General features: G+C 37.5%; 1 protein-coding gene across 1 annotated transcript; it reads left to right on the top strand.

The window, feature by feature from the left end:
- Positions 1–77,764: 77,764 nt before the first annotated feature.
- CASD1 (CAS1 domain containing 1) lies at positions 77,765–125,803 on the top strand. Its single transcript, XM_066353972.1, has 18 exons — positions 77,765–78,878; positions 86,450–86,546; positions 87,220–87,340; positions 93,620–93,664; positions 95,506–95,568; positions 100,563–100,607; positions 101,039–101,162; positions 102,709–102,923; positions 104,517–104,939; positions 107,422–107,511; positions 113,835–113,954; positions 114,915–115,071; positions 116,460–116,539; positions 118,787–118,888; positions 120,074–120,214; positions 120,709–120,786; positions 122,084–122,176; positions 124,335–125,803. The coding sequence occupies exons 1-18, from the start codon at positions 78,308–78,310 to the stop codon at positions 124,599–124,601; spliced, it is 2,832 nt and encodes a 943-aa protein (XP_066210069.1). The 5' UTR covers positions 77,765–78,307; the 3' UTR covers positions 124,602–125,803.
- Positions 125,804–130,577: the final 4,774 nt, after the last annotated feature.

Here is a 130,577-nt window from a genome sequence, read left to right as displayed (position 1 = left end):
CTCTCTCACTCTCCTCTCTAAAATAAATTTTTAAAAATTTATTTAATCATAAGTGTGAGACTATAAGAAAACAGTTATATAAAAAAATGGTATATCTGATAGATAACAAAGAGAAAACAAGTGATGGTACAGTATATCCAATAAACGTACTAATAAGAAATAAATAATAAATTTAATAAATAATAATGAGAAAATAATGAAATATATTTTGGTATCCTAGTAACATTTAAGAGGATGATTAAACAAAAGAAAAATGCCTATAATAGGATGTTACAATCTTTAAGATATATTATTCAAGTACACTTTCTGAAAAATATTAAAATACATATAAAGACACTAAAGAGTAGGTACATTCATCTAATAATGATAAAAATAATTTTATGCCTAAAATTTCTAAATATGCTATAATGTAGTTATATTACTTTTATCATTTACAACATGTTTACTCTTAAAAAAAAACAAGTGAAAACAGTCCCAGTTGAGGAGTGGCAGCTCTAGGGAACGGCTCATCAACCTCCCGCCCACCTATTTTCTAAAAGAAAAGAAAAACCCTAGCCTAAGAGTCATCATTCACCATTTCCCACCCTCTCCGGGGACCCTGGGGAGGGAAGCACAAAGCCATACCTCCTCAGGGGCAGCAGCATCCCCAGGGATCTCTCAGTTCCTTTGCAGAGACAGAATAAAATAACGTGTGAACACAATTTTAGGCAAAGTGTTCTCTGAGGATAGCAGAGGACACTGTTAATTAAAGAGAAGGAATCTCAGGAAACAAACCTGAGCCTCACGTGGAAACAGTGATCTTTGGATTGAGCTGGCCAGGTCTTGCCAGAGATCTCATTTCAACTTCCAACCCCCTGTCTGGCTAAATGCTTTTTCTCTGGAAGTCACATATTAGAAGTCTGGCTTACCAAGCCTGGGAGTGTTCCCAGGGCCTGGACAATGTACTAATAGCTTGACCCCAGCATGGCCAGCCCACTCTTTAGCTACTAATCACCAGGCCCAAGAAACCCTCCACACAACTTCTCCTGACCCTTGGTCATGTGAAGGTCAGCCTTCCCCAACTTGTGTCAGTGGGAGATGGAAGAAGATCACACATGAGGGAAGGAAGGCGCAAGGTAGCCAAAATGAAAGGAAAAGATATTAATCAGGTCTGGTAAAAGAGTCATTTAAATTTTTTTTTTTTTTTTTTTTTGTATTTTTCTGAAGCTAGAAACTGGGAGAGAAAGTCAGACAGACTCCTGCATGCGCCCGACCGGGATCCACCCGACATGCCCACCAGGGGGCGACACTCTGCCCACCAGGTGGCGATGCTCTGCCCATCCGGGGCGTTGCTCTGTTGCGACCAGAGCCACTCCAGTGCCTGGGGCAGAGGCCAAGGAGCCATCCCCAGCGCCCGGGCCATCTTTGCTCCAATGGAGCCTCGGCTGCAGGAGGGGAAGAGAGAGACAGAGAGGAAGGAGAGGGGGAGGGATGGAGAAGCAGATGGGCGCTTCTCCTGTGTGCCCTGGCCGGGAATCGAACTCAGGACTTCTGCACGCCAGGCCGACGCTCTACCACTGATCATTTAAATTTCTAAATCAATATAGCTAGTGCACAGGCAAAGAGCAAAGACACCTGAGCAATGCTGAACACATTTATTATCTTTAATGCTAAAAGTCCTTTTTATGCTATTCCACTTAATATCACTGAAAAGGAAGTTCAGAAATTGGATTATATAAGAAAAGTTGAAAATGTCATTTTGGGTCAGAACAACAATTCATCCTAGATGAGTACTTCGCCTTTGACAGTGGCACCAGGGGAAATTTGGGAGAAAGAGTGGTTGGCACTTCCAATGAAGCCAGCCTCAAAACTCTCATTTAATAACCCATTATAAATCTTTTCTGCACATAAGATGTATCTAAAGCCTTCCAGAGTGCTCTGTCTGTTTTGAAATATGTTGGTATTAAAAAACCAACAGGAGGGAGCTAATGCTAAATTGTTGTTCTCATTGCTTCCTGGCCTTCTGATCAAGTAGCTAAAACATGTTTTCTATCCTTGTGCCTGGATCAGCCAGGGACTCAACAACTCACTGTCCTCAGGAAACACCCGTAACTGCAGCAAAGGGGCCATAGACAGCCCATAATGATCGACTTATCTCTGTGCATCAGTAAAACAAGCACATAATTGGTGGTCAGTAGCCAAGGTCATGAGCACCAGCTCCACCATTGGCTAGCCAAAGGCCCTTGGGAAAGTGCCTTAAGTTCTCTGAGAATTTGGTTAGCATACCTGCTCTCAGAGATTTCCATTAGCATACCTACTCTACCTGCCTCACAGTGGGAGGGGCAAGTGGAGCAGCTGTGACGGTGCTTAGTAAAGGGTGGATAAATGTTACCTGTCATCATTAGGTCAAAAATTCCCAGTCACTGGCAGTCACCTGTTGATTAACTTTCCTATCCCTGACCTTCCAATTTAGGAAAAGAAGATACTGTAATTTAAATTTAATTAGTATCACTATCTTAAAATGTTAGTCCATCAACTTTGAGTTGGATCACCATATCAGTAAAAATGTGAGCTCTTCCAACCAATCTTGTTGATCTATTTATATATAAATGTTATATGTGTACTATGGTACTAATATACTATGTACGATATAAAACCTACATGGAATAAAAATTTTATAAGGCAGAACGTAGTGTCAAATAGAAAATTCCATACTCCAGTGGATCATTTCTGCATACACCCCAGCGTTCATGCACCTTCCCACCCTTACCTTAGAGACTATTGTTTTAAACAAGGATTCATGAGGGACTGCTGGGGAAGGCAGAACATCAACGAAGCTCTGCAATAGAGTGCTAAATTTTGTGTATGCGTTCATTTTTCTTGGAAAAATACCCACAACTTTTTTCAGATACTCCAAGGAATCAATAACCAAAAAATATGGTATGAACTACTAACTTCATTAAACTCTGGACTTTTCTGAACTATGACTTTCATATTTCATCCAAACATGCTGTTTCTCCTATTCTAAGACTGGAGAGAACCAACCATCACTGACTCAAATTCAAACAGAGGTCTGTCTTTCATCCTTTCACTTTCCTGCTGTGGGTCCTCTGTCCTATCCTTTAACAGGGTCAGCAGATGCTTTATGAACCAGCCTTGTACTATGAAGATTCAAAATGCACCTGTCAACGAAACCTTTCCAAATAAGAAAAAACTTAGCAATGATGGTCAACTAATGAGTTGCTCCCTTTAGGTAAAATATGCATATTTTAGTTTTATATATATATATTTGTGACAGAAACAGAGAGAGAGAGACAGGAGGGAGAGAGATGAGAAGCATCAATTCTTCATTGCAGCACCTTTGCAGTTGTTCATTGATTGCTTTCTCATATATGCCTTGACTGGGGGGCTCTAGTGGAGCCAGTGATGTGACCCTTTGCTTAAGCCAGCAACCTTGGGTTCAAGCTGGTGAGCTGTGCTCAAACCAGATGAGCCCAGGCTCGAGCCAACGACCTTGGGGTTTCGAACCTGGGTCCTCTGTGTCCCAGTCCGACGCTCTATCCATTGTGCCACCGCCTGGTCAGATGATGATGATGATGATAGATAGATAGATAGATAGATAGATAGATAGATAGATAGATAGATAGATAGATAGAGATAGAGATAGAGATAGATAGAGATATAGATATAGATAGATATCTATATATTATATATATACACACACATTTTTTTTTATTTTTATTTTTAAAGAATCTTTAGACTAAAAGGGTCACAATTCCTGGCACCATACAAAGTTCTAAGGACAAAAATTAGAACATACTTTTCAGGGAACCTTAAGTCACCTCATTGAACCAAATGTCTCCTTCTCATCTGACTGCTTCCAAACAGAGCTATTATTCTGAGCTCAAGGAATAAGAGTCATTATGGCTGGAATTAACAGTCCTAATGGATTCTACAAAGGCATTCTTTAATACAGCCATTCACTACATATTTAAAGAAATTCATAAACACACAATACACTTCACTACTAAAGTGAGTATTTTTTCCTAGGGCGGCATTGTTCTTGGTGTCCAATGTCTTAATTAACCATAGAGAGTATGGAAGAAAGAAACTCATAAACCTTTTTTAATAGACTCTCTTAATGCCAGGCAGGATAAGCACAGCTACGACTCCACAGCCACTGTGCTGACTGCTGGCCTTTCCCTCCCTACTGGATGGCACTTCAAATTCACTGCTCCCCCTGCTGACTGGATAATAGAACACCCCAGTCTTTTAACACTGCCACATTCCCACCATCAGAGAACGAAAATTCAGTTTTAGAAAGATAAAATAGAAGAGCATCCTCCTGTGCTTATTTCCTGTCTGCCTTTCCTTCAGCTCCCATAGTGCTCTACCTTCAGGTTGTCAATGCTCCCTTTTTCTCCCTTACCCTTTCTAATCTATCCTTAATATCCCTCCAGTCAGTAGAAGTCACAAGGAGGCAAACACAAGTTCAAAAGGAGAATGGACTTTGGGTGAGCGGAACTGGCCAATGCTATAAATGCTGCCCCAGTGTGCAGTGAGGAACCCTTCAGGATTTAAGCAAGGGGTTTTAGGGATTATATGAAACAGAGACAAAAGGATGGTGAAGAAAAGAACAGAGGTTTATGGAAGCAGAGCCATCTGGATTTGAATCCTGTCTCCACCATTTCCTCATCTATAAAATGGGAACAATGATGACATGACCCACAGGAGTCTTAGGATTAGAAACAGAAATGCATAACAGCTTGTAAATTTGGTGGCTAGGAGGTACACGGTTCCATTGCTCTCTATATCCTTATTAGGTTGGCTCTTCCCTAAAAGCCATTAACTCCACAGCTAAGAAAAGTAATCACCTTTCCACAAATACTGTCTTCTCTGGCAGCAGTGGCGTGAGATGATAGCACATCTACAATTCAATTACACTTCAATTTCTCCTACCACAAATAGATTCTAGCCAAGTTTCAAACCCTCACAATTTTGGTGAGTCCTCCACAATCCAATAAAAAGGCACTGAGATTTTATTAAAATCTTGAAAACCTTTTCTTTTTTTTTTTTTTTTTTTTACAAAAACACCCCCAAACAATTTCACCTTAACAGTTCTAAACAAAAGAAAAAGTGAAGTTTCTACAGAAGGCACACATCTGCATTCAACCGGTTGCTGCCCTGTGCCATCAGGTACAGCTAATTTTAGAGAAGGCTTTCTGAGCTTAGAAACGGTCCTTGTGCTTATTCGGAAGCCAGTCCTACACACACCGACCACAACCCATAAATGTGAAATTAGCCAAACTTCTGAAACTTAATTTTCACAGTTTGATTTTTTAAAACTTTGTCTCTGGCAGTGGAAATCCTAATTCAAGAGTTATCAGCACAAGAAATGATCATAATTATTAAATTCATGTCCTCGGGGAAATTTCTTGGCCTATTACATTTACTCAAGGGCTTTAAATATCATTAAATCACCTATTATTACCAGTGCTCTGAATGTCTATATGAGTAATATTATAAGTGGATCCACTTCAAAGAAACATGGAAGAAGCTTTGATTATAGTTATTTCCAACACGGTTTTTGTCACTAATTACAGGCTTTCTTCTCCTTATAATACAGAAGTCTAAAGTAATTTCAAAAACTTTTATTGATATAACTAAATTAAAATTTCCATCTTCTAGTTTTCATGATATGTTTCTAATCAAAAGAATTTAAAAAAAAAACCTTCCTCTGATAACATCTATAAAATTGCCCATTTTTCTCGGTTATTCATGATGAATATTTACTTTTAGTTATTGTCGGGCATACTATTAAAATACAGTCAATTTAAAGTTCCAGATGGGTTGTTTTTTTTTTAGATTTTCTTCAACTAAAGTGTTACAATAAACAATCACCTTGCCACACTAAATTATAAAAATGAGTGTTGCTTTTCTTCTTTCAGGCTTGGGAGAGCTATCTATCAAACAGAGTACAAAGTCCACTAAATCCTTTGAACTTTTGAAGAAAGACAAATCAATGCCAAAAATGATGTGCCTTCTCACTCATACACAAATTAAACTGTGTATTTTATAAGATTTATAGGGTAACTGGGCTTCTTTTTTATTATCACTTTTGCTAGGTTTCTGTCAAGTCCGTGTAATTCAGTAAAATGGATTGATACATTGGGAAAATTCTCTAGTCTCCATCCTGGGTTGGGGAAAATAGTATGCAGACAGATTAATCACCTTCTACTACTCATATTATGATTTAATTGGTCTGAAATATTGTTTTAAAACTCCCTTGGTGATTGTAATCTGCAGTAAATTTTGAGAAAAATTCTAGTAAGCTAGAGCCATAGGATTCTGAAACCCTCCCTTAAAGTCACTGGTAAAGCTGAACGCATTTACTTAGGTGCCTTTATCTAGGAAGACAGTGCCATACTTCTCAAAGTATCCCAGGATGCTGCACAATATCTGCCTCGGCAAAATCGCTGGGGGTGGAGCCAATGAATAATACACTTGGGTGATTCTCAGGTACCTACAAAGTTTGGGAACCACTCATATATTGATTGCTGCAATCATCTTATTCACATATTCTTGAATGATTGATTCTGTGCCCTTCTCTCCAAAATCTTTAGGACCACAGCTCTAAAATCATGACCTTTCTAAGCTGCTTAAATGAAAACATGTAATGGCTCATTGAACACATAAGCAATTAATTTGGGAACAGTTGCAGTATTATAAATGTGATTACTTATTGCAAACCTAATTAATCCAGACAGGAGAAATGTTAATTACAAAGGAATATGAAAATTAACATGAGTACATGACTAAGTGCCTAAATTCTGACCTATTATATTATCTTTCTGGTAATTTACTTTAAAATACTTCCACAGGAAGTCTCATGTATGTATGTCTGTGTGGGTAATAAGGTAACATTAGTTCACACTTTTGGACTGATTAAGTAACTTTAAAAATACCTTAATTAGGAACATCTTCACCTTAGAGGTGGCTATTCTAGTATTCCAAATAACCTTATTGAAACTATACCAGAGGATATATTAATTGGCATAAAAATGTTAAAAAAAAATAAGTTTTCTTATTGAAATCATAATCTTGAAGACATATGACTAGCTAATAAATATTTAATATTAACAAAATTTGGGCTGTCTTGCTCTACTCATAGCATCCCACTTAATAGCAAAATTGACAATAAAAAATATATAGTTCAATTTATTTTCAACTGCCAGAAGTTAGTTATATTCACCTAAAATGCTTGACTCACTAAATTGGCTTACATTAGTTCACCAAAAATGACTTTAAAAAAATAAAAGGGAAATGGCAGAAAATGGCCAAGAAAATGATACAAAAGCAAAACCAGATTTAATTGATTCTTTAAAAGAAATGGAATTGTGCTAAAAAAAAAAAATAACAATGTCTCAAACAAATCCAGATACAGGGTTGGGCAAAACTAGGTTTACAGTTGTGAGTACACAAAACCCAGAATTTATTTTTGTATTGTTAATTATTGTATTATTTTCCATATGAACTGTAAACCTACTTTTGCCTTTCTCTGTACAGTAGAAAGCAATTGGGAAGACATCCAAAGCTCCCAAGAATCTGCTAATTTAGGAACAGCCAAGATGTATGAGGTCTGTATATTTAAGACCCATCTTTGTTGGGCAAATCACAAAGACAGAGGCAGATTCTCAGCCAAGCTGGGCCACTGGACTCCTTTCTTTTGAGGATTAGGAGATTAGGAGCCACTGAGGTTGAAGTATGCTAACTGTGCCATTCCAGGGACAGCTCTCAACTTCCGACATGGTCTCAGAACAGTACTGTGTTCTTGATTTTCTTTGAATTATGAAATAACCCAGTATCCTTCCATTAACTTTCTTGCTTGTTTAAGTTAGAGTAAGTTGGTTTCTGTTACATAAAACAAAAAAGGGTTTTAACAATACATCCATAAACAAGAGATGACAAAAACGAAGGAATATAGGACAATCTTAGAGTAAGTAGATACTTGGGGTTAGTAGAAATAAGAACCAAAAGTTGAAATGGTTTTTAAAAGTATCCAGAGAAAGTACATTGTTGGGATACAATTGTCTGTGGGTCTTTGGCATTTCTGCAAAATATCCTGCAAGCAAAGGCACCAAAGACCTTTATTTTGGACTATCTTTTTGAGGATAGCAAACGACAGCCTTGGGAGGAAGAGAGCGTGTGTCTTCCTGCAGAGTGGAGGGCAGGTCACTGCCCAGTATAATCAAGATAGTGTTTCCTGCCTGACCTATGGTGGCACAGTGGATGGAGTGTTGACCTGGAATGCTAAAGATGCTGGTTCGGGGTCCCAGGCTTGCCTGGCCAAAGCAGATACGAGAAGCAATTTGAGTTCATGCTTCCCACTCTTACCTTGCCTTTCTCGCTCTTTTTCTCTTCTCTCTCTAAAATCAATAAATAAAATAATAATAATAATAAAAAGATATTTCTCTACAGGGCAAATGTCAAGCAGGTTTTCCTGCGGCCCATTGTAAAAGACCTGGGTTCCTTTTAGCTTGGTGTGCCTCAGCTGTGACACACCCACCTGGGTTGCTCTGCATTGCCCCTATGAGCAAGAGGACCAGAAGCAAACAGAAAACTTACGTTGTTTGCCTTGCTGTGAGTAATAAAGTCCTTTGTCTCTGATTCAGAAGTCACATGTCTTCTGCCAGCATCTGTAGGTTATGACAGGCTAACAGCTTTAAAGAGAGAAAATTAGAAAAACTAGAGACCCTTCCTAGTTCTTAACAAACATTTCAAAGAATTCATATCAGGATGAAGCTGCATCCGTTCTGTATTCCTGTCTTTCAAGTTGCCTAGCAACTAGTTGGTCACCGTTGATCTGACAATCTGCAATAATGAAAATCCACGCTATGTAGAAAAGTGTGATTGAACTATATGTTTCCAGATGACAGAGATTGTCTGATTTGTCGCCGTATTTCCTTTACCACATAATATAGATTGTACACTATAATAATTTTGTGTTGAAGAAATTACCAAAAGAAAGAATTAACTATAAAAATGACTGTTGGGATGTGTATAGAGTCATAATACCTACGATAGTTTTAAATGTGTATCATAGGTACTTTTTCTCAGAATCATATTGAATCTTTAAGTTCATTTAAATGTAAATAATAGAGATCTACTTAAGGAAACTCAAGAAACAGGACATACATTGAGATAGAGAACAGGAAAGGTAAACAGACTTGCTGGAATGGAGCTGTAATGTGGCTCTCTATTGGAGATGGTTTTAGAGTTTTGAGGAACAGGGATTTGTGACTCTTTTCTCTACAGCTCCATCACAAACCGGGTTCATTCATATTCTGCATGTTTGTCCTTTCAGATCTGCTATTAATTGGCAATCTTTCTCTTCTACTTGCTATTCTAATTCCTTAGGGAGAGATTCCGGTGTAGTTCATAAATCCCTTGGCAGCCTATTAACTGGTGACCTTTGAGTAGACATCCCATCAACTATGATCATTAAAGTCATGTGGTCCAACACGTGGCCGCCTAGGCACCACAGGCCATGGGTGGGGCAATTTTTAAAGGGGAAGAGGTTGTGAAAGGCCATGAGTAATATCTCTTCTTTATGTCCGCTGCCTATCTGTCCTCAAACTCTTCCGATTCCTATCTTCTCCTGAAAAATGTGTATCTTATTATACATGGTTTGATTATTTTGTCTTTAGAGAAGAACGTAAAATACAAAGAGTTTTTGGCATTAATTAAAGCAAAGAATGCTTACATCAAAACTTGGGGGAGGTGGGAACAAAAAACATGAATAAAAATATTTTTTAAAAAGTAATTAAACCTGCAAAAATTATTCAATTCCTCTAGTAATTAAAGAAATACAAAGTAAAACCTCACCTGGTCTATGGCTATGCGTCTTTTAAAAAGAATAGTGTTTTAGTCAGACGATTGGTCTCATGTACATTTGGATTGAGTATAAATTGGTACAAAATTTCTGGAGAGTAATTTATCAGTAGGTATCAAAAGCCTTAAAAAGGTTTAAAACACAAAAACAACAAAAATAGAAAACATCTGCTGTAAAGACACTATGACAGCAGTAAGTACACGCACAAGAATAATGGCTGACCATCACATCATATCATGGGCGCAACAGTTGTTCATAGCCGTATTTATAGCAAAATATTGGATTGGAAATTGACCAAGTGTCTAAAAATAGTAGAATGGTTAAAGTAGATATGACACATCCATGTGATAAATTACAATAAATTTATTTAAAATGTTCTCAAAGAGCCTAACCAGGCGGTGGCGTAGTGGATACAGCATCGAACTGGGACATGGAGGACCCAGGTGCAAGACCCCGAGGTCACCAGCTTGAGCGTGGGCTCATCCGGTTTGAGCAAAGCTCACCAGCTTGGGCCCAAGGTCGCTGGCTTGAGCAAGGGGTTACTTGATCTGCTGTAGCCCCACAGTTAAGGCACATATAAGAATCAATCAATGAACAACTAAGGTGTTACAATGAAAAACTGATGATTGATGCCTGTTCCTGTCTGTCTGTCCCTATCTATCCCTCTCTCTGACTCTCTCTCTGTCTCTGTAAAAAACAAAAACAAAAAACAAACAAACAAACAAACAAAAAACACCTGGTGAGAAAGCTAGAAATAGAGAAAAAAAAAAGATAAAAATGTTCTCAAAGAATATTTGAAATGGGAAAAATCAATAACTATATACCAAAACAAGTAAATGACAGTGAAGTTGCACCTCATGCAGGAGATAGGTTTTAAAATCAGTACATAATGAAAAAAATCTCATATAATTAACATTATTACCCTTGAAAATCTCCAGTTTGGACACCAAATACCATAACTTCAACACAGGTTTTCTTTTAGTATTAGACTAGAGAATTATTTCAGTGATTAAGTATGAAAGCCATTGGCTTGAGTTTTGATAATGTTATAGGAAAAATATGCATTTTTATCATTAGAATCATAGTCACTGCAACAAGATGTATATTCTATGAGACATGCAAAATTGAGACTAATAGAGGAAACAGAAAATTCTTATCCCCCATCTCGTGCTTATTACAGAGCATACCATCATGAACAAATCAAAGGGGAAATTTTTAAAATCTGTTTAAATTGTTGTCTCTCTCACATACAGAGAGTAAATTCATATAGGTTAAATGTGTGTAGTGACTATCTGTATAAATCATTATATGCCATGTAAATCAAAGTTCATTTAAAATTTTTCATTTTATACAAATAAAAATTCCAGAAAGAATATATGTGAAAATTTTCACATCTCTAATGAGAGAATGAGTATCATCAAGTTTTTATTTTATCTTTCTGTACTTTCTAAAACTTTAAAATGCATTTTTATTACCTTCATTGTCAGAAAAAAATAGTGATTATTTTAAAATGGCATTCACAAAACATAGATATCTTTGAAACAAAGCCGTATTTGATTAAAAATGCTTAACAATATACAGTTCTTGGTGTACAATTTCTGTATCAAAAGAAGAAGCATTTGGTTAAACTACTGGAAAACAAGACAGACATTTGAGAATACATCTATAATGCAGAAAGTTTCAATCAACAGAAATCTATTGTTCTATCTTGCTAAAGCAGTGCTATTAGGAACTACTGAACAGGACATAGAAACAGTCTCATTCTACTGAAATGAACATTTAAAATGTACTTGTCAAAAGAAAAAAATTCTATCTAGATGTGTATTACAGATACATGCAAAGTCTAGCAAATTACCTTAGAAGGTACCTTCTGAGCTTCCATGAATTCTTTCCCTTTAAGTACTTCCCTAAAATATCATTTTAATATCATTAAAATACCTATTACAGCAATACTTTCTTTGCTTCATTCATAAAAGATGCATAGATGAATTCATGTAATAAAGGCAATTTCTTACTGAAACACATATTATCACTCTAGTAAGTCTGTTTTAGGGATTGAAAAAAAATAAATGTCTCGTATGAGAAGAATTTAAAAGACAGGTCAGTTAAAATAGTTCTTTGATTATGTAAAATTACTAGTACTGTATATGATCTATCATGTCAAATGTGAAATGAGATCAAACTGTCAGCGTAGGTTTTAAATTCTCAGCATTAAACTGAATTAATAAATTGAGCAAAGACATGGTTCAAGTAGCATTGAAAGTTTTTGCTAAAACCAGACTGTTTAGATCCATTAACAACACAGCTACAAAGAAAGACTATCTTATCAGAAAGCAGTGTAGGCTGTGGAAAATTAATAAAGAGTGCTAGACCCAATCTTGGTGTAGAATTACTTGGAAGGGATTAGGAAGTGAAGGGAAGGTAATTAAGTAGAAAGAACAGCCGGAAAGAACCAAAAAGCAAAAGATCAGATGGTCTGAGGTTGAGCCCCTCACCATCTGTTGGCAATCATCAAAATTTATTTGATCTTATTGTGTATTTACTTTGTAAAAGAGGGAAAAAAAAACACCAAAAAACCTCATTCTAATGAATGAATAGGTGTGTTTCAAGGTGAATGCCCATTATAACAGAGCTCATTATTATAGGAAGTAAAATCATTCCCATTGCAACTTAACAAATACAATGAATGCAATCTAATTATCCCATCTTTTAATTGTAAAAAGGTTCTTATATTTTTCTGGCCTTCTGTGATTCAGTTGCAGGGCTTTGTAATTTTCATCATTGTTTCTTGTATGACTGTCCATACAATTTGCTCTTGTAAAATTTCTGAGTGACAAAATCGAAAGAGGCTCATAGATACAGAGAACAGAACTGACAGCTGTCAGAGAGGAGGGGGTTGGGGAACTGGGTGGAAAAGGTGAAGGAATTAAACAAACAAAACAACTCATAGACACAGACAACAGTATGGTGATTACCAGAGGGTGAGGGAATGGGGGGGTAGAAGAGGGTAAAGGGGGAATAAATGACTTGGGTGGTGAACACAACACAATAGACAGATAATGTATTATAGAACTGTACGCCTGAAACATATATATTCTTACTAACCAATGTCATCTCAATAAATTCAGTAAAAATTGTAAAGAATTTTCCGAGTGACTGTATGTATCCATTAGGAAAGCAGGTCAACCAGCCTCTTTATGTTTCCTTTCTAATGGCCATCAGCATCTGCAATTTCAACATCAGTTGAGTGCTACTATCTACCCAGTTACATAAAGAAGAAAATTCAATTCTTTCCTCTGCTTTACCTCTGTCACCCATATTCATTCAGCTACCAACTCCTTACGTGCTTTAACTTTTAAAGACTTTTGTGCCTCCTCTTCTCTTTCTCACCTGAACAGCAACTTCTCACTTCAGGCTTTCAGTCTTTCACCTTTTCTACCTGCCTCGTTCCCATCCCCCTCAACTCCATCTTCCATCACACAGAGAAAATACAAATCTGACATTTCAATCTCCTGTGAAAAGATTTCTGTTTCCCCTGCACTTACAGGATAAAGTCGAATGGCATCTGTGTGGTATATGAAACTGTTAACCACAATATTCCCTGACAATTTCACCTCTCTATCGCTGCACTCCCATCTCACAGTTTATATCCTTCAGCAAAACCAGCGTAATTTATAAAGCAACTATTAATAAATAATTAAGCAATTTCTATCATAATCAACTCAAGACATGCCTTGGGGATGAGTATTTCCATTCATTCTTTTGGCCTGTGCCATGCATTACTACTTTTAAATTAGCTGCTCTGGTTTTGGCGTGTGATTCTTGTCAGTGAGGCAGAATGGACTACATAGTCAGCTGTCACACAGGAACATCTGTACAAAAAAAATCTCCACACAGCTAGCTCAGCGACACTAGCAGAGACATCATCCTATCTCTGGATACATATTAGTATTGCCCACCAGTCAGGCAATGTGCAGCTACAGGGGAAAGCCATATATTTTTCTTGATTAAAAAATAATTAAGACAATGTCGTTCTTTATCTACTATCACCTTACACACAGCCAACAACACACTTTTAACATGCTGGATATTTGAGAGCTTTATCAGAAAAGGCTGGCTGCCTCAAATCAAGGGTTTTATTTCATTTAGTTTTGAAGTTGCTTGGAAAAGTAAATTGGTGTCAGGTTTTTCATTGAAAAGTTGCATTTGCATTGCAGATGGACTATTTAACAGTTCACATAATCAATAAAATTACAGCTGCAGCCAACGATGTGTTACTGAGGGACTCTACCATCTGAGTAAGTGGTTTCCTTCTGAGAAGCTGGACCATGTTTGCTTGCTTAAGTTTGTTATCATAAGAAATCACGTTCTTTTGATGAATAAATAGCTGAATGTTTCCACAAGGTAGTTGATTCCTTGCACATGATGTTAAGTTCCTTTTAGGGACTAATATATCTTGATAAGTGTAAATAGTCTACACCACTGCCTTCACCCTCCTGCTCCAGAAAAGAGCACATAGATCCAAACTCATGTAAACTGGTTTAAAGTGCTGACTCATTATTGTGCCAAATGCCAGTGAAGAAATATTTTTAGTTTTCAATTACAGTTGACTAGAATATTATATTACTTTCAGGTGTCAAACCCAGTGATTAGATATCATGTAACTTACTAAATAATATCCTGATAAGTCTCCTACCCATTGGACATCATAGATAGCTATTTGAATGTTACTGACTATATTTCCTAGGCTGTACTTTACACCCCCATGACAATTCTGTAACAACCAATTTGTACTTCTTAATCCCTTCACCATTTTCATTTTTAAATGTTTTGGGTATTCTACATACCTACAAATGAAATGAAATAACAATAAGCTAGTAAAAAGTTAACACTGCATTTTTAAATATTTATTTTTCTTTTTAGAAAGAAAAGATGAGAGTTGTTTTTATTTTACTAGATAATATACTTTTATACTATATATTTTAACATCTTTATTGAGGTAATATTCAACACACAGTAAGCTGCATGTATTTAGAGCATATTGATGTATATATCTGACAGGTATGTGTGAACTTCACTGTTTCTTTAAAAATTTTAAAGTTAGAAATGAATAAAAAAGAAAAATATCAACTATATCCATAGTGCTATAGTCACAATGAAAACTTTAGAATATGCCCTTCCAAGTTTTTAAAAATAATCTATGAATAAAATAGATCCATGCATTCACTCATCAGATTGTGAACACGCTGCATAGTACTACACATGCTTTTCCCTCTTTTTAATGCGGTTTCATAAATATTTTTTCACACCATTAAATATCTTTGTAAAGATTATTTTAATATATAACTTACAGTTTTGCTTATCAGTAGTAAAATTATTTTTAAATGAGTATTGAAGGACAAAAATACCTGTAACCATAGAAATAACCATACAAAATCACTATTTCAATTCTAAAATGATTTTAATCTACATATATGAATTACAGATATAGATAAGTAAATACACACATGTGCTTTTATTTTTATTAAAATAATCTTTAAATCTGTATGTTTTATTATATTTCCTAGTTCATTTTATATATTTGCAAGTTTTTGCTTTCAAAAACCAAAAAATACAGAAATAAATACGGAGGAAAATTTATCATCAGTAATTGTAATTACACAGATAATTACTATTAAAACTTTGGGAAAATAGCCTTCTGGAGAGAGACATACAGACAATAATATTTTTTATCCCCTATCTGTTATCTAATTTTGATATGAGCACTTTCCCATTATATTAACTATCTTTTAAAGGAATAACTTAAAATAACAGAATAGTTCTATAATAGGGAGTACTTTTGACAACACAGAGTATAATAAAATTTTTATAAACCTTGGCCAATTTTATAGCTGAATTTTTTATTTTTTAAAAATGTGTAATCCTTTGATAAGTACTGAGGTTAAATCTTTTTTTTTAACTGTTCATGGGCTTCTTAAGAAGTCTCCTATTTATTTGGTCAGTTCTACATGCTATAAATATTTTTCCCAGTTTTATCACTTGCTTTTATGGTAATATTTATACACAGAAGTTTTCAATATGCCCTTTTATAATTTTTTTCCTTTGCATTTTTGCCTTGCCTAAATATTTGTGTATATATTTTCAATTTATTTTATTTTGTATTTTTAATTTTTCACATCTGGAATTTATTTGGTAAATGATGTGAGGTAACCAAGCATCCTTGCACATGCATTTGAAATGGCATCTTTATCACATAATAAATTCTTATGTATGCATTTGAATTTAAAATTTGTGCCAGTGGAGTGATGAAAGCTGCAGTTCAATCTCCGGGCTTTTGTTCCTTTTGTATCTGTTTAGTTAAATATGGCATTGATTTGGGATGGTGCCTTTCTTTTTAACACTCCATAAAATGCCATTATTGAAGACTTACATTTCAATTTATATATACACATATAGTTAATTTTTTTCTTCAGACTTATATTTTCTTTTAAAGCAATACAATTCTTTTTCTCCCTGTAGAAAAAAAATGTAACTAAATAAAAAAGTGTAAAAAAGCAACAAAAATTATTTTAATCCCTCTTACTCTCAGTACTCAGTAGCAGTCACTTTGGCATATTTAATTCCAAGAGTCCTTTTTATCACATCTTCCCTTTGTAGAAGCAACAAGAGATGTAAATAAAGCTTTTTCAATGGTTTCAAAACAATGATTTAAAATTTTTTTAGTATAGCTTTTATTTTTCATGTTAATGAAATTCTTTACTCGTCTAAGAAAATTCAAAATATATATATTTGAAAACTAAATGTATTAATTCACATTCTGGAAACAGAAAACAAGCATGTTTTCTTCTAGTACTAATTAAAATGGAAATTCTCTATTTTACCAGCGGGTGGCAATCTCAACATATACACGGTCTGGTATTTTCACCAGACCCGGTTCATGCAAAGAGGAAAACTCCCTAAAATGTCCGATGACAGTAACTCCAGCAGCTGTTTGTGGCTCTTTAGTTGCTATGATTTTAAAAAGCAAACGTTAAACCTGCAGGAATAATCACAAGTGAGAGCATTTCATAACGCGGAACAAAATTACCTTGGCTTAACGTGACCTCGGTGAAAATAAGAGCTGGGCGGTAGAATAGCATTCCTCATGTGCTCCTGAAGAACAACACAGTGTTATGAATATTTCCAGATCGGACTAGGAGTTTACCTCAAACAAATGTCTGAAAATTACATGAATTACAATTATTGCTAAACAAGACAAAACAAAAAGTAATGGAGAATATCATTGTGCTGGGAGAATGGCGAATTTGAATGGTTAGCAAAACATCCAGAACACGTAGCTGAGCCACCATTACAGTCAAAGGCAGTCAAGATAGTAGAAACCTAGCAGGGCAGGGGAATCCACGTGGAGAACTTGCAAACAACAGACTGAAATCGCACTTACTTCCGATGTTGGAAACAAAAATGAATATACAATCAAAGCAATTGGCTTTGTAAGTGCCAAACGTCAATCGTGCCAAACTTCAAATTATGAAAGATGGCGATTCTTGGCGCTTTCATGGAGAGTTTGGACCCACAAATGTATAGACTCGGTTTCCAACCCAAAAATAGTGTAACTATGGCTATATTCTTTATTTTGTAGAAAAACCATGCTCATTTTTTGCCCTGATAATTTAAAATAAACTAAATAACAAAGTCCCTGAGAGAGAGAGAGAGAGAGAGAGAGAGAGAGAGAGAGAGAGAGAGAGAGAAAATGAAGCCTCAGAGCACTCACTGGGCATCAAAAACTGAGGACGGGGGTATAGAACAAAGTTGCTGAGTTTATTTGCAAACCCAGTACGTATTCTGAGACGGAGAGCTATGAATGCACTCTCTCCAGCCCGTTCTCTTTTACTGACCACGAGTCCCAGACCCTCGGTTCTCCACAGTTTGTCAGTTCCAATTTCTGACCTGTTCCAATTCCGCTAGTCTAGAACCCACAGAGCCTGCAGGAGCAGGGCATAATGGGAGTTTGACTCAGGATTCAGCAATACTGAGGGCCTCTGGGAAACTGGAGAGCACTCCCTCTAGATAGAAGCTCATAAAGATCGAAGAGGCTATAAAGAGAATTACTGGTGGTGGGGCAAAGATGATCAAGTTTACTTAGAAACAAAGCCATAGTAGCCCCATGAGTAAGGGCTCCCAAAAGTGTGGTAACTCTTGGCAGGAACTACCCCCAGTCCAGCCTTAGGGACTGCTGTTAAAGCTGGACTCTAAATAGAAACCTACAAACTGCAACCCCCGCAACAGCACCTAACACCAAAGGAAGAGACATTCCTACCCACTGCACCATTCAGACCTTTCTACCGTTTCTCATATAATACAAGGTCTCTGGACCCTCCTCCACCTGTTTCTTATCAGTATCATTGTCAGGGTGGAGATTCACATAATTAAGCCCAATATTCTAACAGTAAGGAATAAGCAGTTTCTATAAACTGGATACTTTTTCTCCATTAACAGAATACAATAGTCCTTTAGCTTTTTTAGTATTGAACTAGCACTTTGAATAAATATTTATCAGAGGTCAGTTTAACGTAAACAGCACTGAAATAAGCAATCTGCTATCTTAAACACTAGACGAGCTCTATTCAGGAATCTGAAGGGGATTAAAATCACCTCAAAACATGGTGATGGATGAATTGGTGCATGACCAAGTGCCAAAATGAGCACTACAGATTCCAAGAGCTTTAATAGTTCAGAGTCAAGGAGTAGTCATGGCAGACAGGACTTAACAGCTAACATTCACTGAGAGTTTCTTTGGTGCCAGGCTCTGTCTTATGTTCCCGTAGTAGCATGATCTCATTTAATCCTCACATCAACCCTGTGAGTTAGATACTATTATTATCTCCATTTTACAAGTGAGGAAACTGAGGCTTAGAAATATTAAATAATTTATCCAAAGAATACACATTCGTAACTGGAGAGCTCTGGTTCTTGAATCTAAGACAGGCTGACTCCATTCCTCTATGCGTTCTCCCTACGTAGATATGGCAGCATCGGTTTCTCAGTCATGCCCGAAAAATCAGAGGTGTCTCATTTGGCTTTGTTCATGGTGGCTGCTTTCTAATCTTCAGGGACTGACATTTCTAGGCTCCCCTTTTTATGTGAAACCAGGCAAACTGACCATAATGAAACAGTCTGAAGCTTTGTCACATCTAAGTCCACTGCATTCATCAGGATCCGCCCCACAAGTTAGGGCTCCATGAAAATGAGCAGCGTAAACGTAAAAATAACTCATAATAGAAGACGTAGGGAAAAAGTTGACATTACGATCCTTTTCTGATTCGGGGATAGTAACAGATAATTCAGAACTATTTACATTTTATTCACTTAAATAACAAGCAAGACAGAACATATACTGTGTGCAAGGTTCTGCAATAGATACTGTGGGTATTTGCTGCAGGGCTTTGGGAGCTGTTTTATGGATTTTTAGATATGCTTCTTAAGATTTTTCATTGTGCCATGTTTTTCATTCTAAGCACATGAAGCTACAGTGAGAGAGGTAAATGTGGAAAGTACCACAAAACACCAAAAGAAAATACACCACAAGAAAAAAGCCTCTCCCCCAAATTAGTTGATAATGTTTTTATTAATTGAAAGGCAATAACTTTAGATCTACATGATCATATTTATCAAGCCCCAAGAAAACAGTTCTATGAATAATGACTTAAAGTAGAAAGAATTCCTTCTGCAATAATTAAATATTTGGTCGTTTTGTGCTGTTCTTGGAGGGGGGGGGGGAACAAAACAAAATATAGTCAACAAAACATCTGAATAATCCCTATGAGGCTAATGAAAAATGGAAAAAAAAACTACCAAGAAAAAGTAATTTTATGTCCTTTCTTAAACATCTTAAACATTTATCTAAACAAGTATTATATTTAAGGAGCCAAATTCTGCCTCAAAGGGAACCAGCTGGCCATGAAATATAATCTCTTTCACTGGGTGGAGGATAAACAAAGTTTAGTCCTTCGTGCAGAACATGCAATGAAGATAGAAAGCACATTGCCCTGGGATTTGTCCGGAGCAGGTGTCAGCAGCCTCTGTGAGGTGGCTGCCAAGTCTTTTTTTACTCTCTCTCGAGAACTGGAAGAGAGAAGGATTCTAGTATCTTTAGGTCACTAGTACACACATGCCCAGAGTAGATGCACTTTTGAGGCAGCTAGCTTAAATCCATAGGAAGAAATACAGAAAAATATCTGGTTTATATACGCTGCTCCGCTGAAAAGTCGGAGGGTAGGGCGCCCACCCCCTCACAATGAACCTCTGGCCTCACAACTCCAGTTACTGCTCCCAGGCCCCAAGCCTTTCTTCTTATCATCCAGATATTCTTCAGGCAGACCACACCTTGCATTTAGTATTGCAAAAGCCTTCGTGAAGCCAAAGCGCAGATAACACTGGATACAGCAATGATCTTATGATCGGAGGGGAGAACAGTTAATTCGGTTCTATGTGTTTGTCGGGTCTCATGGGTGTGGGTGTGGGAGGCAGCAACAGTGAAAGGCAAAGAGTGCTATTGGTTAAAAAGCGGAATAGCTGCTTATTTTCTTGCTATTCTATTTTTATCTGTGTTAAGATCTCAGAAGAAGGTGGAATAGATCAGCTTTGAGGCAAGAATACTATATGACATTCATATTTTCCATCGATTTATGCTACTGGGTGGGTCAGTAAGCAAGAACAGTTGGTTCTGACCAGAAGCAGCATGCTATATCCTGGATTTGGAAGAACAATAAATAATAGAGTTTGGTTTACCCCTAGCTTGCTAGCAAACAGAATTTTTTACTACTATTCATCTACTCACCAGAACTAAGTGAAGCAATGTAATTAAATTCTTCCAGGTCATCATAATAAATTTTAAGTCTTAAGTGCACTTGGAACAATTAAGAGAACATTTACTTTTTCTATTTTACACCTATATGATCCTACATAAATTTTCTTTAGTCTATACATAAGAACACAGAGCTATGTAAGATTAATGACATAATACTAATTAGATACCTTTCACAATCCTTATAATTTGATAAATTCTGTAATCAAATAGAAACTCATAGCCACATTCTTTACACTTGATAGTTTTTTGTTGATTCTCTCTGTGTTTTCCACATCCAAACATATCTATAAGACTTTTTTGTTGTTCTTCTTGACTACCCAATAGCCATCTCCTGCTTCTTTAAGTTAAATCACACAGTTTTCCTTGGCAAACTGTTTATCTTCCCCTCTCCCAAACCACAATCTGTGTATTTTATACCATCCTGGCCCCTTACAAGAGAGAGCAACAGAACCAGGAGAACTGGTCAGGGACCACGTGACCTAAGTTGGTCCCATTACAATGGCTGCCAGGATTCCTCCCTTTCCCCCTGGACTTGAACCTTGGAGATGTCAGGCCTAGGGCTAGCCTGAGAACGAAGCCCACACCGGAGGTAGTAGAATAAGGAGAAAGATAAAACTAAGTCCTGATAATATTAGTTGAGTTCTGTATCAAACTCCTAGACTTTTTTGCTACATGAGCCGATACAATATTTTTTCTAAAGCTATTTGGAGTTAACGTTTCTTTCCCATGCAATTAGAGAGACCTATATGATATAGAGACCAACTTAATTGCTTCTCTTTAACTCTATGACTACTTTGTCCTGCTTCTATTTTCTAATTCATTATATTATATATTTAACAAAAATACCATATTTCCCTAACCAAAGCATACCTTTTTCATACTTTGTGTCCAAAGAAACTTTGAGGAGTAAGTTGTGGTGTAACTGGCATGACCTACATAGAAAAACTTATCAAAGTAAAAATAGAAGTCAAGAAATGAAACTAAAGTCTATAGAAATTGCCAAATCTTTTAAATAGATCATCAAATTTTCAAAGCTAAGAAAGATTGGTGCAAACATTATGAGTTTATAAAGAACCACATTCAGGCCCCCAAATAGCTATCTGTCAAAAATCTTTGGCTGACTTTCAAAGGAAGCCATTTAACTTCCCAAAGTGCTTAATTCAATTAAAGATAAAGTATGAGTTTAATCAAATCAGAATTTCAGACAAAATCCCATTGCTCTCCTGTGTTATAGTATTAATGTATTAAATGTATTAAAGAAGTTAGTCTCCTAAGAAATGTGTTTTCCTTATGGGGCTATATATGACTGCTCATGGATGAGAATGATTCAAAGAGCCTTTAGACTCAAAATATGAAGGAAAGTTATATTCCATTTTTATCAAGCTAACAGTATAAAGTGTCATTGTTTGCATAAATTTATTAACACATGGGTACTACATTTTACTTATAAATTCTAGTTCTAAGAAACAGACTAACACTTGCTGAACTCTCTTCCTCATACATTAAGCAAAAGAGTAAGAAAAGTTAGAAAGGGAAGGAAGGAAGAACAGAGGGTAGGAGAAGAAAGAAAGAAAGAAAGAAAGAAAGAAAGAAAGAAAGAAAGAAAGAAAGAAAGAAAGAAAGAAAGAAAGAAAGAAAGAAAGAGAAGGAAGGAAGGAAGGAAGGAAGGAAGGAAGGAAGGAAGGAAGGAAGGAAGGAAGGAAGGAAGGAAGGAAGGAAGGAAGGAAGGGGAAGGGAAGGAAGGGAAGGGAAGGAAAGGAAAGGAAAGGAAAGGAAAGGAAAGGAAAGGAAAGGAAAGGAAAGGAAAGGAAAGGAAAGGAAAGGAAGGGAAGGGAAGGGAAGGGAAGGGAAGGGAAGGGAAGGGAAGGGAAGGGAAGGGAGGGAGGGAGGGAGGGAGGGAGGAAGGAAGGAAGGAAGGAAGGAAGGAAGGAAGGAAGAAAGGAAGGAAGGAAGTCATCATAACTGGAAGTCATTATAGGCAGGAAATCTTTGGAGCCTTTACATCTGGAGCATTTCACAGCTGCTGTGCTAAGAAGTCAAAACAACCATTCTGAAAGAAAATACTGTCCTTTCTACTGCCAAGTCATGTTGATCAGGAGAACCACGCCATCTCCTTGGGAGTCAAGTTGGATACTATGTAGGAGACCTGCCACAGCTCAGCATATATGCAGGGGAATTCTGTCACAGAAGATTAATGTCTAAATGAGTCACTAATCTTATGGCAACACCAAGAAAGATTGCCAACAAACTCAGCCCTTCAACTCCCAAGAAAGAACTTACACCTGAGGAAATAAGTTAATAGAAAGGTCTTCAAAGAATATTTAATACTATAGAAAAAGTAAAGCAAGGAATTGAATCAAAAACATAAAAACAAAAACAAATGGTTATGAAACAAGAATAAATAGTAATACAAATCAGTTAAAGGTTTTAAAAATGAAATATATGCTCATCAAAATATACAACTTAATAAAAAGACTGAATAAACATAGTAGATCTACTGCAGAGTAAACTGGTGAGCTGGACAATATTGCTGAGGAATTCTTCCAGAACATAAAACAGAGGTAATGAGATATAAACTCCAGAGAAATTAAAAAATAAAAAAAGAAACAGAAAATAGATTCAGGCACTCTAATATGTGACATAAAGAATTTCTGTAAGAGAAGAAGAAAGACAAAAGGAGCTGTTGAAATGGTTGAAAGAATAGAAGCTAAGAATTTCTAAGTGACAACATTGCTTTGTCAAGCATTTACCAAGTACTACCAGAAAAATAATTTTATAGGAATAAAACTCAGGTCTAGAAACATCAAAGTAAGCCTGACCTGTGGTGGCGCAGTGGATAAAACGTTGACCTGGAAATGCTGAGGTCGCCGGTTCAAAACCCTGGGCTTGCCTGGTCAAGGCACATATGGGAGTTGATGCTTCCAGCTCCTCCCCATTTCTCTCTCTCCCTCTCCGCCTCTCTCTCTCCCTCTCTCTGTCCTCTCTAAAAATGAATAAATAAAATAAATTATTAAAAAAAAAAAAAAAAAAGAAACATCAAAGTAAAACTGTAGACCATAAAAGATAAAAAAAAAAAAAAAGCCCCCTTTCTCGTCTTCTTATTCTAATTGGCTTCCTTTCTTCCACCTCTCTTTCCTTGGAGGTGACAGCATGGCCAAAGGGGTGGGAGGCAGTAATGGTCCCGGGGCTGAACTGGTGGTTGGGCCACAGGGCCAGCAACGGATTCAAAAAGGGGGCAGTGGACCCAGAAGAAGAATATCCTATAAACAGAATGGCTTGTATTCTTTAAAATTCTCAAGATCATAAAAAACAAGGAAAGACAGAAGAACTGCTCCAGATTGAAGGAGACTAAATACATACAATCCTGGACAAGAAAGGGGGGGAAATGTACACATATACATATTTTTGGGACATTTGACTATATTTGAATGGAATTCGTGGATTGGATTATACTCTGACCTTAATGCCAATTTCTGCTTTGGATTATAATACTGTTATAAAGTAACAAAGTACCTTTGTTTTGGGTAAATACACATTTAAATGGGTGTAATGGAACATCATGTCTATAACTGGCTCTCAAATTATATTGAAAAAATAATGATAATGGATATATGACAAAAAGAGTCAAAGAAAGAGAAAACATGTTAACAATTGGGGATAAGGGTAGGGGGGCTATGAAACTTCCTTGTACAGTTGTTTTGTTGTTGCTGTTGTTGTTGTTGTTGTTGTTTTCTGAAGCTGGAAACGGGGAGGCAGTCAGACAGACTCTCGCATGTGACCGACCGGGATCCACCCGGCATGCCCACCAGGGGGCGATGCTCTGCCCATCTGGGGCGTCGCTCTGTTGCAACCAGGGCCATTCTAGTGCCTGAAGCAGAGGCCATAGAGCCATCCTCAGCGCCCGGGCCAACTTTGCTCCAATGGAGCCTTGGCTGCGGGAGGGGAAGAGAGAGACAGAGAAGAAAGAGAGGGGGAGGAGTGGAGAAGCAGATGGGTGCTTATCCTGTGTGCTCTGGGCGGAAATCGAACCTGGGACTCCTGCACGCCAGGCCGACGCTCTACCACTGAGCCAACTGGCCAGAGCTGATTTATTTTAATTAAACAAGAACATCAGACAAGCAAATGACAAGTCAAAGGAAGTTGCTCGATTATGAAAATCAGATGCAAACTCAACTTTTATTTCATTGGTGGAAATGCACTATACAAAAGGCGGAAAGTACTGGAGTATCTGCATGTTTCCTGATCCCCTAAATTTTTGTGAGCAGTGTACTTATATAAACACATATATATTTAAACTATGTGCTAACCACAAAGAACTTTCACAAAATATAATAAAAACAGTGTTATGTACAGCATGTTCATTGTCCACAATGCAATGAAATTAAATATGTGCAACTAAGAAAAAAATAAGTAAAAGTACATGAAATAATAGTAAATAGAACATTTCTTTTTGGCTTTCAAAACTGTCATTATATGGCCCCAGCCATGCAGATCAGTTGGTTAGAGCATCATCCCAATACACCAATGTTGTAGGTTTGATCCCCGGTCAGGGCACATATAAGAATCAATCAATAAATGTATAAGTAAATGAAACAATAAAATGCTGTTTCTCTTTCTCTCTTCCTTCCTCTTTCTAAAATAACTTTTAAAAAAATTTAACTGTCATTATATGGATAGTGCATTTTATAATTTATGGCATCTTAAAATTGAGGAAATGTAGCCCAAATCTCTTGTTTGAAGTCACAAAATCCAGAAAGCTCTAAAAATCTAAAATAATTCATTTGACAGGAAAATATCTGATCTAAAATTGTTTGGCAGCAAAAGCTGATCTAAATTGACAAGAGGCCGTGTCATTTGAAGACTCCTTATTCCAGAGAGTTAAATATTCATATTTTGGCAGCAAAAACCCCCAATATTTCTGTTTAAGCAGTGCTGCCCAAAAGAAGTTACACAATCTAAAAACTTTTGGTCTTGCCTGACCTATGGTGGCGCAGTGGATAAAGCGTCGACCTGGAAATGCTGAGGTCGCCGGTTCGAAACCCTGGGCTTGCCTGGTCAAGGCACATATGGGAGTTGATGGTTCCAGCTCCTCCCCCCTGTCTCTCTCTCCTCTCTCTCCCCCTCTCTCTCATCTCTAAAGTGAATAAATAAAATAAAATAAAAAAATAAAACTGTCTTAAAAAAATAAAAATAATAAAAACTTTTGGTCTCTCAAACACACATCGTATCTCAAGTGGGTTTCTTTAGGGATTAACTGGCAGAGTATTTCTTTTGCATTTTGAACCTAAGAAAAAGAAGCTATGGGGGGAGCTTGTCAGCTCCGATATCTAGTATTTACCTCCTAAATCTTCAGAACCAAGTATTTTGCTGTGGCAAGCCTCCAATTTTATGACTATGATAATATGTAAACATAAACTGTTTAATTTTTTTCTTTCTTTTCTTTCATGGAGAGAATAATGGAATGCAAATATTTTCTCTTGCCCAGAGACAGGGTTTGAATATTAAGGAGGGGGGGGGGAAACAACTAATATTTTGATTGTTAATGACTCAGGCTGTAAGGGTAATGAACCATCAAAGTCTATTGTGAAAAATATAACTAAACTCACGGGAGGAGAGAGTGCCTGTGAGCCGCGTCTGAACAGAGGGGAATGAATTTCCCACCACCTTCCCCTAGCCTTAACTAACAGGAATTTGGAAGGAGATGCGTAAATAAAAGGGGGTACCAGAAGGAGCCCCACGAGCCTTGGAGCCCCAAAAGAGAGCTTGCTGTCTAGGAAGAGACAAACGCACAGACCTAAGGAAGGACCACTGCCAAGATATTTCCAGTGCCTGCGGCACGCCCCAGTGCTCAGATATTGCAATGGAAGCTGAGGAAGCCGAGGCTCTCTCACTGGAGTGAGAATGTCACTACGCCACGTGATCCTTTCTTTATCAACAAGAAAGCTCTTCATTAGAACCCAATGCCTCACCTTTGGATTTTGAGTAGGGATGATGTCTTCTGGGTTGTAGTATTATACTAAGCCCTGTCTGAATAACCCACAGAGAAAAATCTTCCTCACACTTACAACACTCTAGGAGCTATCAAAATCCATGCTAGGGGAGGTGAAATTCAAGAAAACTAGTGTAGTTGTAATGATGGGAAAATCACCCCTCACATCGCTGCTGCGGGGGAAGGGGTGCAGAAAGAAGCAAGATTTTATTTTTTAAGTGGCCTGAGAGACTGTCCTACATCTGAGTGACTTGTAAACACATAATAGTTTATGTTCCTAGCTATTCCAACAACTCCTTATCAATAGTTGTTATCAGAGGTGTGGGCAGTTTTAGTCACTGAACCTATCTACAGACCTTGAAAAAAGAGTATGACAAGGAATCCTATTAAAAATAATTGTGGCCCTGGCCAGTTGGCTCAGTGGTAGTGCGTCGGCCTGGCTTTCAGGAGTCCCGGGTTCGATTCCCGGCCAGGGCACATAGGAGAAGCGCCCATCTGCTTCTCCACCCCTCCCCCTCTCCTTCTTCTCTGTCTCTCTCTTCCCCTCCCGCAGCGGAGGCTCCATTGGAGCAAAAGATGGCCCAGGCGCTGGGGATGGCTCCTTGGCCCGTGCCCCAGGCGCTAGAGTGGCTCTGGTCGTGACAGAGCGACGCCCCGGATGGGCAGAGCATCGCCCCCTGGTGGGCATGCCGGGTGGATCCCGGTCGGTCGCATGCGAGAGTCTGTCTGACTGCCTCCCCGTTTCCAGCTTCAGAAAAATACAAAATAAATAAATAAAATAATTGCAGTATATGTGACAAATTTAATGCAAAATGGATTTTGTGTAGGCACTACTACAACAAGCAACCTAAAATAACAACAAAGCCTTAAGCAACCTCTGGAACCTTATACACCTATTTCCTATGTTGTGTTGAATGGGTCTGTATCTTAAGCCTGGAGAAGGAAGCAAGCTCATGTCTTTCGCACTTTCCCGTACCAACACTCTACCCATTCCGACCTGCCTAAATTCCATCCACACCTAGATTCGTCTCCTCCTTAAGAGTTTCTAGTCCTGGCCAGGTGGCTAAATGGATAGGGTATCGACCCCATGTGGACATCATGTGTTGAATCCCAAGTCAGGACACATAGGAGAAACAACTCATGAGCACACAACTAAGTGGAATAGCGAGTTGATGCTTTTCTCTCTCTCTCTTTCTAATCGCTGGAAAAATTTTTAAGAGTTTCTGTAAATAAACAAGCCAAAGAAAACATTATTTTAAAGAGAAGATAAATTCATGACTCTCATACAAATATGAAATTAACACATATCAGATTTTTAACCTGTTAATTAAGTAAGGGGCCTGTTACAATGGGTTCAAAAGGAGACCTTAAAGAAGACGCATTTATGAGTCACAATATTGAGATGAATTTGCAAACCTGGCTTTCCACAGGAGAAAAAATGTTTTCTCTCCATTAGAATTTCTTTGCATGTTTATAGACAAGAATTATTTGTATTATTATCTATTTTCTACAATTTAAATTTACTATGATGTATAATAGCTTAGTTAGAGACAAAGTTGCATATCCCTCTAAATTCAGATAACCCCTAAAGTCTCTAGCATTGCACTGAACATATAGACAAGTAATCTCCTTTGCTTATTCCAAAGTACTAAATTTCCCCTTACAAATATTACTTGAATACAATTTTTAAGCTGTAACAACTATTTCTGAAATTCTATAAGTCAGGCTGAAGATTCTGTTTTAAACAAAATAACTCATCATTCATGTGGTGTCAAGCCTTTTGATAATTGTCAAAGTATCAATGACAGTGAGTAGGCAGAAATGATTAGTTCTTGTTCTGATACTTATATCATATATATTTACACTTTGAAAAAAACTTAGGCAAGGGAAAAAGAAAGAAAAATATTTTGTCAATCATTACTTTAAAACTAATGTTGAGTAGAAGAAACATCTTGATAATTATCAACAGCAATGTCAATAAATATTTTGATATGCTGCAATATTTCTGGGTAGAACTAAGATTAATGGAAGGATTATTTTAATTCTCAGGAAAGGTTACTGAGAGAAATATAGCAAGTAGTTCAAACTTTAATGAAGCCATTTTAAAGAGACCTGGGCCACCCAAATTGTCATTTCTAAAATAGTCTTTATATTCTTAGACAACAATGTTGTGAATTAAATGCTAATGATAGCTGACATATTAACTATGGATCCAAATATGCTACAATATAGTTTGTCTTTAATATGTTACATATCACATATGAACACATCAAATATGTACATTATATCTATAGAACAAAACCTTCTTTTACAATTTTAAATTGTCATATCTTTGTATATAAATGTTAGCATTGATATATAATTTTGGAGGGTTCTCCTTGTGGTTCATTTGATGCCAAGTCTTTTGGACACAAATAAAACCCTAAATTATAACACCAGGGGAGCTGCGAGAGCCAATGGGATTAAGACTCGAGGAAGAAGAGAAAACATAAGTGTGAGCTTGAAAGTCTGCATGTAATTTCTCTGCAAAAAGTTTGCAATCTCCAAAACTACAAATACACAAAGCAAGACTCTCAGAAACCTCACAAAAGTAGTGGTATGTTAAGTAGCTAAGCAAAGATTTTAGCAGGATGTGTAAATTATAATTCAGGGCTCACAAAAGTAAAGTGGACATAGTGAACACCCCTATGATTGCACATGAGATCACAAAAAGGCTGTGTCTTAGAAATAAGGGCTATGTCAAAGGAATGAGGCAGATCAGAACTGGAGCAGTCCCATCAGAGCAGAATCTACTCCCTACTAGATTAAGGTGATCCACCATAATTCTACCTTTCTATCAAAATGAAATTTAGTTGCTTTTGGGGAAAGACATCATCATCTAGGACCTCTGTAATTTGTCATTCAGATGTCCAATATTCCATCAAATATTACTAGCAAAACAAGAAATTGGAACATATAACAAAAAAATAGGACAACTGTAGGACTAGAAATACAACTAAAGATGATCCAGAGTTATCACTGAGGACCTTAAAATAACAATGTTTGATATAGTCATAAAAATAGAGAAAATAATGGAGAATTTATAAGAAGACAGGAATCTACTAAAATGAATTAAGTAGAAATTATATAACTGAAAAGACAATAATTAAAATTAAAAATCTAATATATGAGTTTAATAGCAGATAAGACAAAAGTAAAGATTAATAAACTAGGAGAGACTAACTAGAAAATATTCACATGGAAAGTCAGAAATAAAACTCAGTAGGGTCAATGCAGTAGGGAAAGAATAGTCTTTTTTTAAGTGGCACTGAGACAAATTCATATTCATATGTAAAACAATAAAGTTGAACCTCTAACTCAAAATGATTGTAGCCATAAATGTAAAGCTAAAGCCATAAAACTTTTAGGAGAAAGCACAGGTGTAAATCTCCAAGACCTTAGATTTGGCAGTAGTCTCTTAGATATGCCACCAAAAACACAAGCAACAAAAGGAAAAATGATAGATACATCAGATTTTATCAAATTGAAATATTTGCACTTCAAAGGACATTATCAAGAAAATAAAAAATACAACTCACAGAATGTAAGAAAATATTAGAAAATTATATATTTGATAAGGGACACATCTAGTATAAAGAACTCTTACAACTCAACAATAAAAAGACAATATAATTTTAAAATGAGCAAGGAATTTTAATAGATATTTCTTTAGTGGAAATATACAAATGACCAATAAGCAAGTGATGCTCAAAATCACTATTCATGTTAATTAATCAAAACTACAATGAAAAACTATCTCCTAACCATTAAAATCACTTAAATCAGTGGTAGTCAACCTGGTCCCTACCGCCCACTAGTGGGCGCTCCAGCTTTCATGGTGGGCGGTAGTGGAGCAACCAAAGTATAAATAAAAAGATAGATTTAACTATAATAAGTTGTTTAACTAAAGAATTCTTCTGCCAAACTTAGCGAAAATCAGAAATAAAGTACTTGGTAAGTAGTTATTATTATATGCTTTAACTTGCTGTAACTCGGCTTTATAAATTTTATAAAGTAAAGTTACTTCCTTACTTTATAAATCACCATTACTGTGGAACCGGTGGGCGGTTAGAAAATTTTACTACTATCAGAGATACAAAAGTGAGCGGTAAGTATAAAAAGGTTGACTATCCCTGACAAATAAAAAGACAATAAAAAAAAAGTTAGTAAGTATATGGAGAGATTAGAAACTCCTACATCTCTTACAGGATTATAAAATTTTGCAAGCATTTCAGAAAAATGTTTGGCAGTTTCTCAAAAAGTTAAATATAGTATGAATATATGACCCAGCAATTCTTTTCCCAGGTATATATCCAAAAGAATTAAAAATATATGTCCACACCAAAACGTGTATGCATGAATGTTCATAGCAGCATTATTTATAATAGCCAAAAAGTAGAAACAATCCACATATCACTGATAATCAATATAAAATGTGCTATATAACCATACAATAGAATAGCATTTGGTCATAAAAAGAAATAAAGTACCTATACATACATGCTGTGCATTGATAAATCTTTAAAAATTTATGCTAAGTGAAAGAACCAACACAAAGATTATATTTTGTAATGCCATTTATGTGAAATGTCCAAAACAGGCAAATTTATAATGTAAGAAAGTAGATTACGAGTTGCCGAAGGCTGGGGAGAAACTGGAATATGAACTGACTGATAATGGGTACAAAGTTACTGCACAAGGTTTCTGTTCAGGGGTAATGAAAATATTCTAAAATTAGACAGTATTTACAATTCTGTAAATATAATAAAATTAGATAGTATATTAATAACTCTGTAAATATAATAAAAACCACTCAGTTTTTATTATATTTACACTTGTCATACTTTAAAAGGGTGAAATTTATGGTATATGAATTGTAGTTCAAAAAAGCAGTTATAAATTTAATTACATTATAAAACAAAAACAAAACTGAGGGAATTCAATGTAGATCTATGTTTAAAAAAAAACACTGCCGAGAATTCTTCAGTTAGGAGAAAAACAATCCAGTGGAAGTTTTGTGATACAGAAATGAAGGAAAAGCAGCAAAAATTCAGAATGTAAGTAATTCCAAATCAATATTAGTTGATTTTTTAAAAATATCTTGTGGGGTTTAATATCTATAAAAACAAATCCATATCGCAGCAATAACACAAAGGGTGAGAATTAATAGAATCAGACTGTTTGTAAGAGCGTTGCATTGTCCAAAAAATACTGAAAGTACTCATTTAAGGTAGATTCTAACTCAATGTAGAAGATAATAATTCAAGGATGTATGTTAATCTCTACATTAAGCATAAAGGAATATTATTAAAACCATTACTACCAAGCTAATAGAAATAGAAGGGGTAATAAAACATACTTGTTGATTCAAATAAAGTTAAAAAAGAAAGAACAGGATGAGACAAAGTCAAGAAGAAGTAAATTTAAATCAAGCTTAATAAATTTAAACACAAATATAATGGTAATCACATTAAATATAAATTGACTACATACTACAATTAAAGGACAAAATTATTCAAAATATATTTTTAAAAATGTATATACTGTTTACAAGGCACCCACCTTAAATATTAAAAAAAATTAAAAGAAATGTATATAAAAAGAGGTGATATGCAAACACTAACCAAGAAAGAGGTGCTGTAGCTATACTAAGATCAAAAAAAGTAAACTTTGCCTGACCAGGCGGTGGTGCAGTGGATAGAACGTCAGACTGGGATGACGAAGGACCAAGGTTCGAGACCCCGAGGTCACCAGCTTGAGCGCAGGTTCATCTGGTTTGAGCAAAGCTCACCAGCTTGGACCCAAGGTCGCTGGCTTGAGCAAGGGGTTACTCGGTCTGCTGAAGACCCACGGTCAAGGCACATATGAGAAAGCAATCAATGAACAACTAAGATGTCGGCACATATGAGAAAGCAATCAATGAACAACTAAGATGTCGCAACAAAAAACTGATAATTGATGCTTCTCATCTCTCTCCGCTCCTGTCTGTCTGTCCTTATTTATTCCTCTCTCTGACTCTCTCTCTGTCTCTGTAAAAAAAAAAAAAAAAAGTAAACTTTAAAGCAAAAGAGTAATAACTAGAAGCAGAGATATGGAAATAGAAATGTTAAATAGTTCATTCAAAAGATATAGGCATGCATGTACTTAGCAACAGAGTGTCAGAGTATGTTAAGCAATAACTGACAGAGCTAAACAGAGAAGTAAAGAAGTCACAATCCTGATTGAAGATATTAACAAAATTTAGTGATGATCAAAGAAGACAAAAATATCAATCAGAATATAGAAAAACTCAGCTACCACAGTTGACTTGATTGACCTGTATAGAAAACTCCATTCCATGCAACAGAATTCACATTCTTTTCAGGTATATATAAATCACTTAACAAAATAAACCATATGTTCTTGCATAAATTTGAAAGGGTTAAATCAAACAGAATAAATTCTTTGACTAGTTTGTAATTAAGCTACAAATTAATATATGAAAAGAGATGTAGAAAACCCTTCAACAGTTTAGAAAATAAACAATACAATTCTAAGTAACTCATAGAAGAAGTAATTGAAAGTAATAAAAGACATTTTAATTGAATGATAATAAAAACATATCAAAACTTGAATGGGAAGATAAAGGGTTAAATGCATATATTAAAAAAGAAAAAAGTTAAAAACCAGTTATCTATGTTTCTATCCCAAAAGTAGAAAGTAAAAGAAATAAAACAATTAGTATAATAACAGAATTAATAAAATAGAAATACATATACAAAGAAAAATTTCAAATCCAACATTGAAAAGAAATGATAAAATGGATTAACTATTAGTCTAAATAGGAAGGAAAAAAGAAAACTTAAATTACTAGTATAAAACATTTAAGAAGGGAACATCATTAAAGATTTTACAGACATTCAAAATATGGGGATATTATGAACAATTTTATGCCATAAAATTTGAGAATTAAGATTAAATGAAAAAATTTGCTGAAAAACACACCTTCCCATAATTTACATTAAAAAGATATAGAAAATTAAAATAGTCCTGTATGTGTTCAATTAAATCTACAATGAAAACTCTTTCTACGAAGATACAAAGATAAATATACTGGTGAACTGTTGCAACGTAAAACAAAACAACCACACTAAGTCTCCTAAGAAAAAAAAAAGGAAAAAAAATCTACTTTGCTTTGCATGGCCAACATAATCTGACCCCCAAATCTGTTAAGAATATTACAAGAAAGAAAAATTGTAAGGCCATGTATCTTACAAACATAGATTCAAAAACCCTAAATAAAAACTAACAAAGTGAATCCAATAAAGTATAAAACTTTTTAAGAAAAAAATTGCAGGAAGTATTCCCAACCTTCACCTAACTGACCTATGCAGAACACTACTTCCAACACAGAAGAAGAAAAGAGCATGGTACATATTTTTTCAAGGACACATGAAACATTTAGCAAAATAGATATTAGAATGGTCAAAAAACCAAATGGGATATACAGCTCACAAAAATTAGGGAATATTTCAAAATGAATATGAAGTGACATATAAAAAAGAAGCATTTGATTTTTTTATTAAACAAGAACATCAGAAAAGCAAACGACAAGTCAAAGACAGTTGTTTGATTATGCAAATAAGATGCAAACAAACTTTTATTTCATTGGTGAAAATGCACTATAAAAAGGCTGAAAGTACTAAAGTATCTGCACATTCCCTGATCCCCTGATTTTTGTGAGCAGTATATTTAAGGTAGGCAAAGTCAGTTTAATATACAATATTCAATCAATGGGAGATGTACTTTCAATCTGGTGGAGTAAACTCCTACCAGATCAATCCACCCAAAAATAACAACTCTAATTGCTAAATAAAATACTATTAACTATAGGTACTGGAGAATGAACAAAAGACAGACTATTCTGAAGACAATTTAAACTTGAAAGAAAGATGGCATGGGGTGAATTTCTCTATTAATATAATTTGTAGAGTGAAAGGAGGCAGCATTGGTGCCATATTTAGGTTAGTTAAAATTCCAGTAGAAAACTGCAGGATTTTTAGGCTAGTAAACCAGAGGAGAGTTTAAAGTAGCCATAGCTGTTGGAAGTGCAGGGGAATCTCAGAAAAAAAGAAGGAGAAACAAGAAGCCCTAATTTTTCTATATAAATTCTGATCAAATCTCCAGCTGAATTTAGCAAAATCTAACATCTATTTATGATTTTTTAATTAAAAAAACACAAAGGAATTTTTTTATCCTAATAAGGGCATCTACCAAATAACCTACAGTTAATATCATACATAATGGTGACAGTCTGTAATTTTTCCTTCTAAGATTAACAACATTGCAAGGATGTCCACTCTTATTACTCCTATTCAACATTGAACTAGCTATGATCGCCAATACATTAAGGCATGAAAAAGAAACAATTGGCATACAGGTTGAAAAGTAAAGAGGAAATCTTTATTTGCAAATAATTTAATCTTTTATGTAAAAAACCATAAGGAATATATTTTAGAAAGTACTAGAACTAATGAGCAAGTTTAGAAAAGCCACAAAGTGCAAGATTAACATAAAAAATCAGTTATACTTCCTATACTAGCAAAATAACTCAGAAATAAAATTAAAACAATTCAAGTAATAGCAACATTAAAAATACTAGGATATGGCTTGACCATGGGGTGGAACAATGGATAGAGTATCAGACTGGGATGCAGAGGACCCAGATTTGAAACGCAAGGTTGCCGACTTGAGCATGGGCTCATCTGGTTTGAGCAAGGCTCACCAGCTTGAGCCCAAGGTCGCTGGCTTGAGAGAGGGGTCGCTCGGTCTGCTGTGACCCCTCAGTCAAGGCACATATGAGAAAGCAATCAATGAACATCTAAGATGCCGCAACACAGAATTGATGCTTCTCAACTCTCTCCCTTCCTGTCTGTCTGTCCCTATCTGTCCCTCTCTCTGTCTGTCTCCCTCTGTCTCTGTCACAAAAAAAGTAGGATATGAATATATTTAATGAAAGGAGTTCAAGAACTATACACTGAAAACTTTAAAACATTGCTGAAAGAAATTAAAGAATACTTAAAAGGAAAATATATAATGTCCATGTACTGGAAGAATCAACATTTTTAAAAAAGCATTGCTCCGGCCCTGGCCGGTTGGCTCAGTGGTAGAGCGTCGGCCTGGCGTGTGGGGGACCCAGGTTCGATTCCCGGCCAGGGCACATAGAGGAGGCGCCCATTTGCTTCTCTACCCCACCCCTCCTTCCTCTCTGTCTCTCTCTTCCCCTCATGCAGCCGAAGCTCCATTGGAGCAAAGATGGCCCGGGCGCTGGGGATGGCTCCTTGGCCTCTGCCCCAGGCGCTGGAGTGGCTCTGGTCGCGACAGAGCGACCCCCCGGAGGGGCAGAGTGTCGCCCCTGGTGGGCATGCCGGGTGGATCCCGTCGGGCACATGCGGGAGGCTGTCTGACTGTCTCTCCCCGTTTCCAGCTTCAGAAAAAATAAATAAATAAAAAAATAAAAATAAATAAAAAAGCATTGCTCCAAAAATTGAGCTATAAATCAAGTTTGAACTACACTCAAGTTTGAGATATAGATTCAACACAATAACTGTAAAAAAAAAAAAAAAGTTATATTTTGTAGAAATTAAAAAGTAGATTTAAAATTTATATAAAAATGCAAGTGATGTCAGAGAAATGGCACCATGAGGGGTGCTCCCAATATCTCCCCTTGAAATTTCAACAAATTCAACAACTAAAGACAGAAAATATCCCAGGAGCACCTGAAATATACACACACCAGACAAAGGTATGATTGGGCAAAAAGGTGGCTGAATATATAATCCACTCTGAAGGAAATAAGATGGAGAACGGAGTATTTTGCTTTTGTCACTGATCTGAGGAAGATCCACTTTCATCTGAAACTGAGCAAAGTAGAGGATCTGGGGCAGAGGGAAGGAGCTGGGTTAGGGTGGATGATCAAGCAGAGGAGAGAACGCGCTGGCTCTGCCTGAGATTGTGGACGTGGGGCGAGCACGGGCGGCAGACTCTGATAAAGATTACTGGTGCGAGGTGCCCACGGGAGCTGGCATCGGTGCCAGCAGCTCTGTGCACTCCCAGCTTCGTGATCGCAGGCAGTGTGCGAGTGGCTCCACTTGGCACCTCTGGCGTGGGCACGTGCTCGAGAGCTGGAGGGCTTAGCCTGAGATTATCAGTAGTGGACATCTCCGTGGGCCGTTGCAGCATATTTGTTTATCCCGGCTCCATGACCAACAGCACGGAAGTGCACAAGGGCCAGGATCCCTAGGCCTGGACCTGTCTGGGCAGGGTGCCTCCACAGGGCCGATACAGGTTTCAAAGCGCATTCCTGCATTCCGACTTTGACTAAAATCACAGGTGCTGTGAGCGTAAGTGGATGGGAGCGGACCTCTGTGTGCACTGCTGAAGTCATGGGGGCTATGCATGCACGTGGCTTGCTCCGGCTACCAAACAGTGCACAAAGGAGAGCCTGTGGAGATTAGTCCTGTGGAGCATTGAGGCATGCTAGACATGCCCCGGGGCCCTTAGAAACTTGATCTGCAATCAGCTCCCAGCCTGCGGCACACTGAGACATGCTAGACCTGTCCACCAGCCCTTAGAAAGGCATCAGATCTGCAGTTGGCTCCCAGCCCTGCCTGCTCTCTCTGGTGGCTCTGGTTGGCACAGCCTTACCCAGAACTGTGCTTTGAGCGGTACTGGAGGAAGGACCTGGATACTATTAGAACCTCTTGCTCTGCAAGCAGTAGCTGAGGGGCGAACCTCACAGCTATGTTCCCAAGCTGCTAGCTCAGGTGGGAGAGACATGGGGAAAGGGACCTGGAAAACTAACTGAGACTTCCATTGTCAGAGCCTCCAAGCCCTAACAAGCCCTGCCTACCAATGGGACTGAGGCCTAGCCTGCATCATTGCCATAGCAACACAACAGCAAACCTCTGCTAAAGAGCCCCTCAGGGGCAAAACCTGTAGTACAGTGCTACCTGCTTAAAAAACAAACAAACAAAAAAACAAAAAGAAGCTACCTCTCAAAACCAGGAAAAAGTACATTTTTTATAACTTTTTTTTTCCATTTGGGTCATTTTATCTTCTTTCCTTTTTATTCTTTCCTTCTCCTTTTGAAGTTCATTATCCATAGTTGTCACATTTTTCATTCTTGTTTTTTTTTATGAGCTTTTCATTTCAAAAACTTTTACTTTTTTTTTTCTTTTTCTGTCATCAATAGTCATTTATTAGCAAATTATTTTATTTTGGATTCATATTCTCCCTTGTGGCATTTTGCATGTTTTTTTACTTCATTTTTATCTCTTTTGTCATTTTTCCTCAGTTTCTGCTCCCTGTTCTCTGTAGTTTTTGTTTCACTTACCATTATAGAATTTTCATTTTTTTCCTGTATCTTTTCAATTTTTATTTTGTTCTTTAAAATTATCTCCTATTAGTGTTATTAACAATACCACTCTCAAATGCCATTAAGAAAAAGAAATCAAATATCATGGATACAAAAGACAGAGATGTAGCTCAGATAGATGATGAAAAATCTCTAGAAAAAAAATTCAATTGATTGGAAACTTTGGAGTTAAATGACAGAGAATTAAAAGATAAAATCCTAAAAATACTCAGGGAAATAAAAGAAAGCATGGAAAGGCAATTTAGAGAGTTCAAAAAACAATTCAATCAACAAAAAGAATACTTCACCAAGAAAATTGAAACTATATAAAGGAACCAAACAGAGAGGAAGAACTCAATACATAAACTGAAAAATGAGATATCAAGCTCAGATAATAGGACAGGCCAGATAGAGGAGAGAATTAGTGACATAGAAGACAGGCAACTAGAAATACTACAGAAAGAAGTGGAGAGAGACTCATGAATTCTAAAAAATGAGAAAGCCCTAGAGGAATTGTCTGACTCCATCAGAAAAAGCAACATAAAAATAATGGGTATATAGCGTGCGGAGGACCCGGGTTCGATTCCCGGCCAGGGCACACAGGAGAAGCGCCCATTTGCTTCTCCACCCCTCCGCCGCGCTTTCCTCTTTGTCTCTCTCTTCCCCTCCCGCAGCCGAGGCTCCATTGGAGCAAAGATGGCCCGGGCGCTGGGGATGGCTCTGTGGCCTCTGCCCCAGGCGCTAGAGTGGCTCTGGTCACAATATGGCGACGCCCAGGATGGGCAGAGCATCGCCCCCTGGTGGGCAGAGCGTCGCCCCCTGGTGGGCGTGCCGGGTGGATCCCGGTCGGGCGCATGCGGGAGTCTGTCTGACTGTCTCTCCCTGTTTCCAGCTTCAGAAAAATGAAAAAAAATAAAATAAAATAAAAAAATAAAAAAATAAAAAAAATAAAAAAAAATAATGGGTATATCAGAAGAAGAGAGAGAAAATGGAATGGAGAACATATTCAAATAATTGACGAGAATTTCCCAAACCTGTGGAAAGAATTAGAGCCTCTAATCCAAGAAGCAAACAGAACACAAAGTAACTTTAACCCAAACAGACCTACTCCAAGACATATTGTAATGAAATTATCACAAACCAATGACGAAGAAAAAATCCTCAAGGCAGCCAGGGAAAAGAAGAATATAACATATAAAGGAAGGCCCATTGGCCCTGACCGGTTGGCTCAATGGTGGAGCATTGGCCTGGTGTGCAGAAGTCCCGGGTTCGATTCCCGGCCAGGGCACACAGGAGAAGCGCCCATCTGCTTCTCCACCCCTCCCCCTCTCCTTCCTCTCTGTCTCTCTCTTCCCCTCCCGCAGCGAGGCTTCATTGGAGCAAAGATGGCCCGGGCGCTGGGGATGGCTCCTTGGCCTCTGCCCCAGGCGCTAGAGTGGCTCTGGTCGCAACAGAGCGACGTCCGGAGGAGCATAGCATCGCCCCCTGGTGGGCAGAGCGTTGCCCCCTGGTGGGCGTGCCAGGTGGATCCTGGTCGGGTGCATGCGGGAGTCTGTCTGACTGTCTCTCCCTGTTTCCAGCTTTGGAAAAATACAAAAAAAAAAAAAAAAAAAAAGGAAGGCCCATTAAACTATTATCAGATTTCTCAGCAGAAACTCTACAAACCAGAAGAGAGTGGAACCCAATAGTTAAAGTACTGAAAGAGAGGAACTTCCAGCCAAGAATATTATATCCATCAAAGCTATCCTTCAAATACAAAAGGGAAATAAAAACATTCACAGATATAGAAAAGATGAGGGGATTTACCACCAGAAAATCTCCACTTTAGGAAATACTAAAGGGGGTTATCTGACCAGATACAAAGAACAAAACAAAACAAAATTACAAGTAAAAGCTCCAACAAGGCCACAATAAAAAACAAGATTAATCTGTGACAACAAAAACAAAAAAGGGGAGAAGACAAAGATTAATAGTAGCAAAGGGGGATGGAGTGCAGAAGCACTCATGAGATAATGTACTACAATGAATATGATATATATCCTTTTTATTACCTAATGGTAAACACCCCTAAAAATACCACTACAGAAACACATGGCTAAAAAAAGAAGAAACAAAAGAAAGAAGTATGGAATACAACCAACAAAAACAAATGACAGAAAAACAAAAGAGAAGAACCAAAGAAGATACAGAGCTATCAGAAAGCAATATATAAAATGGCAATAGGAAACGCAAAAGTGTCAATAATTACATTAAATGTAAATAAATTGAACTCACCAATAAAAAGACACAGAGTAGCAAAATGGATCAAAAAAGAAAATCCAACTGTATTCTGCCTGCAAGAAACACATCTAAGCTACAAGGATAAAACAAATTCAAAGTGAAAGGTTGGAAAACGACTCTTCAAGCAAATAACATCCAAAAAAAAGCAGGTGTAGCCATACTCATATCTAACAGTGCTGACTATAAGACAGCAAAGATAATCAGAGACAAAATGGTCATTTCATAATGATAAAGGAGACATTGAATCAAGAAGACATAACACTTCTTAATATATATGCACCAAACCAAGGAGCACCAAAGTATATAAGACATCTACTAACTGATCTAAAAATAAAAACCGACAAAAATACAATCATGCTTGGAGACCTCAATACACTGCTGATAACTCTAGATTGTTCATCCAAACAGAAAAGCAATAAAGAAATACTGGCCTTAAATAAAACATTAGACCGATTGGATATAATACATATCTACAGAATATTTCATCTCAAAATGCCAGAGTATACATTTTTCTTTAGTGTACATGGAACAGTCTCAAGAATTGACCATATGTTAAGCCACAAAACTAATATCAACAAATTCAGAAAGATTGAAATTATACCAAGCGTATTCTCTGACCATAAAGCTTTGAAACTAGAATTCAACTGCAAAAAAAGAAGTAAACAAACAAACAAAAATGTGAAAATTAAACAACATACTTCAAAAAAATAAGTGGGTTAAAGAAGAAATAAAAGCAGAGATCAAAAGATATATACAGACAAACGAAAATGACAATATGACATATCAGAATCTCTGAGATGCAGCAAAAGCAGTAATAAGAGGGAAATTCATATCACTACAGGCTTATATGAACAAACAGGAGAGAGCCCAAGTAAACAACTTAACATCACATCTTAAGGAACTAGAAAAAGAAGAACAAAGGCAACCCAAAACCCTCAGAAGAAAGGAAATAATAAAAATCAGAGAAGAAATAAATGAAATAGAGAACAGAAAAACTATAGAAAAAAATTAATAAAACGAGATGGTTCTTTGGAAAGGTCAACAAAATTGACAAACTCTTGGCAAGACTCACTAAAGAAAAAAGAGAAAGAACTCATATAAACAAAATCCAAAATGAAAGAGGAGAAATCACCACAGATATCATAGATATACAAAGAATTATCAAAATATTATGAAAAACTATATGCCACCAAATTTAACAATCTAGAAGAAATGGCCTGACCAGGCAGTGGCACAGTGGATAGAGTGTCAAACTGGGATGCGGAAGACCCAGGTTAGAAACCCCAAGGTCATCAGCTTGAGGCTCATCTGGTTTGAGCAAGGCTTACAAGCCTGAGCCCAAGGTCGCTGACTCGAGCAAGGAGTCACTCGGTCTGCTATAGCCCCACCACCCCCCCGTCAAGGCACATATGAGAAAATAATCAATGAACAAATAAGGTGCCGCAACGAAGAATTGATGCTTCTTATCTCTCTCTCTCTCTTACTGGCTGTCTGTCCTCCCTATCTGACCCTCTGTCACAAAAAAAAAAAAAAAAATCTAAAAGAAATGGATAAATTTCTAGAACACTACAATCTACCTAGACTGAGTCACGAAGAAGTAGATAGCCTAAACAGACCCATAAGTAGGGAGGAAATTAAAACAACTATAGAAAACCTCCCAAAAAATAAAAGTTCAGGATCAGATGGCTATAATAGTGAATTCTATCAAACATTCAAAGAAGATTTGGTTCCTGTTCTAATCAGTCTTCCAAAAAATTGAAGAAGCAATACTTCCAAACACATTTTATGAGGCCATCATAACCCTCATACCAAAACCTAGCAAAGACAACACAAAAAAAGAAAACTACAGACCAATATTTGTAATGAATACAGATGCTAAAATCCTAAACAAAATACTAGCAAATCGAATACAACACATTAAAAAAATAATTCATCATAATCAAGTGGGATTCATCCCAGAATCAAAAGGATGGTTTAACATGCGAAAAACAGTTAACATAATACACCATATCAACAAAACAAAGAACAAAAACCATATGATCCTATCAATAGATGCAGAAAAGGCATTCAATAAAATACAACTTCATTTTATGTTTAAAACACTCAACAAAGTGGGAATAGAAGGAAAATATCTCAACATGATAAAGGCCATTTATGACAAACAATCAGCTAACATCATATTAAATGGCAAAGAAACTGAAGACTTTTTCTCTAAAGTCAGAAACAAGACAAGGTTACCCATTCTCTCCACTCTTATTCAATGTAGTACTGGAAGTTCTAGCCAGAGCAATCAGACAAGAAAAAGAAATAATAGGCATTTATTATATTGGGAAAGAAGAAGGAAACGTTTCCCTTTTTGCAGATGATATGATCCTGTACATCGAAAACCCCAAATACTCCACAAAAAGACTATTAGAAACAAAAAACCAATACAGTAAGGTGGCAGGATACAAAATTGATATACAGAAGTCTATTGCGTTTCTATATGCCAACAATGAAACATCAGAAAATGAACTCAAAAAAAGAATCTCCTTTACGGTTGCAACAAAAATAAATAAATACCTAGGAATAAACATAACAAAGAATGCAAAGAACCTATATAATGAAAACTACAAAGCATTGTTCAGGGAAATCAAAAAAGATAAAATGAAATGTAAAAATATTCCTTGTTCTTGGATAGGAAGAATATAGTCAAAATGACCATATTACCCAAAGCAATATACAAATTTAATGCAATTCCCATTAAAATTTCAATGTCCTTTTTTAAAGAAATGGAACAAAAAATCATCAGTTTTATATGGAACTATAAAAAAATCCAAATAGCTAAAGTAATCCTAAGGATAAAGAACAAAGCTGGAGCCACTATAATACCTGACTTCAAATTATATTATAGAGCCATGATAATCAAAATAGCATGGTATTAGCAGAAAAATAGACACTCAAACCAATGAAACAGAATAGAGAGCTCAGAAATAAAACCACATGTATATGGTCAAATAATCTTTGATAAAGGAGCCAAAAACACACAATGGAGAAAAGAAAGCCTCTTCAATAAATGGTGCTGGGAAAACTGGAGAGCCACATGCAAAAGAATGAAACTCGACTACAGTTTGACCCCTTGTACCAAAATTAATTCAAAATGGATTAAAGACCTAAATATAAGATCTAAAACAATAAATTACATAGAAGAAAACATAGGTACTAAACTCATGGACCTTGACCATAAAGAACATTTTATGAATTTAACCCCAAAGGCATCAGAAGTGAAGGCAAAGATAAATGAATGGGACTACATCAGACTAAGAAGCTTTTGCACAGCAAGAGAAACTGACAACAAAACAGACAGCCAACTAAATGGGAGATGATATTTTCAAATAACAGCTCAGATAAGGGCCTAATATCCAAAATATACAAAGAACTCACAAAACTTTCAACAACAAACAAGCAAACAATCCAATAAAAAAATGAGAAGAGGATATGAACAGACATTTCTCCCAGGAAGAAATACAAATGGCCAAAAATATATGAAAAGATGCTCATCCTCACTAGCTATTAGAGAAATGCAAATCAAAACTACAATGAGATACTACCTCACACCTGTTAGATTAGCTATTATCAAAAAGACAGGTAAGCCTGACCAGGCGGTGGTGCAGTGGATAGAGCATTGGACTGGGATGTAGAAGACCCAGGTTCGAGACCCTGAGGTCACCAGCTTGAGCGCGGGCTCATCTGGTTTGAGCAAGGCTCACCAGCTTAGACCCAAGGTCTCTGGCTTGAGCAAGGGGTCACTCAGTCTGCTGTAGCCCCCCGGTAAAGGCACATATGAGAAATCAATCAATGAACAACTAAGGAACTGCAACAAAAAACTGATGCTTCTCCTCTCTCTCCCTTCCTGTCTGTCTGTCCCTATCTGTCCCTCTCTCTGACTCTTTCTGTCTCTGCCACAAAAAAAAAAATTTTTAAGTAAAAAAAAAAAAAGACAGGTAATAACAGTGTTGGAGAGGCTGTGGAGAAAAAGGAACCCTCATTCACTGTTGGTGGGAATCTAAAGTAGTACAACCATTATGGAAGAAAGTGTGGTGATTCCTCAAAAAATTAAGAATAGAACTACCATATGACCCAGCAATCCCTCTACTGGGTATATACCCCCAAAACTCAAAATTATTGGTACGTAAAGACACATGCAGCCCCATGTTCATCGCAGCATTGTTCACAGTGGCCAAGACATGGAAACAACCAAAAAGCCTTTCACTAGAAGACAGGATAAAGAAAGTGATACATATATATTATGGAATACTACTCAGCCATAAGAAATGATGACATAGGATCATTTACAACAACGTGGATAGACCCTGATAACATTATACTGAGTGAAATAAGTAAGTCAGAAAAAAACAAGCATTGTATGATTCCATACATAGGTGAGACACAAAATTGACACTCATGGACATAGACAAGAGTGCAGTGGTTACCAGAGCAAGGGGAAAAGAGGTGAGGGAAGGGATGGGAGGAAAGAAGGGGCATAAAGGAAACCAAGTAAGAGGTAACGGAGGACAATTTGACTTTGGGTGACGGATATATAACATAATCAGATGTCAAAATGATCTAGAGATGTTTTCTCTGAATCTATGTGCTCTAATTGGTCATTGTTACCTGTTACAATTAATTGCCTAAATAAAATTTTTTTAAATTAAAATAAAGGGAGCTACATGTTTCCACATTAAAATAAATTATATAAGAATGCAAATAACCTAGAATACTTAAAACAATACTGGTAAAAAAGAAAAAAGAGGAGTTATACTACCTGATTTCAAAACAGTTTATATAATTACAATAATCTGGACAATGTGGTTTTGACACACAGATAGACATACAGATCAAGAGAACAGAATACACAGTCCAGAAACAAACTCACATTAACAAATGACTTTTGACAAAGATACAAAGATAATTTAATGGAAAAAGAGTAATCTTTTTAAAAATAGAAAATGTATCCATCTGCTAAAAATAAACTTAGCTAGTTCACATCATATGCAAAAATTAACTCAAAATGGATCATAATCCTATATATAAAATATAAAACTATAAAATTTTTAGCTGCTAGGATGACTGAAATCAGAAAGATTACCAATAAAAGTATCAATGGAGATGCAGAGACAGTAAAACCTTTTTATGCTCCTGGAGGCAATGTAAAAAGATACAAGGACTTTTTAAAACAGTTCAGCAGAGGCCCTGGCCAATTGGCTCAGTGGTAGAGCATTGGCCCAGCATGTGGAAGTCCCAGGTTCAATTCTCGGCCAGGGCACACAGGAAAAGCACCCATCTGCTTCTCCACCCTTCCCCCTCTCCTTTCTCTCTCTCTCTTCCCCTCCTGCAGCCAAGGCTCCATTGGAGCAAAGTTGGCACAGGCGCTAAGGATGACTCCATGGCCTCTGCCTCAGGCGCTAGAATGGCTCTGGTTGCAACGGAGCAACACCCCAAATGGGCAGAGCATCTCCCCCTGGTGGGTATGCCTGGTGGATCCTAGTTGGGTGCATGCAGGAGTCTATCTTTCTGCCTTTCTGCTTATCACTTCAGAAAAATACAAAAACAAAACAAAATAAAAAACAGTTCAGCCAGTTAAAATTATCACATGACTTACAAATTTATTCTCTAGGTATTTACTTGTAAGTAGTAAAAACATATTCCCATGCAAAGGCTTGTACACAAATGTTCATAGCAGCAATATTCAAAACTGCCGAAAACTGGAAGCAATCTGAATGTTCAGTAACCGGTGAATGGATGAACACAGTATGGTATTCCATATAATGAAATGCTATTCAGCAATAAAAAGAAACTATCTACTGCTACCTGCAACAACATAAATGAATCTCAAAAATATTATGCTAAGTGGAAATGATAGAGACAAATGTTTATATAATGCATAATTCCATTTATATGAAATTTCTAGAAAAGACAGAGCTATAGTGACAAAAAGCATATCAGTGGTTACCTGGGGTGAGGGGTACAAATGGAGATTGACTACACATGAGCAAAATAAACTTAGTGGATGATGGAAATATTCTGAAACAGGGTTGTGATGTTGTTGCACAAATTCATAAATTTATTAAACTATCAAACTGTACACTTATGTTGGGTTCGTTTTTTTTGTTTTTATTTTTTTTATTTTAGAAAGAAGAGAGAGAGAGAGAAGGGGGGAGGAGCAGGAAGCATCAACTCCCATATGTGCCTTGACCAGGCAAGCCCAGGGTTTTGAACCGGCGACCTCAGCATTTCCAGGTCAACGCTTTATCCACTGCGCCACCACAGGTCAGGCCATACACTTATGTTGGAATAATTTATGCTGTTTAAAATTATAAATTAAGCTCAATATATATGTTTAGTCTCTAGCTGACTCCCAAATCATGCAAGTGTCAGAAAATTCCAGAAAAAGATGAAAGAACTTAGCTGTGATTTTAGCAGCCACACAAGAGACAGAGTTTGAAGTTTTAGTCAAACTAAGTTTATTTCCTACTAAAAAGAATCAAAAAGTCTGAATTTTGGAAGGCTGTTACAGAATCTATAGCATAACACTGACAATGTCCAGGATACATTCTGAACATATTTTTAAAAATCATGAAAATGTTAGCACTTCTCAAGAGAAACTACAACTGATACATATCTACCAACCCTGTATGATGCAGAAGCTGGAATTAGCAGGTGTCAAGAATCCAGAAGTGGCAAAATTAAAACCATCAAACCAATAGATAGTATTTAGAAAGAGTTTATTGTTATATGTCAGGCAGAGCACAAGCCAGAAGCTTTCAAATTTAAAATTGCTGTGAGGTTCTAGGGGCATGATATTACAGGATGGTTTATAAAGTAAAAACAAGAAAATTGTTTAACTTTCACAGTGATTGGCTTTTACAACTGGGTTTTCCAGATAGCAAGAAATTGATTGGTTAAAAGTGATTATCATTAAAAAAAAGTGATGATCGTATACCACTTTCAGGAAGATGACATCAGTTTCTCTTATTTTTAGCAGAAAAGAGGAATTTATAAGACACAGCCGAAATTTTACTTGTTTTGCTAAATTCAGTTTTACTTGTGTGACTTAAATGATTTTGTCTGCTCAAGGCATTTCAAGTCTGGTCTATATTTTGTATTTAATTTTAAGACAAGCAAGGATTTTATTGTAGCTATTATATTGTAACTATCCTCAATGAGATAAAGAAAAAAATTCAGGTATTAAGTGAAATATTAGGAAATCTCAGTAAAGATATAGAAATTGTGCAAAAGAAACAAATGAATTCTGAAACTGAAAAATGAAATCTCTGAAATTAAAAAAAATCCTTGGATGGGCATAGCAACAAAATAGAGATAACAGAGGAAACAGTGAAACTGATGATACAAGAATAGGAATTACTGAACTAAAAAAAGACACCCCAAAATTAGAAGAAAATGAACAGATTTCAAAACTGTACTAATCAAAATTTCTAATTAACCAGAACACCAGCCTTGATGGACCACTGTGTCGTATAACTTCACCATGTTAGCAAAGCTTCCCTACTTCCAAACCATTTGTTTTCTGTACACACAAAAAAAACAAGATTGGTTGTACTATCCTATCAGGTGAAATAATTACAACACAGATCAATAATCCCTTTAGGGTTTTTTAATCTTGTTTTTGGGGGGAGGGTTGTTTGTTTCTTTGTTTTTTTAATTTTTTAATTAAATTTACTGGGTCACAACTCAAGACTAAATGCCTTTTGGAACTCAGAACTTCTTGGATTTAAGAGAGTTGCAGATATCTTATGTAACAACCTCCGTCCGGGTGGTCTGGCAATAGCTCTTAATCATGCACATAAATAATTTTTCAATCATACATATGAATAGTCACACAAAGTGGAATAAAGCATATAAATTGCCACAGACCAGTTCATGTCAGATCTTATCACTTAATGAGTTTGCTCATTTTCCCCCAGCTCACCCCCACCCACCCCCCGCAAGTGAGAAGCAGAGAGCGGCAGACAGACTCTCGCATGCACCCGACCAGGATCCACCTGGCATGCCCATCAGGGGGCGATGCTCTGCTCATCTGGGGCATTGCTCCATTGCAGCTAGAGGCATTCTAGCACCTGAGGCAGAGGCCATGGAGCCATCCTCAGCACCCAGGCCAACTTTGCTCCAATGGAGCCTTGGCTGTGGGAGGGGAAGAGAGAGATAGAGAGAGAGGGAAGGGTGGAGAAGCAAATGGGCACTTCTCCTGTGTGCCCTGACAGGGAATCGAACCCAGGACTTCCACATGCTGGCCCAACGCTCTACCACTGAGCCAACCAGCCAGGGCCTCTCCCCGCTTTTTAATTTTAGAATTACAAATAAAGGATTGTGAACCTATGGTAGCGAACACCTAAATTACATTTATTGTGAGCTAGGTGTGTTCTAAATGCTTTACGTATCAACATACTTGACTCACAGCAAGCCTAACAGGTAGAGACTATGCTTAGCCTCATTTTATAAATGAGAAAACTGAGGCACAAAGAGGTTAAGTCATTTACCCAAAATTGCATACCTAATAAGATGTAGAATCAGGATTCTGTTCCAGAGTTTTTTTCCTTAATCACATTGGTATGCTGGCTCTCTGAAATCTAAGTCCCAATTATCTGTAAAGCAACACCTTTAAAGGTCATCCCAAACAACAGTTTCTAAATTCAGCAGATCAGTCAGTTTTTAGCCAAAAGGACCACTGGGACTGTAGGAAAACACCCCCACTTTGCTCTACGCGCACTCTTGCACTGTGAGCAGAAATAGAAAACCTTACGCAAAGCCCCAATATGTACAATATCCACCAGAATGTACCAATAACCACACTTTTTCCCTCTGCTATGCTGGCAGTAAAAGAAATAGCAGGGGGTGAGAAACTGGTGGAGGAGGCAAGCAGAAGGAAAAACAACATGTGAAAATCAATAGACTCCCAGTGGGTAATCTTTTGTCATTCCATGTGTTCATCCTTTCTCTTGAGAGAACAGGGTGACAAGTTGTCGGGCTTGACTGGAAGTCACATTGCATTGAGCTCCCTAGCTCTCTTCCTGAGGAATTATATGAGTCACATTAGAATGCTGGTTGTTGATTTAGAATATTTCTCTACCTCTCATTTACTCAATATATTAAATACAACTTGAAAATCTTTAGAAGAATATTCTATAACTTATATTCAACTACAATGACTTCTTTGAGGTCACTATAGTAACTGTAGCAAATCATTACCTTTCCTTTGAAAATCAAGTGAGGAGCTTTTCCAAATTAAATTTCTTCAGAGATATATAGTAACCATACTCTGCCCCAGTATTTTCTTTTTAGGTGATTGGCTTTGCAGTCTAGAACATTAGTGTTGAAAACGTATTTTTTTAATGAGATGTTTTGATTGTTATTCAAAGAAACAAGGTATTTATTGTGTCCCTTGCCACCCCAGATTCAGTCAAATCTAGGCAGTGTCTGTAGGTTGAAAATCATCTTAATTATATGTCTATATTCCTGTTGGAAAACAATCTGTCTTATTTTATACTCTTGTTTTCTTAGTCTGATTTCTTGCCCAGGGGCCCTCAGGTAATCACAGTGTTGGCTCTTAGATTTAAAAAACAAGTTTAGTGAGATTAGATTTGATTCTCTGTGGTAAAAATGTTGGTCCACTGTAATGTTGTATTTATGGTATTCAGAGAACAGACAGAAGGTAAAGAAGTCGAAATATCAAAGGGTTTAACAATTTACTTAGTTCTAAAAAAAAAACCCAAAACTTAAAAAGCTACATGAGCCAGATTTATCTTCACAAATCCGAAAAACAATATAATGAGCAACAACCAGACCCTGCCATGGATGACATCAAGTAGCACTTAATTTTTCCTAATGGAAAATGATTTATTTTATGGAGAGATTTTAATTAATAACATTTAATTAATAACTAAGTCTCAAATAGAATCTCCCAAATTTTTTTTCCTTTCAATGAGAATTTTTCATTTGTACAATATAATCACCACCCTAAATAAATACAGATTATCCATCCCTTCAATCCAATACCATGCCCATGGTTAGTGTCAGTCCATCCCCTCTCCAGCAGTATTTAAAAACAAACAAAAATTTAAGATCAAATGGGCAAAAGTGGAAAAGGACCACACTATATAAATGAAACTTTCAAATAACTCAGTCACCCCTATTATCTCTCCCTCAAGGGCAGAAGGGCCATTACTGCTGCTGTGGGATAGTGAAATATTCCTCTCATTGTGGAATTGAACCAATCTCCTCTCTTATGGATGATCACAGCAAGGGTAAGAACTCTAAGTGAATCAGGGAAAGGGATTGCCTGTGGGGATGTCTGCAGACAAGGCTCGAATGACCTCCTCTCTGGGTGCTACCAGGGCAATCACATTAAGGGAGGAGAAACTTTCAATCAACTATAGGAAGAAAAGGTTATTAATCCAGAAGTCTTCTTTATCGCCTGGTTACAATTAAACATCATAGGTTAAAAAGAAGGAAACTAGCATTTGAACATCACTGTGGTCTAGGCACCTTGATGGGGACTTTGTTCATGTGATCATATAATAAATTCTGTGACTTAGATGTTGAGATGTCTGCTTCCCTCATTATACTGATGAGACTAAAGCGGAGAAGCTGGGTAACTTGTTCACCATCCGTCTGCTAGTAAATGAAATGGGATTCAGACATAGGTCTGTATGACTTCAAGGCATGAGCTCTTCCCACTGCTTTTGGAAAACTTGGCCTCCCAACAAACAGTTTCCCTCCTCCTGGCCTCACCTCTCAGAACTATCAGCTCTTTCTTTTCCCCCTGTATCTGAGGCAGGAATTCTCGTTCAGGACTGTCCTTGCTTTCCCTCAAACAGGGACTCCTTAAACATCTTCAGGGAATCCTATCTACAAAAACACTTGGGACTGGGAACCAGCAACGTCAGGACAAAAGGACAAAATTCTTTTAAAATGTGCTTTTTGAAATAGAGGAAACGGACATTGTTTTTGTTTATAATACAAATGAATCCTGGCAGTTGGGGTTTAGGGCTATTCCAAATCACCCCTCAAAATGGTACTCATGTACCCAAGTGTCAGTGATGGCCTTGAATGCCTAAACTACAGGCCTTCTTAGTGGATACTACTCCACACAGATCTCTGCACCTGGAAATGGGAAAGAAGGAAATAAACATTGAGCAACCTCGAGTCTTTGCTTTCTTCATTTGCCTTCATACCAGACTCTACTGAACAGGTGAGGGGAAATTAAAGTGAGTGTGAAAAGGATTTTTTAAAACATATAAAATACGACTTTTCAGATCATACACGACCTATGGCAGAGTTCAATTATACCTACACCATAGTTTCACCACAGTTTGCACAATTCAGGATACAGTACTTCCTTTGCTGCTACTAAGGTAACCATAAGGAGGCTGAAATCCATGGAGATGACATGAACAGTGTTTATAGATATCCCTTCCAGATTATATAGATAGAAGCATGAGAAATTATTCTCACCACTGAACTCTCCTTTATTGAGTTTTTTGCTCTTTGGATTTTGTATCTCTCTGCTGATGTGATGATTCTTCCTAGCTTTCTCAGTAGTGGATAACAGCCAACTCTTTTTTTTCCTGAAATTCAGTATTACTCAACATATTAAACTCAGCCTTCTGAAAACACTTGTGTATACACATTTTTAAAACTGCAATTATAATCTTAATTTATACTTTACCTTACAAATGATAAGTGAGAGTTAAAGTTAAAAGCAAAATTCTCCTAAAGTTAGTAATTGAAAGATTACAGTTTTTCCTAAGACTGAGAAATGAGGAAGAATGCACCTTAAATGGTTAAGCTTAGCACACAATAACTAATAACAAGAGACGTAAAAAAGAAAAAAATATGTCTCTGGCCAGTCCTGAATGCACTAACAGTTAAAGAATGTATTTATATATCTAACCGATTCTGTTTGTTCTGATCTCTCCTTTATCAAATAAGTTTCCATTCATATTTTGACATCTCATGTTCAATTATCTACAGAGAGAGAGTGAACTGGCCATAGATTATAGTTCTCTGGTTAGTGTGACAACTACCTTGCCACTGAAAACTAATCAATTGCCACTCAATTTGGATATCCACCTGGTGAGCTTGGTTTACATGAAACTGTCAGAGAAATGCAACCATTCTTAGGAATTGACTGAAATCTCGGGGCTTCAAGTCTAGACAAGCTGCGGGCCAGATCAGGTGCTGTGCAAAAGTCACCCAAATAAAGCCCCTCACAGGTTCTGTGAGGAGTCTAAAAAGCCAGCTGCCGGCGTGGCTCTGACAACACACCTCTCGGACTGGGGCTCTATGACTTCTGCCCACCAGGGTTAAACCCCAGTAGCCCATACATTGTTGGCATCCTAGTCAGCCTTATGTGCAGGAATTTACCATGCAGGGAACATATTCTTCACGTCTAAATGGAAGGAAAATGCACTTTTGTTGTCTTCGCATCCACTTCCATCAATTTTCAATTGTCACTTTTAGCAAGAACAACAAAAGTAGAGAAAGCCAATAATCACAGTCCTCTCCTCCCCACCAAAAATACCAAGCTCTGCTTTAAAAAAATATATTCTAGACTTACAGGCTTTTCCCCAATTTACTATACAAGTTTCAATAAAGAAATTCAAGATTATTTCCTGTGCAATCTTCCTTTGTCTTAAACATCTGAAAGCAGACAGATTTGCAAATCCATCCTCTAGGTAGGTTGCTATAAATACATTTTTATTTGTGTTTACCCTGCTATTTAGAGAGTTGTTTGCTTTTCCCACTGTTTCTGGGGGAAAGCGAGAACGCTGCTTTATAGGATCCCACCAACAATAATGTGATAATTTTTGTAATTTCATGACAGACAGCATGAAGAAGCACTTCTCTATCGGTTTCCAGGTATATTTAGAACTAAATCAATCACCATTTAGAGTCCCTAATATGCGTGTTTAGTATAGAGGAATTCCCAAGTTTACATTCATGAAAATGTTATATTGAAGTAGGTTTTCTATATTTATATAAAATTGTGTTGAGATAGAGATAGGTGGGGGTGGGCTTCATTTGTTCTCATGTTGCTAACATAAAAAGTCTTTTCTGTGAAAAATGAAATAAGATCTATAAGCTTCAGTTATAATTATATTATAGGCAGAGGAAAACTAAAATTTAACTTGAACCTCTCAGCCATGGCTGTATTAGGTGGAGTTCTATTGATCACTAATATAGCCTTCGAGACTGGTTGATCAAAGATGGCTGCTACCATGCACAGCCATAGAGTCCTGTGGAAAGAGAGTATCCTTCTGTGGCTAGAAATTATACCCAATATTACAATATAAACCAACTTACCTGGCCTGCGGAGGTGCAGTGGACGGAGCATGGATCTGGAACACTGAGGTCGCTGGTTCGGGACCCTGGGCTTGCCCAGTCAAGGCACATGTAACAAGGAAGCCATGAGCAACTGAAGTGAAGCAACTATAACTCTCACTCCCCTCCTTCTGTAAAATCAATAAAGTCTTTAAAATATAATAAAATAAGCAATATAAATTAACTTATTCCAATTCATCAAGAGAATCTTGAAAAGGAAAAGAAAAACTGTTACTCTAATTAGTAATGATATCCATAACAAAAGTATGATTTCTTACCTTGTGTATTAGCTCTTTTAAATATATTCTGCTTATTGGTTTTATAATTTAGGTGATAATTTATCTCTGAATGGATGAAGAGACTGAAGAGTCATAAATTCCTCAGTCTTCTGGGGAACGTGACCATGCATTTTTAGGATGCCTTTGGAAAAAGGGTGAGTGATCTTGGATAAGAAGATACAATTTGTTAGGTTTGGAGAATGAGCTATGCCAAGAGTGGTACTGTTCTCTTTCCCATGAGTGATCATAAAGCCCTCCTGAGACTGAAAAGATACCATGTAACTTGTTAGAAACAATATTGAAAGTCCCACAGAGTTTTGGTGGCTCAGTTGTATTTTTCTTTCTTTTTCTTTTTTCCTTTGGCATTTCCTTCTTTCTTTGATGTAGCATGTTTAATCTCCCTTCATTGACCTCATCTCAACCTCTATTTATTCAGCCTTTTTCATTAAGTGTCTCAAAAGTTCCAGTGAAAATGCAACTAACCTCTCTAGCCTCTGTGATTCACTGTACAGTATAGTGGACATTTGTCATTAGCCATTCTACTTCTTAATAGTGCTATAACGTGCTTTGAGGGAACAATAGCACTTCTTTGTGTATGATCGTAGTTGGAGAGTAATTATAGATGCCGGCCTCGTCAGGTTCCCAAACGGTGGGCACATGACCTAACGTCAGTGTATTGAATACTTTCATCCTATACCATGAATCTGAGCAAATAAGGCAAGAACAAAATAAATGATTGACAGTGTCAACAGAACGGCAGAATGCTGGCCAGACTGTTCTATCCATGCTATGGTGCCTGTACTTCCTGCTTCTCTATTCATCCAAGCTCCCTGGAATCCTCCCCGTTCCCAAGTTTGGCCTTCTACGTAGTATCCAACTGATTTTTGAGAGCCCCTGATATCTTTTGGAACAACTTTAGTTTCTGCTTAATTTAATCATTAGATCTCTGTTGCTTGTCATCAGTTTCTCTAACCAATATATTGCATAAGTCAGTACAGACTTATTATGGGGTTATGTTCTGATAAACTTATCATAAATTGAAAATATCAAGTCAAAAATGCATTTAGTATATGTGCTACCGAAGCGAGCACCAAAAATGCACTTAAAACACCTAACCTACTGAATGAACATCATGGTTTAGCTTAACTTACCTTGAACATGCTCAGAACACTTACATTAGCTTACAGTTGGGCAAAATCATCTATCACAAAGCCTATTTTATTTTATTTTTTGTTTGTTTGTTTTGTATTTTTCCAAAGTGAGAAGCGGGGAAGAGGCAGACAGACGGACTTCCACATGCGCCCAAACGGGATCCACCCGGCTTGCCCACCAGAGGGCGATGCTCGGCCCCTCTGCGGCGTTGCTCCACTGCAACCGGGGCCATTCTAGCACCTGAGGCGGAGGCCATAGAGCCATCCTCAGCGCCCGGGCCACCTTTACTCCAAGGGAGCCTTGGCTACGGGAAGGGAAGAAAGAGATAGACAGGAGAGGGAGAAGGGTGGAGAAGCCGATGGGCGCTTCTCCTGTGTGCCCTGGCTGGGAATCAAACCCAGGACTTCCATATGCTGGGCCAATGCTCTACCGCTGAGCCAACTGGCCAGGGCCACAGAGCCTATTTTATAATGAAGTGCTGACTATCTCATGTAAATTATTGAATAACATACTAAAATTGAAGAGCAGAATGGTTGTGTGGGTAATCACCATTAATGTCCACACTATAAGCACCCTGGGCCTGAAGAATGTTTGAGGCATTGAACTAAAATGAATTACTGGATGATGTGGATGCTGCAGCAACAGGATCATCCATTTCCCCCCCTTCTGATGAGGCTTGAGAACAGCTGGTAGAAAGCACAGGGGCATCAACACTTGTTGGTTAAGCAGGTATAGTGGTGGCTTTTCAGCGGATTGCCTTCACACCACCGTGAGGTTCAAAAATCCTTAATCAAACCATCTTTAATTTTTCTTTTTTTTTTTTTATTTTTCTGAAGCTGGAAACGGGGAGAGACAGTCAGACAGACTCCCGCATGCACCGGACCGGGATCCACCCGGCATGTCCACCAGGGGCGACGCTCTGCCCAACAGGGGGCGATGCTCTGCCCATCCGGGGCGTCGCCCTGTCGCGACCAGAGCCACTCTAGCGCCTGGGGGCAGAGGCCAAGGAGCCATCCCCAGCGCCCGGGCCATCCTTGCTCCAATGGAGCCTCCCTGCGGGAGGGGAAGAGAAAGACAGAGAGGAAGGAGAGGGGGAGGGATGGAGAAGGAGAGGGGGAGGGATGGAGAAGGAGAGGGGGAGGGATGGAGAAGCAGATGGGCGCTTCTCCTGTGTGCCCTGGCTGGGAATCGAACCCGGGACCCCTGCACGCCAGGCCGACGCTCTACCACTGAGCCAACCGGCCAGGGCCTCAAATCATCTTTAGTCAGGCACCATCTATAGTTAAATACCTTTCCATAATTTTTGTACTTCAAGTTTGTCTTCCCAACAGGATTTTAAATTACAGAGTTAATATTTACTAAATGCTGAAAATCTTAGGATAATAGAAAACATAAACTGAGGGGTTTAAAATAAAAAGTTATATGAAAAAGAAACAGACTTATAGATACAGAAACCAGGCTGACCATTGCCAGAAGGGAGAAGATTTGGGTGACTATGTGACAAAAGGTGAAGGGATTAAGAAGTACAAATTCATAGTTACAGAAATATAAATGACAGCATAGAGAATAGAGTCAATAACATGCATGGGGCCAGGTGGGTATTTGACATATTAGGAGACCACTTTGTAAAGTACATGATTGTCTAACCGTTGTGCTGTCCATCTGAAACTAATACAGACTAATATTGAATGTAAACTGTAATTCAAAAAGAAGATTCTACTTACAGTACTAATGAAGACATGTTCATATATGTATATGTAGACACAATAGAATTCTAAAATTCTAATAATGAAATAAAGGACCTAAATAAATAATACACATTAAAAGGAAAAAATAAGTTATAGATGAAAAAAACAGAGACTACAGCTAAAGTAATTTGCCCAAGGGCACATACTTAGCCACGGAATCAGGATTAGAACAAGACGACCTGCTCTGCTGTTCGTTACCCTTTCCACAGGTTTCCTTCTTGTTCTTTAAGTAATTTCTCTTTTGGGGGGAAAACATTAAGACTAAAGTATGAATCATCTTCTCGGATCATATTCAAAGAGAATACAATGTGCATTCAAACAAGGAGCCTCGAGAGCAGTTGGAGAGCACTCTCACAAAACAAGAGAACTGTATTTGTCACTTTAGGATGTCATCCCGCAGAGCTAATGGAACACGGAAACTAATTCCCAAGGACGTGCCAAAGAAAGCAATTTCTCATAAGAACCCAAGGAAATAAACTGCTCTGATGATGACTGCAATAACTGAAATACTAGTCATAGCCTCTGTTTATCATGAGCTTCACAGAGTTACTCCCATACCAAACAGAAATTTTTCTCTCAGTTTCTCCGGGAGATAGCTGCAGTACTTAATGTGCCAGGGTTAGCTAGAAGGTATCATGTTGGATTCAGAGCAAATATTTGCGTAAGTGTAGCAGAGAGAAGTTTAAGAGATGTGCTGAGAGGTCTGTCATTCATATTAGAGAAGAAGCCAGGAACACCACGGCAAGAGGACTGAGCACACGTCCCGGCAGTCTGTGAATTCTTTAACGTGGTTATGGGAGAACCGCTCTAATGAGAGACATCACATTCCCATCTCTGTCATTGAACTCTAAATCCAAGAGGAAATGTTTCCTGTTCTGGGGTTTAAGTCATAAATATCAAAAAGCAGAGATTTTTAGCTGCCATGCTTGCATTATTTTTCATGCATTTTTTATATTTTCCACACAATTCCTATAGCAAATTAAGTTTGTTCTTCTTCTTTTGCTATGATTAAGATGAACTATTTACAAGACTTGAACCCATCATTTCAGTCTTATAACAGATATATCATCTAGAATTTAGATGTCAATTATAACTATTTAAGTATATGTACCCCCATGACAGGCAAGAATTTAATTCTCAGGTATGAAGAGTTGAGAGAGATAAAAAATGATATAACATAAACAAATTTTTTATAACTATCTTGACAGTAGCACTGAGGTCATAAAAGAACAAATGGAAGATATCTTACTAGTTTCTTACCTCTGAGATCAGAATTATTTAGAAATATATGCTATGTATGATACATTAAATAAAATTAGCTTAATAAATCCGAGTCTTCTACAAGCAGTCTAAGGCCAAGAAAATGCTAAATTTTGGAAGGGAAAGCCAAGTTGCCATCAACACATTTTACCATGGCCCACAATGCCTTCTGCTTCTTGGATTCTGCCCACTTTGCCAGAATATTTTCTATCACCACCTGCCTCACAAACCAAACTCCATCCACACTGAACGTCTTTCTCCATCTTCCCCAGGGGGCATCTGAATCTCTGGCCCAGAGTTTGGAATGAGTAGCTGTTTCTCAACATGAAAGTTCTCAACCCAAAGAGGCTTCCTAGCCCACCATAGCTAAAATAGCTTTTTACCTACCTACTCCCATCTTCATAGGTACTTTCTACTTATTACTCTATTTGCTTGACAACATTAACACCAAACAAAATTCTCCCACTAATTTGTAACATTTTCTTACAGTTTGAACTCTATGGAGAAACAAATAGGAAACAGTTTTACTTTTTTCCAGTCACTGCCTTCAGCCCTGCAGTGTTCAATTTTCCTTTCCAGCCTCTTAACAATAACTCAGGCAGCTCTCAAAGCTGTTGAATCACTTTCAATTATTCAAAATCTAGTCTAGTTGAATTTTAAACCTCAGTCTCATTTTCTTTCTCAGGATGTGTCTTCTTAGTAGCCTCCTTTCTATCTCCTCTCCATCCTTCTAATATTAGGGTTTCTGGAATCAGAGGAAAAAAGGAAAAAAAAAAAAGGAAAAATAGCCAAGAGTTGTATGTAACTGGCTGTCCTTAGTGGTCCTCTCTTGTTTAGAGAGGTTTCTTTGGGTCACACCTGCTGGCCTTTGATGCTCTTTTTGCAGCAAACCTCCAACTGCTGGTTCTTCAGAAGACCCTGAGGGGTCCCTGACTGACAATCCAGCCCTGGCTCCCTCCTTCCAACCTTTCCACCACACTGCATAAGGGTGCACCATCATGTTCTTAGTGTCAAGACATATGAGATGCTGACTGATATTTATTGATTGATAGTATTCTTGAAAGGATATGGAGTTTAACGAAAATTATAGTTTGAGGGTTTTACTATGACCCAGTGTTCAGAATAAGAAAAGGAGATCCCAGTTCTCCAACAGTGACCAGAGTAACTCCTTTGTAACGAGTTGGTGACCAAACTGAGACTAGAATCAGGGCTCCCCCCACCCACCCACACACACTCTTTCCTTTTCTTTCTTTCTTTCTTTCTTTCGAGGTACAAGACCAGCTCTACACTTTATGGTGTCTATTTGAACAGGGGAACTCTCACATCTTTGCCATGCAAAGGCTCAAGGACAGGCCATTTCCTGTTATTCTGTCCTTTTTTCTGATTCTTTCCTCTCTGCCAAAATGTCATAGAGGCAGATCTGAAAGTATAGCTTGAGCCGATGTTCCAACAGAAAATAAGATACAGTCTCACTCCCTTGCAGAGATATCCCCCATCTCTATGGGTGGCTCTCTTGCAGCTACCTTCGCTTGACTTTTAGGGGACACCTCCCCAATTCCACCAAGTCCAGGAGCAGAAAATGCCAAGCACTCTCACTTTTGATAACTGAATAAGAATGAAGTAATGGGAAATGACCTGAAGTATGAAAGAATCCGTTAAGAGACCAGAAACCTTGAGGAAATGACTGTTTTCATTTCTTCAGACTGTTTTTAGAATCTGCAGCATTCAACATATTATTAACCCCAGATTTTGGCTTCTAGCCATGAATTTAGGAGTACAGTAACACAAAACAGTTCTCTTTTACTCATCATCCTTTATTAAATTTTATTTTATTTATGTGTGTCCCACCAGAGCAAAAGTTTAAAGAGGGCAAGGATGCCCTAATTCACTACCACATCCCCAGCCCTGTATAGGGCTTGGCACTTATGAGATGCTGACTGATATTTATTGATTGATGGTATTCTTGAAAGGATATGGAGTTTAAGAAAAATTATAGTTTGAGGGTTTTACTATGACCCAGTGTTCAGAATAAGAAAAGGAGATCCCAGTTCTCCAATAGTGACCAGAGTAACTCCTTTGTAACGAGTTGGTAACCAAACTGGGACTAGAATTAGGGCTCCCCCCCACACACACACACCCTTTCCTTTTCTTTCTTTTTCTCTCTTCCCTTCTTCCCTAATTCCCATTGTCCACCCTCCCCTTCTTTTCTCTTTTCCTCTCTCCTCTTCTCCTTTCTCCTCTACTTTCTTGCCTTCCTTTCCTCCCTTTTCTTTCTTAAACAAGGAACAACAAAAGTAGTACCTTATGTCCATTTACGGGATAAACAGAGAAGATTATTCTAATTTAAATGAACATTGTGAAATGTTGAGAAACCAGAACAGTGAGTTGAAGAGTTTAGAGAAGATCTTTGATATAAAACTGAGTTTCAAAGGACCGTAAGTGAAGCAAACAGTAATACAGCTATAAGCAAAGAACCTGGTGTTCTTTATAACTTCAATATATAAAGGATCTCTGGTCATCTAATTGCCTTTTCATACACACTTTTGGAAGAGAGAATATTTCTTCAGTTTATTCTCCTACTTTTTTTTTTTTTAACTCAGAATATTCTCTTATCAAATTCACCTGGGGAAAGAAAAGTACTGAGCAATCAATGGTCACTGCACAGTTTTCTTAAATTCCCTCTTGAATTTTTTCTGTAGGTCCACAAATAAACTAAGAAAAAAACAAATGCAGACTCATACATAGAGAGCAGGCTGACAGCTGTCTGTGGGAGCTGGGTCTGGGGAGTGGAGGGATTAAGCAAAAAGGACAAAAAAGAGAAACAAATGCAGGGACACGGTCAACAGTGTGGCGATTGTGGTGGACAGAGGCGGAGGAGGGTCGGAGGGAGAAACGATGACGGATGAGGACTTGACTCGGGGGATGAAAATACAATACGGTGTACAGAGATGTGTTGTGGATTTGGGCACCTGAGACTTGTATAATTATGTTCATCAGTATCATCCCCCCCTCCAATAAAATCAATTTTAAAAAAAGAAAAGAAAAAAAAACAGTTTATGCTCTCTGAAAGTAGAGCAATCCCTTTGAAATCTTCTCTAGTGAGTTTTTATGGTTCTGTGTTTACTATTAATCTATGGTTAAGGTTAAAACCTTTACCTGAATGTGTATTTCATTTTTTTTCTACCTCTAGACTATATAAATACAGGGGGTCCCCAGGTTACAGCACAGTTCTATTCCTGACAGTGACGTAACCCCAATTTTGCTGTAAATCGAAACACACCCTAGTCTGTGACTTAGCTACCCTAACACGGGTGTAAAATCATAATCTAGAGCATAAAAACACAACTAAGCCACAAAAAAGAGAGAGGGACATAAATATATTGTACTGTACACTGTACTGTAGTAACAGAGAAAGATAACAAAAACCGAGTGTTAAAAAATGTACGATGCTGGCCTGACCTGTGGTGGCGCAGTGGATAAAGCGTCGACCTGGAGATGCTGAGGTCGCTGGTTCGAAACCCTGGGCTTGCCTGGTCAAGGCACATATGGGAGTTGATGCTTCCAGCTCCTCCCCCTGTCTCTCTCTCTCTTCTCTCTCTCTCTCCTCTCTAAAATGAATAAATAAATAAAATTTTAAAAAAATGTACGATGCTAATGGCATAAGCTGGAGCACTCACATCGCATTTTTTATGTTTTTATGGGTGTGTCGTAAACTCTAAACATTGTATGTCGAAACTGTTGTAACCCAAGGACCCCCTATAAATTAAATAAGTATCTTAAATTCAACTAGCTCCATTCTAATTGGTTTTTAAAGAAAAATAGGTACTATTATAATAATATTCTCAAATTTCTCAGGAAATAAAGGAGTTGGACATGTAAAAACTAGGTTTAAAGAATTTTTACAGAAACCTTAAGGTCAGAAGCAGATCTGTAAAAATAAACAAACAGAAAAAACAAGTTCACATAATATAGTTGAAACATTATTATGCTGGTTTGATAATTTTTGGTTTGAAAACAACTGTATGAATCTTTCCTTTTTTTTTCTTCTTTTTTCCCTGGTTTTATCAGCATGATTGTATTGGTTTGCTAATACTGCATAATAATACTACCACAAACTTCCCATCTTAAAGCAACACACATTTATTTATTTATTTAGCAAGAGTGAGAGTGAGAGAAAGAGAGAGAGAGAGAGAGGGATAGGGAAAGACAGACAGGAAGGGAAAGAGAAGCATCAATTCTTCGTTCCAGCACCTTCATTGTTCATTGATTGCTTTCTCATATGTGCCTTGACCAGGTGGCTCCAACCAAGCTAGTGACCCCTTGCTCAAGCCAGCAACCTTGGGCTTCAAGCCAGTGACCTTTGGGCTCAAGACAGTGACCATGGGGTCATGTCTATGATCGCAAACTCAAACCAACAACCCCACACTTAAGCTGGAGACCTCAGGGTTCTGAACCTGGGTCCTCTGCATCCCAGTCTGATGCTCCATCCACTGCACCACCACCTGGTCAAGCTATATTTATTTCTTAATTCAACACTATTGTAAAAACTGACCAAAAGAGTGATCAAATTAACAGGTAAATTATATAGATAAAATATTACTTGTATATGTGTTTCTGAGATTGTACACATTTCAGAGTAAATTGGAAGAGTCCTAGAGATTTGTCCATGTTCTCACTGTCCACAATACAGTGGTTTCCCCTTAGCCAGGGGGCATGTATATACTAAGTAAGACCTTCCATTGGATGCCTGAAACCTCAGATGGTACCGAACCCTATACATACTATTATTTTCCTATACATACATGCCTATGATAAAGTTTAGTTTATAAGTTAGGCATAGATTAACAACACTAATAATAAAAAAGAACAATTATAATAACATACTATAATAAAAGTTATGTGGATGGCTCTGGGGTCATTATTAAGTAAAATAAGGTTTTTGAACACAAGAATTGTGATAGTACCACAGTCGACCTGCTAACGGAAACAGCTAAGGGACTGATGGGTGGATGGCAAAAATGGCATGAATATTCTGGACAAAGGGATGATTCATGTCCCAGGCAGGACAGCAAAGATTTTATCACACTGCTCAGAATGACAGTGCATAATTCAAATCTTATGAATTGTTTATTTCTGGAACTTTACATTTAATGTTATTGGACCACAGGTAACTGAAACCACAGGAAGCAAGACCCCAGATGAAGAGGCACTACCGAAAGTTCTTGCTCCTGGAAAAACAACGATCAAATTCTTACCAAAAACTCTGGATTGCACTCAACAGAGAATTTTTATACACTGTCTTAAATTTTGACAATGTTGGTTAGCACAATAAATGAACCATAATTGCCTAGTCTTACTGACAGCAGATTTCTGTTATCTTCTGAAGCTCACCAATAGGTCCCAAGTTAAAATTTTTATTTTCGATAAATAAGAGGAACCTCAGAATTTCATGGAAGGGAGTACACCATGTACTTTGCTAATATTTTAATAAATAGGCTCATGTGTAACAACTTCGGAGCACAAGATAACATTGCTTGCACAATTGTCTCACATAGCTGGAAACCAGTTGGGTTTTCCAGGACTCTTTAGTTCAGAAGCAGGTGACTTCATGAAAACAGTCCATTGACCTAAGTAAGATGCAGTAGAACAAGAAATCACACTCCAAACTAAATGAATAAAGGAAATTTTTTAATTGATTTTGAGAGAGAGTGAAACATGAAGGGAGAGAGAGAGAAAGAGAGAGAGAGCAGAAGGTGTGAGAATGAGACGCATCAACTTATAGTTGCTTCATTTTAGTTGGTTATTGATTGCTTCCATATGTGCCTTGACCAGGGGGCTCCAGCTGAGCCAGTGACTCCATGCTTGGTTTAGAACACTGATGGCATCTATTTGTTAATTGTCTATCTTCTGACAATTATATAAAGAAATCCCTTCTTTTACTTGGTAATTTGACTCTTAACATAAAATGTAACATTTTTAAAATCACTTCTCTCAGTGCCTTCTTCAGAATTTAGAACCAAATACCTTTACTGAGTCTCCATATTTCACTTGAAAAAATAGTTATAAAGAGGTCAATAAGATGTTATTTTCCTTTCACCAGTTATCAATTTCTTATTTTAAAAAATTAGGCATTGTACCCCAACAGAGAATTTTACTGTTTTCAATTCTGATGTTGTTATATTATACAAGGTCTTACCTGTATCGTATTTGAAAACATATGGCATTTATTAGATATAGAAATACCATTATTAAGGATCAAGTGATATGTTTCATATTTAAAAACAATGCCTACAAATCTACCCAAGGAAACTAGCCTGGTACTAGCTTTTTGATTAAAGCTGGGTCATAAGCATATTTGAGACTTCCAGTAAAAATGAATTCACCAGCATCTAGAAGCAATGACTGAAATTTTGGTGGGTAGATTTTCTTGGCCTTGGTTTCCTAATCTTGAGATAGGAAACTGAATCCTGTATTACTTAATGAAATTATGTAGCAGAATTTCATTATTTGGCCTCTCTAGTTACTTAATACTGAATGCTCAAGGAGGCATATAGGGTTACTTAATACCTCATGCTGAACTAGGTAAATAATCAGGCCAAAACATAATGAAGCCAGACTTTTATATGTGTATGATCAAAAATAACCTCTAGATGTTTTGATGATCAAAAGAGTAGACTGTTAAGCAAATTATTAAAAACTTGGAATAAGGCAAGAAAGGGTATGGCAGGACTTTTCAATATCACTCTGAAGTATTGATTAACAGACTGAACCAAGAATTATTTAATTATCTAAAGGAATGTATCCATGCTTGATTTGGCTATTTTCTGTTAGCTAAACTACTGGTCTCTATGTCATATGTTAACTTGTAGATATTGTCAGAGAGCAAATTGAAGAACAACTACTGGTGAGTTTACCAGAGATAAGAAACTTTGAAGGAAGAAAGAATATTTGATTGAGCACCACCCAAGTATCAAAAACTATACATTATTCACATAGTCATAAAAACAACCTTGCGTGGTAGGTGTTATTATCCTCATTTCACAAGTAAGACAGTTGAAGTTCAACAGGTAAAATGACTTGCCACCTAATTTAGCTAGCAAGTGCTGGAGCCAGGTGTCAAACCCTGAATGTTCTCTTTTCAAAACCTATGCTCTTTTTGCTACATTATTCTACCCCCATAGTATAAACTTGTTCCTGATGAGCACAAAGTTATACCTATCACTTCTGCAAACTGAAAATGATATCTGTCACCCCCCCCCTCCCCACAAAGAATACGCTAGTTAGAAAGACTCATGATGAGAAATACAAGTATATGTTCTGCGTGCATAGAGTAAAAGATCAGGGAGTCATCTCCTGAAAACCACCAAGAGTTCAGTTGAAACTGCCCTTTATCACCTAGCAAGATGGCCATTAGACGTGTGTAAAACAAACTACCCCTTAGGAAAACCTGGCTAACCAATAAATCATTTAAAGTGCTTCACGGACATTAACTAAATACATTTTCACACATCCCTGTGAACCAACCACGCAGCCCTTCACAAAAGGGTCCTAATTCGTTTACACACATTCAAAGGTGAGAGAGTGTAAAGTGGAAGGTCAAATGCCGCTAACAACATTAGACTTACCCGAGGCCTCGAGCAGTTTCAGGCCATTCCAGCTGAAACACCACTAAGTTAATCAACTTCTATTGTTTCCCTTAACCTGCTTAATGAAAATATCATTACCATTTGAGCCAGAAGGCTGTGAAACCAGGCAGGTCATTTAGAAACTTTTTTCCCCTTCTAATTGTCCCACTCTGACCTGATCAATGCTGATCAATGCTCAGCATCCTTCGCCTGAGAAACAATGGCAGATAGTATATAATATTCCCTTCCCTAACCGCCACGGTACCTTTTAGAAGGCAGCGAACTGTGAATTTCCCTCTGATTTAAAAACAACTATTCTACAAAAAGGAGAATTTGTCTTAACCTTTGAGGAAGACCCAGGGCAAAATAATTGTTACACTACCATCTCATTCTCACTTGATTTTTTTAACTGATAGGAAATGTGAGTTAACCCGAAAAGAAAAGTGTGCAACTTGGGAATGGAGCGGGAGGTGCAATTTTTTGTCCCATAAAAGGGCATGGAAGATGGTGCGGTCGGGCCAAGTTTCACACATGAAAATTTAATATGTATTGTGTTTTATGAGTTTTCATTTTTACACATACTTCAATGTAAAAAATAAAAAAAAGAAACGAAAGAAAAAATAACCTCTCCCAAGCTCATCCCCACTCGTCTTTCCCACGCCAGGAAGTGGTCCCTGAAGCCACCAGTTGCTCAAGCTGGAAACAGAAGTCACCCTCGACTCCCCCTTTGTCTTATCTCCTGCATGCACTCCATCAAGTTTTATCAATTTTACTTCTGAAATCTGCCCCCAAACTGTTTTTCTCATCTCCTCTTCTTGCACCTTTGTCCAAACCAGTAAAGTGCATGAGGCTCCTGGGGTAGGGATAAAGAGCTTTCTCAAAAGTATAGACATTTGGGGAACACCACGATTGGTAACAGAATGAAGTAGAAGAGATGCTGAAAAAGGGGGAGAAACAGAATACAACTGAGATAAGCAGAGAATTTAGACAGAAATGATCAGAGACCTAAGGTTGACTCTCCAGCATTTTCCAGTCTGAAGACAAGGACAGGTGTGAAGGAAATGTGAATTCACGATGTGATTCTTAAGTTTAAGATTTGCCGTATATGAACTTCCACTCTTATATAACTTCCAAAGAAGAAGATTTCTGTATAGTTTTTTTCAAGTTGAAATCCTCCAGCTAAAATACTAAAAATATAAACTAATTGAGTAATCTTTAGAATGTCTTGTTCTTTTGATTGTTTTTGAATATTTCGGTAAATACAAATTGTTTTATTTTGTATATATGTAACTTGATCAAAGAATCCAAAGGCCAATGGTCAAATTCATTGTGATAAAAACAAGTTTTCAATCTTCCACAGGAAATTGTTCACTTGTTCAGACAAGTCAAAATTCAGTTTGGAAAATATTTCTCTACTCCATAATCTTAAAAATTCTGAGAAGAGTCTGTTTCCTGCAGTGTTCTTCATTAAATGATATTTAATCTTAATTTTAAAAATTAATATTTATTATATTCAAGGCATATTCATGTATTAAAAGGTAACTTTAGAAGAGAATATACCAAGACTTTCATCCAGATATAAAATAAACACGTGTCAAAGCTTTTATTCAATTCATTAGTTACTGAGGGAACCAGTAAGATATAACAATTGGTGCAAAGGAGAATTCAAAAACCACACATACATGGACATTAAGAATGGTGGAATAAATTTGCTAAACAAATGTAAAAACTTCAAAACTGCTCAATATCCATAGGGCTATAATCAACTAAATCCCAACTAGATGCAATTTGCATATCTATGGACAAGAGTAATTTGCATTACTATAAGTATTATGTAATTTATAGCAATATAAAATAATACAAAGACAATAAAAGATTCAAGGACCCTATAGAATCAGATAATCTGGACAATGACCAGTTTACCACTGAAGACAAACATATCTTGGTCTATTTCTAAGTCTTTCACAAATTTTCCCTATAAATAATACAAAAAGTACTAACTCCCTGTGGTCTAATGCACAAAATCTGGAGGGAGGTGACTGAAAAAGAGGAAAATAAACATTATAACTGAATAGATTATAAGACACATTGGGATTTATCCCAAAAGACAAAAACTGAGAATTTCCCAGTACACACAGTATTCACAAGGATGATCGCCATTCTGACCTGCTGGTGCCTGTGCTGAATGCATACTTAAGCAAAGGTAGAAACAAAGAAGTCTGAGAAGTCAGTGGAAGTGGAGGGAAAGAGTTACAATCCAATCAAGAGCCATGGGGCTTGATGGAACAGGCAAAATGCAACAGGTCTTAAAGGAGAAAGTTTTTATGATTCTGGTAATCATCTCACAAAGTATGTGTAGATCAAATCACCACATTCTACACTATAAATATAAACAATTTTTTGTGTCCATTACACCTCAACAAACTTGGAGGGGAAAAAGAAAGGAGGGAGATTTTACGTAAGTAGAATATGAGGTGTAGAGAAAAAGTATTTCAAGTGAAACGAATAGTAAGAGAAAAGCGACATATAATGTTCCTGGCTTGTAGTTTCACATAGTTGGTTGGAATGAGAGCTAAACAGAAGAAATGGAGATTGAGGTCAAATCACATTAGGAGGCTAAGGATTCATTTTGTTCCACAAAAGTTTTAAGCATGGAAATGACAAGATCAATATAAATCTGAGACAAATAATTCTAGAAGCAATTGGGAACGAAGAGATTGAAAAGTGAAAAGTTAGAGGCAAGGAGGCCAGTAGAAACCTGTGGCAGTGGTCAGGCTGGACCTGAACCAGAGCCTCGTGGAGGAAAAGAGCTTCAAGGAAGGTGAAATGAACACAATATGATGATTCACTAAAGAAGTGATTTTAGTTTTTTGACCATGCATTCATATCAGTTGTTGGGCAGATAAAATATATTATGCTCACTTTGTTAAAGATGGCGCTGCCCACGAGGAGGCCATCGCCCAGGTGATATTAATGTGTGTCTCTGAGGGCTGTGGGCAGGCAGGATCCTTGTAGCCTGGAGCTTGGTTTTGGGATTAAGCCTTTCTCACCCTTTTTGATGTGGGGTGGTACAATCCCATCATGCCTCAGAGAAGTGACTTTGTATCAGAGACTTCCCTATTTTGTATATTGGATTAAAGGTTTTGATTTCTACACTACAAAATGGGGGAAGAACAGGAGCTTGCTCTCTTGGTTCCTGAGATTCATTAGAGGAGAGAGCAGAGAGGAGAGCAGAGAAAGGCCACGTGGAGGAGGCCAGGAGAAGCAGCCAAGATGGCGGAGTGCTGAGTGAGAAGCCAGTTTGTGCAGAGTTTGTGCAGGGAGAAGGAAGGAGATGGGGAACAGAGGTGAATGAGTCTGGTGAACTAGAAACCTTTGATTCTAGGAAACTCGGATAAGTCAGTAGCTTTGTGAGCACTGAATGAGTGGGTTTTGGAGCCCAGTGTGTGTTTTTACTTGCCCACCGGGTGCAAGCTAGGATTAAAGATGATGGCCCACCAGTTTTTGGCTCCGTTGTTTCTTTACCGACTGTTCGAATCCAATGCGAACCTGCATGGGCCAGGCAGCTGTGATGGTGGCTCTGGCTACTGGCTTTACATCAGTTAAAAACTTGAGCATGCACCCCTCCTACTTATGCACCAATTTATTTAGTTATAAAATATGTGCTGCTTTACTAATAAACTAATGCCTGCAATTTGAAACATTTGATGAGGGGAAGGGGGAAAAGTCCCCTTTCCTTTCTCTAGTTCTGTCTGGCTGGCCAAACAATCAAATCAACAGGAGGCAGATTTAATATTGTGTACACTTGAACTTCACATGCATGAGAGTCAAAGGTGGGAAGGGGGACTGAGGTACAGAAGACGTCCTGAGCTATGGATGAGGTAAATTGCCTTGGGGCTTCAAATGGTTATTGCAAGATGATAAGAGCAGACCTTTAGAAAACAGAAGTTCTCCCTGCCCTACAGATAAATAATTAAAAAAAAAAAAGTTCTCTCTGGTAATCTCTTCTGGGCAAGAGGTCTAACTCAAATTCTTCTAGGTGGTTGTGAGGGGTGGGGGAACCTCTCTGGAACTGGAAGCCAAAATTGCCTTTGGCTCAAAGTAATCTGCACATCGCTGAGGCACATCTGGGGGCGGCTGTTCTGGACCTTCACACGTACATGCGCACAAACTTTGTTTTGCTCTCAATGAGCGAGCTTTAGCGCATGTGTAGATCGTTAATTTGTTAATTTTGATGGCTTCATACCACAAGTAACTCTCATCTGAAGGTACCATAAATTTGGAGCAAGAGTCATGTTTTTTAACTGTAGTACTCCAGCCCGCTGGGAACTACCAGTGTCACATGGAAGAAACCTACTCAAGACACAAACTTACGTCAAGAGCAAGGGGGAGTAGGACTGCCAAGGGAGGCAAAGAGGGACCTCCTGAATTTTCTTCTCCCTCAGCGTTTATTGAACAGAAGCAGAACAGAGATAACAGGATTACAAGGGAGGGAGGCCAGGTGATAAGGGGAAAGAATGACTAATGGCCATTTTGCTGACGTGGAGAACAGGCTAATAAGTACATTCTTTTTCTTTTGCTAAATAACAAGCACAAGTAAGGGGCAATCTAGAACCTCTAGGCTAGTTTTCTAAAGCCTGTTCACATGCATTCCTTTGTGTCTGCACAAAGGTCACCCACTCACACAGTTTCTTGGTGTTTGCACCCAAGAAACATTCACGCAGGGCTTTTAACTAAAGTTCCCCAATCCAAGTTGTAAGGCCAGGAGCCACCATCGTGGCCATTCACATGCAGGTTCCCATTGGATTCGGGCAGACGATAAAGAAATGGCGGAGTCAGAGGACGGGGGGCCATCCTATTTATTGGTGTCTCACCAAGACAGGCAAACCACAAAAGAAGACCAGGGAAAAGCAGAAAACCAGCTCTTCCCATGAAGGGCAAGGGATCAGGGAAGTCCCTGCAATTGTGATAGCAGAAACTGTGTGTCCAAGCTCCTGGTCTGTCCCACTTTATAGTGTAGAAAACCAAAATCCCTTAATCCAATAAACAAAAAAGGAAGTCTCTGATACAAAGTCACTTATCCAAGGCATAATTGGATTCCTCATGAGAGTGCACCACCCAGATCATACAATCAGTCAAGGGTGTGGGGAAAAGCTTAGTCCCAAAACCAAACCTTAGGCTACAACGACCTGGCCTGCTTATAGCCTGTCCCCCACACCCAATATAAGTCACAAGTGAGCAAACATATATATCATATTTACAAACTTATTTGACCAACACAAGTCATAGAGGGCTCAAGGTTAGATGGGTGATTCCCTGCATTTAATGAGTGAACATAAACTTATTTCAAATACTTCAAAATTTTTTCTGGTTTCTTGCAAATTTTAGTTGTCCATATACATACGTCATGTATGCAATATAACCTGTGTTTATGCATATATAATATTGTAAAGCCAGTAGGCAGGGCCATTATCACAGCAGCCCGGCCCATGCAGGTTCGCATTGGATTCGGACAGTCAGTAAAGAAACAGCAGAGCCAAAAACTGGTGGGCCATCATTTTAATCCTAGCTTGCACCCGGCAGGCAAGTAAAAACACACACTGGGCTCCAAAACCCACTCACATTCAGTGCTCACAAAGCTACTGACTTATCTGAGTTTCCTAGAATCAAAGGTGTAAAGCCAATAGCCACGGCCACCATCACAACAGCCCGGCTCTTGCAGGTTTGCATTGGATTTGGACAGTCGGTAAAGAAACAATGGAGCCACAAACTGGTGGGCCATAGTCTTTAATCCTAGCTTGCACCCGGCGGACAAGAAAAAACATACACTGGGCTCCAAAACCCACTCACATTCAGTGCTCACAAAGCCACTGACTTATCCGAGTTTCCTAGAATCAAAGGTTTCTAGCTCACCAGCCTTATTCTCCTCAGTTCCCCATCTCCTTCCTTCTCTCTGCACAAACTCTGCACAACTGGCATCTCACTCAGCACTCTGCCATCTTGGCTGCTTCTCCTGGCCTACTCCACGTGGCCTCCTTCTGCTTTCTGCTCTGCTTTCTCCTCTAATGATAATCTCAGGAACCAAGAGCGCAAGCTCCCGCTCCGTCCCCATTATATAGTGTAGAAATCCAAACCCTTAATCCAATATACAAAATAGGGAAGTCTCTAATACAGTCACCCTCTGAGGCATGATAGGATTGTACCAACCCACATCAAAAATGGGTGGGAAAGGCTTAATCCCAAAACCAAGCCCCAGGCTACAAGGATTCTCAACACACATTAATATCACCTGGGCAACGGCCTCTTTAACAAAGTGAGCATAATACATTTTATCTGCCCAACAAAAGGTTTGTAGCTCGTCAGACTTATTCAACTCTGTTCCCCATCTCCTTCCTTCTCCCTGCACAAACTCTGCACAAACTGGCTTCTCACTCAACACTCCGCCATCTTGGCTGCTTCTCCTGGCCTCCTCCACGTGGCCTTTCTCTGCTCTCTCTCTCTGCTCTCTCCTCTAATGCTAATCTCAGGAACCAAGAGAGCAAGCTCCCATTCTGCGCCCATTTTATAGTGTAGAAATCAAAACCTTTAATCCAATATACAAAATAAGGAAGTCTCTAATACAAAGTCACTTATCTGAGGCATGATGGGATTGTACCACCCCACATCAAAAAGGGTGGGAAAGGCTTAATCCCAAAACCAAGCCCCAGGCTACAAGGATCCTGCCTGCCCACAGCCCTCAGAGACACATATTAATATCACCTGGGCGACGGCCTCCTCATGGGCAGCGCCATCTTTAACAAAGTGAGCATAATATATTTTATCTGCCCAACAAATATATATCTGATTGTGGGTCAAATAAGTTTGCAAATATGATGGATATAGTTTGCATTGGGTGTGGGGGATAGGCTGTAAGCAGGCAAGGTCCTTATAGCCTAAGGATTAGTTTTAAGACTAAGCCTTTCCCACCCTTTTAATATCATACTAAGATCTTCTCAGCACTAAGCTTTTCCCCACACCCTTGACTGTTGCATGATGTAGGGTGGTGCACTCCTATTAGGAATCCCATTTAAGCCTCAGATAAGTGGTTTTGTATCAGAGAGTTCCTTATTTGTATACTGGCTTAAAGGCTTTAATTTCTACACTATAAAATAAGGGAGACCAGGGGCCTTGTCTCTTGGTTCCCGAAATTAGCATTGCAGAGGAGAGGCAGCCAAGATGGCGGAGTGCTATAGGAGAAGCCCATTTGTGCAGAGTTTGTGCAGAGAGAAGGAGATGGGGAACAGAGGTGAATAAGGCTGGTGAGGTAGAAACCTGCTTCTAGGAATACTCAGATGAGTCAGTGACTTTGGGAGCCCTGAATGGAAAGGGAAGTGTTTTCCCATTGTGTGTATTTTCTCTCCTGCCAGGTGGGAGCTAGGATTAAAGGTAATGGACCACCAGTTCTTGGTTCCATTGTTTCATTACTGTCTGTCCGAATCAAATGCGAACCTGCACAGGCCAGGTGGATGTGATGGTGGCCATGGCTACTGGTTTTACACTGATACATCTATATACTTTTACTTAAACCATGTAATGTAGCTGATGAAGAGCTTGTATGAGAAGATTCCATTCTGTATATTCTTCTTGTGTGCTAGGTCTTGTATAATTAGAATCATCTTCAATCCACATTCCCCATAGGGATTTTTAAAGTCACTTTCCATTTTGAGAGTTTAAGTGAAAGTAGATAATATAATCTGGTAATATGGTTCATAGGCTTAAAGGCACAGTATGCTCTTCCCTCAGGACTCCTTTCCAAGTGCACTTGCATGACTCTACATAAAGACCGAATCAGCATACCACATATTAAACATTAATGAAGCCTTACTTTATTGTTCTTAGGAATGCTAAAATAACTTTCTAAGCCCAAGATAAAGCTTGTCCTGGCCCAGGGTACCACATCAGCAAACCAAAATTTAGAGAATTTCCCTGCCCCTGTAAATACTCTACTTAACCAGAATGTAGTATATCCAGTTGGCCAATGACAACCCAACCCTAGGCTCTATACTAAATTCCTTGTTTTTTCTCATCCCAAACAGGGTTGACTATGTGGACCTGGCCAATTAGATATTTTCTATTTTTCTCTCCTTGTTCTTCATTTTTTTATTCTATAAACACTTCTGCCTTCACCCTATTTTGTAATTCTCTGAAAAGTAATAAAAACAAACATTTTCTTTAATCATTTTTAATGGGAATTAACTATAAATAAAAGTTTTAGTACTTGGTTCTAACTACCCAATAACTCATCTTGTGAACACCTTACCCCCATTGGAAACCAGACTTTAAATAAAGCAGAGGAGCAAGAAGATGAGTTAAAGATGAGCAGGAATGACTTGAAGGATAGTGGTGTCAATGAACTAAATGGTAAACATGAAAGCATGAATGGGTTTGGAAAGAAAATAGACCTGGTTTCCAACACATTGAGTCTGAGGTACCACGAGATACTCAAAGAAGCTGTCCTGACGTACGTGAAAGGGTTCTGGAGCAAATGAGAGGTATCCAGGTTACATCCTTGGATTCAGTGTGATAATTGGGTCAACTTGTAATGTAGGTTTCCCAAGAAGAAAAACAGGAAAACAAGATAATTCTGAAAAGCACTTTCATATTGAGGGTTTGAAAAAGTAAGAGACCTCTTCTTAACGATGCATGGTATAGAGACCAGCTCTGCCAAGGACAGTCCTGAGTGGAAGGCACCACAAAACTTAAAGAAAGCACAGACACAAGATGCAGAAAAGATAGGACCAGGGGTCTCCCAGCCTCAAGGACTGAGAGCCTCCATATGTGAGTCCTTGTCATATTTATTCGTTTTCTTTATCTACTTATCATAAATCTTCAGTGCATGAGGTAATAATCCTCTAGTCCAGTGGTTCTCAACCTTTCTAATGCCATGACCCCGCCATACAGTTCCTCATGTTGCAGTGACCCCAAGCCAAAAAATAATTTTGGTGGCTACTTCATAACTGTAATTTTGCTAGTTATGATTCGGAATGTAAATACCTGATATGCATCATGTATTTTCCGATGGCTTTAGGCGACCCCGCTGGGGTCGCGACCCACAGGTTGAGAACCACTACTCTAGTACATCAGGGAAAGCTTGCTTATAAGCAGGTACTCGGGGAGATAGGAAATGGCAAACAGAGTACAGAAGCTTCTTGTGCTGATGATAATCACGTGCATGCCTGCCAGAACAGCATTCTGTTCCAACAGGGACCCAGCGTTCCTAAGTCCGCACAAATGGTATCTGTTCAAGGCCAACTTCCATTCTCAGGCCATTTTCCCACACTTGGGAAAGGGAAGGAGAGAGCCAGAAGGATGTAGTGGCATGGTAGTCATAAAGAGATTTTTAAAAAGCAGATATTTCAACTATGCTGCATAGTCAAGAAAAATAAAGCCAAGATAAAAACATTGGACTTGGTAATTTAGGTTGTGGCTGACATTTGAAAGAGTAGTTTAAGTAAAGTAACAGGGGCAGAAGTCAGTTTTCAAGTGTTTAAGGAATATGTAGGCAGGGGAAAAAAATGGGAACAGTAACCATATACTGTTCTTCGAGAAGTTTGATGGTTAAGAGAGAAGAGAATGTAGTGAATTAAGGAAGGTGCTTTAAAGAAGAAGCATTTGAGCTTATATGTAGGGCAAATAGTGAAAACGGGTAAATTAAAGGTAGAAATAAAGAAGAAAGTTTATGAGCTCAGGTTCTCAAATGAAATGGTATTGATACAGTCAAGGACAGATGAAACAGACAGCTTTGGGATGTGAGAGAAAAAAATTTTCAAGTCAGAAAAGAACTACAGTGGATAATCAATACCACATTGCATATTTCAAAGTTGTAATCACAAGAAAAAAATTTGTAACAGTATATGGTGATGAATGTATTAACTATATTAACTAGACTTAATGTGATCATTTTCCAATATATACAAATACCAAATCATTACAATGTACACTGACATTAATGTTATGTCAATTATACATTATTAAACAAAATCACATCAGTATAAACAGTAATAAATAAGCACAGTGGAGCAGGAACTGTTTGTAAAAAAAGTTTCTCACCTCAAAACTGTGCTTCTAAAAAAAAGAATAAATGAAAGGAAATAAAAGAAACTAATGTTCATGCCAAAAAACATACACACACAAAAATCTGTGCTCCTCCTCCAGCAATGGCGGCTCCATGTCAGTCTCTTTTTCCTGTTTGTCCCATGACTGACAGTGGTGCCATGGGGAATAAATATTTGTGGGGTTTTTTTAAAAGGAAGGTATAAAATGTGTTAGTTTTTTGTTTTATTTTTAAATAATGCACATTGAGAAGACAGGTTGAAAGAGTTCCTATCAAATGATTTCTCTCTTTATCAGACCATTGGGATATGAAGTAACCCACTGAGCATCAGTAAACCTTCTATAAGGTGTAGGGGTAGGCAAGTAAACTTAAAGCCATGAACCAGTTTTTAGCATCATTCAGATCTGAGTTGAAGAAAGTTTGGTCTGATCAGAAGTATGTCACAGAGGCAATAAGACTGAATTTTTGAGCCAGACCCAAGGAAGATGAGTTAAAAAGATAAGAAAGTTAGTCAAGAAAACATGACTTACTCAAGGAAACAGCAAGGGGATGAGAGAAGGCAACATGCTTGAAAGTTATTTATTATAATTTTTAATTTTTGTATTGAATTTATGGGGGTGACATCAGTTAATAAAATAATACAGATTTCGGGTGTATCATTCCATAATACATCATCTGTATGTTGCACTGTGTATTCACCAACCCAAGTCATGTCTCCTCCTATCACCATTTAAGGAGAGTTACTTAGAAGGGAGAATGGGAGGGAGGGGAGAAAGTGGACACCTCAAAGTCAACACTACTCTCTCTAGATACTTGTCAGAAAAGGGAAGAAGAGATGGAGAGGTAAACACATGGAAACAAAGTCCACAGATGTGTTTTACTAAAAAGAGAAAACTTATTGGTGGACAGGAACAGCCAAGAGAGAGGGATTGTTAAAAACAAACAAATAAACAAAAAAGAAAGATGATTGACATAGATAACTGATGAAATCATCAATACCTTCAAGAAAGAAGGACAGGAGGAGATTCAGAGTGGAGGCAGGGATTAACTTTAAACTAGAGGAAGGAGGAGGCCCAAAAGCTATCTGCAATATTTCAGAAAGCCTTCTGGAAATCGCAATTAAGTAAAATGTCAGGTTTCTTTACCTTTGGCAGGAATTAAGTCAACTCTGTGGGTTAACACTGGTTATTGCACACTGATCAGAAATTCTAATTCGCTGTTGATGACATCACAGGAGTTTCTAGGCTGTGACTGACAGACCACATATTGTTAGCAGAATTATGTTTTTTTTGCAGTATCTGATTTAATTCTTCCATGTGACCATCCTTGGATTAAAAGAGTGACAGCCAGAATTAAGTGAGCATTTCCAGGGAACAGTGCCTAGTATTTGTACACTTACTTAACTTTATTGCTTATTACCATTACATCCACGACAGTGATATATGTGATTTCATTTAAGTGACAAAATCTTTCAAGATATGGTGTCCCTGGATGAAAACATAATAAAGAGTCCTTGGATGAAAAGAACTGGGATGACAAGATCTCCACTGTCCCTTCCTATCTAACAGTTTATAATTTTAAGAGGGACCTAAAACACAAGTTCAGAGAAGGGCTAAATGGGTGAGTTGTAAAGGATACTTGAAAACACCCTGGCTAACCAATGACTCTGGTTGAACAAGGCAAGAAGGGAAGCAACATAAATAACCGTTCCCACCTGGAAGGCAGCGTAGGCCAGACCCCAAACTGACTAGTTTAAGAGGACAAAGGTTAGAAAACAAGCACTGAATAGGGCAAAGGAGTGCTCACTTTATTGCCACGACACATTAACCAACTTTCCAAGCGGGAATGGCTGTCAGGAGCATACTCTATGTTTGGCACCTCCGCCTAGCCACCCCTTGGGTAAATACAAATAAAAGAGGTTCTTTTCTCACCAACACCCCTGCTAAGCAAGGCTCACTCTGTCCCTCTACCCGGTACTTTGGTTTACCTTCGCCCATTGGAACCGGGCAAACAGGCCTTAAAAAAAACAAGTTAAAAGGTTAAATGGGCCAAGGCGGTGAATTGAGAGTTGTTCCTGGATGTTAGCGTTGGCCTGAGCAACAAACATCTGGGCACAGACGGGCTGAAGATAAGCACTGGTGACATGGGGTGGCCTTGGCTCCCCGCTGAGCAGGTGCGGCTTGGAGGAAGTGGAAGGATGTGCACTTTTATTCCGGAACTGTAGTTCTATTGCCCCAACCTGGGCTCAGGTAGTGGCCAGGCAGCCAGGAGAGAGCGCCAGGGCTCGCAGTCCGGCCAGGCTGCGCCCCGGGTCCCCTCGCCTCACCCCCATGTCTGTGCAGCCGCCGCCGCCGCCCGCAGGCGCCCGTGACCCGGTGACCCCGGAGGGCCGTCTGGGGCCCGTGACCCCGGTGCCCCGGGCATCCGGACCCCCCTCGCAGGCGCAGCCGCTATTAAGGCAGGAGACTAAAGGGGAGGAGGAGGAAGGGGAGGAGACAGGCGTCCAGGGCGCCTCGGGAACCGGCACGGAGCAGCGGCGGCGGGGCTGGGGGGAGGCCGCCGAGGCGGCCGGGGCCGAGGAGGGGCAGGCGGAGGCCGGAGGCGCCGCGGCAGCGGCGGGGCCGGGCTCGGCGGCGGGAGGCGCGGGCGGCGGCCGCGGGGACTGGCGGCGGCTCCTGGCCTGGCTGCGGCGGCGGCAGCCCCAGTGCTGCCCCTGTGCGGCGCCCCTTCCCCGCTCCGCCGCGCACTGTTGTCATGGAGGAACCAAGATGGCGGCTCTGGCCTACAACCTGGGCAAGCGGGAGATCAACCACTACTTCAGCGTGAGGAGCGCCAAGGTGCTGGCGCTGGCGGCCGTGCTGCTGCTCGCAGTGTGCCACCTCGCCTCCCGCCGCTACCGAGGTGAGCGGGCCCTCCCTCCTGCCCCGGCCGGGGGAGGAGGCGCCGCGGCGGCGGCGGGAGGCGGCGGGAGGCCGCCCCCTCGCCCAACACACGCCCACGCTCACGCGGCCGCCCGCCCGCTCGCGCGCCCGGCCCGCGGGGGAGGTGGCGCCCCCACGCGCCCCCGGGTGGCCCCGGCGGCGGGCCAGGCGGCCCCGGCCAAGCCAGCGGACCCCAGGGCGCGCCGCCCCAGGACGGGCCCCGCGGCTCGGAGCCCCCGCCGCCCGCAGTCAGGTCGGGGGCACCTGGCCGGAGGGGCTCCCGGGGGGCCCGGCCCCGGCGCCAGCGGGGCCCGGGGACACGCGCCAGGCCCGGGGCTCGCGCGCAGGCGGGCGGCCCGGCGGCCTCGGGGGCCGGCCTCGGGCGCGTGAAGCTGCAGGCCTGCGAGGGGGCACCTCCGCCTGGCGCGGGGCCGAGCTGGGGGCCAGCTCTGGAGCCTTGGTGGCGTCGGGCCTCTGCCCTGGAACCGCGGGCCGAGCTGTTGGACAGCGGCAAGGGCCGCCCCATTTTTCTTGGTCACCAGAGTAGACAGCTGGCAAAAGATGCCCTTGGCCAAATGGAGATGTCACCCAGCCCTTGTGTTTCTTCCTGAAAAACGTTGAAGGGTTCTGGTTGCACACTTTTTACAAAGTAAAGGCACTGGGGCACTGGGGATGAAGAGAAGTTAGGAGTTGACAGGAGCCCAGGTGGGCAGTGAACCAGGTTGGAAGCTGTTCAAAGGAGGCCTGAGCTCTGGGAGGGGGGAAGGAAACAACGACCTCCTTATTTCAAAACGAATTGTCTTTCAATAATCAAGGGATATTTACTTATCCTTAGTGGTGATTTTCTTTCTTTTTTTTAATTTTCTCTGTAGAAATGTCATTAGGAAAGAGACTGAAAGGCTGAGGGAAATGAAGAATGATAGAATCTTTTACTTTGGGCTCTTGGTGTTATGAAAGCTCTTGGTGACTGAGAGTAATTGGTCAAAGATGGAATGAGTAATGGACAGGTGGGCTTCGAACACAATTGTCATTTAACTTCACACCCACGTTGGCAAAACGGCCAGTAAACAGGGTTCTGGAATATGAGCTCTCATCTCAGGAAATCTTTTCAAAGTATAGAACGTTTTGATCAGTTTTGCTGCTGTGTTTTCTCCAATGCTTGAGGATTAAAAATCATATACTATAGTATCATACTGGGTGAACAGCTTTATACTATATAAACACACTAAATCGATTTAAAAAGATAGTTTTTTATGCCCTTTTGGCCTTTCTCCTCCAGCCTTCTATAGAGCACAGCCATATGACCTGGGAGGGCTTTGCTTCATCTGCAGTTGCTGTAACAGATCATAGGTGAAATAAAACTATTGACGTTGGTGCACTAATACATACTAATTTTGAATAAAATTCTTGTAACTACTATTAACCATATGCTAGGTTGGTATAAGATAACAATAATCAAACTCAATTTTTTATAACTTTGGTGCTATATTCCTAAAAGTAAACATCTAGTGTTTTCCCTCAGTCCTCCTTCCTGTTTTTAACTCTGCTTTTATCTTTGGATAAGCTTGGATACTAATGATTATATTTAGGTTATTTCATCCTTTCAAGATCTGTCATCAGCAGGAAAAATAGAATGTCAGATGGAATTTTATGAGTCAGTGTAGCAATCTGGGGCTGTTTATAAAGCCTCCTCCAGAAGCTAGTCATCAGTTTCCCTAGGTGCTTCAGTTCCGTGAGTGTGAAGCAGGACACCTGGTGTGTGTACTTGCCCAGACTGAATGTCAAGAATTTGAGCCAGAGACGGGGAAAAATAATCTTACCAGGAACTTTTTAACCATCCTTATGCTTTGGCAGTGTAAAATCGAGTCAAATGCAATGCCTTCCACACAAAGAGAACTATACACTTGGATCACAATATCATAAATTTTTAGAATTAAAAAAAGACCTTATATTATATAGAGAGGTTTAGGCTGTATATTCAGATCTCTAATATGGGAGTATGAGTATACCTCTGGCAAGTTGGAGTGAATGCAGTAGAACACACATATTCAGTCTGTGTGTAAAAGTAAAAGAAGGACTTGCACACTGCAGAAAGTAAAGCGTGGCAAACACCACACGCTCACATTCAACACTTATATGCCAAGAACTGTTTCAACTGTTCTATGATTTACCTAGTTCATTTTGTATTTATAACCATTTTATGAGGTAGACACAATGTACCATATTTCATCCCTCCCTCCCTGCCCTATTTTAAACATTTCTGTTATCAGGATGAGTTTTTAAATCTTTGACTGCATGTCATAAAGTTTTTAATTGAGAACATTTCCCTACTGTTACATAAAATAATGATGTGTCTTATAATCAGGGCGCTTAGATTCTTTGAGTTACACTATTTACATTTTAAAGATGAGTCATGAGGGGTTAAGTTGCTTCAGGATATACAGTTTGTCAGGGACTGAGGTAAGAGGTAGAACCCAGTCCGGCAGCCTCGTGTCATTATGTTATTGTCTGCCCTTCTCAGCACTTCTTACATGGCTGATGAACAGAAGATGGAATGGGATAGCATTTTACTGGGGGGGGAGGGGGGGGGCATGGATTGAACCATTTAGAAACATTAAGTCACCTTCACAGTACCAGCCAAGAGTTTTCCAGTTCTTTTTTTCTAGTAAAGTGTCTTTTTAAAAGTTGCATGTGTAGAACTTCAAAATCTGACCAGTTTACTTCTTATTAATTACCTGCTTCTTCTTGAACTCCAGGCTCACCATCTAAATACACTTTGCCTTTTAACATATCTCAAAAATACTTGATTTTCTATGCCTGCAATGGTCTTTCTCTCCTGCAAAGAAAATACAGATTTTGTTTTTTCCTGCAAGACCTGGTTCAAATGTCACCACCACAGAAGCAGGAATTAGGAAGTCAGTGTTTTCACAGCAGTTAGTACATAGTCACCATGTTGTATTATAATAATTTGTATCTGTCTTTCCCACACAAAACACCTTTGACTTTCCAAGGGTATTTTATTTACCTTTAAATCATCAAAGCTTAACACACAGAGGTTAACTTCATAAATAATGATTGGATAAATAGATTTTTAAAGTCCTTATTTCCTTCCGTTTTCCTCCTTGCATTTGGCTCTTTTGCTTTAAATTGAATATTATGTTCTAATAGTATGTTCTGATCTCAACTTTAGAAAGTATGGGGTTTTTTTCGGCATTATTAATATTATTTCCACATAATATAGTAGAATGATGTTTTTAAAATAATTTATCTTTTAACTATACTCAAAATAGTATCTGTTCCTAACATTACTAATCACAAAGTGTCCATTAAAATTGTGGTTACAAATTTAATACATTATTTCTGTGACAAGAGGCCAGTACTTGTTGCCCTAGGAGTTATTCCTATCTGGATATAGTTGAGTTTTTTAGTTGATAAAGTTAATATGCAACAAATGCTTTAATTTTGTTGAGATCTAAATCTATCACAAGGCATATTAAATGCAAATGTTAGTTGTTGCATGTTTTGGAGAAAAGTAAGTTAAAAGCTTCAGAAATTAAAGCAAGAAAGAAGTAGCTCTAGCTCTCTGAGACTTGTCTTTCTTTGCCTGCCAGGGAAATCCTGATCCATATGACACCACTTGTAAGGAGGCACCCCTAACTTGTCTGAAGAAAAGTGTCAAGGGTGATTTTTCAGCATGCCTTAGACTAAAGTATAACTTGCTGAATTTTAGGCAAACAAAATATACTACAGGTCATACTGTAAACTTGATGATTTGGTATTTTCATGGTTGATAGTAAGAAACAATCTTTCTAAATGTGCAGTGTGCCAGAGGTACTCTATTCAAAGGAAAATACAAGCTACGCTTTATTTAGCACAATGATGTTTTCTTCAGTGTTACATATTGATTTTCAGCTTTTTAAAAACTTGTCTTTAACTTAATTTGCTTGCTTTTAGTATCCTATTATTCTTTTTAAATTATGCATAAAAACCTGAAACTTTTAGATTGACAAACATAATGCTTATGCTTAAGATAACAGAAATGAAGAGGAAGACAAGCCTTTCATTTAGATAATCTTAGTATTGGAGATAGCTGAAGTAGGTAATTCTGTTGCAGTTGGTGTGTGTGTGTGTGTGTGTGTGTGTGTGTGTGTGTGTGTGTGTGTGTTTCATAGCTTGATTTATCTGAGGACTTGGCAACTTTTCACCTCACACTAGTTATATTGAAGTAGCCATCAAAATTATATGAGGCAGTTGAAAATGATGACTGGTATGTTGTGTTCTTTTGTTTGGGATTTTTCCAGGTAAATTCGGAAGGGAAACTACGTGCCAGCATTTATTGCATACGGTTAGAATACATAATAAAAATACGGCACATTCACTTCCTTTAACATCTAGATTTACATTTACTGATTTGATCCAAAATTTTTTCCCCAGAAAAAGAGAACTTTTAGAGTATGCAATTCTGTGTTTTCTTTTCTAAATCAGGTTAATTTATTTGGCTGACAAATATTAAAAGCCAGTCTCTTCTTGTCTTTTCAGTTGTTTGGTTAACAATTCTTTTACTTTTCTAATAATTCTTTATACTAGAGTCTCTATTAAAACAGCTGGTGGTTTCTGTCCTTCACAGGACCTTAACTGATGTACAGAGACTATTAAGTTCAGACACAGAATTATAAAAAAAAACTTTGCATCTTAAAATATTTTAAGAAGACTCATCATCAACTAGCATTCATTAGCAAATTAAGAATTTCTTACCTGGAAAGACCAGTAGTCTTAAAATCCTGTGTCTACAGTGCTTTTTGGTTAGTGACAACTTCAAATCTGTTTTGCCATGGGGTTTCTCTAATATGGGTTCATCAGGTTAGAGCTGTTGTTTCCTACTAACTGAACTACTGAAAAAAAAATGTGTGAGTAGTAGCATTGAGGAGGAAAACAAAACTGCATATTTAAATACATTTTATGGTGAAGAAGAAACTGGTTATTTGAAGATCGTATTGATAACCAATATAGATGGTTAACAAATAATGTAATTTCACATTGAATATTTATCAAGGTGTGTTTCTGTTTAGGCTTCTATTAAAACAATCAAATAACTTTAAAAAAAAAGGAAGGAAGAAAAACAATTAATACCTACTTATTTGCAACTTTTTACAACTTTTTAAGAAAATGTGTTACTTTTTACTTGGCTTTAATAGATGTATTTAAAAAGGTAAAAATGCTATAAATATGGAACTTTCATTCTAATTTTTTTAACATTTATGGATTTTGCTCTGCGGCCATTATAAAAGAATGCAGCAGGAGTGCTGTTTTTAGGAAAATAATGATGTGGTCCTATAGTCCTTTCTTTACTCTTCTTTGATTAGTTATGTAGCTTAATTTTGTTTTGTTTTGTTTTGGAACTAGAACTAGTTTTTAACATTTAGAAAGAATTAAGAACTTATTATTTTTATAATTGCCAAATTTTAATAATTGATATTATGCTTTTCCTTATTCAGTTTTCCACCAACACAATAATGCAGTATTTTTACTTTTCCTTCCTGTTCTATTTTAGGATTTCCAACATTGAAATAACAACACGTTCATTATTTGTACATACCTGTCTTGCATTTGTATTATGTTTTATCTGTATGTTGGCCAGATAAATGGATAACTAGATTGAGAAAAAAAAAATGTGTTCTACTATAAGTATCTTGGGTTTTCCCCCTATCTCCAGAATGGTTTGGTACAATTCCTGTTCTGTAATACTCCTCTTATCACTCCCTATCCTGACCTTAACTATTTGTAAAACAAATAGAGTATGCTGTTGACTATTAATAAAGAACTCAAGATTAAATTAAATAGCACACATTTTCTTAAAATTCCAGTTTATCCAGACATCTCATTTTTCCCTCATCCATTTGACATATTTGAACTTTTTAAATGCCTCCAACCCCCTTTTTAGCTCCTTCTGTCATTTAAGTTAATAGAAAGTAAAATGAACAAAGGAAGAAGAGTGGCCATCTCTCTTAGTTTACACAGGACTGGAGAGTTTCCCAGGTGTAGAACTTCATGTGTAAAACTGTGACAGCCCCAACCCAACTGGGAGGAGTTGGTTGGTCATCATCCTAAAGGGAAGCAAGAGATATCAAGAGAAGCAGAGAGGCTGAATATTACTAACTGTGAAATCTGCGATTTGTTATTGATACTGATCATCTGTGTCTTTGGCCACCATGTGACTAATCTAGTTTTTTTTGTTTGTTTTGTTTTTAAATAAATTTTTATTAATGGTAATGGGATGACATTAATAAATCAGGGTACATATATTCAAAGAAAACATGTCTAGGTTACCTTGTCATTAAATTATGTTGCATACCCCTCGCCCAAAGTCAGATTGTCCTTCGCCACCCTCTATCTAGTTCTCTGTGCCCCTCCCCCTCCCCCTAACTCTCCCCCTGTCCTCCCTCCCCCCACCCCTGGTAACCACCACACACTTGTCCATGTCTCTTAGTCTCATTTTTATGTTCCACCAATGTATGGAATCATGTAGTTCTTGTTTTTTTCTGATTTACTTATTTCACTCCTTATAATGTTATCAAGATCCCACCATTTTGCTGTAAATGATCTGATGTCATCATTTCTTATGGCTGAGTAGTATTCCATAGTGTATATGTGCCACATCTTCTTTATCCAGTCTTCTATTGAAGGGCTTTTTGGTTGTTTCCATGTCTTGGCCACTGTGAACAGTGCTGCAATGAACATGGGGCTACATGTGTCTTCACGTATCAATGTTTCTGAGGTTTTGGGGTATATACCCAGTAGGGGGATTGCTGGGTCATAAGGTAGTTCTATTTGCAGTTTTTTGAGGAACCACCATACTTTCCTCCATAATGGTTGTACTACTTTACAGTCCCACCAACAGTGAATGAGGGTTCCTTTTTCTCCACAGCCTCTCCAATAACATAGTTTTAAGTCTTATCTTTGCGAGAATGTAAAAGGATGGAATTTTATTAAGCTTTTTAAGAGGTTCTTGAATAAGTGTTTTTCTTTATTCACACATTTATAGAATAAGGGTAGCATACTCAAAGGAAAGTTATAAAAATTAATATTATAAAATATTTAAATATTAACGAGGCTTCCAGATATGCTAATACACTACATATTATAATAGTTGAGTAGAAGAAAGTCATTTGCAAAGTCTTTTATCTGTTAAACTTTTCTTTCCCAACTAGAAATAGGAGTGATAAACAGACCCCAAGGATAGTTTGTGATTGAGATAGTGTACCCAGAAAGAAAACCTGAAGCAGAAGGAACTGCCAAAGCAGTGACTTGTAGCATTTAGGAGTTAAAGTCTCTTCTAGGGTGAGGTATGTGTTGTCATTAGTGGCTCTTATCCTCCTGACTAATAAAGTATTGAAATTTATGGTGTTTCTCATGGATGAGTAATATGCACTTAGAAGATATAGTGAAGCATAAACACTGTACTTTCTCAGCTCAAAGAGCTTACATGGGGTCAGATAGCCAACATATAAAAATTTAACTTGTTTACAACACTGTTGTGTTTCACTGTTATAGGCAATGATTCATGTGAGTACCTTCTTTCAAGTGGCAGATTTCTTGGAGAAAAAGTTTGGCAACCTCACAGTTGTATGATGCATAAATACAAAATCAGGTAAGGTTTCTCCATTTTGTTGTTTGGTTTTCTTCCTTTGATAAGGCTGTAATATCCAGTGGAGAAGGGTTGGTGAAACAAAGAAAGTACTGTATGGTAATTCAATACAGGGGTGGGCAAAAGTGGGTTTACAGTTGTGAGTACACAAAACACGAGTTGATTCTTGCATTATTATTTATTTATTACTTACTATTTCCATATGAACAACTGCCCCAGCCTGTATATTGTGGTAGAGAATTGCTGAAGGAAGGTAGGGGTGGAGATAAGTCCATGTGAAGAGTCCTGCCCAAGACCATTAGGGAAAGAGCTTTGGCCAAGCTGCTCTATCTCAGGTGAGAGATAAGCAGTCCCAACGCAAGAGTCCTTCACCCACGGGCTATTGCCTTGGGCCTTGGATAGCTACCTCATAGTCTTATTCTGAAGTGATGACTATGAAGTACTTAATATGGTTATAGTACATTTTAAAAACTTACTAAATGGTTGCTGTTATCATTGAGAGTTAGCTGATTGTACAGGAGCTGGTACAGTAAACACACATGACCACCTGTTTTCAAAGCAGAGTAGTAACTATATGTATAAAAATCCTGTACTACTTTTTTCACAAACCATGTGCTTTGAAATCTCAATATGCTGAATTAATTTATTTTAATTAATCTTTCTTTGTCAATTACAGTGAAGCAAAGAACTGCCTTGTAGATAAACATATTGCATTTATTGGAGATTCCAGAATTCGTCAGTTGTTTTATTCATTTGTAAAAATAATTAATCCTCATTTCAGAGAAGAAGGAAATAAGGTAAAATTTGTTTATCCTCTTCATAGGATATTGCTTTAGAAGTTAGCCAGCTGAATGGTTTTAGGAGGAATATGCTTGTTCACATTAATGCAAGGAAATATAGAAGTTTTACTTTGAGAGCCCTGGCTGGATAACTCAATTGGTTAGAGCATCATCTTGACACACCTAGGTTGTGGGTTGAATTCTGACCAGGGCATATATACTGCTCACAAAAATTAGGGGATATTTCAAAATGAATATGAAGTGATAAAAAAAAAGAAGCTTATTTTTTTATTATTAAATAAGAACATCAGAAAAGCAAATGACAAGTCAAAGAAAGTTGTTTGATTATGCAAATGAGATGCAAAACCAACTTTTATTTCATTGGTGAAAATGCACTGTACAGAGGCATTTTCTGGAAGTACTGGGGTATGTGCACGTTTCCTGATTGTCTAATTTTTGTGAGCAGTGTATAGGAATCAACCAGTGAATGCGTAAATAAGTGAAACAACAAACGATGTTTTTCTCTTTCTCTCCCTTTCTCTCTTCCTCCTTTCTCTCTAAAATCAGTAAGTAAATAAGTCAATACAAAATTTTTAAAAAAAACTATTAAAAAGCGTTTTCCTTTGGATTTGGGAAATGTGAAGGGAAAGAAGGGATGGTTTGTTATAATGGGGAACATAAGAAAAAGAAGTGGTGAGTATTGGCAAGTGTTCTGTTAACTTAAATTTTTAGTTTACAGAAATAATAAATTCTTTTTATGGAATTAACTAAAAAATTGCTTAGAAAGAAAATATCCTTATCCTACTTTTAATATTTGCCATATTTCTTTTTAGTTTCTTTTTTAAAATTTCATTGTAATCTTTTAGCATGTACAACTTTATGTCTCACTTGTTTCCCCACCACTTATATAACCAGCATATTATTTTACAGTCAGTGTAAGTATCTTCATAATGCCAACATACTACTGAATATATATAATATGTAATTTTATATAATCTTTCATCAACTTTTTGTAGTTTTTCAATTTTTTTTAATTTGCAGTTTAAAAAAAGGACATTTTTGGTCCTGGCCATTTGGCTCAGTGGTGGAGCGTGGGCCTCCCAGGCGTGTGGGAGTCCCGGGTTTGATTCCCGGCCAGGGCACACAGGAGAGGTGCCCATCTGCTTCTCCACCCCTCCCCCTCTCCTTCCTCTCTGTCTCTCTCTTCCCCTCTCGTAGCCAGGGCTCCATTGGAGCAAGGATGGCCCGGGCGCTGAGGATGGCTCCGTGGCCTCTGCCTCAGGCGCTAGAATGGCTCTGGTTACAACATAGCAATGCCCCAGATGGGCAGAGCATCGCCCCTGGTGGGCATGCCGGGTGGATCCTGGTCAGGTGCATGCGGGAGTCTGTCTGACTGCCTCCCCATTTCCAACTTCAGAGAAATACAAAAAAGAAAAAAATATATACTATGTAATAGTAATAAAAATATAATATGTAGGAATAAACATAGCAAATGTAGAAGATCTGTATGCAGAAAAAAATGAAAAATTTTATTCACAAGTAATTTTAAATGGTGTAATTAATTTTGTAAAGATGTTATTCCCAAATTGATCTATAGCAGGGGTCCCCAAACTTATTACACAGGGGGCCAGTTCACTGTTCCTCAGACCATTGGAGGGCCGGACTATAAAAAAACTATGAACAAATCCCTATGCACACTGCACATATCTTATTTTAAAGTAATAAAACAAAACAGGAACAAATACAATATTTAAAATAAAGAACAAGTAAATTTAAATCAACAAACTAGTATTTCAATGGGAACTATGGGCCTTCTTTTGGCTAATGAGATGGTCAATGTCGGTTCCATATTTGTCACTGCTAGCCGTAACAAGTGATATGACACACTTCCGGAGCTGTGACGCGCACGTCCCGCGTCACCAGAAGTAGTACTGTACATGAGCGACGCCGCGCTTTGCGGTGCCGCCATATACAGTACTCCTCTCACTGACCAATGAAAGTGGAAAGTGGAAGTGTGGTGGAGGCCAGATAAATGGACTCGGGGCCGCATGTGGCCCGCGGGCTGTAGTTTGGGGACCCCTGACCTATAGGTTCAATATAATTAAAATAAAATCATCATCGGATTTGTTGTGGAACTTTACCGGTTGATTCTCAATTTTTTGTGGAAGGGTGGTAGATGAAGAACAACCATGCAAGTCTGAAGAACAGGGTAGAAAGGACTTGTTCTCAGATATCAAGACTTATTTTAATTCTGTATTAAGACAGTGTGGTATTGGTAGAGCTAAACAAAAGAAACCAATGGAACAGAATATAGAGCTCTAAAATAGATACCTGCATATGCAAAGACTTACTAAGTAACAGATATGACACTGAAGATTCCTGGGGAAGGGAAGGTCTAGTCCAGCGGTTCTCAACCTGTGGGTCGCGACCCCAGCGGGGTCGCCTAAAGCCATCGGAAAATACATAATGCATATCAGGTATTTACATTCCGAATCAACTGTAGCAAAATTACAATTATGAAGTAGCCACCAAAATTATTTTTTGGTTTGGGGTCACCGCAACATGAGGAACTGTATTGCGGGATCACGGCATTAGAAAGGTTGAGAACCACTGGTCTAGTCAATGATGGTGAGGCAAGTTGGTTATACATATGAAAAAGGTAATATTGGACCTTCTGTGTTATGCCCGTATACCTAAATCCATTTCTAGATGAATGTAGACATAAATGTGGAAGCCAAAACTTTGAAACCTTTAAAAAGCATATGTAGGAGAATATCTTCATTATCTCAAAAACAAACAAAAAATTTCTTACATAGGAAACAAAAAGTAAAAGATAGATTAATTTACACATTTAAAATTTAGACTATTTATCAGAAGATACTTTAAAGAAAAAAGACTAGCTATAAACTGGGAGAAGATATTTATAATATATATCCAAGAGATAGCACCACAAATTAATAAAAGGGATGACCGAAAAGAAAACAAAGAGAAGAAGCAGGCCCAGGCATTTCACAGAAGAAAATATAAATCCCAGTAAGTCTGAAAGGTATTCAACCAAGGATTGCACATCAAAACCATAATGAGACCATTTTATACCTACGTAGTGGCAGAAATTAAATTAGACAAGGGCAAAAAATATGAAGTCTGACAAGATGTAAGAGAGTCTGTGTCTCAAACTGTTGGTAAGACTACGAATTATTACAAATACTTCAGAAACAAATTTGTATTATCATGTGACAGTGAACAATTTGTATAGCTTTTGAACACTTAGAACAGCAATTTTTAAACCATGTGCTGCAAGAGACACACTGGTGTGCTACAAGAATTTTTAAACATGCAATACCTAACTAGTCAGGAGCAATGACCTTTTTTCCCTCAGATTGTAAAAAAAAAAAAAAAAAAGCTAATAGGCAACACAGCAACAGCTGTCCTGTGGAATGAATCTAAATTATACCTACTTATTTTGGGTCAGGTTGGCAAAAAATACAATATTTTTTGGGGGGTGCCACAGAATTTTAGTAATTAGTTTATATGTGCATGAGATGGAAAAGGTAGAAAATCACTGCTTTAGAACTACGGTTAGGGAAACTACACATGTATTAAGAGGCATATAGTTGAAGGTAACTGTCAGTGCTGTTTACCTTCTAGATCTGGTTCATTGTGTCAACTGACCTAGACTGGACAAAAATAATAAATATATTTCATGTGTATTGATATACATATATGTTTCTGAGGACCAGGAAATGTTCTAGCTTAAATGAGACTATAGAGATGTGACAAATGTAATACATGATTTTAATTGAGTTCTAGGTTCAAATACTATACAATAAAGACTATGGAGAGGACATTGGGAAATTAGGGAAATTTGAACATAGGCTATATATTAGATAAGATTATTTTCTCAATGTCAAATTTCCTAGGTAACATTATAATATTGCAGTCAAATAAGAGAATGTCCATGTTCTTAAAAGACATATTCTTAAATGTTTAAGGATGAAATGTTATGTTGACTTCCATATGGTTCAGCAAAAGAGAAAAATTATGTGTGCGCAGAGAAAGAAATGAAGCTAGTGTGGAAAATATTAGTTGGTAAAGGGCATTTGGATTTTTTTAAAATTTTGTTAACTTTGCCAACTTTGTTATAAGTTTGAAATTTTTCAAAATTAAAAGTTTGAGAGAAAGTTAACACTAACAATAAATCACCTAAGGATGCATATACTGGTGACAAAAAAAACCTAATAAAAATGTAGACAAAATTCAAGATAGCTGTTTTGTTTGGGTAAAGTAAGGAATTAAGTGGGCGAGGATCACATGTGTCGTACAGTGTTGGTAATCCTCTGATTTGTGTGTGGATTTACAAGTGTTTATGAATTTTTACTGTGCTTTGTGACTTACACTTGTATCATATTCTTTTGTACATATCAAATGTTACATTAAAATACTGAAGGAAAAGAGGAGATTGCGTTGAATTGCTGGAGCTATGCACATGGGGGAAAAGGAAAATTCCTGGCACGATTTTTCTAAGGAAGATTTTAACAAGTTTAGGAAGTAGGAGAACAGAGATATAAAAATAAATACTATCTGGTTAAATTAATGAAGACACTTCAATCTTGGCTTTAGTAAGAGAATCGGCTTCTATCCCCAAACCCACCCTGGGTTTTTAACTTGGGAAGGATTTCCATTTTTTACATGGAATACTTGGTTACAAGAAGTTGTCTCCAGATTTTAGTTTTTTCTGCAACTGAACTGTATATTGTCTTCAAATTAAAACAAAGTATGACAACCAAGAATCATATATATCTATTCTGGTTCAGAAAGGACCAATACTTATATATTGGTGAGAATGGCTTAGATGTTGCTGCAGCAACAAAGCACTCTAGAATTTTAAACAGAAGGTCATTTTCCATTTAGCGCTGCAGGTCCCAGCAGAGTTGGCAAGAGGCTTTGCTCTGTGCCATTATTCAGAGGTTCCTGCTGTGGAGTTGTTACTCTCTTCTAGTTACACCATTTGGAACATTTACTCTCCTCGCTCTCTCCACATCAGGTTAAGCCAGAGACTGTTATTCCAGAGAAACGTGCCTGTTGGGGACCAAAAAACAACAGGGTTTTTGGAGTTTAGATTTTGGGGGGACAGAGGTGTGGGGAATTGGCTATAAGCTGACAATCTGCACAACCACCCACCTCACTTGCCTGATTAGGTTGCAAAACGCTATTAAGCTGTGTGCTGGATTGTTTACACTACCCCCCATGTTCCCCAGAAAGACTGGAGGCAAGTTTCTTCTGTCCTTTGTTTGGTGTAAAGTTAAGATGATATGTATGGTGGGGGTTTTCTGCACTCAACACAATTAAGAGTAAAAAGAGAGGAATTCTTCAATGTATTGATGAGGAAATGAGAGTTTGCCTTTCAAATATAATATATGCCCAAACATTGAAGAAATCACTAGGACACATCAGGCTCATGTTTCCCATAAACTCAAGAATGAAAAACTTAACACATTCATGCCAGGACCTGCCAAATTTACTAAATCTTACTAAGAATGTATCTATATATATTTATATAAAAAGATAACTTTTTTGTCATTTTTTTATTTCTTAACCCCTCTGTTACGAATTCTAAAAAGCATAACAAAAAAAGTAACAATGTTTTTTAATGTCAGAATAAATTTAATTTTGTCGTATTTATTTCATTTAATTACCATAAAAGCACACTTGGACTTTATATATATTTTTTTCTTTAATATTTGACTTAATTATTGTAACATATTTCTCAGAAATTTGTATATAGTGCGCCTACAATTATTTGTAGGATTTTAAACGCACCCCGGCTTCAGAAAGTTTGAGAACCACTGGACTAAAGAGTTGTCCTTGGAAATTCAGCCTGGAAGTGACCGACATTACATCTAGCCACATTACGTTGGCCAGAACTAGTCACACTATCCTGTTTAATAGGAAGAGACTCAGGAAATGTAGGGGAGCAGTCGGTCCTGCCACAGATAATAATACTAAGACCAAGTTGAAATTGTGGTAAGTTTAGCAAAAGGATAATTTATATAGGTATGTACATATATCTGCTTGTTTGTATGAAGTTGAGGTTTTATCTTTGATTTGGAAAATCACATAAGAGCAATTTGATTTGTGTCACCTACTTTTTGGTATTCTATGCAGGTCTTTTCTCCATCAGGTTGAATACAGATAATTGAGATATGCTTAAGTAAATCAAGAAAAGCAGCTAAAGGGAAAATTATTTACATAAAATTTATACATTAATATTTCTCTATTGTCTCATGTTTATGACAGCATGAAAACATTCCTTTTGAAGATAAGATTGCATCAGTTAGAGTGGTAAGTTCATATAAGTGTAAGTTAAATGTTATAGAATGTCAAAACTGTATTCATTGGTTAGTTTATTTACAGGGCACCTAATGCTTTGTACAGACTAGTATATCTCAGTGTATTGAGAGTAAAATAATTGAATGAATGTTTGTGTACATCGTTTTGTATAATAAAATAGAAAATTTGGTCTCTCAGATTTTTATCCAGGAAAGAAATATTCTTATACATTAATTGAAAGCAGTATGTCTTCAAGATTAATGTCCATAAAAGAATATGTGTGAATTTTCTGAATTCCCAGTCATAGTGACTTCTCCTAGGTACTGAGAATACAGTGAGGACCAAGAAAACAAACTCCTAGACCTAACGGAGCTTGCAAATCATTACAGTTCTTCACTTACAAATAAATGTGGGCTAGAGATGGCGAAAGGAAAAACGTGGGGTGTTAGCAATGTACAGAGCAAGAAATTAGAAGTAGTTTTCCTCATTGAGGAAGTGATGTTTTAACTGAGGCCTCAAAGATTAGTAAGAGCTGGGCAGGCTCACGGAAAGAGTTTATGAGCCTTTTAGGCAGAAAGGCCAGTACGTGCCAAGTCCTGGAGAAAATGTATGTAGAGCCCGTAGACCAGGGGTCCCCAAACTTTTTACACAGGGGGCCAGTTCACTGTCCCTCAGACCGTTGGAGGGCCGGACTAGAAAAAAAAAACTGAACAAATCCCTATGCACATTGCACATATCTTATTTTAAAGTAAAAAACAAAACGGGAACAAATACAATATTTAAAATAAAGAACAAGTAAGTTTAAATCAACAAACTGACCAGTATTTCAATAGGAACTATGCTCCTCTCACTGACCACCAATGAAAGAGGTGCCCCTTCCGGAAGTGCTGCGAGGGCCGGATAAATGGCCTCAGGGGGCCGCATGTGGCCCGCGGGCCTGTAGTTTGGGGGACCCCTGCCCTAGAGCATGATAGGAGTTGAACAGAAAGAAGCAAAGGGTAGTGAGGCAAGGGGGGGGGGGGAGCAGGAAAGAAGGCGGAATGTTGAGAGGCCAGGTCCTGCACCTTAGCGACTTGAAGGATTTGAATTTATTCTGAGGGCAATTGAAATTCCTTGAATTTTTAAACAGGGATGTGGCAAGTTCAGATTTAAAATTTTTTAAAGATTACTCTCACTAACATGTGGAAAATAGTTTAGAAAAGCAAGAGTAGATATAAGGAAAACTATTGTGAAACTCTTGACAAATTGAGATGGAAGATGAAGATGTCAGAGAAGGTGGTGTTTCTGTTTTGGGATTTTTGCTGTTGTTTTTATAGCTTGAGATAGATTTAATAAGGAGATGAATTATTACATATGTTGTACAGCTCTTGTATTATTTTTTTGTACAGCTCTTTTAAATAACGTGCATTTGGCTTTAGTTTTTGAGCTTTATCTTATGGTAGATTTATTTTAATACAAGTTTTTAGTAATTTTTTTCCAATTACAGCCTTCTTTCAATATTTTGTATCAGTTTCAGCTATACAGAACAGTAGTTCAGACATTCATATACTTTACAAAGTGTTCTCCCCGTATTCCCAGTACCCACCTGGAACTATACATGGTTATTGCAGTATCATTGACTGCATTTCATGTTCTGTATTTACATCCCTATGACTGTTTTGTAACTATTTTATACTTCTCAACCCCTTCACCTCTTTCACCAGTTCCCCACCACCCCTCCCCTCTGGCAATTAACAAGGGAGTATTTTACATTTATAAACTGTACATACTCTATAAAAGGTATGTTAATATTTATTTTGAATGGTGGATATAACAGTTTCTATGATGTTATTTTTTTCTTATATTTCTCTTAGGATTTTTTGTGGCATCCAGAAGTTAATGGGTCAATGAAACAGTGTATCAAAGTGTGGACTGAGGTCTGTATTTGAAAATATAGGTCTTTCTGATTTTGTGCAACCAAAGATTAAAAGCTTATGAGCATCCATTGCTTTTCTCCCCTTACTCAACTGTCCCCCTCTCCTGTATTTTATACAACTTTCTTGATAGCAGCTAAGTTGTGCTGGATTGATTCTGTCACTTTACTGAGAAAAGAAAATACAGTATTGTACTTTTTTTTTTATAGAGACAGAGAGATAGTCAGAGAGAGGGATAGATAGGGACAGACAGACAGGAATGGAGAGAGATGAGAAGCATCAATCATCAGTTTTTCGTTGCAACACCTTAGTTGTTCATTGATTGCTGTCCCATATGTGCCTTGACTGCGGGCCTTCAGCAGACCGAGTAACCTCTTGCTCGAGCCAGCGACCTTGGGTCCAAGCTGGTGAGCCTTGCTCAAACCAGATGAGCCTGCGCTCAAGCTGGCAACCTTGTGGTCTTGAACCTGGGTCCTCCATGTCCCAGTCCAACATTCTATCCACTGTGCCACCGCTGGTCAGGCCAGTATTGTACTTTGATCCAATATCTCTCCCATCACCATTCTAACCCTCAGGCAACTGTGCTTATACCCCACTATGCGGCCTTACACTGTTCTCACTGCTGTAGCTCAGTTCATCTTTCTGTCACAGTCTACACTCCTGTGAACGTTTCTCCACTTTGCCCTTGAAACTCATGCCCAAATACTTCAGGAAACTTTTTTTCATACCTGTTTTCTTCCCTTTTATCCTTACATTTATTATCCAGAACTCAAGCCTTGTATGTTTTGGTTCATAATGTTCCCAGTTGAATTAGGTATAAGAGCAAGCATGCTATTAAGATCAGAAAACCCCTAAGTTCCTACATGTCTGCTTTAGAATCTCCATATATATCTCCTCCTCAGTCCTTTAAACTATGTTCTTTCCCAGAGGGATTTGCATTTGGGATTCATAATATATTATTCAGTGTTGTTTACCTTAGTTTACTTAATTACTTGTGCTGCAGTGATATTTTTATTTGCTGCTTTTCACAGTAAATGTTTAGCATGGCAACCATTTCATATACCAAATAAACTTCTATTCAGTTTGCTGGGAACGTAGTCAACATTTCTAATTTTGTTGCTGTGAGAAAACAGATTTAAGTTTTCAAAAGAATAAACATGCAAACAACTTCTAGAATTCAACTTTCTAGTAAATTTGGATCTCATGTAATTTTTTGTTTTTATTGATATGTTTTTAAATGTTCAGAAGTATAGAATAATGTCATGTGTATATTTTAAATGATTTAAAATTATGTTTCATATTTATGCTAGATCTGAAAATATATCCATTAAAATAGTAGAAATTTATAATTAAAGAAACATCAATGCAGTATAATTTATAAGTCTTGCAAGTTTACAGAAAACCTTTGTTATTTATTAACTTGAAGATAAATTGCATTTGCAGGTTTTTGGTTTTTTAATATGCTAAATCTAGCTTTTGGAGCTTTAGAGTCTGTAGTAAAACTCCTTGTATTATTGGGGGAAAGGAAAGTTTCAATTTATTTAGGTAGATGGACATGTAAATCGCCTAAGGTTGATTGGTTTTATTTCTTTAAAGAGTGTATATGTATTTATGTTTTTACTATTTTCATAGTAAGTTGCTAAATTCTAAGAATGCAAAAATCCATACTGTTATTATTCATGTACTGTTGCTAGCTTTGTGCTGGATATTGGGAATGTGGCTGGGAATTAGCCCCACTCAGCCCTGGAGGAATATGCGATCTAGTAGATTTCTGATCTAGTGACTGTCTGATGAATGATGAGGGATAACACTAGGTTAAGCACACAGAACTAGGAAAGCACCATGGAGGGAGGTGCATAGGATGGTGGTTGGTTAGACTTTAGGTGATGATCCAGAACATCACTATCACCAGGCCAGGTGCTGCAGATACCTTAGTTAACATAATAGAGTTCCTCTTAAAATGCTTCCAGATGAGTGGCAAATATTGGTAATTAAGGAAACTGTATTAAATCCCAAGTAGGGGAATATAGGGAACAACAGCATTACAGAGGACAGGCACTTAATGCAATTTTAAAGTTTTCAAAATTAGTATTCAGAAAAAGTGAATTTAAAGGTGAGGGTGTGGAGTGAAAAATGAGGATTGTCCCAAGTGTAGGAAATTGCATATGCAAGGATGCTGAAAGTAGAATGTAGCCTATTCTGGAGTTACCAGGAGTTTAGCGTGGCTAGAGTCGAGTTCAAAGTGCTCCTTTATTTATGTTTGGTTTTGGTTTTTAATATCATGTGCTTTGTGTTGGAAGACATAGATAAGAGATGAGTTAAGCAGATACTAGATTATGAATAATGTCAAAATATATTTGGTGGGGGATAGATTTACTTTATTCATTTTTTTATTAACTCTAAATACTTCAGCATGTATTTCCTAAAAATAAGGATATTGGGTTGAACTTATTTTGAGGGTAGTAGAGAACCACTGAAAGTTTTAAACAGGGCCCTGGCTGATCGGCACAATGGTAGAGCGTAGGCCTGGCATGTGGAAGTCCTGGATTCAATTCCTGGTCAGGGAACACCGGAGAAGCAAACGTCTGCTTCTTACCCCTTCTTCTTCTTCTTCTCTCTCTCTCTCCCTCTCTCTCTCTCTTTCTTTCCCTCTTTCCCTCCTGCAGCCATGGCTCAATTCGAGCAAGTTGACCCCGGGGCTCCGAGAATGGCTTCATGGCCTTGCCTCAGTCGCTGAAATAGCTCAGTTGCTGAGCAATGCAGCAGCAACCTCAGATGGGTAGAACATTGTCCCCAGTGGGCTTGCCAGGTGGATCCCGGTTGGGGTGCATGCGGAGTCTGTCTCTCTGCCTCCCTGCCTCTCACTTAATAAAAAAGGTTTTAAACAGGAGAATAATGTCAGACAGTGGGGTACTAGCAGGAAATTAGACTAAATGGCAAAGAAACCTGCAATTTAGATATAATTCTGTAGGTAATGGTAGTCATTAAGAAGTCTGAGCTATTTCGATGTTTTTGGCGAGTCTTGCTATTGGAGTGAAGTGGTATTTGAAATTACCTGAATGAAAGAAATTGAATAGGCAGAGAGTTTAGAAATTAAATAAGAGAGTTTAGGAATGAAACTATCCAAAAGATTCTGAGAAGGGGCAGTGAAAGGGGTAAGATGAAAAGCAGGAAAAGAATAACGTGTCCCAGGAAAGAGTTTTAAGAGGTGGATAAGTGTTATCATTGTAGGAGCTAGGTAAGGTAGACTATAGCTACAGGACTTGGCAATCCAGAGTTTATTAATGTACTCTGAGCACAGTTTTTATGGATAGTGAAGCCTTAAATCAAAATGTGATAAATTGAGGTATAAATGAGAGAGAAATTGGCATAGAGAAGGCATAATGGTCTTTCAAGTAATCTGCTGGTTAAGGGTGTGTAGGGGAAGAATTTGAGAGTGAGAAATGCTGAAGGAATATTTTTTGAGGAGAAAGGTGACTTAACACTTTGTAGATTGGGGAAAGGCAGAAGAGTCGAGAAGGGGGATGACAGTGACAATAGGAGAGTTAAAGGCAGTAATGTATGGTTACAGCTCCATAAGTACAAGGGGATCTCACACAAAGGAACAGGGATCTAGACACTAAGGAAAGTGTTATCCATTAGAAGGAATAGGGAGAAATTTTCTTTATTCTCTTGTGAGAGGAAGATAGGCCAGGGTGAGTATATGGGTAAAGTTGTAAGAATGGAGGAAGGCAAGAACATACAGCTAAATGAATTCAGTTTCTCTTTGAAATTTGAGAATTAGATTTATGTGGAAAGTGAGGAGGAGGACAAGAGGGACCTGTATGAGGAAAATAAGATTTAGGATGACCACTGTAAACCATGAGAAAAGGAGCCATTTAGAGATGAGGAAAAAGTTTTGGTGAAATAACAAGGTAAATGAAGCACTAAGTACTTTTCTCTTAAATTAGCACATTTTAATGTAGATTCTTGCTACTTGTGAGATAGACAGGAAGATATTATACATATCTTATAAAACAAACATAGACTCAGAAAGGTTGGCCATGGGAGCTAGACTGGAAACAGAAATAGCTCTGAAGGGAATAGATTAATTTTGTTATTTTTCTGTTTTTATAGTTTTCTATAAAAATACATATTTATAATGAGACACTAAATCATTTTCATATATGGGTCAGATATTTTTCTGATTTCTTATTTTTATTGTTTCTGTGCACTTGATTGTAGTATCAATGTTTCTATGTTGTGGAAAGTATATACATTGAACTCAGAAATCAGAAGATAAGTGATTTTTGTCGCTGCCCAAATTCACAATATCCTGTAAACTTTTCTGAGTCTGTAGTCTTGTTTTATAAGATATGTATAATCTCTTTCTTCATTACATCACAAGTGGCAAGAATCTGTATTAAAATGAACTATTTTAAGAGAAAGTACTACATAATTGGTAGTATAACTTAGAGTACAGTTTGCATTTGGCGAGGATTTCTCCTTATGTTTTTTCCACATTATGGTCTCTGATAATTATCAGTTCATTTTTTAAATACATACTGGATTTAACTTTCCCAAAAGATTACTTCCTTAGGACATAACCTTATATTTTATTTAAAAGTTAGACTGTGTATTCCAGGAATACTTTTTAATTGGCTGATACAATATACTAGAGCTTCAGGCTCAAGCAGTTTACTCAACAATTCAGAATAATCTTAGGCCATGTTACATATTGGTAGTGTTTTGTTGTTGTTGTTGTTTTGTAAAAAACACCAAAGAATTAACCATATAAACCTCATGCCATCCTGAATAACCATGTAACCATGTAAGTTTTTTAAGGCATTGGTTATCTATCTTGTTATAGCAAGAATTCTGTAAAAAAAACTCTAGATAATTAAAATGCATTTAGAAGGACAAATAACTTAAATTTAAGGAAAAGAATTAAGTGATATGACTTGTATTAATTTCCTGAACTAGATATAATGCTATTATAAAGATTTTTCTTTCTTTAGGATTCTGTTGCAAAGCCCCATGTGATTGTAGCAGGAGCTGCCACAGTAAGTTATTATCTGTATTCTTCTATAATGATTTTTGTTTCATACTTATAACCATGCTAAGAAGTTAACTTATGTTAAATAGAATTCTTTATTGTACTTAGTTCATTTCTATTTCTATTGTAATTAATGAGACTAATGAATTTTAATAAAAAAGATATAATGAACTTAGAAAATTTGGTGTTAAATGTCAGTATTATTTTATATCTAAAATTATATTCTTCTTGAATGTTATACACTGGAAATCCAATTTTATATCAGCTATTTCTAACCACCGTCATATATTACATGACATAATGAGACCGCAATTTATTCTAATATTGAAGAAAAATGGGAATTATCTTAAAAATAATAACCTTTGTTACAATAGAGTAAGTTATATATTTTGTCGCTAATAAATAATGAATTAATGCTTAATTTTTACTTCTTCTTAGTGGTCTATCAAGATTCACAATGGCAGTAATGAAGCGCTTTCTCAATATAAGATGAATATTACCTCCATAGCACCACTTCTCGAAAAATTGGCCAAGACTAGTGATGTTTATTGGGTCTTACAAGGTAAAGGATGAGTAATGAAAAAATGTCATTTCGTATATATTTTGAGTCATGGGTTTTTATTATCTTCTAGTTCAAGAAGCAAAATTACTGCTATATGAGAATAAAATTTGAAATAAGGTTTACAGAATTAGAACAAATTTGAGTTATTTGCTTTTCTCTTTTGAATTTAAGGAACAGACATACTAATAAATAAAATAAGTAAAAAATAAATAATAAATAAAAATATTCTGCAGGGAGCTTCAGCAGGCGGAATGGCTGCAGAATGTAACAGAGAATACATTCTAAAGGCAAATGAGGTGTTTACTCTGATTTTTACTTCCCACAAAGTACATTTATTGTGATTGGGTAGAGTAGGAAAAAAATTACTAAGTTCATTTTATAACAGAGTCATTGGAAGTAAGTATGTTTTGGAATTGACAGAATGTATTTAAATTCACACTATTTAGTTTATACTTGATAATGAAATTTTTTAAGAGAAAGTTGCCATTAAATCAACTCATTTCAGGAGTTATTGAATGTCCATTATTTAATGCCTAGTACAATATGAATACCTTGGGTTTTTTAGCAATTTAGGTTGTTTGTGTAAGTTGAATTTCTAAGTTGTATTTCTAAATTGAATGTCGAGCTGAGAGGAATAAAAGAGCTGGTGGGAATCTGAACTACAGTCTCTGTTTTCAGACTCATTGTTAACCTTTCTCTAACTAAAATGAGTAATATTAAATTTAGATTTAAATTATTTATGAGACCTTGGTCTCGAGAAAATAACCTCTCAATTGTGTGAACAAAGTTTGCAGACTTAGCAGAGACAGGAGGACAGGAAGGCTGTCTGCTGTTCATTAGGCGGACGTCCGCCGTCCAGTCTTAATTCCCCATACCCAGCAAAACCCAGCACCCAAAAACTTTAAACTCTTAAGACATGCTAGAACATAAAAATGAGGAAGATATTGATCAGTAAAAAACTTGAATAGGCCCTGGCCGGTTGGCTCAGCGGTAGAGCGTCGGCCTGGCGTGCGGGGGACCCGGGTTCAATTCCTGGCCAGGGCACACAGGAGAAGCGCCCATTTGCTTCTCCACCCCCCCCCCCCTCCTTCCTCTCTGTCTCTCTCTTCCCCTCCCGCAGCCAAGGCTCCATTGGAGCAAAGATGGCCCGGGCGCTGGGGATGGCTCCTTGGCCTCTGCCCCAGGCGCTAGAGTGGCTCTGGTTGCGGCAGAGCGACGCCCCGGAGGGGCAGAGTATCGCCCCCTGGTGGGCAGAGCATCGCCCCCTGGTGAGCGTGCCGGGTGGATCCCGGTCGGGCGCATGCGGGAGTCTGACTGTCTCTCCCCGTTTCCAGCTTCAGAAAAATACAAAAAAAACCAAACTTGAATATATGATAAATCTATTGAAAATCTTGGCCAGCTTTGTTGTGGAATAAATTACTGATAGTTCCCTGGAATCCTTAGAATTTTAACAAAAAGTATGAAATACAGTCAGCTAATATGCATGATCACAATTTCTACCAATAGGTTTTTTAAAATGTATTTTAATACTGTGTTTTATGTGCAGATCCTGTTTATGAAGATCTATTAAGTGAAAATAGGAAAATGATCACTAACGAGAAGATAGATGCCTACAATGAAGCTGCAGTCAGTATTTTGAATAGCAGCACCAGAAATTCTAAATCAAATGTTAAAATGTTCAGTGTTTCCAAATTAATTGCTCAAGAAACCATCATGGAATCTTTGGATGGCTTACATCTTCCAGAATCAAGCAGAGAAACTGTAAGAATTCTTGTACTTGTCAGTAGGTAGAGACAACAGTATCTAATTGGTTATAAAAGTCACTATAAATGGTAATAAATAATATATTTTGATGCATCTTCATAACTTGTAGTTTTCCTGTCTAAACATACATCTAGAAATAACTTTTCATCACTTGGCTGTGTATGTAAATGAGAGTTTTCATATACTCTGAGAAGGAAAGGAGTTATGGAAAGGGGGATATGTCACAATGTATTGAGTGTTAATCACTCTTACTATATACCATATCTAATTAAGAAGCTTACAAGTTCTCAGCATACTCATGATTGAAAACTACTGCTTAATGTTCTTGCCTTAAACTGAACAAGATTAAGCTTCTGTGAAGAGTATATATTTTAACATGTAGACTCATTTTGATGATTTCCTTACAGTATTTGTACCCTAATTATTATTGAAGGTATATAGTAACACTGAAAAAATTGAGATTGGCAGATGGAAAGGGATGTTAAGTATGAAAGAGAACTGCATAATTACAAATTTTCACACATAGTACAATAGCTATATATTACTTAGAGTTACTATTTTCTTATAAAGCAGTGATTCTTCACCTTTTTGAGGATCCCATAACCCCTTTGAGTGTTCATTAAAAAACAATGGTTCCATTCCTCTCCTGCAGAAAAATGCCTGTTTGTATTTATACACACATGGTTCTCTGTATACTTTACTGGGCTTTTGGGATCCTCTGGAACTGGTTAAGATCTTTGGTATGGGGTTTGTAGGCTAGTTATCTGCAAAAGTGCCAGGCACAGAACCCACGGCTAAAAGGGTGAGATTTCCTAAATAGTTGAGTACTTTCAATGCTTAGGCTTAAATAATATAATCATCTTAAGTTCCAAAGATGTCTAAAGTTTTAAAAAACTAGGTTTGACTGAACCTTCAACTAAACGATCTTGACAGCTTACCTAGAATATTTTATTATAATGAAACCATGTTCAAGATTCCACATTTATTTAACATTAGAAATCTGAAAACTTAGAATCCTAAGTGGTCCATATACTGTAAACCAAATGAAAGGCATATTACAAATACTTTTAGCAAAGAATTATGTTCGTGGCAGTTATTTTACATTCAGTTTTTACATCTAAAAATTAGGACTTTAAATATCCTGGTATCTTCTCTAGTGAAAGTTTGCTCATTAAAATTCTTTAGTCTTTGACATTTGTCACTATTTTTTTTAACCAGAGGCCACAGGCTATTAATAGCCATGAAATTAGTATTTTTTCTAAAAAAAAGAGAAAAGAATAGAGAAATGTCAGAGTGCATTTTAAGAAGTAAGGATAGGTATTGTTTCCCACATGTACATGTATTTCTGGGTCACATTATAAAATGAATTTTTCATTACAGATCATAGCCCAAGATTTGAAAAGCCTGAACTATTACACAGATTGAAGGAATAGAATTATTTGCATGAGTGTTTGGGAAATGGTAGCAAAAAATACAAAAGCATTTTCGTTTCAGTGCTGAAAAATCTGGAGTATTTACAGGAGAAAATTGGATGTGAAATATAATACATTCCTGACAAGATAATAACCAAATAACTTGATTTGTTCACAGAGTGCAATGATTCTTATGAACGTGTATTGTAATAAGATATTGAAGCCTGTAGACGGTTCCTGTTGTCAACCTCGGCCTCCTCTGACTCTCATTCAGAAGCTAGCTGCTTGTTTTTTCACTGTATCGATTATCGGATATTTAATTTTTTATATAATTCATCGTAATGCTCATCGGAAGAATAAGCCATGTACTGATTTGGAAAGTGGAGAGGAAAAGAAAAATATTGTCACTACCCCTGTGTCTTCATTAGAAATACTTTTACAATCTTTCTGTAAACTTGGCCTGATTATGGCTTATTTCTATATGTGTGACCGTGCAAATCTATTTATGAAGGAAAACAAATTTTATACACATTCAACTTTCTTTATTCCAATTATCTACATCTTGGTTTTGGGAGTATTTTACAATGAAAATACTAAAGAGGTAAGAGCCATTTTCTTTTTAGCTTATGTTACCTTTATCTCATTACAAACTCTAGATTAAAAACTATATATTTATCATTTATCATGCTAGAATATACAAGCATGTATACAGAAGGGGACAAATAAATGTTGTGGTTGTACTTCACTTAGTGGACTCTGGGGCTGGTTTTTTTTGGTTGTTTGTTTTTGAAACAGTTTGGAAGAAGTTCAACGAGTTTTGTGGAGGTTGTTGAAAAGTTGGAAAGTAATGACCTGTGGAAAAGATGTCATAACTTAGTGTTATTTTGCCTGCATGCGGATAGAGAAAGTGGAGGGGCTTCCAATTTTATAATGGTCTTCAAACATGATATACTATGTTTTATAAAGCAAAAATATATAATTACATTAGTGCTTATATGCACAAATATATAGATATATATTTATACCATCAGACATGTACACACAAATTAGAATTTATGTAATAATGTAGGCATTGTTCATAATATTCTGAATTTCCTATTTCAGCATTGCTGGAATTGCTCAGAATATTAGTGTAACTCCTTTTTAAGGCATGATTTATTTGAATTAATAAATTCCATTGTAAGAAATAACTCATACAAGAATGATTAATCAGTTCTTCATCTCTGGTGAGAATATTCTAGGGAAAATAAGCTATAATACTAGAGCTTTCTTTTTTCACAGTAAAGTATAAGAGAACTGTAAGATCTTTTTTAACTGAAATCCTAAGATTTTCTTAAAATTATAAAATGCCATTTTTTACATTTATAAACACATGTTATAGTTTAAATGTATCCCCCTTTTTTTTTTTTTTTTTTTTTTTTTTCATTTTTCCGAAGCTGGAAACGGGGAGGCAGTCAGATAGACTCCCGCATGCGCCTGACGGGGATCCACCCGGCACGCCCACCAGGGGGTGATGCTCTGCCCATCTGGGGCATTGCTCTGTTGCATCCAGAGCCATTCTAGCGCCTGAGGCAGAGGCCACAGAGCCATCTCCAGCACCCGGGCCATCTTTGCTCCAATGGAGCCTTGGCGGCGAGTGGGGAAGAGAGAGACAGAGAGGAAGGAGAGGGGGAGGGGTGGAGAAGCAAATGGGCGCCTCTCCTGTGTGCCCTGGCTGGGAATCGAACCCAGGACTCCTGCACGCCAGGCCAACGCTCTACTGCTGAGCCAACCGGCCAGGGCCTAAATGTAATCTTAATATAAAACCATGTCAATTTAGGCCCTGGCCGGTTGGCTCAGCGGTAGAGCGTCGGCCTGGCGTGCGGGGGACCCGGGTTCAATTCCCGGCCAGGGTGCATAGGAGAAGCACCCATTTGCTTCTCCACCCCCACCCCCTCCTTCCTCTCTGTCTCTCCCCCCTCCCTACCCCCACCCACCCCCAGCAGCCAAGGCTCCATTGGAGCAAAGATGGCCTGGGCACTGGGGATGGCTCCTTGGCCTCTGCCCCAGGCGCTAGAGTGGCTCTGTTTGCAACAGAGCGACGCCCCGGAGAGGCAGAGCATCGCCCCTGGTGGGCGTGTCGGGTGGATCCCGGTCGGGCGCATGCGGGAGTCTGTCTGACTGTCTCTCCCCGTTTCCAGCTTCAGAAAAATACAAAAAAAAAACAAAAAAAAAACCCATGTCAATTTAAATACTATTTAAGTTATTTAAAGTAAAATAGTTTTCAAATTTATATCTTAGTTTTATTATAGGCCCTGGCTGGTTGGCTCAGTGAATAAAGCATCAACCTGGCCTGTCAGGTCTTGGGTTCGACCTTTGTCAGGGCACATATGAGAAGCAGTCAATGAGTACACATGAAAGGGAACAACTATGTGAAGCAACCAGTTGGTGCTTCCCTCCTTCTCTTCCTCTCTCCCTTATTCTTATACCCCCCTCTCAAATCAATGGAAATTTAAAAATAAATGAAACATTTTATTATATCTTTTTTTAATTCAGTGAGAGAAGGGGAGGCAGAGAGATGGACTCCTGCATCCGGACCAGGATCCACCCAGCAAGCCCACTAAGGGTGATGCTATGCCCATAAGGGGGCGGGAGGTGTTGCTCTGTTTCTCAGCAACTGAGCTTTTTTTAGCACTTGAGGCAGAGGCCATAGAGCTATCCTCAGCACCCTGGGTCAACTCACTTTACTTGAGCCATGGCTACAGGAGGCGGAGAGAGAGAGAGAGAAGCAAGAGGGGGAGGGGTGAAGAGTCAGATGATTACTTCTCCTGTGTGCCCTGACCAGGAATTAAACCTGGGACATCCAGATGCCAGGCCGAGGTTCTACCACTGAGCCAACCGCCCAGGGCCCGTTTTATTATATATATCATTTATCAAGAGTAAAATGACCATCTTTAACTGTCTCCCCCCCACATACACAGGGTTCTTTTAACAAAAAGCATTAGCTTTATATCCTATAATAGCAATTTTAACATACTTAATATAGACTGTCCAAATAATAGCTTCTTGGCAAATTTTAAAACAGATGTTGGTTCTTTACACAGACTAAAGTATTAAATAGAGAACAAACAGATGAATGGAAAGGCTGGATGCAACTTGTGATTTTGATTTATCATATCTCTGGAGCAAGTACAGTAAGTATTTTGATGTTCAGAAAATACAGGAAATAATGTCACTGTAATGTTTAAGGGTACCAACTCTTGCTGTGTATTCTTTACCATTTAGGGACCCTTATTTCCAGCCCAATCTTTCTGCTTTCCTCCTCTTCTCCAACCACCTGACTTTTTGGGAATGTAATGTTTTAAAAGAAAAATCAATTTTTTTTAAAGAAAAGGCAGTAATTTATTTGTATTTACTTGGTCTTTAATTTAGTAGAAACAGCTAATAATTTAAGGGTATTATTTCATGTCATACTGTGAACAACTAATTTAAAGTTATCAAGAACCTTTGTAGATGACACTTAATTGCAAAAGATTTGGAATTAGCAAGTTACTGTCAAAAGAAATCATATTAGATTATATTTTATATTCTACCCTTCATCATATAAATATTTTAGGAAGCTTGACCAACTATTTTTATACTTTTAAATTTAAAAAAACTCAGGCTCATAAATTTTAAAAAGCTTAGAACTCTTTGCCTAGTGTTCAAAGAGCTCCTCTACTCATGGGCCGCCATTGTAGACCGGGCAAGACAAGCCACACTTCCTGTGTCTGACCATCGCCATGACATGGACCCTTACTGTGCTCTCCTAGTGCCTCTGTACCTGGACAAAATAATTTTTTTCCTTCTCTAGGATTTCCAGGGTCTGCGGACATCTTGGATTTGGCAAGGGTATCAGAGTTGTAACATTTTAGCAGCTTTACAGTTAAAACAAGCTTTTGAGGATAAACCTAGGTGTCTGATAACCACTGTTCACATAAGTTTTTATAGTGAAGATACAAACTGATTTCTATAAAATGTATTTTTAAAAATTTAAGAAACATTTATAATTTGGAAACTACTGAACTACTTTTTTATTGCAGTATTTGTATAAAGCACAAACCCTTAACCAGTATTGAAATCGATGATAAATTGAGATGACAGGAGACCGTTGCCCAGAAAGGAGTAGTATTTTAAAATCTCCATAGTAGTAGTTAAGAAGGTAAACAATAGTGGGGTTTTTCAGATGTCTCTAACAATTTGAAAATAATTTTATTCTTCATTCAGTCCATTATTTTTTTAATATTGGTGATATATGAATGGTTTGTGTGAAGGACTAAAGGCAAAACAAAAAAATACAATTTGTAGTGAAATATGTACTAAGACTGTGATACGTGTATTTGTTGGGGCAGTGAAATTCCAGTGACCCTGCAGCTGAGGGACCTGTGACTTCAGGGAGTCCTGGGAGAGCCAAGGCCGCGACAGGGCTGGGGCTGCAGCTGAGGGACCTGTGACTTCAGGGAGCCCCGGGAGGGCCAAGGCAGCGACAGGGCTGCGGGGCTGAGGGACCTGTGACTTCAGGGAGCCCCGGGAGAGCCAAGGCAGCGACAGGGCTGGGGCTGCAGCTGAGGGACCTGTGACTTCAGGGAGCCCCGGGAGGGCCAAGGCAGCGTAAGGCTGCGGGGCTGAGGGACCTGTGACTTCAGGGAGCCCCGGGAGAGCCAAGGCAGCGACAGGGCTGGGGCTGCAGCTGAGGGACCTGTGACTTCAGGGAGCCCCGGGAGAGCCGAGGCAGCGACAGGGCTGCGGGGCTGAGGGACCTGTGACTTCAGGGAGCCCCGGGAGGGCCAAGGCAGCGACAGGGCTGGGGCTGCAGCTGAGGGACCTGTGACTTCAGGGAGCCCCGGGAGAGCCAAGGCAGCGACAGGGCTGGGGCTGCAGCTGAGGGACCTGTGACTTCAGGGAGCCCCGGGAGAGCCGAGGCAGCGACAGGGCTGCGGGGCTGAGGGACCTGTGACTTCAGGGAGCCCCGGGAGAGCCAAGGCAGCGACAGGGCTGGGGCTGCAGCTGAGGGACCTGTGACTTCAGGGAGCCCCGGGAGAGCCAAGGCAGCGACAGGGCTGGGGCTGCAGCTGAGGGGATAAGAGTCAGTTCAGAAACCCAGTTCAGAATTTATAGGGTGAAGTTTGCAAATTCTCTAAAAAGTAAGGAGAGATGCATGTTGACTCCTAGAAATATCTCTGACATATGAATAAAGATTAAATTAATTTGAGAGGAGAAAAACGGGTTTTAAGAAAATGCCACTTAGAGACATAATTAATTGCTGACATATTAAAGGGTGATAATGGTTTAAAAAAAATAAGATAGAAAGAATTAATGGCAGATTAAATTCCTCAATTCAGTGATTCCAGAAAGGATTTGGATCATAAATGGATGCAGGCAATTTGGCATTCTATTAAAAACATTTGCCATGCTAGCATTCTAATACATCTTCGACTACATCCCAATACCCCCTAAATGACAATTTAAAAAAAAATCCCTCTTCTGGAAGGACATACTTTTCATTAACAGATCATTTGTTGTGATTAATTAAGATACCCGTGCTCTTTTATACTATAGGATTTTGTGGTTAGAAATTACCTGTATCTATATCAGCAAAGCATTAGGAGGGTTGTAACATGTTTTAGTACTTGATTCTTGGACATTTGAGGAATTCCCTTAATTAAAAACTCTTTAACTGCCACAATTATTTTAATCACCTAATCTTAATATTTTTTATTTTTAGTAAATAATACTAAACTTTAGTTGTGCCATGCTTTTTTTTTTTTTTTAAAGGGACAGAGAGAGAGTCAGAGAGAGGGATAGATAGGGACAGACAGGAGCGGAGAGAGATGAAAAGCATCAATCATTAGTTTTTCGTTGCGACCCCTTAGTTGTTCATTGATTGCTTTCTCACATGTGCCTTGACCGGGGACTACAGCAGACTGAGTAACCCCTTGCTCAAGCCAGCGACCTTGGGCTCAAGCTGGTGAGCTTTGCTCAAACCAGATGAGCCCGCGCTCTAGCTGGCGACCTCGGGGTCTCGAACCTGGGTGCTCCGCATCCCAGTCCGATGCTCTATCCACTGTGCCACTGCCTGGTCAGGCTGTGCCATGTTTTTATAATAAAATAGATACTATATCAAAAATTAACAAAGAATTCTTAAAATAATGCAGATGGTCTGTCAGGTTGCTATTCTTGGTATAAATATTCTTGTAAAACAATGTATATCAAATATGGGTAAAATTAGTGTGGGAAGTATGACAAGGCAGTTATAAACAGGAGATGATTTCATATTCCACTGCGGGTTGTTTCTTTTGAGAATTTGTAAATAACTTTTATGAAGGGACCTGAATCGAAGGTTTTGAGGGAATATTTATGAGACTAGGAAAAGAAGAAAACCAAAAATTAGTCTAGCTGTTAATTTTAATGAAATTTGAATTTCCAATATATTTTTATACCTAAAATTTTATTGTAAGTAATACTTGACTCGTGAAAGACAAAATGAAATCCAGTTTAAATGAAAGGAGACTACAAAGGAATGACAACTAAATGCTACGTGTGACACTGGTTCAAGCATGCTATGTGATAGATATCCACTGTGCTAGTCTTACAGATTTCTGTTGGTATAAAGGATCTTAAAATAAGAAACTGAAAAACATTATCTCATGAAATTTGTAATAATCCAGCATCGTCAGGAACTTGACAATTTGTTGTGATGATGTTTAATTCCATTTAAGTGAATTGTTTTTACTGCTTAAATTTAAGAACTAAGTACCAACTTTGTAGGTCTAGTCCCAGCGTTGAAGGGACTTGAAAGCACGTTTTACAGAGTGGCTGAAGTAATTAGTAATGGCCAGCCTGCGGTGACATCTGCGTTTTAAATATACATACTTGTAGAACTATTAGACTATTAGATTTAAGAGTGATTGATTAAGCCTGTGCATATAGCTCTAGAGCGAGACTCTTCATTATGGTAACCACTAGCCACAGGTGACTATTGGGCTCTTGAAATGTAGCCAGTCAGAATTAAGATGTGCCATACTACTAAAGTGAAACACAAACCAAATTAAGTAGGATTCATTAAGATAAATGCATGCTAACTTCAAAAATTTAGTATAGAAATAATGTAAAATATCTAATTACATGTTGAAATGATACTTTAGATATATTGAATTAAATAAAATATATTGATTAAAATTAATTTACTCATTTTTTAAACTTTTTTAATGTTCTGGTAGCCACATTAAAAATTACTATGAGGCTCCCATTTATTTCTCTTGTACAGCACTGCCCTAGAGGTCTGTAGTTGGTAGTTTTACAGAGTTAGAGGTCAACTTTTTATGAAAAGCAACTTTACAGAAGTTAAGGATCATCTGAAATGGAATGGATTGCCTTTGGAATGTGTATGTTTTCTGCTATGAAGAAGTGCTCAGATATCTTCAGGGAATATTTTAGAGGACATTCAAGAATGAGTAAGGGCACAGGTTCAGATTAGATGAATCCTAAGGCTATTTTAGTACCACATTTTCCACCTTCAGTTCTGTGATTCTAATATGTTACACATTTATTGAAAATTTCTTATTGAAGGAGATAAGACATTTAAAAAGAATTAATGGCCTGACCAGGTGGTGGTGCAATGGATAGGGCGTCAGACCACTACACAGAGGACCCAGGTTCAAAACCCCGAGGTCGCCAGCTTGAGTGCAGGTTCACCAGCTTGAGCGTGGGATCATAGAAATGACCACATTGTTGCTAGTTTGAGCCCAAAGGTCACTGACTTGAAGCCCAAGGTTGCTGGCTTGAGCAAGGGATCATTCACTCTGCTGCAGCCCCCGGTCAAGGCACATATGAGAAAGCAATCAATGAACAACTAGAGACGAAAGAGCCGCAATGAAGAATTGATGCTTCTCATCTCTATCCCTTCCTGTCTGTCTGTCCATCCGTCCCTGTCTGTCTCTGTCTCTCTCTCTCTCTCTGACACACACACACACACACACACACACACACACACACACACACAAAGAAAGAATTAATGATGGAGCACAATAAATAAAACTCTGGTATGTAGATAGTTGGTAATCTAGCAATTCAGAGGAAGGAGAAATAACTTGCATCTGAGAGTAAAGATTGGACTTTTTGAACAGGGCTCTAAAGAAGTATAAAATTTGAATAAGCAAAATGTGGTTGGGAGAAGAACATTCCAGGATAGAATAAACAGGTAAACAAAGGAGAGGTGACAAGGAAGCACAAGAGGGCCAGTTTAGGAGACAGAGAATCTAACAGTTTGACCAAAATGGTGGCTATGTTAAAGAATTTATGAGTTATGGATTCAGGGATTTTTCCTTCTAGAATCAAAATATTATTTCTCAGAAAATAAAAATATTTGTTCAAGGATGCATTCAAGGATATATACAAAAGATGCATCTATCTAAGGCTTATAAAGTCTATTTAAGATGTTTGCTTAATTATTTTATTTTATTCTACAAAGCGTCACTTGGGGAAGACACATTAACCAAAATGGCTAATAAGCAGCGTTAATGCTAGATAATTACAAAGGTGATCAGATGAATCTATAAAGTAAAAAATAAAAAACCTACATGGATTTAATAATTATCTATAAAAGAATGGCCTTGTAATTGCAAGGACTGGATGTCATTGAACAGGCCTTTAAAAGATAATTTTTAAAAGCAGTGTACTAGTTATATTGCAGAGATCATGAATATGCATCTCAAGGACCAGTGGTTGGTGAGTGGGTGGAATGACAGTGTTCTAGGTTATGAGAATTAGGACTTGTGAATGAGATAATATTTTCAGTAACTCCCATATAACATAGATGAGAAATATGGTATAATTTATTCAACCTCTGAAAAACCATGGCAAGTGCTTCTAAGGATCTTGGTCATAATGAAACATTTATGTAGGAGTGTATAATAAAATTCTATAAAATAAGAATGGGAGGAAAATATTTCTAAATTATGTTTGCATATGTTTTGCTAAATAAATATTATAAGTAGTAATGTGACCATTTTTTTTCAAGTCTAAAGTCTGTATATTTAACAGGGTCAAAATCATAGGAATATTTGTTTTTTTTACCTTCTCACTAGGAAAATATGAAATCCAGAGTGGTGATTAATAATTACAGATATCATATATTTAGTTTTAACTGGAAGAAATATACAAAATATATTAACTCATGCATTTCTCACAAGAACCTTTTGAGGGAAGGAGTGATAGTCTTATTTTGTGTTTAGAAAATTCAGAATTAAAGTCACAAAGCTAGTAAAGTAGCAGAACCAGAATTTGAGCCTGGGTCTTTCTGATTCCAAAGTCTACAATTTTAACTACTGTTGTAATGCCTAAATTTTGAGAATAAATCTTTTCATTGAACTAACACCAAATGATAATGATCCATTATCTTGGTTAAAAGTGCTGGTTATGATCATTCCAGGTACAGTTAGTGCCGGCATACGTTTTACCTGTCTACTTTTGTCCACAGTTCTTGCCTGTGTACATGCACATTCGGGTTCTGGTTGCTGCATATCTGTTTCAAACAGGGTATGGGCATTTCTCATACTTTTGGATCAAAGGAGACTTTGGAATCCATAGAGTGTGTCAGGTAGGAATGCATTCATTTATTTTCTTTTTTTTCAGTTCAGCATCCATTGTGCCTAACTGTTGATAAAATATAAATGTTATTAAAAGACCATGAATAATTTGAATTTATGAAATAGCACTTTAACGTATTGTTTTGGTGTTCTGTGGTTAATAATTCAAGATTAATAATTTATCACTGAGGGGAGGGGGAGTATAATTTAGATGAATATATAATAAACGCACTGGTACACAAGGGAAAACACTGCTGGTTCACTTTAGTGTTGTAGAAATGTACAGTTACCTGGAATTTCTTATCCTGTTTTCTCTCTAAGAAGAGGATTAATATTTAAGTTTCTACATAATTTTTGGCAATTTCTGAACATTATTTTACTTACCCCTCATTAAAACCCTGAGTTGTGATTATAACGTGAATGGAGGTTAAATAATTTGCCAGTGGTCACATACTAAGTGGTGCAGCTCTAATATATCTAATAGCTCTCAAATCTTTATTCTTTGAATGACATCACACTGTCTGAAATGACTATTACATATGTCCCAAAGATACTTTTTAATTTGAGTAATATCATTTTGTATCTATGACAACTCTCAACTTAATCCCAAATGGGGTAAGTCAACATCAAATAGAGGTGAAATGGACACCTTTTCTTGAGGTAATCTAATCTGCACTTAGAAACTGTCACCCTAAGGACATTTATGATTCCCTACATTTAACACAATGGCAGTTAGAGCTAGAGGACAGCTCAGGTTAGTGCTTTGCTGGGATTTAGTTCATATAATTATGTATAAATATTTTATATTCAACTCTTTATGATAATTATAGAACTAATATAATTTTAGGGGTTAGTAAAATATACTTGTGCAGTTATTATTCTAGTATTAAATAAATAGCCTTTGTCAGAGAGAATATGTCTTTGTTCTTCATGAATATCTGAAATGAAACCCATTTTCTTCTTTTTAATAGGTCTTATTTCGTCTCAATTTCCTGGTAGTGGTGTTATGTATAGTAATGGACCGGCCTTATCAGTTCTATTACTTTGTCCCATTGGTCACTGTATGGTTCATGGTCATATATGTTACTTTAGCACTGTGGCCTCAAATAATCCAAAAAAAAGCAAATGGTAAATATATCCTCTTATTTATGCTAATATATTCTTTCAAAGCACTAATTTTTTTTACTTACTAAGAGCTATTATTTTTATCAAGACATATAAATAGTTTAAATGTATATATAGTACTGACATTTTGAAAGTTTGTTCTTAAAAATTGTTTCTAAAATGTTGCAGCTAAATAGTTCAAATAACACAACAGTGCAGAGTAATAGTTTTTATCTATATTATGTGTCTTCTTTTCTTTTTATTCAAAATTTTCAAAGTCATTTACCTAGTAACTTCTGCAAAACTTTTCAGACGGTCTTGCACAGAGCCAGAGAGGAGAGCGCTAAAAGAGAAGGGGGAGCCACGCGGGCTCCCGTCCCCTGGGTCCTGCTCCAGTCTGGGCAGCTCTGTTTTATTGGATTTCTTACAGATATTGAGATTCGGAATAAACATTCATTTGTAAAAAGGCTTTTTATGTCACACAAGTTTAAAAAGCACTGCTATAATTTATCTTCTAGACAACCCTCTAAGTAGTTATTATTACCTATAAGGTTTAGGTATATATGTTTCACCTATAAGGAAACCTAAGTACCCAAAAGGTTGTCATCTTCAGATTTCACAGAGCCAGCGACTGATAGTGTTCAAAATAAGGCCACAGTCTCATTCATCTTAATGCTTTTTACCAGCCCCCCCCCCAAGATCATATCATTAAAATATTTTTTATTTATGGAGAAACAATTTTTTAATTTTTAATAATGTATTTGGCTTAACCAAATATTTTATATCTAAATTATTTTTTGTTGTTTCTGCCAAACATTATTACAGGCAAGAGTTGAGTTCCAGCCTTTAATAAAGTCCATTAGTTTCTTTGGACAGTCTCTGGAGTTTAATTCCTTGACATAAACCCAAGGTATTAATCAAATGAGTAATCAATGTGTATAAACAGTGACACATAACTTAAAACATGCATATGTTAAAATATATCTTATGGTTAAACTCTAATCCTTTAGGCAGTTCTTAAGTTCTCTCTTTAGAACTTGAATGTTTAAGCGGTTTTACCTAAGTTATATTCAACACCAGTGTTTGTTAGAATCCCATTGAACATATTGTTCCAAATTTTGTTACAACTTTCAACAATGAATAGGTATAATTGAACTCAGGAGGTGGTTTTAAATATATTTATAATGGATAATTAGCAGGTATATAGAGTATTAAGTAGATATTGTAGCCTCATTTCTAGCAAGGACCCTCCTTTATGCCCTACTTGTAAGTGATACTACTTAGATATACTTTGTGTAACCTATAAGCAGTCGTAAATTATGTTAAGAACTACACAGTATATTAATATGTTACATAGTATTTAATATGTATAAATTGACATATTTTAGTAAATTAAATATTTTCTCTCTTAGGAAATTGTTTCTGGCATTTTGGCTTACTCTTGAAACTAGCCTTCTTGCTGTTATGTATATGTTTTTTGGCATATTCTCAGGTTGGTACAGTGTTTTTAGTTTATATTTTCTGTTTTCTTTTAGAGTTCAAGTCTATTAAAGTATGTAAGAAGAGTCAGAACTTTATAAGCTTCATTTTTTTAATGATTGTAATAAAAGTGTCACTGCAGTTGATGACTCTGTGTAGTTTTTTGAGACCTACTTTTGTTACCCCTGTTTTGTTGTAAGAGCAATTTAAAGCTCTTCCTCTGGCAATTATTCAAAACCCATTTTACTTGATCAATCAAACATTTATTGAATGCCTCTTAAAAGACAGGACTCTAAGTGGAGATCAAAATTCTCTTGACAGAATTTGTAGCTTGGTTTGTGCATTATTCATTGTGCTCAAAGTGTTACTTGATTTTTCCATAACTGTGTAGCGTAAAAATTTGGCAGTTAGTAAAATCAACTTGGGAGGAAAGGGATTTGTATATATGTAGTGTGTTTAATTTAATTAGAATTTTGGTCATTTTCTTATTGTTAATCTTTTATGATGGCTGAGACTTTCTCAACTGCTTCAGTGGCTGGCACACTCCTCCCTGCTGGTCAGCCCATCAGGCAAACATATCATTTGGGCAATATGATATTTTGATATTTATAAGGAAATATTTTAATTTGAATGTCTATAGTTGTGACATACCCTGCAGTTTGCTCTTACCTCCCACACTGTCTGTCTTATACCTGACTGCATCAGGTACAAGTATCATATAAAATGTGTGTGTGTGTGTGTGTGCGCACGCGTGCGCATGTGTGTAATTCTATAAAGCTGACTTTTTGCTTGTTTGTTTCCTAGGCTTTCATACTTAGAAATAAAACATATTTCTGCCCAACCTCTAAGGTTTCTTTGCAGGAGATACATGAAATAATAAGAAAACAATAGGCAAAAGTATAAAGATATAGTCAGGTAACTGCAATAACTACTTAACAGTCATTCATTAAAATTCCCAGTCCCGTGTGGTGCAGCCGAGGGAGAGAAAGGAAGGTGGACCAGAGGCTCAGCAGAGAGACTAAGAAGGTTTCCCCTGCCCTGGACTAGTGTTTACCTCTGGACGAGAAAAGTCCATAGCCCAGTATAGCCGCTGTCTCTCACAAAGTGGTGCTCAATAAATACTTGTTTATTGATCACATAAGGAACAAATTTTCAATCAGAAATAAAGTACATTATAAATATATGTGATATATAAGATCATATCTAATAGCTATATACTTATTAGATCATATTTCTGTATTTTATATATGCTCCATGCTACATAACTAGTTTATATTATAAATTTTGTTTAAAAGCATCCTTAATATTCTGAGGTATAGATAGGATTTATTTTTAATAAGTTATAGGCATTTTAAATTGTTATTAAATGTAGACTATTACATTTTATTAAAATAAAGTTCTTCTTACCTAAGGATCCAGTATTACCTAAAATATAATACTATTTTCATATTTTGATTTTTACTAGCTCTTTTTTTAAATTTGATGCTACATTTTTTTATGCTGTGGCATTAGGTTTAATAATGGAGCTTTCCTTAATAGAGTTTGTCGTTCTTTAATCTGGAAATTGAGGGTATTGTTCTCTTCCTTGAAAGACTTCATTAATGTGCAGGAATGTACCCAAGACTTCTGCCTCTTCATTCTCAGATTTTCCAGGCTGTCAGATTAATAAAGGGGTGCAATTCACTAATTTCACCAGAGTAAAATTGTAAACTTTGTTTCAAAAGCTAGTAATGGCACTTGGGTATGGTAGATTGATTAAGGTGACTAATTCAGAAGATTCTTTTAACTCAAATGGTTATTATTGAGGACATTTAGAGAAAGAAAAACTCTATTTTAACCTTAACCATCATTTTTTAGTTATTTATACCATATTGCTTGAAATCTTCTTTTATCTTTTTTTTTGTATTTTTGTGTTTTGATCAGTAAATACTAGCTTTTTTGAGTACTAGATTTGAAATCTTCAATGGAATAATTTTTCAAGTACCAGCTTGTTCTTAAATTTTTCAGTCTCAGTAGCGTTTCATTTGCAGTGAAAGTAAATTCACAAAATGTTTTAAGTTATCTTTACTAGCCATTAGTAAAATATATTTATTCTCAAATAAATTTCACGTGAAGAGATATTTTTAAATGAAATAAATAGAATCTTAAAACTGTGAATAATCTTTATATATTCCTAACTTTAGAAAACTAATTTATAATGCATTGCAAAGCAGGGGTTGACAGTACCATTTTAATTTATTTTCTGGATTTCTTCTCTCAGGGTGCATTTGAGAAGATCTTTTCTCTTTGGCCATTGTCCAAGTGTTTTGAACTGAAAGGGAATGTATATGAATGGTGGTTCAGATGGAGGTTAGACCGTTACGTATGTATTTACCTTGTGATCTATTGACATTTCAAACTGTACTTTAAAAAATATTTGGAAAATTTTAGTCTATTTTTATTTAGTTTTAGAATAAGGAAACATTGATTTGGTAAATCAAAGCAGCCTTGTCCCTCTGTTGCTGTTTTTATAACAGAGGAAGGGTATGCATGTGTATGTATCGGCAGAAAAGTACTGTAGATTTATTGTCTATAAAGTGGGTTTTGTTTGAGTCATAAGTTTGACTTACAGGTGATCCTTCCTATATATGCTTCATCCATTCATCACAATATGTATTGAGCACCAGTATGTATTGAGCCTCTAGTGTTGGTGATGTGAGGGCTATATCAGAGAAAGAAGACATACCTCCAGGCTTCGAAATCTTTCAGTCTAGTTTAAAATCCAAGGTTACTGCTTATAATTGGGTGCTAAACTCTGCAGTATGAATTTGAAAGTAAAAGTTTGCAAAGAAGAGAGAGCAGTGTCATGGATGATTCCATGAATTTAATCTTGAAAGATGGTTAAGATTCAGAGGCTAACAAAATGTAAAACATCCAGCACAGTATTTGGAAAATAATAGACACTGAATAAAGATTAATTACCCCTCTTTCCCACATTCCTCCCATTCTTCACATAGCCCGTTTTTCATTTGACAAATATTTTCTTGGTGCCTGTTTTCTGTGTCATTGCCTGGTTTCCAATACTGTGCACTTTCCAAAGAACAACATTGCATTTCAAAACCATTTATTAATAAAGAGCTTTGCTAAGGTCTTGTCATGTAATTTTAAATTCTCAACTTTCTCATTAAAGCAGTCTACTATGAAATGGTAGTTCATATCATCTTTGTTTTAAAAAGTTGAAACAATTTTATCGTGTCAGAATAGATTATTATTTTTAAATTGTCTTTATTTCTTCACTTGCTGCTGAAGCTGTTCAAAACAAGCCAGTTTGTCTCATACACTGTTTCATATTATTACAGAGATGTTTGTTTGTTGTTGCTGATGGTTTGTAACAATCGTGAGCTTTATTTCAACCAACTTTTACTCTTATTAAAGTTTAAGTCCTAGAAACTGAAACTTTGAGCTTTTAACCTACTTACTATTGATACATATTTTTCTCATTTACCAGATCTTTGATTATTTATTGAAAAGTAGCCATTTGAAACAAGTTTCCTGCCTTATTTTTCAGGTGGTCTTTCATGGGATGTTGTTTGCTTTCATCTACCTGGCGTTGCAGAAGCGACAAGTCCTTTCTGAAGGGAAGGGTGAACCTCTCTTCTCAAACAAGATTTCAAACGTTCTGTTGTTTATTTCAGTAGTCTCTTTCTTGGTAAGTTTCAAAATGTAATCTTCTCATTTTCCAACGTCTTAAATGACATAGAAAATTAACTTTAAGAGATAGGAATTTAATCAAGTATTTTTAATATTTATACATAAGATCTTTAAAAATTCTTTTTCTCTTTTTTTCCTATTGAACATAACTTCTGAAGTGATTACAAATAGAAGTTAAGTCTGAAGAGGAACTGGAGGCTAAGTGAAATAGGAATTTTAAAAGTTATAATAAATTTGGGGACAATATAAGCGTGGGACATGAGAGCCACCGCTGGCTCGGGTCCCCATCTCCACAGCAGCAGCGGCAGCTCCTCTGAGCCTCTTGGCTCTGGGCCGGGAAAGACCTAACCAAGCGGCCAGCAGACCTGTGGGCAGTTTTCACTGATGCTTGTTAAATAGCATAATGAAGTATAATGTGGTAAATAAGGAAAATTAACATTTTTGAGAATGCCGCCTCTAAGGCAACTGTTTTGTGAACTGTTTTTGTTTCAGACCTACTCCATTTGGGCCAGCAGCTGTAAAAACAAAGCCGAATGCAATGAGCTGCACCCGTGCGTGTCTGTGGTACAGGTAGTTATCATCATTTAGAGAACTGTCCCTTCTTAATGCTTCATAAGAATACAGTCTTTAGAGGCAAAGAAATTTGAAATCAAACTCTTTAAAATGTAGGTATATTACTTAATCTTTCTAAGCCTTATTTCCTCTGTTGTACAGGGATATTAAAATCTTTTTTAAAGAGTTGTTATATTAAATATATGGAAATAGTATTTGTCCTTAATAGGCACTTAGAGGCCTGACCTGTGGTGGCACAGTAGATAAAGCGTCAATCTGGAACGCTGAGGTCGCCAGTTTGAAACCCTGCACTTGTCCGGTCAAGGCACATAATGGGAGTTGATGCTTCCCCTTCTTTCTCTCTAACTCTCACTCTCTCTCTCTCCTCTCTAAAATGAATAAATTAAAATTTTTTTTAAAATAGGCACTTAGAAAATGTTCATTGTACTTCTCATGATTTTAACAATTTTAAAATTTATTTTAACAAATATTTGATGCCTATTGTGTGCTAGATACTGATATTATGCTGAAGGGTGCAGTGGTACCAGGTCAGACTTACTCCCTACCCTATTGAGCCTGCCTTCCTCTAGTACAGATAGTAATCATATGATCACCATGTGATTGTAAGGAGAAGCATGTGACAGTAAGGGAACATCATGAGGGGACATGACCTCGTTGGATCAGAGTGAGGATCAGGATGATTTCCTTGAGAAAGGGAAGCTGATCGGGAGGGGTGAGAGCACAGCAGGCAGCAGGAACTTAGGCCTCCATGCAAGGGAGCACAGCACATTGAAGAAGCTTCCGCAGAGGGCTGTGTGGCCGGCCTCTGGGGGGACCACAGACACGTGCTAGGGACGGGGAGGTGGGCCGAGGCCAGAGGCAGCTCCGGTCAGAGCTGTGTGTCTGCAGAAATACCTCTGGTCGCCCGAATCGTAGTGCATCGTAATTAGTGTGGGATGATTAAGAACAGGGTGCTTTGGAACACATGGGCCTTCTTCCTAACCCATCTTGATATCACTGCAAGGTTCTTAGAGAAAGCAGTGGCTAAGCCAAGGCCTGGAAAATGAGTAGCCCAGCAAAGAGAAGCAGGGAGAACTTTGGAGGATCTTACAGAAGAAACAAAATTGTGCCATGGGTTTTGTAAATTTTGCCACATAAATATAGTGTCTCTTTCTACACAAAGGGCCTCAAAGTGGGTTCATATTTTTTCCAATAAACCTAAAACTGTCAGCTGTGTACCACTTAATATCAGCACTGGTATGGAATACACAGACCACATGTTTGAGAAATATTTACCTTTTGGTTTTTTCTTTAGATTTTAGCCTTTATCCTAATAAGGAATATCCCTGGATATGCTCGTTCCGTTTACAGTTCATTTTTTGCTTGGTTTGGAAAAATTTCATTAGAGGTTGGTATATTTATATTTTACTGTCTTACACAGCCAAGTGTTGTGTGTGTGTGTGTGTGTGTGTGTGTAAATCTGTATGTTTTTTAAATCAAACTTACGTTACTTATGAAATTAGAGGGGGGAAACTCAGTACTTTTGAGAACAGTAGCATACTGTATAACTTTTTTATTATTATTAAATAAGAGGTGGGGAGGCAGAGACAGACTCCCACATGACCCCAACCAGGGTCTACCCAGCAAGCCCCCTACCAGGCAATGCTCTGCCTGTCTGGGCCTCTGCTTCGTTGTTCGGCAACAGAGCTATTTTAGTGCCTGAGGCAAGGCCATGGAGCCATCCTTAGCACCTGGACCAACTTTGCTCAAACCATTTAAGCCATGGCTGCAGGAGGGGAAGAGAGAGAGGGTGGAGGATGGGGAGTGGAAAAGCAGACGGTCACTTCTCCTGTGTGCCCTGACTGGGAATTGAACCCAGAACTTCCACACAACAGGCGGACACTCTACCTACCACTTTTAAAGCTTCATTTAAATGACTAGACATAGATAACTTTCACAGTCTTCTTTATCTTGTCTTAAGCTTTCAAGCTCAACCAAGATGCTTATATCAAGAGAGAAAAAAATGAAATAGATGTAAATGAAATCAGGCTGAGAGATTTTGTTTTGTTGTTCATGCCCATAATTAAATATGGTATTAGTGAAATTTAGGTTTTAATGCTTATCATAATAAATATTGAGAAAATTTTATGGCTCATTACATTTTACATATACCACCTTATATGAAATTATCAAAAAAATCATTTTAAAGTGGGTTTTGAAAGACATTCTGAGTGTTCTGATCTTTATTTGAAACAGAATATTTTAAAACTGAATTCATATTGTACATAAAAGATAATTTTAGAGCATAAGGTTTACTTAAAAACATTTTTGAGTATAAGCTTTATTAAGTTGCTTTAAATTAGGGAAATAAATTTTTATTTTGAGTTCTTGAATATATGTTTTATTATATTTTAAAGTCTCATTTACAAGAGAGATTACATAGAATTTAAAATTTCTGAAAATGATCTCATCTTAGCCTTTTGGCTAAGATCAGATGTAAAATTCTTGATCAGTTTGTCCATTGAATATTTATTTTGCCAGCCCCTTAATATTTAAAAGATGAGAGGTTTTATCAACATTAGTTGAATTAATTTACTATTTAGTGTTTCTCTTAACCCCGAGTGGTACAAATGTTCTTGTACATCCTCATGCCTCCTGACTAGCCAGAGTACAATCATACAAAAGTTTTTATTTTAAAAACGTGTAAAGCAACATTTTAAAAAGGCAAATGTATGTTCTTCTTGTTTCCATAAATTGGTTATCAAACAAACATGATTTTAAATTAATAAAATTGTAACTGGAACTAATTTTATTTTTTGAAAAAAAAACTCATTCCTGGGGGTCAGCAAGCATGAAAAAACTCACTACTCAACGGGTTAAAAATATAGAAATGTCATAGTCCTCATATGTGTTGAAGTAGCTTAAGCATATTTCTACTCTGATATGTTGAAGCAATATAATAAGAGAACCACATTTGTAATCACAATAAAAAAAATAGTAGTGTCACTAATATGTATACTCACAGGACTTGAAATACACACTTTAGAAATGTGTGAACATAGTTCAGAATATTTGTTTAGCCACAGCAAACACGAGGACATTGTAAATACCATGCCATTTCCCACTCATATATATAAATATATACATACATAAATGTATTCACAAATACACACACACATATATATGGACACACATAATCATGCGCAAGCTATACACAGGTGTGTAGTTAGATACACATACACACACATAGTCATTCTTTATTGATGCCAGAATACGAGAGTCCAGGTATTATTCTGTCAGCTATCTACTATGTCGTGCAAAGAAATGTTTATAAAGTTAGAGGTTTCTGTGGCTCATTTCCTGAGGACTTGGAAGCAGAGCTTCAGCAAGCAGGCATTCTGGACAGGGGACTGTAGGAGACTTTTCAGGATCAGTAGTAAAACAGAAATAAATGGTTTTGGAAAAGCCTGCTAACCAGTATGCGATCAAATGTTTAAATTAGGAAAAACTGTTATATATTTATGGACCCTCTGTATACATCTAACTTTACGTATTTTTTCTCCTAGCTCTTTATTTGCCAATATCACATATGGCTGGCAGCAGACACAAGGGGCATCTTGGTGCTGATACCTGGAAACCCCATGCTCAACATCATTGTCAGCACGTTCATATTCGTCTGTGTGGCACATGAAATTTCCCAGATCACTAATGACCTTGCACAGATCATTATTCCTAAAGATAACTCATCTCTGTTGAAAAGGTTGGCATGTGTAGCTGCATTTTTTTGTGGACTCCTCATTTTATCATCTGTCCAAGATAAATCAAGACATTAAGTTCCTAAAATTCTAAAAAACTGAAAACTCTTCAAGCCAACTTTGCGTCCGCCTAGAGGAGACAGCAGCTATCTGGAGTGTAGTTGACTGTGTAAATAAAAGTCTGTGTGGCGAGGCCCGCTCAGCGACGTCTGCTGAGCGTGTGTGGTTGGGTAGATTGGAAATGTGCACACCTAATGTGAAATACTGAAAAACAGTTGAGGAAGATGAAGCAGAGTGTGTTGTATAGGATTGCATGTGAAACGTCTTTCCTACTGGATCTGTATTTCCATTTATAAGTGATTTTAAGTTAACATGTGAAGGCAGGGAAATAATTACCTTTCCAGTAAAAAATATAGATAATTTAATTAGCTTAGTGTCACACTGTTTTGATATTTACTAAATTTGTGGTAATAAGATTGTCTACACCTGTATTCATCGTGGAAATTGCTACTTCATTGAAAACTTTCTCACTCAAGAATGACTGCAGTATTGTTTTATCGTACGTGCAATGATGTAGAGTGATAAACAGTATGCCTTTAATTTATATGTTCTTGTTCCGTTGTTACAGGTTTCCTGACATGATTGGTTTTTCTAACTGTGGTTTTTAGGATACAAGCCTAAATCTTTGTATACTTTATCTCACAGAGTTGTTCTAGGCTCCACGACAGGGTTTTGTCATTGTTGATGTTGCTTCTTTTTATAAAAAGGCCAAATTTTCTTTCCAATTCGAACATTCACCTGTTCCTTTCCTTAAGCTATACCAGTGTAGTACCAGTTACCCTGTGGATCCATTTACTACGTTCTTTCCTGACTAATTTTTGTATATTATTTCCAATGTTTGGAAAGCTCTTTATAACCATTTTGTTATTTCTTATTACTCCCTCCTATTTTTAAAAAATATTTACCAATCTAAACTTGTGCAGTCTAGTAAAGATTCAAGTTGTTGTGATTGAGATGTACAACCATCAGTAGAATTTTAAGTAAACCGGTGACTTTGGGCAACATATGTTTTTGGTTTGGTTTGGTATGGTGTTGTTACAAGCTAACTGTTAGAGGTATAAATTTATTTATCTGTTGTACAGATTTTATTATGACTTTTAATGTGTGAAAGATTGCACTTGTTTGCTCTTATTATGTGTGGGGTAAAATATATTTTCTGTTCATGGTATATGAAAATATGGAGTAATTTAAACAGTAAATAAACATTCTGTGGATGCTTATTTTTGTATTGGCAAAGTATCAATTAAACTATATGTGTTCTTTTTTTAAAAAGCTGGATCCATTAATGATTGGTCTAAATGTCTAATTCATTTACTCAGCTTAAATTTGCTTTTCAAACTCTTAGTATCTAGGGGCAGATCACTGTGATAGTTGAAAAGGAAATAATTTAGTTATCAGAGCTTTGGAGAATAATCTGCCTTTCTACCCGGGAAGTTTAAGCATTATGATTTATTAATAGCCTTACGAAGATTTTTAAATTTTAACTATTATTTCTTTAGTACTAGATTTATGTGCTAGTGAAATCGTCTCATTAATTGAGGACTATTTCTTGGACAGAAATGTGTATTCTTTCTTTTTCTCTCTTCTTCTGCTCTTACTTAATCTTTTGACATTTCCCAGATAGACAATTGTAATGATTCATTGCTCTGCCTCCCACACTGGAGCCTTATAAGTAGAGAATAGTATAGTTATAAATCAAAAACTTCCAAGTACTATCATCACATTATTCTTGCTGGTGTGGCTTGCCAATGAGTAGAGTGCATTTTAATTTAGCTTGTAAGTTTTATCACCTGAAAAAGATTCTTCCTGATGAAACAATTGGGAAAGAAAGACCAGTATTTCTGGGTTTTGGAAGCACTTGTCTGTCCAACAGAGATACTTAGTTTTCTCTCCTTTTTGAACTCAAGCCTAATTCTCTTATTTAATATGTCCCAATGTTTTATTTTATATATAGTTACATAAAATAGTTAAAATATAATGCATGTGTAATTAAAATATGTCCTATTTATATTTCATTTTTTTCATGAGTTTTTATGAATAAGAGGTTATTATGGTAGAAGTTGCTACAATGATAGCATCTGTATATGATGTCTGTTTTAATATTTTTTTCTGTATTGATTCAGATACTGACGCAATACATTATTCCATCATACTATTCTTCAGAAAGAGATGTTTAACAGAATATTTAGATATACTGAAATTGAGATAAAGCCACAAGGTGCTCTAAATTCAGATTTTCTGTAATGTAAATCACATTGAGAAATCTACCATTGGCCCCAAAAGGTACTTGCTTGCCTCACATCTACCCCAGTCCTTCCATTTCTTTTGCCAAACTGTCTCATTTTTTTTCTTTTTTTTTTAATTTTTTTTTTCCTTTTACAGAGACAGAGAGAGAGAGAGTCCGAGAGAGGGATAGACAGGAACAGACAGGAACGGAGAGATGAGAAGCATCAATTATTAGTTTTTCGTTGCACGTTGCAACACCTTAGTTGTTCATTGATGGCTTTCTCATATGTGCCTTGACCAAGGGCCTTCAGCAGACCGAGTAACCCCTTGCTTGAGCCAGCGACCTTGGGCTCAAGCTGGTGAGCTTTTTGCTCAAACCAGATGAGCCCGCGCTCAAGCTGGAGACCTCGGGGTCTTGAACCTGGGTCCTCTGCATCCCAGTCCGACGCTATATCCACTGTGCCACCGCCTGGTCAGGCCTGTCTCATTTTTATAGATCAGTGACATGTATTAAAAAGTCAGAGCCTTGCCTGACCAGGCGGTGGCGCAGCGGATAGAGCGTCGGACTGGGATGCAGAGGACCCAGGTTCGAGACCCCGAGGTCACCAGCTTGAGCGCAGGCTCATCTGGTTTGAGCAAAAGCCTACCAGCTTGAACCCAAAGTCGCTGGGTCCAGCAAGGGGTTACTCGGTCTGCTGAAGGCCTGCGGTCAAGGCACATATGAGAAAGCAATCAATGAACAACTAAGGTGTTGCAATGCGCAATGAAAAACTAATGATTGATGCTTCTCATCTCTCTCTGTCCCTGTCTATCCCTCTCTCTGACTCACTCTCTGTCTCTATAATAAATAAAATTTAAAAAATTAAAAAAAAAAAGAAAAAAAGTCAGAGCCTTCACCTAAAACCATTCATGTACCTAGGAGCTAGATTCTATTGTTTGCTGTAGGTGCTGGTATGAAGTAACATTTGTACCCTACCGTTCCACTGTAGGATGAGTTGACCAGTTAAAATTTTAAAGATGGATGAATTTTTTTCTTTACAAATAAACTTAACTATTTCAAATATTAGTGTAGGAAGCTTTAAAGCTTAATAAAATTAATGTTAAGTATATCTGTTTATTCATTTCTTTACTAGATGATAAGTTATTAAGGCTAAATTAATAAACTGTAGGACCTAGGGTAGAACCTTTTATATGAAAGACACTTAATAAAAGCCAATTTGTCAAAGAATGTTTAATTTCTAGGAGAGTGCCACTCTCCCTATAGATTGTTCCTCCCCCTTCAGATTTGAACTTTTACCAATCTAGGAAATGTGAGAACCAAGTTGGAATTTTTATGTTTATGTATTAAATCACTAATATGCTATCATCTTTACATATGATAGACATTTGACAAGGTTCGCATGGCTCACCCTAATGGCTTCCCTTGTTTAAAACAAAAAGACTAAGTCAGTAGTTACCTGCAGAATTGATCTTGACAACTATTTCAAAAATTCAAGTTTGGTTACATTTAGGGTGCTTTTAAAGGTTGATGAAAACTTCTTAAGATACTCATACTTGAAAAGCACCTTTAAATCCATATTTATTTTTCATGAAATCTAGTGTCTTATATGCTATAAATTAGAAATATAAAACTTCCTGAAGAGTTCTATCCAAAATGATACTACTTAAAAACCCACTGTGAAATAAACACTAAAAACAATCACTAGCACTTACATAGTTATATGTAAGTGCCAGTGTCTGTAAAATCATATTAATGGGTTAAATGAAAGCCTGAACTTTCAACAGGACTTGAATTGAAATAAAATTTAAAAAATGGTAATGCTGTAAAATTGAGATATAAAGTGAAAAAAATTGCATAAAAACATTTAACAGATGGTAAGTTTTAAAAGCACATCCATTGAATGGAGCAGAATTACATGCCAAAAAGAAATAAGCTTTTGAACATAGAAGGCTCGCTGGGAAAACTGTTGTCTTCTTTAGTATATGGAGATCTAACTGAAAACTTACGGAAAGGCTTTATGAAAAGTATGATTTATGGGAGCCCAGATGTCAACAATAATACCTACTTAAATTTATTTGTGTTTTTAGTGAGAATTCTAGTGTAACCAGTTGGCTCAGAAACACACCTATATCAGGTTCATTATAAGGTCATGGTTTATTGATTGAATGGATTGAGAAATCTTTTTTCTTAAGTGAGAAGTGGGGAGGCAAAGAGACAGACTCCCACATGCACCCTGATCAGGATCCACCCAGCAAGCCCCCTAATGGGGTGATGCTCTGCCCAACTGGGGCTGTTGCTCCATTGCTCGGTAACCTAGCTATTTTAGCACCTAAGGCAAGGCCATGGAGCCATCCTCAGTGCCTGGGGCTACTTGCTCCAGCTAAGCCATGGCTGCAGGAGAGGAATAGAGAAATAGGAAGAGAAGGGAGAGGGGAAGGGGTGGAGAAGCAGATAGTTGCTTCTCCTGTGTGCCCTAACCAGAATTCAAACCCAGGGCATCCACATGCCAGACCGATGCTCTACCACTGAGTGAACCAGCCAGGGCCAAGAATATCTTAGTTTGATATAGGCTAATGTTAAAGTTAACAGTGAATATAACAAAGTGCTATTGTCATGATCTCTGGACTTACAAAATGAAATAAAATTAATGATTTTTCACAAGGATATGGAACTTAAGTCTACTCATTTCATTCCCTGGGAATGACTTTATGCTAAACCTTAAAAATAGAATGCATTCTGGATAAAATCATTGATATAAACTGAATGTGTGCCATGGCTTATATTACAGACAGGCCAGTATTTTGCCTGAAGAACTGGATGTGCCACATAGGTGCCTGCTGTAGGATAGGTCAGATGGCACTGTACCTAGAGATTTTTAGAACTACTGAGAGAGATTGAATTTAAGTCATTCAGGAGAAAATGACTTTTTTAGCTTAATTGCAAAGACTGAAATAAAGACAGCTGATTTTGATCAGAAATTTGCCAGTTTATTTATCTGCAAAGACATTGAAAATGATTGCATAAATAATATGACTTAATTGGCTCTTCATCCTTAGAACTACTGTTATTTGGGGAAACTTATTTGGCAAAGTATTTTCTGGTTTATTTTCTCATGTGAAATATGGTTTCCAGGGAAGAATGTGGTGTCAACTCCATTCCCAAAATGGTGGGGTAGAAGACCAAATGCAGGAAAACTCTTCCTGGTTTTAAATCTTACAAAAAATTAGTAACAGTCTTTGTTTTACCTTTTCATATTAGTAGTGCTAGTAAAAATGGGAAGACTGAAGTGGCGCTATGTAACTGCCGTTGAGAATGGTACCAGAACTTGAATATTGACAAAATTTGAATACTTGGCTTCTACATATACATTAGGACTAGTTGCCTTAAAACAAAAACTCTTCTGCAGGTACTTTATCCATTTTCAAAAGTAACAATTATGGAGAATTTGGGAACTATGAAACAAAATCAAATACGCCTTGTCATTAAAGGATTCAAAGATAAAGTTTTACTGAACACAACATTGAAAAATCTGACATTTTATATCTTAGTAAAACAATGGTATTAAGAGTCTTATTCCAAACTTAAGATAAACCAAGAAGAAAGAATGTCATAACTAAACTTATTTTTTTATTTTCAAATTTAAAAGATCTCCATTAGTATAAATGTTTATGTTGTATTTATTTATTTATTTTTTTCCTGTACCTTTCTGAAGCTGGAAACGGGGAGAGACAGTCAGACAGACTCCCGCATGCGCCCGACCGGGATCC

The sequence above is a fragment of the Saccopteryx leptura genome, chromosome 12, assembly GCF_036850995.1.
Source record: "Saccopteryx leptura isolate mSacLep1 chromosome 12, mSacLep1_pri_phased_curated, whole genome shotgun sequence".
Lineage (NCBI taxonomy): Eukaryota > Metazoa > Chordata > Mammalia > Chiroptera > Emballonuridae > Saccopteryx > Saccopteryx leptura.
This window is presented reverse-complemented; position numbering and strand designations above follow the sequence as displayed.

What these genes read in the sequence shown, in the direction of transcription:
- CASD1 (XM_066353972.1), top strand. Translation starts at nt 78,308, where the DNA reads ATGTCTGTGCAGCCGCCGCCGCCGCCCGCAGGCGCCCGTGACCCGGTG. An exon ending in GATGGAGGTTAGACCGTTAC is followed by an intron (nt 118,889 to 120,073) that starts GTATGTATTTAC and finishes CTTATTTTTCAG; the next exon opens with GTGGTCTTTCATGGGATGTT. An exon ending in TTGGAAAAATTTCATTAGAG is followed by an intron (nt 122,177 to 124,334) that starts GTTGGTATATTT and finishes TTTTTCTCCTAG; the next exon opens with CTCTTTATTTGCCAATATCA.